Source organism: Mesoplodon mirus (genome assembly GCF_964341445.2).
Source record: "Mesoplodon mirus genome assembly, chromosome: 11".
Lineage (NCBI taxonomy): Eukaryota > Metazoa > Chordata > Mammalia > Artiodactyla > Ziphiidae > Mesoplodon > Mesoplodon mirus.
Window position 1 is genome coordinate 85,067,969 of NC_138987.1, and position 144,179 is coordinate 85,212,147.

The following is a 144,179-nucleotide window of genomic DNA, read 5'->3' on the forward strand; positions in this document are numbered from 1 at the left end:
TGGGCATAGTCTTTTTAAAATAAGTACTTACTTTTCAAGTATACACCAATGCTTCTTCCAATGATTTGTGTCTTCTGGATTTTTAGCAGTCATTTAGCAGTTATTACTGTTGTCCCCATGGTAGATATAAATAGTGGCAAATATATTGTGCAAGTAACACTTCTACCATCAATGTTCTTAAGAAATGGAAACACAGTACTTAATTTTTCATTGAACATGCATGTTATGGGTTGAATTGTGTCGTTTTCCTTAAAATTCATATATGTTGACATCCTAATTCCCCGTATAACTGCATTGGAGATAGGGCCTTTATGGAGCTATAAGATCATGAGATCAATGAGATCATAAGGATGGGGCTATGATCCAATATGATTAGTGTCCTCATAAGAAGAAATGCCAGAAATCATGCTTACTTTCTCTTCAACATGTGAGGACACAATGAGAAGGTAGCTGTCACCAAAGAGCTCTCACCAGAACCCAGTTATGTTGGCACCCTGATCTTGGACTTCTAGTCTCCAGAATTGTGAAAAAAATAAATTTCTGTTAAGTTACCCCCTCTATAGTATTTTGTTAAGATTGCCCAAGCTAATACAGATAGGAGGACACTAGAAGGTTTTGAGACAAGGAGTGACATAATCTGACCTTATATAGGGACTATTCTGGCTGCTATGTTGAGAAAACCTAGACAACCATAGGTAGCTAAGGGAAGAAACAGGAAGACCAGTTAGAAATGTGGTGGAATAATATACATGAGATATGATGGTGGCTTGAACCGCTTGGATATTAGCTAGCAGATGGTGAGAAATGGTAAGAATCTGGTTTCTGAAGCTGCAAGTGTGCTGACAAATTAAATGTGATGTACAAAAGAAAGAGAGAATCAAGGATGGCTCAAAAATTTTTTGCCTGAGCAAGTGGACAGATGATGAGAACAATTAATGAGATAGGGAAGAATGCAAGCAGTAATTTAGGCGAAGACTTACTAGTAAGATCAGGAATTCTATCTGAGAATGTTATACACATCCAATCTGCAGGAGAGTGATTCTGGCTGTGGATATAAATTTAGGAGCTGTGAGCATTTAAATAATTTTTAAAGCCATGATGTAACATAGAAGAACAAATCTGACTCCATATTGAACCTATTGCTTGAGTTCTAACCTTTGTGCTCTGTAACCTGTGCTTATCATGCTGGCTCTGCACCTTTTGTAAAAGAATGTTGCCTATAGCCTGAAATATGCAGGATAGCTTATCCTTAAGGCTCTGACCTTGAAAGGTATAACAATTTTCCATATAGATATAAAAAGTTGCAGAACAGAGAATAACATTTTTGTTGGAGGTTTGTAAGAACGTTATGACCAGACCTATGTGGACAACTGCAAAAACAAAGGATTCTGGCAACAAGAAATTTGCAACAAACAGCCACACTTCTTCCTGTTTTAGTATAAAAGAAGCCTGAATTCTAACTCGGGTAAGATGGTTCTTTGGGACATTAATCCGCCATCTTCTTGGTCTGCTGGCTTTCTGAATAAAATCGCTATTCCTTGTCCCAACAACTAGTCTCTCAATTTATTGGCCTATCCTGCAGCAAGCAGTATGAGCTTAGACTTGGTAACTCTTCAACCAAAACAACATAATTCCAAAGGATTGAGTAAGAAGCAGAAATCAAAATCCAGCTGGCTCCTATTAAACTAGACAAACTAGACCAGGAATGGGCAAACTTTTTCTATAAAAGTCCAGATAGTTAATATTTTAGGATTTTCAGGCCATATGGTCTCTATCACAGAAATGCAACTCTTCCATTGTAGTGGGAAAGCTGCCATAAACAGTATGAAAGTGAATGAGCATGGCTATGTTCCAATAAATTTGCATTTACAAAAATAGGCAGTGGGCTGAATTTGGCTTGTAGGCCATAGTTTGTGGACTTCTGGACCTCTAAACTGGACAGTAAAAGAGATTTTCAAAAGTGTAAAACAATGTCAGTTTTCTCAGTAATTTGTTTTGAAGAATACAGTTTTGTTTCATTTTTCTTTCATTAAAAACATGCCCTTGTACCCTGTTGATGGGAATGTAAATTGGCGCAGTCATTATGGAAAACAGTATGATGTGATCCAGCAATACCACTTCCGGGTATTTATCCGAAGAAAATGAAAACATTAACTTGAAGGCCATATGTACCACCATGTTCATTGCCACATTATCTATAATAGCCAAGACAAGGAAACAACCTAGGTGTCCATTGACGGATAAATGAATAATGAAGATGTGATACACACACACACACACACACACACACACACACACACACAGTGGAATATTATTCAGCCATAAAAAAGAAGAAAATCTTGCCAATATGAACGGCCCTTCAGGGCATTATGTTAAGTGAAATAAGTCAGATAAAGAAAGACAAATGGGGCTTCCCTGGGGGCGCAGTGGTTGGGAGTCCGCCTGCCGATGCGGGGGATGCAGTTTCGTGCCCCGGTCCGGGGGGATCCTGCATGCCACGAAGGGGCTGGGCCCGGGGGCCATGGCCGCTGGGCCTGGGCGTCCAGAGCCTGTGCTCCATGGCAGGAGAGGCCACAGCAGTGGGAGGCCCGCGTACCGCAAAAAAAAAAAAAAAAAAAAAAGACAAATGCTATATAATCTCACATATATATGGAATCTTAAAAAACAAAATGAGCTCATAGATGTAGAGAATAGATTGATGGTTGCCAGAGGCAGGGGGTGGAGGTTGGTGAAATGAGTGAAGGGGGGAAAGGTACAAACCTCTAGTCATAAAATACATGTCATGGGTATGTAACGTACAGCATGGCAACTGTAGTTGATAATACAGTATTGCATATTTCAAAGTTGCTAAGGCAGTAGATTCTTAAAAGTTCTTATCACAAGAAAAATTTTCGTAACTATGTGAGGTTACATACCTAGTAACTAGACTTACTGTGGTGATCGTTTTGCAATATATACAAATATTAAATGATTATGTTGTACACCTGAAACTAATATATGTCAATTATACCTCAATAAAAATTTTAATAAAAATAATTTTTAAGTATTTATGTTAACATGTAATGGGTTTTTAATTATCATTTTTAAATGAATTAATAGATTTTCTAAGTCTTGACTAATTTTTAGGAGAGTAAATATTAATAGGTATAAGCCACATAACCAAAATCTCTTTGAGGTTCTCAATAATTTCGAAGAGTATAAAGGGAGTCCACAATGTTTGACTAAAGTACTGGTTTAGAAGTTGGGGACTTGAGTAGGAACCAGAAAATGGGACCAAAGAGGACCAGCTCATGAGGAAAGAGGAAAACCAGAAATGTGATGTCCTGGAAGCCAAGTGAAGAAATTGTTTCAAGGAGGAGGGTGAGGGTAATTGTGCCAAATGATTGTCAAAATTCTAATGATAAGGACACAATAGACAAGGAATTGTGGAGCTTCCAGGGAAAGGAGGGCCAATTATTTGTGGTAAAACACTGAAGAAGAAGAAGGTGATGGCATCCAGAGCACTGGTTGAAGAATTTGCCTTAAATGAGTGAAAAGTCCCCCCTTCTGCAGAAACAAGAGGTAGTAAATGAAGGATGAGGGCAACTACTGGCAAATTTGTAGATGCAGGAGCAGGAAACTGAGGGAGTGCCAATCGAAGGGCTTGTATTTTCACCAAGAGGTTAGAAGGGAGACATCTCTTAGGATGAGGGTGTGATGTGTTTGGAGGCTTAGAGAGTGGAAAAAGTGAAAGGTGAGAAGATAGCTGACTAGAGAAATGAGAAGGCTAAGCAGGTAATGTTGAATTTCCACGTGGGGTTAGAGATATGAATGTATCATCTAATTCACCAATTGATGTAATTGATGGATATTCTCTAGCAAATATTTAACAGCTCAGGTGTTGGGACAGAGAAGACAGACAACAGAATGGCTGGACCAGTGATAGGTAAACTTTTTCTGTAAAGAGGTTGATAGTACATATTTTAGGAGTTTGGTTCATACGGTCTCCATCACAGCTATTCAACTCTGTCTTTGTATTGTGAAGTCTGTCATAGACAGTATATAAATGAATGAGCATTGTTGTGTTCCAATAAAACTATTTATGGACACTAAAATTTGAATTTAATATAGTTTTTTTAAATAGTTATTTATTTAAATTGTTTTTTTTAATTAAAAAATTTTTTTTCTTGCCATACCATGTGGCATGTGGGATCTTAGTTCCCTGACCAGGGATCGAACCTGCACCCCCTGCAGTGGAAGCACAGAGTCTTAACCACTGGACCACCAGTGAAGTCCCTAAATTAGTTTTTATTATTCTTCTTTTGATTTTTTTCAAGTGCTTTAAACTGTACAAGTAAATATTAGCTTGTGGGCCATACAAAAACAGGCAACAAGTGGATTTGGTCTGTAGGGACCAGAGTTTGTGAGCCTCTGCACTAGACAATGTGACAGATTAGAAAAAAGTTGCACCCTTGAAGAAGAACTGCCCCAGAACTTTGAGTAGAGCCGGGGTTGGCTTTCATTTGTAGGGTGCACTTGTACACTACACAAATGTACCTATGTGTGTGATGGTGCTCACAGAGTTAGAGTCTATCCAATGACATGACAACAGGAAACAAAGCATGGGAATTAAGGATATCAGCACAACAATGGCTGAAGTGATGTGTCACTGCAGTGTAAGCTGGATAGGAGTGGAAGTGAAGGTGGAAAGGGGCTGATAGACACCCAGGCAGGTGGGTCAAGGGCCCTTAAGTCTTGATGAACCCAAGGAACTGATGTAGTAGGAATGGTGAAAGGAAGAGTTGGAAGGAAGATGAAAGTCCTAGAGTGGTGTGTTTGAGTTCAAGATTTTAGAGTGAAAGGTTTTCAGATAATAACAGGATGTATGTGGCTCATCCAGGGGTCAAAGTCTGTGATGAGAAAGAAGGAATGACCAAGTTGTCAATAAGTGAATGTACAAACAAAGGTTAGAGGTTGCTACAGCTGATGACATAAACCATAAAGGAATAGTGAGGGTGAAAGTGTAATGATCTGAAAATGGTTCAGAGCCAGAGAGAAATCCATCAGTTGCTCTATCATATGCCTGATAGTCCCTGACCATCTCCCTTCCAAAAATTAGCTCCCAACTTTTTGTTCCAACATCCCAAGGAATTAAGTCCTTCAAGATCCATTTTTTTTCCTCCCCAAGAATTGGTCTAGCGGAAAAACATCAGTGAAGAAACTTAGAGGCTAAAAGGTGAGGCAGTGGGAAAGCTGGGTAATATTTTTTGCTTCATTATATTCATATATTTCAAGTCCTACCGGTGCTCCAGCTGAAAGTATCAGAGGCTTCTTAAACTAAGTATATGCCCAAACAGAACTTAATTTTCTGCTTGACACAGTCTCCCAGCTCCCCCTACCTACAATTTGCCTCCCCTTGAGTATATTCTATTAGTGAAAGACATCACCAACCCTCCCCTGCCACAGCTCCTTTCTTGGTTCTCCTTAATCCCCAACTGTGTTGAGATCCATTGCTACTCTTCTGCTTTAGGTTCTCATCATCTCTTACCTGGATGACGACAACATCCTTTCAATGATCTCCCTAATAACTCTGACTTTATTTAAAATTTTCATATATTGTTCATCATGGATTTTTTGCATTGATTTTTGAAAATATTGCATTAAAATATCATTGATCTTGTTGACTGAGTTTTTGGGGGCCTCCTTAAATGGTGCACACAAAGTAAGTGCTTCACTCACTTCACCCTTGTCCCAGCCCTACTTAATATCTCTGTTCTTGTCTCCCACAATCTGTTTTCCATTTAGCGAGGGCAGCCAACTAAAATGCATATGTAATCATGTCACATTTCTGCTTAAAGTTCTTCAAGGGATTCCTCTCAGGCTAATTCGACAAGACCTCAGTAAGCTTAGTCTTTTTCCAATTCCCACTTACTATTTTAGCCTCTTTTCTAGATTTCCTCCTCCTTTTCTCATCATCACGATGGCTAACATTATGTCTCAGTACAGAATGAACAAGTTCTTAAAGCTTTCCATATATTATCTCACTCTGTATGATGAGGTAGGGTAAATACTTTTATATTATATTATTTATTTATATATTATATTGTACCCAAAGACACTGAGCTATATACTTCCACACCTCCCTTCCTCTAGGTTTTTAAAAGCCTTTTCCACATGTTTCCACTGCCTGGAAGGCTCTCCAATCTCCTTTTATGTTTACTTCTTGTGGTAGACTAAATAATGGCCTCCCAAAGACATCCACAGCCCAACCCCCAGAACCTGTTACTTGACATGGTAAAAGACACTCTGAGGGGCTTCCCTGGTGTTGCAGTGGTTAAGAATCTGCCTGACAATACAGGGGACACGGGTTCAATCCCTGGTCCGGGAAGATCCCACATGCCGTGGAGCAACTAAGCCCGTATGCCACAACTACTGAGCCTGTGCTCTAGAGCCTGTGAGCCACAACTAGTGAGCCCACGTGCCACAACTACTGAAGCCCACGCACCCAGAGCCCTTCCTCTGTGACAAGACAAGCCACTGCAATGAGAAGCCCATGCACCACAACAAAGAGTAGGTCCCGCTCGCCACAACTAGAGAATGCCTGCATGCAGCAAGAGAGCCAATGCAGCCAAAAATAAATAAATAAAATAAATAAATAAAAGAAGAAGAAAAGAAAAGACACTCTGAGAATGTGACTATATTAAGAATTTTGAGGTGGGGAAATTATCCTGTATTATCTGGGTGGCTACAATGGAATCACAAAGGCCCTTACAAGAAGGAGGCAGGAGGATCAGAGTGGGAGAGAATGTGACATAGAAGTAGAGGTCAGGGCTCCCCTGGTGGCGCAGTGGTTGAGAGCCCGCCTGCTGATGCAGGGGACACGGGTTTGTGCCCTGGTCCGAGAAGATCCCACATGCCGCGGAGCGGCTGGGCCCGTGAGCCATGGCCACTGAGCCTGCGCGTCCGGAGCCTGTGCCCCACAACGGGAGAGGCCACAACAGTGAGAGGCCCGCATACCGCAAAAAAAAAAAAAAAAAAAAAAAAGAAGTAGAGGTCAAAGTGATGCCACCATTGCTAGAAGGGGGACATGAGCCAAGCAATGCAGGTGGGCTACAGATATAGGAAAAGACAAGGAGCCAATTATCCCCTAGAGCATCCAGAAGGAATACAGCCCTGCTGACACCATGACTTTGGACCTCCAATGTCCAGAACTGCAAGATAATAAAATCATGGGTTTTTTTTTTTTTTTTTTTTTTGCTGTACGCGGGCCTCTCACTGCTGTGGCCTCTCCCGTTGCGGAGCACAGGCTCCGGACACACAGGCTCCGCGGCCATGGCTCGCGGGCCCAGCCGCTCCGCGGCATGTGGGATCTTCCGGGATCGGGGCACGAACCCGTGTCCCCTGCATTGGCAGGCGGACTCTCAACCACTGCGCCACCAGGGAAGCCCAAAATCATGGGTTTTTAAAACTGAGATGTAATTGACATAGAACATTGTATTAGTTTCAGGTGTACAATAAAGAAGATGTGGTATATTTATACAATGGACTATTATTCAGCCATTAAAAAGAATGAAATAATGCCATTTGTAAAAACGTGGATGCATCTAGAGATTATCATATTAAGTGAAGCAAGTCAGAAAGAAAAAGACAAATATCATATGATACTACTTGTATGTGGAATTTAAAAAAAGTGATACAAATGAAATTATATACAAAACACAAATAGACCCACAGACATAGAAAACAGACTTATGGTTACCAAAGGGGAAAGTGGGGGAGGGATAAATTAGGAATTTGGGATTAACATATATACACTATTATATGTAAACTAGATAACCAACAGGACCTACTGTAGAGCACAGGGAATTCCACTTAATATTTTGTAATAACCTTTAAAGGAAAAGGATCTGAAAAAGAATAGACATATATGTATAACTGAACTTCTTTGCTGTACACCAAAAACTAACACAACATTGTAAATCAACTATACTCCAGTAAATATATATATATATATATATAAAATGATTCAATATTTGTATACAATGCAAAATGATCACCACAATAAGTCTAGTTAACATCCATCACCACATGTTTCAATCTTTTTTCCTGCGATGAGAACTTTTAAGATTTACTTTCTTAACAATTTCCAAATATGCAATACGGTATCATTAACTATTGTTGCCATGCTGTACAAATGTGTGTGGTTTTAAGGTACTAAGTTTGTGGCAACTTGTTACAGCAGCAATAGGAAACACTTCCACAGGGAAGCCTTTTTTGATGCCCCCAAACTGAGTTAGATGTTCCTCCCCAATGTTCTCTCCCCTCCCTGGCCTTGCCTTTCTCGTAGTACTTGCCTTGCTGCATTGCATTTCTGGGCTAGGAGTATAGACGAGCAAGCCTTGCTATCCACAAATGTCTCTTTGGCATGAAAACAATCAAGGCCCACAAGACTCAGGAAGAAACTTTGACCTTCCCCCAACTGCTTCAAAGAATTAGATAGAGAACCTGTTTCAGGAAGGGAGCTATTGTCATAGATAATTATAGTATGAACTATTTGTGTAGACAGAGAGGAACGTAGCAAAGTCTGTTTGTTAAAATTTCTCTCTGGGTCTCATTGTCTCTGCATGACCCAGCAAACATTTGTTTACCAAACATTTGCTTTTCCATCTCTGTGTAAATTGCCTTCCTCCACTTTGAGGTCCCAAACCACTCCCCACAACATCTTCTTTTGTCTTTAGCTGAAGATGACATTTCAGGTGAGGGTTTCAGCCATTTGGGTGGGTTACTCTGTTTTCCTGGGTTTCACCCTCATATACATGTTATTAAACTTTTGTTTGATTTTTCTCCTGTTAATCTGTCTCGTGTCAATTTAATTCTTGGACCAGCCAGAAGAACCTAGAAGAGTAGAGGAAAAATTTCTTCCTGCCCCACAGGGGACCATCTCTAACTCTAGACTGTAAATTCCTTCAAAAGAGATCATGCCACTCCTTTGTATCCCCAGAGCCTGACTTACAGATACACAATTGCTGCTCAAGAGATTTGTTGAGTGAATGAATGAATGTGACTTCTCAATCAAAGAGGGCTGAGATTACGTGTCAACTGAAATAAAAATACACACCACTGGATAAACAAGGTCCTGCTGTATAGTACAGGGAACTATGTTCAATATCCTGTGATAAAACATAATAGAAAAGAATATGGAATATATGTATGCATATATGTATGCATATGTATATATGTATAACTGAATCACTTTGCTGTACAGCAGAAATTAACGCAACATTGTAAATCAACTATACTTCAAAAAAATAAAATAAAATAAAACATAAAAATTGTGAGTTAAGCGCTTCCCTGGTGGCGCAGTGGTTGAGAGTCCACCTGCTGATGCAGGGGACACGGGTTCATGCCCCGGTCTGGGAAGATCCCACATGCTGCGGAGCGGCTGGGTCCGTGAGCCATGGCTGCTGAGCCTGCACGTCCAGAGCCTGTGCTCCGCAACGGGAGAGACCACAACAGTGAGAGGGCCGTGTACCGCAAAAAGCAAACAAACAAACAAACAAAAAAACATTGTGAGTTAAGCTTTATTTGGGGAACTTACTGAAGACAATAGCCTGGGAGACAGGCTCTCAGATAGCTAAAGTGAAGCAAAGTGTTCTTTACCCAAAGTGAGGAACCTAGAAAGAGCTCAATGAGAGATGAGCAAAAGCTCTATCTATATAGGCTCTTCCTCAGCTCAAGTCAGATGTTTCTAGATTTCACAAAGTGGGTAAATTATCTATTCATGCTTTGGAATTTGTGCATTGTTTAGAAGATTAGAAATCCAAAGATTTCCCAAAGTTTCCTTTATATTATGCAGAGAACCAGAATTTTTAAGCAAAACCATTGTGACTTTTGTGACCACATAATAGAGAACAATATAAAAAAAAGTGTAAAGCACCCAAAGAGCAAGGTACCTATTTTCTCCTAGATACTGTTTCAGTGGTTTCAGTTACCATCACCATGTGATGAGCCCATAAATGTATTCTTCTCTGTGGATAGGCTACACTCTAGGCGAGAAGAGAGCTGAAATGAGCCTTTGATTCAGTTAATTATGATTACTACTGTAAAAAGTATTCAAAAGAACTGTTAAGTTTTAGCTTGTTACTTAATGAAACATCTAAACAAAAGCATCATATTCTGACATTGACATCAATCTCTAACTTATTTATTTAATTTGACCCCAAGCAAAAATTTTCCAGGCAAGTTCCAGATGCTGTTCACCAGCTATTTTCTCCTCACATCTTCATTATTAAATCCTCATGCCTCATTATTCCAAGCCTGTAATAATTGAGGTCATTGACGAAGGTGTCCTCACTCTGCTAATCCCCACTTATTTTTTCCCAAATTACTAACCTTCAGGGAATATCTCAAACCATCATTTCTATTTCTGAGTCAGAAAAACAAAAAGTGGAGAAAGATATGCATGACAAGGACTCTTGGAACATTAGACTTTAACATGGGCCATGTGACAATCTCTCCTTTACCTGGAAAGAGATAGATTTGATACACTGTCATTGGAAATTCAAGGTGCCTCAAAGCTAGGATTATTTTATTCTCAATACATAACTTTTAAAAACTAAAACAAGATCTAGGGAAAGAGTATGAAGGATGTTTTTGTCTTTGTATCTTTCTCTTTGTTATGAGAATTTTTGTGTACATGTGTTGAGGAGGGGGAAATTTCCCCCTCTACCCTTTTTGCATTCTTGTGGCTGGACTAATAATAAAATTGACACAAGACTGATTAATAGGCGAAAAGGAAACAAAATTTAAATTCATGCATATGGCGGACCCATAGAAATGGGACCGAAGAAGTGACCAAAGGAGGCAGCTTTTATATTTTTTAGACAAAGAAACAATAAATTTGTGAGGAATTGACTGGACAAAGAAACTTAGGTTTGGGGTGCCCAATTAGTGTTCTAAACAGAATTTGGGCTGGGGGTAGTAAATTAAAGATGTTGCCAGGTTTGTTTACACAGGCTTCTCAGCCCCAATTCCCTGTCTCTGGTGATAAGGGTGTCCTTTTACCTCCAGATGAAAAGAGGGCACCTTTCACATGAGCCATTTATTACCTGCTTTCAGGGAGACAGAGAGGAGGGTCAGAGTGGCCCTATTGCATTGGCTGTTCTTAAATAACTTTAATTCAAAATAATCAATATGCCATTGAGGTATATTTTGGGGCGGCCTACTCTGAAACCCAATACATGTAATGCTTCAGTTAAAAGTAGCCCACCCTTCAAGGCCCTAAATATAAAAAAATAAAATGTTTTAATTTGGTGTCACTTTAGGCATCAAGGTCACTTTACAAGGAAAGAGGCAACTAGGTCATGACAATGGGTCCTGACCATAGATGGACTTTTCAAACTTTGGAGACAATTAAGGCAAGAAATTTCAGCAGCAGGTAGCTTTTGCCCTACTGGAATTCTGCCTGAGACTACCATGTTAGAGCTAATCTAACCCGCCATAGGATGGCAGGCCATCTCAGGAGACCTGAGACCTGTTGCTGACGGCCAGTGCCAAACTGCCCGTCTTGTAAGGCCACATTTCCCCCTGGCCAACCTATATGCAGCTACAAGAGTGGGCCCAGCAAAACTGACAGAGGAGCCATCCAACCAACCCCCAGAACTGGCATAAGGAATCCTTGCTGTTAAGTCACTAAGCTTTGGGGTGGTCGAAACAGATTGGAACAGTTGAGGAAGACATCATGAAACTCAACTAAAAAGAAACAACAGGCCCCAAATGGAGTCATTTATGCTAAGTCCACATCACCAAACCAAGACTTAATACCTAACCTAATTGCTATCTCAACCCTTTAAGAATGTGACCTTTAACCAGTCAACCTGGAATTGTCTGTCAGCACTAATCGAGGTAATTTGCCCAATAGGTACTTTCCTTCCCCTTAGGAAGGTGACCCTGCCTGAAACTGCATTCTTTGTTAATAATTTTCTGTTTCTGCCCCCCTTTTTGCCTTTAATAACCTTTCCTTTTCTGTAACTCAAGGGAGCGCCTATCTATTTGCTAGGTGGATGCTGCCTGATTACGAACTGTTTAATAAAGCCAATTTGATCCTTAAATTGACTCCATTGAATTTTTATTGCTTAACAACATGTACAAAACTAAACTCAATTTTCTTGACCTTCTGAGTCCACTTTTTCTAGTAATAGTGCCTTCATTTCTATTCCATTGTGTCTTGAAACAGAGGCATGCTTTTTCCTTCATTTTCTTTATTTCCCTCTCTAATATACAGTGTGTAAGTCTCATTAATTCTTCCTTAATAATTTCCTTCTCCATTTTCCCTTCTTTTAACACTGTTACCATGTTTACGTTAATTTAATAACTAAAGCACAGCAATGATTCTTTGTTTTTGATCTTTAGCAGTTCAGTTTATCCTGAATCCTCATGGAGCTGTCATTGTAGTAAAATATTGCTCTAATTATGCTTCTTTCCTCCAAAAAATCTTTAAATGGCTTCCTTTGCTGACACAACACTGTTCTTACTCTTTCGTTTTATTGATTGAATCACCTCCCTCCCAATTCTGGTTGCCATGTGTAGTCCGGGGCATAACCTATCTTTCTTCCAAGCTATCACTTTTCTCCAAAACCCCCAATTCTGGCCCAGTAACACTAGTTATTATTTCTACACTAATCCATAAGCATTCTTTCTTCACTACTTTTGCTCTTCCCTGACCATTCTCAGATTCTTTTTTAACTCCTTTAATATTTTGTCCAAACCATACGATTAACACCCACTATATAGGCATTTATTTTTTTTTTTTTTTTAATTTTTTTTTTTGCGGTATGCGGGCCTCTCACTGTTGTGGCCTCTCCCGTTGCGGAGCACAGGCTCCGGACGCACAGGCTCAGCGGCCATGGCTCACGGGTCCAGCCGCTCCGCGGCATGTGGGATCTTCCCGGACCGGGGCACGAACCCGTGTCCCCTGCATTGGCAGGCAGACTCTCAACCACTGCGCCACCAGGGAAGCCCTAGGCATTTATTATAGTTACATTTTTCATATGTAATAAATGTTCTAACCACACACCTAAACTGCAGACTTCTGGAGATCAAGGTGCATACCTCAGACCTTGTATAAGGATGAAGTGTTGTCAGAGTAAAGAGTGATCAGTAAAGAGTAACTGATACTGAAGGAAGCAGTCAGGTTTGGGTAGGTGGGCAGAGAAAGGGCATTTGAGAGGAACAAGAGGAACAAGAGAAAATGCACCGCTTGTTCCAGAGACTGGAAATATGATATCAAATAAAGGGTCAGTTTAATTCCTTAAGAACAACAACAAAAGCAGGGCTCAGTTATTCTTCTTCCCCTTGCTTACTTTTCTCCAAGGCACAAGGGTGGGTCATTTTTGCCTCAGGACTTTTACACTTTTACACTTGTTGTGGAAAATATAATCACCAAAATAGAATTTTAAAATTACTTTGTTGTTTGCAAGAGCCGTGTTACAGGAAGGAAAGAGGGGGAGGGTTCACGAACTGTAGGCAAATTACCACCGTACCCCAGTTCCTTAACATATAAAATGACAGGATCTATTTTATCCAACCCTCCCGCCCCCGCCATCCCCCAGAGTTTCCTTGTGGTTAGCAGGGGGGAAATGCCTCCTACACCCAGCAGGGTGGAGGAAGGGAGGGCCCTGTAGTCAAAAGTTCCTGAGAGCTCTTTAAAACGGGTGCTGTTTGCATACATTTGCAGGTTTTTTAAATTTTTAATTTAAAAAAATTTTTTAATTTTTTGGCCATGCTGCGCAGCATGAGGGATCCTAGTTCCCCAACCAGGGATCGAACCCATGCCCCCTGCAGTGGAAGGGCAGAGTCCTAACCGCTGGGCCTCCAGGGAAGTCCCTATCTGCATATATTCGAGAGGGTCACACAGCTGGTCCAGTAAAACACTCAGGAACCACCATTTACACAAGCCCTTAACTTCTCTAACAACTGATACGAAGTGCTGTAACCATTCAACAAACTCATTTATTCAACAAATATTCTCTGAATACTAGAGAATATTTGAGATAAACACTGTTCTAGAGGAAACATGCCTCACAATAAACAATATACAAAAATCATATACACAGAAGTTTTATGAAAGAGTAGGGAAATATATATACCATGAGAATACTGATCAAAAGAAAGCTGGTCTAGCAATATTAATATAAATGAAATACACTTTCATACAAAAAATATTACTAGCAGTTCACTTGTAATGTTGAAATGATCATCAGGAAGACATCACAATTTTGTTTCTGTATCCTCTGAATAACAGTCTCAATATATATAAAGCAAAAAAGTTGACCAAACTGTAATGGAAAATAAATAAATCCACATTCTTAGTAGATTATTGTGGAGAAGCTAATTTCTTTACTATCCCTTCTCTCCCTAAATCTTTGCATTGCGTATTCCTCTCCTTTTTTCCTGATATTATCTTCTTAGAGAGCTAGTTTCAAGTTATTCTATTTAAAATAATGCCTTCCTATTATTCTTTTTTTCATTAAATTATTCTATAATTTAGACAGTAAATATGGTCTATTTTTGCTTCTTTCCAATAGAATACATTTGATCACATTTTTTTTATACGGCAGGTTCTTAATAGTTCTCAATTTTATCCACATCAGTGTATACATGTCAATCCCAATTGCCCAATTCATCACACCACCACCCCCAGCCCCCGCTGCTTTCCCCCTTGGTGTCCATGTTTGTTCTCTACATGTTTGCCTCAATTTCTGCCCTGCAAACCAGTTCATCTGTACCATTTTTCAAGGTTCCACATATATGCATTAATATTTGTTTGGTAATCAGATATTTGCCCCACCATGAAGGTAAATCTTTCAGATAGAAAAGTTATCTCTGGTAATAGCTCTCTCTCTGGGCCAGGCCCCCTATCTAAATTCTTTTAGACAGTTAAGAGAGACAGAAAAGTTTTTCTTGAATCTGCTGGGTCTCGATTGCCTTCAGCTCAAAATAATCCACATATGCAGAGGGACATATTTTGGGGTGGTGTATTCTGCTTTCCTTCACTCTAAAATACAAAGAGTTAAAATAGCTATGACACTGTTATTATGCCTAAGAAACTTGATAATATTATCAAATTTCTGGTCAAAGTTAAAATTTTCCTGATTGTTTCAGAAATGTTCTTGCAGTTGATTTGTTAACATAAGGATCCAATTAAGATTCATACACTACATTTGGTAGAATTGCTTCTTAAATCGTTTAAAGTATGTAACATTTTGTCACCTTTTTTTTTTTAAACAATATGTTTGTTGGAGAAATTGTTCTATAGACTTGCCGTTAATTTCGGATTTTCCTGATTGCAGCCCCATGATGTTATTTAACATGTTCCTTTGTCCCCTGTATTTTCTGTGGAACTGGTAATTAGGTATAGAGATTTGATCAGATTCAGGTTCAGTTTCTTTTGGCAGGAATACTTCATAGGTGTTGTACACATCCTATGGTATCAAATCAGGAGACCTATAAGCCTAATTGTCTCTCCTTTTGTGATGTCAGGAGCCATTGATCACCATTGCATAAATCCAGGATTTCATTAGGGTTTGCAGTCTGGTAATATTTTTGTTGCTGTTTTTTAACTTTTTAAAATTGAAGTATAGTTGATGTAAAATACTGTATGTTACATGTGTACAATATGGTGATTCACAATTTTTAAAGTTATACTCCATTTATAGTTATTATAAAATATTGGCTATATTCCCCATGTTGTGGAATATATCCTTGTAGATTACTTTATACCGAGTAGTGTGTACCTCTTAATCCCCTACCCTTATATTGTTCTTCCTCCCTTTCTTCTCCCCACTGGTAACCACCAGTTTGCTCTCTATATCTGTGAGTCTGCTTCTTTGTTTGTTGTATTTTTTAGAGTCCACATGTAAGAGATATCATACAGCATTTGTCTTTCTCTGTCTGACTTATTTCACTTAGCACAATGCCCTCCAAGTCCATCCATGTTGCTTCAAATGGCAAAATTTCATTCTTTTTATGGCTGTGTAGTTTTCCATTGTGTATGTGTATATATATATACACACACACACCACATCCTCTTTATCCATGCATCTTTTGAACACTTAGATTGCTTCCATATCTTGGCAATTGTAAATATTGTTATGAATATTGGGGTGCATGTATCTTTTCAAATTAGAGTTTTTGTTTTTTTCTGGTATATACCCAAGAGTGGAATTGCTGGGTCATATTGACAGTTCAATTTTTAGTTTTTTGAGAAAACTCCATACTGTTTTGCACAGTGACTATACCAGTTTATTGATACATTCCCACCAACAGTGTACAAGGCTTCCCTTTCTCCACTACCTCATCTACATTTGTTATTTGTGTTCTATTTGTTGATACACATTCTGACAGGTGTGAGGTGTATCTCATTGTGTTTCTTTTTTTAATTGAATATAGTTGATTTACAATGTTGTATTAGTCTCTGGTGTTCAGCAAAGTGATTCATATATAGTTTATATATATATATAAACTATAATGGAAAAGAATATATACATATAAAGAATATAAAGAATATATATATATATTCTTTTCCATTATAGTTTATTACAAGACACTGAATATAGTTCCCTGTGCTACACAGTGCAGACTGGTAATATTTTAATATTACTATTCCTTCTTCAGTTATGAACTGGAATACATCTATATAGAGAAACTTTCCCTAATAAACTATTCCCTCAGGTTATTCTGAGGTGCAGTTCTTCTAGGAAAGGCAAGATAAATGCTTCATTCATTCTTTGTTTAGTTTCTGTCTTCAGAATAATGAGTTGGTTTCCTAGCATTCCCCAAAGGGAACAATGAGGCTTTTTATTCTATTGTTGTAAATATCACCATGACTTTTACAAATTTGAAATGTGCCAATAAAAGTATACATACATTGATGTGGTCCAAGAATAAATGTATGTATATTACATACATGTATACAACACCAATATTACTACTAACAATTTGATCACAGAAAACAGATTAAGATTTCTTTGTAGTTATTTTTGTCCTTAGGATACTTCCCAGTGGGGATACATAGATAAATTCCTATGTTGTAAAGACATTTGGAATAATTTTTTTCTATGTGATTAATCTGCCATCTTTCTACATAATTAGGTTTATTTATTTTATTTTATTTTTTTTTATTTATTTTTTTTTTTTTGCGGTAGGCGGGCCTCTCACTGCTGTGGCCTCTCCCCCTGCGGAGCACAGGCTCCGGACGCGCAGGCCCAGCGGCCATGGCTCACGGGCCCAGCCGCTCCGCGGCATGTGGGATCCTCCCAGACCGGGGCACGAACCTGTGTCCCCTGCATCGGCAGGCGGACTCTCAACCACTGCGCCACCAGGGAAGCCCTATTTATTTTATTTTGATTTCAATTATTTTTTAAATTTTACTTGGCTTTAAACTCACATATTTCCAAAGTCTATGCTACAAAACAAGGTACCTTTTTGAAAAGATTAACTTTTTTCCTATCTCACACACCCTGTCTTCTCTATCCCCTCATGGCTAACCATTTTTATTAGTTTTCATTTATTCTTCATTTTAAAATAATATATGTGAATACATTTCTCTATATTATTATTCCTCCCCTTCCTTAGGTAAAAAAGATACCTGGTGTTTTATTTTTTTTCCTAAACATGTTTGTTTTCTAAACATGCTTGTTTTTCACGCTTAGCCAGTATATGCTGGTAATTACTCCACAGTAGTATACAGATACTGTCTTTATTCATTTTATAGTTGTATACTATTTAAATATGCAAAATAACATAGTAGTTTATTCAACCTGTCTTTTCATGATGGGCATATATGTTGTTCTTAGTCTTTTGCTGTTACAAAGAGTGCTATCATTTATAGCCTTGTGCATTCAACTTTCTGTGTTTTTGTTAGTGTTTCTTTGGGATAGGTTTCTGGAAGTGAGAGTTTTGCGTCAACACAAATCCATTTGCACTTGTCCTGAATATCACCACGTTCTCCTCCATGTCGGTTATGTAATTTTGCATTCCCACCAGCAATGTATGGTAATATCTGTTTCCCCACAGCCTTGCCAACAGAGTATGTTGTCAAGCTTGTGGGTTTTTCTCCATCTGATATGCAAGAAATGGCAACTCATAATGGTATTAATTTGCATCTTTTTTTTATTATGAGCAGCTTTCTATATGGTCAAGGATCATGTGATTTTTTTTTCTGTGAGCCATCTGTTTATATTTCTTAACCATTTTTCAAAAGCTCTTTTAGATGTTCTTTATACATCAGGGATAGTGCTCCTTTGTGATACAAGTTCCAACTATTATTATGTGAGGAACATGTACGATTTTTCCTTTTCCATACAGCTATTCAGTTATCCCAACATCAGTCATTAAGAAATGGAACATGGCATTGTTTTGCAGCTGAAAGGGGACCAATGTAGTTGGAATAGGTCAGTGGGAGAGTCATGAAAATAAAGCTAATAAAGTTGGTAAGGGGTAGATTATATAAAATTTTACAGTACAGATTAGAAATTTTCATTTTTATCTTGGTAGCAGTAGATAGACAGTGAGGAGTAGTATACGTCAGGGGGTGTTTGAGCAAGCTTCCCTTGGCTGGGGGTGGTGGCAGTGGGTCAATTTCTTTACCCAAGTTAGAGGCAAGACAAGCCACAGAGGTTAAGTAGTAGCAAAGGTCCCAAGGTATGTAGCTGAATTTATACTTGGAATATTTATTCAAATCCCAACATATTTAGTATTAAAAGACATGTAGTTGACTTTTCTTGTTCCAATATGGTTCCCATAGGTATTGCTAAAATTTCAACTGGCCGCATCGGAATTGCAGTAGCTGTCTGCATGGATGGTGCCTGTAATGTGTGAAGCTACTCCCTCCTGTGGGAAGCAACTCAACCTACAGCAGGTCTAGAAATCCCTTATGCAACTGTCTGGAACAGAGTGTGTAGGCATCGTATCGCAGTGGGCTGTACAGGGATACTAGCCATAGATTCGGCTCACTTCTGTTCTTCCCATCAATTGCAGTAATTACTAACTGCCCCACTTGTTAGCACCCCTCCTCTAAATAGTCCACAGTGAGTTCAGCTTGGAAGCTGAATCTTGCTCAAGACACATTTAGTAAATATATCTCTCTAGTTTTACTGTTTAAGGTACATTGTATACATTATTGGACAGCCCCTCTAACCAAACGAAAATATTGGAAGTTAACAAAGGGGCTGGGAAATTATGTATCAGTGTAATCCAGTCAATGTTACAGTCAGTGTCTTGTGAAGATAATGGCTTATAGCAGCGGTCCCCAACCTTTTTGTCATCAGGGACCGGTTTCGTGGCAGACAGTTTTTCCACGGACAGGGGGTGGCGGGGTGGGATGGTTCAGGCTGTAATGTGAGCGATGGGGAGCGATGGGGAGCGGCAGATGAAGCTTCGCTCGCTGGCCTGCCGTTCACCTCCCGCTGTGCGGCCGGCTTCCTAACAGGCCTCGGACTGGTACCGGTCTGCAGCCCAGAGGTTGGGGATGCCTGGCCTATAGGATCTTAAAAACTCTCTTAGTGCCACCTAACTGACAAAGGAAAAATAATGTAAATACAGTGTTGAGTTAAAACTTTGAAGGGTCAGTTTTATAACTTGTAATGAACTGAGGTGAATTGGGATCTATTTCGGTTTGTATATACTGAAATGAAACAATTCATTCGAAAAACAATCCCCTTGAAATGGAACAATCTAGCACTAGGTGATAGGGTTAGCACAGGTGGAGAATCATGGTTTGACTTGAAACAAACCCAACAAGGCAAAAATTAAATAAAAAACCCACTTCTGACTGATGCCCTTCTCTTTAAGTTCTGAACATTTTTACTTTCTTATGAAGAAAAGGGTCTCACGAGAATAAAGGGGCGTCACCTCGTCTTTGGCAAAAAATTCCCCTAAAATAGAGTGGTGTAAATATATTCGCTATTTAAAAACATCACTTTGGCTGCTTCACGGTGAATGGATCAGAGGAAAGCAAGAGTGGAAGTGGGGATACCAGTCATTCAGGTGATAAACAATGGAGGAACGTAGATGGATTTGAGAGCTGTTTAGGAGTTATAAACCATGGGACTTGGTGATTCACTGGATGTCAACGGTAAGGAAGAGGAAGAGTCAAAGGTAATTGTCAACTGTGGCTAGACTTTTCCAGATAGACCTTAAGTACACATAAATGGAAAATCTCTCAGCTTTGCAGTACAGACACTAATAAAGGGAGCTTGTCCTGGTGCTGGCACGATAAGAAAGTCAAGGCCTTTAGCCTTCTTACACTTGCGTGACATGGCTCACTGAGCGCATTGATGGTTACCGACACAAAGCAATGGGTTCCACTTTAATAATCTAACCATCTGGAGCACATCTTACTCAATGTGGTGAGGATGCCCACCATCCACTGGGCTTGGCTTTATGAGATTCAAGGAAACCAATGGGAAGATGAGCCTACCTAGCTGCCTATTTGGCTCATTTTTATCCTTTATGCAGCTGATTTGCTGCTTTAGAAGTAAGTCAATGCAAAAGGAACTGAACCGAGTTCGAGTTGTCATTTGTATTTACCCTCAATGTTACACCAGTGAGTCTCTGGCTTGAGCACTTGACTAGACATCTGGTTATGCTACTGTTTGAGATGGGGACCATAGTGGAGGAGAACTGGGCCTCTTATTTTGCTGCTGCTGTTGTAACTGCTGTTGCTGCAGCTATGTGAGAGGTAAAGGTAAAGAAAATAAATTCCGTTTTGGATATGTTGACTTTAAGGTCGCTTTGATATTCCAAATGGAAATAGGAACTAGGCAGTTGTATATATGGGTCCAGATCCCAGAAGAAAGTTGTGGGCTAAAGATAAAAATGTGAGAATCCTTAGCCAAACAGATAGAAATGGAAGTTATGAACATGAATGAGATCACCTAGGGAGAGAGTATAGTCAGAAGAGGAGCAAGAACGGGGCTCTGAGAGAAACGCGCTATTTGACAAGGACAGAGAGCGGGCTGAGAAGACAGATGTATATAGCAGAATAGGGAAGAGAAGCTTGGGAGACTGTTTCAAGGGGAACGTGATCAACTGTCAAATGTTATTGAGAGTCATGTAAAATGCAAACTGTCCACTGGATTTAGCGAGCAAAGTTTATTGATAGCCTTAAGCGAAAGCTGTTTTGGTATAGCGGTGGTAGCTAAAGCCAGATAGAAATAGTTTTAGGAATGCCTGGGAGGTGAGGAGAGGACACCAAATATAGACAACCCTTGAGGAGCTTAACTTTGAGGGGATGGAGAGAGATTAACAGATTTTAGGAAGCCAGGAAAGAAGAGAGAGCAAAGTAGTAATAGTATATGTGCTAAATGTTACATAAATTAAATTCCACAAACATCTGTTGATCACATGAGGGGCACAGGGCAGGGAACTGAGAATTGCAAGATGAGAGAGTAGAAAGCAGTCCTTCCCCTCAAGGTGCTCAAAGTTGAATAGGGGAGAAACAGCTAAATAATTATGTATAAGGACAGTGTAGTAACACATGCGCTAGACACAGTGGTAGCATAGTATGTTTGTTACGAAGGAGAACAGGGAAGACATTTAAAGTCACGTTTAAACTGAGTAATGAATTCTTAACTGTTTTCTCGGATGCCTATGAGAAAGGTATTCCAGGCAGAGAGAAAAGCATCATTTACCGGAAGACTGCATATACAGCCTTTAAAGAATATGGGTTCTTGGAATGGCATTGTCTAGATATAAATCCTGCCTCCAAAATTACCAGCTCTGTGACTTTGGGTAATGACCATACCTTTGCCAAGCCTCCACTTCCTCATCTATAAAATGAAAGCTGATAATTCCTACGTCAGATTTTTAGGGAGGCATAAAAGCTGAAATGCACTGTATTCAGCAGCTGGTACACAGTAAATATTCAATATACATTAGTTCTTGTTATTACTGTAGGATCTAAAATGCAAAAAGTGTGGCAAGGTATGAAGCTAAAGAAGGTAATCAGGAACCAGATCATGATGGATTTGTCAGGAAATTCAGCATTGTTCCCAGCACTAATGAAAAGAAACTGGTGCAATTATTAGAAGACAAACTGAAGTCAGGCTTAATTCTACCAAAAAAAAATTTTTTTTTCAGGAAGCATCTTAATTATAATCTCCTGTTGATGAAGCCTAAAGCAACAGCTATGTACAAGTACCTCTGAGGCTACTAATTAGGAGGCTGAACTGTTAACCTCTAACTGCAATTTGCAATTTTTTTTTTTTACATTACAACATCTTGTAACACAATGCATTATTTTTCATTAAGATTGTCGCTAAACTTCAGTTTTCTAATTCTTCTCTTTGTATTTTTTGGTATTTAAAAAGAAAAACTGGTAGTATGGCAATGCTTTGATTTCAGTAAAAAAGCTCTTTCACCTCTACCACCAAAACAAAACAAAACACACTAGGGTTAGCTGATCATGTACTATAGCTGACCTTAAGAGTACGGTAAGGGCATTTTTAAGTGTAGAGTTAGACTCCATAAAAAAACTGCAGGTAGACCTAAGTAAATTTGCGTTGGAACTGTGGTCTCTATCCTTTTGTCATAGTTTGGATGGATAAAGGTTACTCTAGTCCAAAAAGTCAGTGGTTTCTCTCTTAGATTTTTATTTTGAGGTAGTTCAACTTCTCACTTATGTAAGCAATATTCCTTCTGTAGAAGAAAATTTTGCTTTGAAAAGATAATTCTGGGTCACCACTGCCTAGCGTACTTAATTTAACCTGTTGAGTAATTTTTTTTTATTGAGGTAAGATTGGTATGTAACATTACATTAATTTCAGGTGTACGACATAATGATTTGATATATGTATACACCACAAAGTGATCAACACAGTAAGTCTAATTACCATCCATACAGTTGACCACTTTCACCCATTTTGCCCACCCCCAACTGTCTTCTCCTCTGGTAACCACCAATTTTTTCTCTGTATCTATGAGTTTAGTTTTGTTTTGTCTGTTCATTTGTTTTCTTCTTTAGATTCCACATGTAAGTGAAATCATATGGTATTTGTCTTTCTCTGACTTATATCACTTGTCATGATACCCTCAAGTTCCATCCATGTTGTCACAAATGGCAACATTTCTTTTTTTTATGGCTAAGTAGTATTCCACTGTATATACATACACCACATCTTCTCTATCCATTCACCTATCAAGGGACACTTAGGTTGCTTCCATATCTTGGCTATTTTGTAAATAATGTTGCAATTCAAATGCATACATCTTTTCAAATTAGTGTTTTTTTGTTTAGCAAATACCAACAAGTGGAAGAGCTGGACCATATAGTAGTTTTATTTTTAATTTTTTGAGAAACCTCCATAATGTTTTCCATAGTGGCTGCACCAGTTTACACTCCCACCAACAATGTACAAGTGTTCTCTTTTCTCCACATCCTTTCCAACATTTGTTAAATTTTGTCTTTTTGATAGTAGTCATCCTAATGGGTGTGAGTTGCTGTCTCATTGCAGTTTTGATTTGCATTTCCATGATAATTAGTGATGCTGAACATCTTTTCATGTGCCTGTTGGCCATCTGTATCTCTTCTCTAGAAAAATGTCTATTTAGGTCCTCAGCCCATTTTAAAATCAGATTGTTTGATTTTTTGCTATTGAGTTGTTTGAATTCTTATACATTTTGGGTATGAACCCCTTATCAGATATATGATTTGTATTCCCATTCAGTAAGTTGTCTTTTAATTTTGTTGATGGTTTCCTTTGCTATGCAGAAGCTTTTAAGTTTGATGTAGTCCCACTTATTTTTGCTTTGGCTACCTTTGCTTTCGGAGTCAGTCCAAAATTTCAGTGCCAAGACCAATGTCAAGGATCTTACTGCCTATGTTTTCTTCTAGGAGTTTTATGGTTTCAGGTCTTACATTCAAGTCTTTAATCCATTTTGAGTTAATTTTTGCCTATGGTATAAGATAGTAGTCTAGTTTCATTCTTTTGATGTAGCTATCCAGTTTCCCACTGTATATTCTTGGCTCCCTTGTTGTTAGTTAATTGACCATATATTTGTGGGTCTATTTCTGGGCTCCCTATTCTGTTCCACTTACCTGTGTGCCTATTTTTATGACAATATCATACTGTTTTGATACTATAGCTTTGCAGTATAGTTTGAAATCATGGACTGTGATACCTCCAGTTTTGTTCTTTCTCAGGATTGCTTTGGCCATTTGTGGTCTTTTGAGGTTTCATACAAATTTTAGTATTGTTTGTTCTAGTCCTTGAAAAATGGCATTGTAATTTTCGATAGGGATTACATTGAATCTGTAGAATGCTTTGGGTAATATGGATATTTCAACAATATTAATTCTTCCAATCCAGGAGCATGGAATATTTTTCAATATTTTGTGTCTTATTTCTTTCACCAATGTCTTATAGTTTTCGGTATACAAGTCTTTCACCTTGTATTAATTTATTCCTAGGTATTTTATTCTTTTTGATACAATTATAAATGGGATTGTTTTCTTAATTTCTCCTCTGATAGTTGGTTATTAGTTTAAAGAAAGCAACAGGTTTCTATACATTGATTTTGTATCCTGCAACTATAGTGAATTCATTTATTAGTTCTAACTATTGTTCCGTGGAGTCTTTCTTTATACGGTATTATGTCATCTGTAAATAGTGACAGTTTTACTTCTTTCCTTCCAATTTGGATGCCTTTATTTTTGAGTATTTTTAAAGTTGAAAGTATCATCCTGATATCTTCATTTGGGAATTTTCCACTCCTGACGAATCCAGTGGTATAATCTTTTTACTGGAATGGTTAATGCTGATTTTAGTATTTGATATGGCATGTATTGTTATTGCTATTTTTGATGCGTGGTATGGAGTGATTTGTGTTACCTCTTGCGTGTGTGTGTTTCAACTTCCCTAATTTTTTCCTGATGGTCTGAGCTTATAAATTAAGCCTCATTTTAGCATGTATCTATCTATCTATCTATCTATATACACAATTGGGTCGATTCTTCAAGATGTTTAATCAAGCTTATTTCGTCCAATTAGTCGAACACAATTTCCTATGGTAGGAGGTCCTGAACTACTGCCAGCATTGTAGGTCTTATCTTTAGGTTTGCAGATGTTTAATAACCACACTGAGATGATCTAAGAGTGCAGGGCAATTTCTTTCAAGCAGTGGCTTTGGATTTCGAAATCTTTTGTTTTTGTTTTTCCCCCAAGATCTACCTTAACATCTGTCACCCAGTACACGTGTATATGACTGAATAAAGAGTGTTACTGCAGAATACTTACTCGACTATCCGAGAGGTTCCTGAAATTTTTCACTCTGTTTCAGATATAAGAAAAACTGTACCCTTTCCAGGTGGAAACCGGTTAAGCTGATTTCACGAACTACTAGTGGGTCGTTAAAGGCAGACTGAAATCGCTCCTCTAGTAGCCTCCGCTGCTGCTCCTTCTGTCCCAGCCTTTTGGAAATGCATTGCAGAAGTTACCGAGCCGCAGCTGCGGTTCGTTCCTAGAGGGTGGGCCGGTTTTCTTCCTGGGAAGCAGCAGGGTGCCAACCTACAGCCCCAGACTCGGTGGATGATGCGGGGCTCGACCCGTTTCCCTGCCTACCAGCTTCCTCGAAGTCCGTCCCGCCTCCTTCATCTGCTCACCGCGGATTTAGTGCTTCCCGGGAGAAGTGGGCCGAGCGCCGAGCGATCGATGCCTCCTCCCCGCCCTGGGAGCCGCCATTTTGGGGGGAGGAGAAACACTCGTAGGGGCGGCTGCGGGTCAATGGGATGTTGACTAGCTTCTTCTTCTCTTGCCAGCGCTGTGGAGCCGGGGCAGAAGCCTCCACCGGGGCCGCTCCTCCGGCTGCCTCTCCGGAATGAGGCCTCAGTTCCCGCGCAGGACGGCTTCCTTTTTCTTCCGAGAGTAAGTGGCGGCCGGCGGCGCGGCACGTCCCCGCGCACCCTCCGCTGTCAGTTACCCCGCGCGCCCCAGTCCCTCCCCCGCCCCGCTGGGCTCTCGGCGCAGACTCGCTTGTTTATTTCTGCAGGAGTCCAAGGAGAGGCCGAAGCCGAGACGATGCCTGGGAAGCTGAAGGTGAAAATCGTGGCCGGGCGCCATTTGCCGGTGATGGACCGAGCTAGTGACCTGACTGATGCCTTCGTGGAGGTTGGTGCAAGGTCCTGCCCCTCCAAACACAGGGAGCGCCGAGCCCTGTGAAGGATCTTAGTCACCTCGCCCGCAGCCTCTCAGCCTATTCCCCTGTCGACCGCCCTGCTGGGTGCCGTGCTTGTCCAGCCCTCCCTGGAGGGCTGACTGCCGAGACTGCAGCCCATGTGATAGGAGCCCTGCTCGCAGGCGTCCGCGGCGCGCTGTGCCGCGCAGGGAGGCTGTTACTGCTCTGCCTGCAGGGTGACCCTGATGTCAGGACTCCTAACAGGCCACCTGCCAGTCAGGACATCCCAAGGAGTGATCACGCGGCCACTGAAACACACACACACACACACACACACACACACCTTTCTTTGACACACACCTTTCTTTGGCGGGGGGGAGGGTAGCTAGCTTTTAATGCTAGAGTGATGGAGATGATGTTTAAGAATGTAGATACGGTCCGTTATGGGCACTGGGGGAGCTGCAAGGCGATCTAGTCTTTAACATAGGATTTTCTGAATCATCAGTGTAAGTTCTAAAACACAAGTGTAACACTTTTCTTCTCTCGTATAGACTGGTAGGTCTGAGGAGCTGTTTCAGGGTAATTTAGTGCCTTGTGGTAGGAAGCCAATTAAGTGCCATGGATTTAAATTGCAAAATTGCTTTTTAAATCTAATGATTAGTTTAAAACTCATGCTAATTAGCACAGGCCCCGGAAAGTAATAATCCAGAGAAAGAAGCCAAGTAAGATTGTAATAAAAATTGTCACGATGAGCCAGAGCATTAGAACGATAATCATTTGGGCTGTTAATGTTTAGAGTTGATAGATGCATGATAATATACAGCCTGATTCCATATCAATATACAATATTGTGGATGTTCGTTAAAGATTCTCTGACCTAATCAGACATTGCCATTGCAATTCTCAAGCTCAACTTCATTTTTATGTGAGGAACAGTTACTGGGTGTGTTCTTGGGCCAGGTGATAGGTCATGGGGATACACAGATTGCCAAAGCCTCGTCTTTGCTTTCCGGTATCTCAGAGACTGACCCACACAGTTTAGGTTAATAATAGCTAATACGTATTGAGTCTCATTATTGCCAGGTCTGTGCTAAGTTTTTTTCAATTCTTAGTCCTTATAACAGTCCTGCTATTGTATTATTTTCCCATATTGTAATTGAAGTACCTGAAAGACACAGGTTTTTTGTTTATTTGTTTTAATATCACATGGATTTTTGTTTCCAAGCAATATATACTTGTAATCAATTAAAACATATCTGAAAGGAACCATGAAACCTGAGAACTGCTATGGGGACTTGCTGGTACATAAGAACCTAGCAAATTCAGGAAACAAGGGAAAATGTTCTGAGATAACATTTGCATCGTCAACCTCTATTGACTGTTTTTACAATTAAAAATATTTTATAACTTAAAAAAAAGCCTAGGAACAGTAAATAATTTGCCTAAGATGCCTTAACCTTGTAAATTTCCAAAGCCTAGTGGTTTGTTAATCCACGGTGCAAATACTGACTCTCCAGACAAGATGATGAGTGTTTCTGTAGACTGTGGAAACTTAATTCTGTCTCTGAAGGTTTAGGGAGGTTTCCTAAAAAAAGTGACATTTGAACTGGGCCTTGTAGGGTACCCAGGATTTTACCAGGCAGAGGGAACATCAGAGGCACAGAGTGGCATACATGGTGTGTTAGGAAACCATCTTAGTTTGGGATGTGTCTGGAGTCAAAGCGGATGTGTGCGTAGTGGAGGTTGTGACGGATAAGGCTGGGAAGGTAGGTTGGCGCCAGCGCCCTTTTATGTGTTTTTTGTAAATAGAGGGTAAACGGGGGAAGTTCTTCAAGCAGAAAAGGAGTAAGATCATGTTTAGATTAGGTTGTTTCTTTGTACGATGACTTGAATGGTGATGTTATCGATGGACTGGATAGATGAGAGATGAGGCAAGGAGTTGAGTTAAGAAGGTGGTAAAATTACCCAGATAATATGTGCACATTTAGAATGGCAATGGGAATGGATTAAAGGGGAAAGATTTGAGGGACGTTTCTTAGGTAAAATTCTCAGGCCTTGGTAACAAATGGCTTTTGCTGGTGAGGGAGGGGTTGGATTAAAGGGTGACTCATTAATTCCTTCTTTCAACAAATAGTTACTGAGTGTCTGCTCTTTGCCAGGCCCCATGCTAGTCACCGATCTAGCTGATGCGTATGTGCTGGTGAACAAAATAGACTTGGTTCCTGTTTTTATGGAGTTTCTATTTTGGTGGGTGAGCCAGACATTAAAAAGTAAAGAAAGAGTACATTTATTTATTTATATTTATATTTTTTATTTATTGGCTGCATTGGGTCTTCGTTGCTGCGCGTGGGCTTTCTCTAGTTGTGGCGAGCGGGGGCTATTCTTCATCGTGGTGCGTGGGCTTCTCATTGCAGTGGCTTCTCTTGTTGCGGAGCACGGGCTCTAGGGAGCGCGGGCTTCACTATCAGTAGCTGTGGCTCCTGGGCTCTATAGAGCGCAGGCTCAGCAGTTGTGGTGCACGGACTTAGTTGCTCCGCAGCACCTGGGATCTTCCTGGACCAGGGATCGAACCCGTTTCCCCTGCATTGGCAGGTGGATTCTTAACCACTGCGCCACCAGGAAAGTCCCAAGAGTACATTTATAATTACAAGTTGTGATGAGTGCCATGAAAGAAAATGATAGAGAATCTCAGGAACTTTAGGTTGAATTATCAGGGGAGGCCTCCGAGGAAGTGCCAGTTAGGCGGAGACCTGTGGATGAGAAGGAGCTAGCTGCTCAGGGTGTGTTTTGTGTCTGTGTGTGTGTGTGTGTGTGTGTGTCTGTGTAAGGGAGGGGCTGGAGGATAGGAGAGTCTCAGCAGAGGGAAGATCCTGAGGCTTTGCTTTGTTTTAGGAAGTGAAGGAAGATGTGTGTGCTGGCATGTAGTAAGTGAAGGGGAGAGTGCTGTAAGGTAACGTTGGAGAGTTAATCAGGGAGCCAGTTGTGCAGGATCCTAGAGGCCATGACTGAAGGTTGGATTTTATTCTCAGTTCAGAGGGAAGCACTTGTTGAGATGAGCACTCTTGTTGCTGTTTGGAGAATGGACTGCAGAGGGGAAAGAGCTGAAGCAGGCAACTAGTTAGGAGATTCCATTATAGTTCAAAAAAGAGGCAGTGAGGGTCAAGGTGATGGTTTTGCTAGTAGAAGTGGATGGATTCCAGATATGCTTTGAAGATAGACAGTAGAGGATTTGTTGGTAGACTGGAGTAGGGATCAGGGAAAGGGAGACTGAAAGGTGATTCCTAGCTTTCTGGAGTCACTAGGGCAATTTTCTCACTCTCCATAGGGTTGAGATAAATTGAGTGGGTTGAGAATCAGCTTCCATTTGGGCATGTTAAATTTGAGATGTCTTTGGTTCCTTTAATTGGAGTTGTCAAGGAGAAAGTTGGATTTGTGAGTATGGTGTTTCGAAGAGAGGTATGAGTTAAAAATAAGCTCACACAGGCCAGTGCTTCTCAACTCTGTGAGACCCGGTCCTGCCTTTATATAGCAGGTATTTTAAAATCTTCCCTTTACTATCTTGGTAAGATATCTATAGCTAATATAACCTATCTATGCCCACAGTTTAAAAATATCAATATAATGCTCTAACTGTAATATGATAGAGAAATAAAAGTATTTTTTAATGTGTTTCAATATGGAAGTGCTTGTTAATGACCACAGAAGACATGAAGTAATCAGGTTGTGCCCATGATATTTACTGAGCCTTTGTTTATATCGGGTACTATACTGGCTGTTGTACAGCATGCTGGGGATAGAGCAGTGAGCAAAATGAAAGTTTCTGTAGTCACGGAACTTAGGTTCTAGTGGGAGGAAGGAGTTAATCAAAAAAATAGTTAAGTAAGAGATAAAATATGCTAGATGGTGAGAAGCTCCCCATGTGGAGAAAATAAAGCAGAATTCAGGATAGGAAGTACCTCACCTCCATGTAAAATCACGTGAACATGACTGCTCCTCTCACAGAGTGAGACAGGTGTGTAGTTTTGGCATCTCGGATGGGCCTTCACTGCCATTGGTTATCTGATTTCCCAAAATACACTACAGTCAACTCATGGGAAAAAAAGAGTTGTCCATTAATTTTCACAGTGGTTGCATTTCTTGACAGTTAATGTGTATTAAAACCCATCATAATATTCTATCTATAAACCTGAGTTAGGGTCTAGGTGGGTTTTTCGCCCATGTGGCTATCTGGTGTGGATATTTGAAAGTCATGACGTGAGACAAGTCTTCATTGTTGGGGACTGTCTCTTGAATTGCAGGACACCTAGCATCTCTGGTCTTCCTTACTAAATACTATTATTATTCATCCCAAAAACGAAATTTTTGAAATTTAGAAATTATTCGTCCCTAAATTTGTAAAGTTTCTTTAGAAGTTGGTTCTGTCCCTTTTGCAAACCATTGACTTAGGGGAGAGAAGAGGGAGCGAGAAGATGGATGGATCCTTGAATGAACATGACATTAAGAATTTATTAGAGGTGGAGGACTAGGGGAAGGACACTGAGATTGTTAGCCAGTGGGTGGGAGAAAAATCCAGAAAGTAATGTCTCAGAAGGCAAGAGAGGAAGTTTCTAGAAAGAGGAAATCCTCAACTGTCAAATGGCACTGAGAGGTCAAGTAAGGGGACAGAAATCACTGGATTGGACAACATAAGGATGTTAAGGGTCCTGGCTTGAGGAGTGACAAGGACGGAAGCCCATACTGTAGTGATTTAGAGGGTTAAAGTACACGGGAGGGCTTCCCTGGTGTCGCAGTGGTTGAGAGTCCGCCTGCCGATGCAGGGGACACCGGTTCGTGCCCCGGTCCGGGAAGATCCCACATGCCGTGGAGCGGCTGGGCCCGTGAGCCATGACCGCTGAGCCTGCGCGTCCGGAGCCTGTGCTCCGCAATGGGAGAGGCCACAACAGTGAGAGGCCTGCGTACCGCAAAAAAAAAAAAAAGTACACGGGAGTAAGGAAGTAGGAGAGGCGTGAATAAGCAATTGTTACAGGAAATATGGCTGTGAAGGGAGAGGAGAAATAGTGTGATATTCGGGGGGAGTATGCAGTTTTTAGTACTTAAAAAAAAACAAGGTGGAAGATATTAGAACATATTTGTATGCTAATAGGAATAACCCAGCAGAAAGGGAAAGATTAACGCAGGAAAAAGGGGATAAGTAAGGATTACAATATAATAAAGGGATAAATTTTGTGCTATGGACTCTAAGTACTGTATAAGCTCATAGGAAAGGGACATAATGAAGCCCGAGCTGGTGATGAGAAATCTTTGTGCTGGGCTTGAAAGATGGTGCCATTTCCATAGGCAGAGAGGAAAAGGGGGCATTTTTTGGATGAAGGGGATAAACGTTAAAAGCAGAAGGAGGGAATATAGCACATGTAATTGAAGGGAGGATTCTTGTTGAATAGAAGTGGGAAATAAAATTTGGCTGGGTAGAGAGGATGCGGATTACTAAGTGGTCTGAAAACGCTGGGGAGAAGTCTATACAGCAGATGCTCTCTTAACCAGTTTCTATTAACTGCCTCATTACAGTGCCCAGCGCTCTGCATTTCTGCCATAAACACATTCTTGAATACCCCATACCGTTAGATTATACTCCAGTGTGCCTGCTTCTCCCATCAGTTGGCTGATATGCTTTACCAAGAGGCAGTTGCCTTTATTCCCTAACCTATTTATGCCAACACTCTTTGTTATTGTTATTTATTTAAATCTTATACAAATCAGTGAAATAAGTGGGATAATGAAGTTGATAATGCTGTGTAAAGCATTATGGATACAGTTGCTAAAAATTGCTCTTGAATTAGATGAAGATTGTAAAAAATCTAGGATTCTCTATCCATAGTTATTTTACCAGTGATTTTAAGTTTTACCACATTTTAAAGAAACCCAGACTGGCAAACACAGATGATATGTTATGAGAGAGTGGCAAACACAGATGATATGTTTTGGTTTATGCAGAAAAGATGACACAGAACTGTCAACAGTGGACCCTTACTCAAAGAAGAGGCTTCAGTCTTACGATAAAAGATAGAGGAATGAATATTTATTTATATGTTTTATTTGAAAATTTTTACTGTTTGTATCATTTTTAATGATTATCTGATCTAACCAGATTATTTGATTGACTAATCAGATATTGGTCCTGATTGCATTGGGGTTGAGGGAATTTCTACTATATATGATGTGAGGAGTTTAGGAAGCCAGTGAAGACCAGGTAGTACTTAAGGATGATTATTGTGGGAATCTCCAGGATGAACAGGATGGGATTCTGTACAAGGGGAGTATTAATCAAAATATATCCCAATATTAATGTGCATGTTACAAACTGTTCCGCTAAACTACATTATCATTTTGTGTTTATCCAGGAGCCTTTGAGGGAACAGGGAGAGGAAAAGAAATTAATATTTAATGAGCATTTTCTACCAGACATTTTGCTAAGTCTCTACGTACATTATCCTGTTTAATGCTCACAGCAACTCCCCTGTTCAGGGGAGGAAGCAGCTTTAAATAACAGGTTAAATAACTTTCTCAAGGTAATTTAGCTAATGAGTGGGGAAAGAGAATGCGTTTACCTTACTAGGGAATCTTGTTAAAATCCCTGATGTTCTTTAACTAAATTGTAAGGCATTCATTTAATTGCTGAGTAATAAAATCTCCTTCGAATTAAATAAGGCCAAATGAACTCTGATTCTTCTTTAGTAGAAGGGGAATCACCACAATGTTGGCAAAATATACACTCTAGCCTTTTTCTTCTTCTAAAATCTTGTCTTTTGCTTGTTTGTTTAGTATAGTGTGGGGACTATCAGATTTTTACTATATCTAGAATGGACAGTTGACCAAAAGAAAGAAAAAAAAGTCACAGTATAGCACTACATTATAATGGGACAAAACTGAAGAGGGCTCTGAAATCATAGCTTAAGAAATGATATTCTGTTTTTGGCAGTTGAGCCAAACTCCTTAAGTACATTTGGCTTTTGAATGGTTTTGAATGCTTTTATGACTCCTAATGACATTTTACTTCAAATAAAGCAGTTTTTAGGTAAATTAAACAATAAGTATTTCTTTGATATTTTGAATATTAAAATGTAATGAAAACTAGATAAGTAAATGAGCAGATTTCTTCCCAGGTTTCTTTTTCCTTGTTTCATTTAACATTTGTGATTTAAAAGTAAAAAAAAAAAATTATGCAGGTAATACAGTTGGCCCTTCCTATCCCTGGGTTCCACTTCCTCGGATTCAACCAACTGCAGGTAGGAAATATTTGGAGAAAAATTCCAGAAAGTTCCAGAAAGCAAAACTGGACTTTGTTGTGTGTGTTCGCTATTTACATAGTATTCACATGGTATTTACAACTATTTACATAGCATTTACATTGTGTTAGGTACTAAAGAGATGATTTAAAGTGTATGGGAGGTTGTGCATAGGTTATGTGCAGGTACTGTGCCATTTTATATGAGAAACTTGAGCGTCCACAGATTTGGATATCTGTGGGGAGGGGGGATGGGTGGGAGGAGTCCTGGAACCAATACCCGTGGGTACTGAGGGATGACCGTACATGAATAGCTCCTGTTAGAAAAGATTCAAATACTCAGGTAAAACTTGAAAGCCCCTTACTTCTTACTTACAACACTGTGCTGTGTTGTCTACACCCTTATCAGTCCCTTCTTCAGAGATAATTGCTGTCACTTCTTTGGCATGTATTCATGTACTCCTTCTCCCCTGCTTTAAAAACAAAAACAAAAACAAAAACTTTTACATATTTTTAAAAACAAATGTAATCGTACTTTTTATATTCTACTACTTGGTTTTTTCAGTTATTATGCCACTGACATCGTCCCCTGACAGTACATGTAATCAACTCCATTCTTTAGTAGGGAGCATGTGATTTATTTAGTCATTTTCTTGTTGTCACTAGGTTTTTGTATATCTTTTGGGAAGGGGCCATATGTGAAAGTATTTCAGGATAAATTCTCGGCAGTGAATCCAGAATTTTATAACTGAATCAAAACAGTTTTTGCCATTTGAATTTTATTTTAATTTTTGATGTTTTTGAATTTTAAATAATCCATTTAAAAAATAGGTAATATATGTGCATGGCTCAAAATTCAAAAGGTACAGAATGAGTCAGCCTCTCATCGCCTTTCCTTTAACCGATCTGTCTTGTTTCGTTTAGTGGCCGCTGTTAACATTTGTTGTATATCCTTCCAGAAATAATCTGTGCATATATAGGCATATATCATATGCCTTATAACATTTTGTCATTTTTTTTCCTCTACAAAGAATGCTGTGGGGCTTCCCTGGTGGTGCAGGGGTTGGGAGTCCGCCTGCCGATGCAGGGGACGCGGGTTCGTGCCCCGATCCCAGAGGATCCCACATGCCAGGGAGCGGCTGGGCCCGCGAGCCATGGCCGCGGAGCCTGTGCGTCCGGAGCCTGTGCTCTGCAGCGGGAGAGGCCACAGCAGTGAGAGGCCCGTGTACAGCAAAAAAAAAAAAAAAAAAAAAAAAAAAAAAAAAAAAAGAATGCCATACACACTGCTCTGCAGTAGAGGGATGTATGTATCTTGGACATTGTTCCATACTAGTGCACGGAGAACTGCTTCGATCTTCTGTATAGCACTTCATTGTGTGGCTTTCCCATACTTAATTTAACCAGTTCCTGACTGATGGACTTCTAGGTTATTTCCAATCTTTTGCTACTATAATGCTGCTTATATATGTCATTGTGCACCTGTGTATGAATTTAAAGGGTATAGGCATTTAAAATTTTGATAAGTGTTGTCAGACTGCACTTTGTGAAGATTGTTGTAATTTGCATTCACAGCAACAGAGTATGAGAGTGCCTCATTCACAGTGTGTTCTCAAACTTTTTGATCTTTGCCAACCTGAGTAGTAAAAATGTTGGTTTTAGTTTGATTTCTCTTAGTCTGAATGAGGTTTTCCGCTCTTGATATACTTAAAAGACATCTATATTTCTATTTCTTTGAATTTCCTTTTTTTGGTTGGTTTGTTGATCTTTTTCTTATTGCTTTGTAGGAACTTGTTAGAAATTGAAGAAATTAGCTGTTTGTGACATATTTGGCAAATCCTTTTTCTCACTTTCTTATTTATCTTTGACTTTATCATATTCCTTACCATCCAGGAACTCATTATTTTTATGTAATTTCTTAAACCTTTTCAACCCTCTGACCAAACTGCCTAGGTACCAAATGGTTTGTATCATTCCTTGATAATTCAAATTGCATGATAAAATAACTAGAAAAATGTACAGAAGATAATAACTATAGGTTTGGGTATTTTGCTTTTAGAACATTTTCTGGACTGATTAAACATTAATATCTACAAGTATTATAATACCAATAGTAGGGTTGTAGGTCAAGAAGGAAAGGAGATTTCATAGATTATCTGATTGAACCAGCACTTCCTAAGTATCTACAACATGCAAAACTCTTTACTGGGATAAACCTTTAATGAATTTTGAGGTTAGAAAAGATACTTAATGGTGATAACTGATAGAATTAGGGAAGAGCTTAGAGAGATCAAATTTAGGAAAGGTGAGACAATCTAGGAAGTAGTTTCTTAACTGTTTTGCTCTTAAGCTTCCTGACCGCTTCTCAAGTCCAGCCTGAGGTTTCACAATCTCCATCCTTTCTTAGAAGCAAGTCCCAGGGATTTAGCCTCCTTTCTGCCTTCTTCCTTTTCTTCTTATTTACTTCTGCATTTTGATTTAGTGTCTGCCAAGACTGGCTATGAAACAGGGTAGTCTCCCCATTCCAACCCCTTTTATTGTCCCTGAAGATAGAAACATAAAACCCTTAATGACCATAGTTTATTGCTGATCACTGTGTATGCACAGGTAAGGATTTAAAAAGTAACAAATACTGAGGAAATGAGAAAATATGAGGATATGTTACTAAGTTCTTATAAAAATGGGCTGTAGTTCTGGATTCCCTCGATGAGATGGTAAGAGTCAGCTGTCCTTTCTACCTTCTGATTATATTTTGCTGGTCCTCCACCCTTAAGACTTTCCCCTTTTGTCTGAGCTCCTGTTTAGTGAAGGCCATGTGATTACTTTCTCCACATAATGATCTGATTTTAATTTCCCTGTAGAGCCAGTGAAGCAGAACAGTGGGTGATCCCTTGTTCCAGGTGTAGTTTATAAACTTGCCTGGACCCGTCCATACTTTCTTGCCTTTTGTCTCAGGGGATAGTTGTCTTTTATCCCCTTCATGGTTAATCCTCCTATTGTTTAGCTGATGTTAAATTTTAATTTTATTCACATTTTTTATATTTTTATTTGAACTGTTCTTACTTGTTTTTAGGTAAAATTTGGTAATACCACCTTTAAAACAGATGTGTATCTCAAGTCACTCAACCCTCAGTGGAACTCAGAATGGTTTAAATTTGAGGTAAGTTTTTAAATGTCAGCATTTTTGCGTGTGTATTTTTGAGGTGACCCTTTTTTCCCAGGAATGATTGGACTACATTTTATTTCAGGTATAGTAGTTTTCCTACACCATAAAAATATTTCCTAAGAATATTGAGTTTTCAAAAAATTATGTTACAGTTCAGAAAATATCGTATATGAATAGGAGAACCCAGATTAAAAAGGTATTATATTATTATATAGTAATTTTCTCTGGATTTTAGCATATACCAAAAATCACTTAAGAATAATGTACAGATTAAACATCTTTTTGAATTTTATGTGATAAAAATACATATCATAAATATTGCTATTTTAGCCATTTTTAAGTGTACAATACAGTAACATTAATTGCATTCACATACATACAATGTTGTGCAACCATCACCACTATTTCCAAAATTTTTTCATCACTCCAAAGAGAAAATACTCATTCAGCAACGGCTCCCCATGCCCTCCTCTCTCCAGCCCCTCGTAACCTCTAATCTACTTTCTGACTCTGAATTTGCCTATATAAGCATTTCATATAAGTAGACTCATAAGTATTTGTCCTCTTGTGTATGGCGTCTTTCACTTAGCATAATGTTTTCAAGGTTCATCCATGTTGTGTAGCATGTATCAGAATTTCATTCCTTTTTATGGCCGAATAATAGTCCATTGTATGAATATACCCTATTTTGTTTATCCTCTATCTGTTGATGCACACTTGGGTTTGTTTCTGCCTTTTGGCTATGGTGAATAATGCTGCAGTGAACATTGGTGTACCGGTATCTGTTTGATTCCCTGTTTTCAGTTCTTTTGGGTCTATACCTAGAAGTGGAATGGCTGAGTCACATGGTAATTTCTGTGTTAAGCTTTTTAAGGACCTGCCAAACTTTTCCACAGTGGTTGCACCATCTTACATTCCTACCAGCATGTGTGAGAGTTTTGGTTTTTCCATATCCTTGTCAATACTTGTTATTTTATTTTATTTATTTTTTAAATGTAAGCCATCCTAGTAGGTCTGAAGTGGTATTCACAGTATAATTTTAATGTGCATTTTTATTATGAATGAAGTGAGTTTGATTTCCTATGGCTAAGGACCACCATCTGCATTCTTTTACTTTGAACTGTCTCATATTTAAACCACCTGAAGAAGGTATTTAGGTTTCGGAGGTTGACTTCACCAGACTTGATGACCAGTTTAATACAAAGAATGTAGATGTGAGGTGTTATCTGATTGGTTTTGATTTGTATTTCCCTAATGACTAATCTCTCTACCTTTGCTTAGAGATAAATCTATAAGATTTCTTTTCCTGGAAATAAGTAATCTTTTACATTTGGTATGTGTATACATTTATGGTAATGAAGATTTTTAAATTATAAGATTTAATTTTTAAGATATACTTTTTTAGGTGGATGATGAAGATTTACAAGATGAACCTCTCCAGATCACAGTTCTTGATCATGATACATATAGCGCAAATGATGCCATTGGTAAAGTGTACATTGACATTGATCCTTTACTCTACAGTGAGGCTGCAACAGTCATCTCAGGATGGTTTCCAATTTATGATACCATTCATGGTAAGCCGTTCATTTTAAGAAAATAAGTCACAGTCTTTTAATTTATCCTTAAAGACTTTTGTGCTGTGCCTGGTATTTTTAAAATACGTGTCTTCAAAAGATGTCTTCTCTTTTAATAGACATGTGGTAGTCTGTATTGTTGGTAGAATTGTAACTTTTCTGACCATAATTTGAAATAATGCCTGCTAAATTTGTACAATATAGTAAGCAAATGCATCATTTGAAAATCATCTAATATTGCTACTCTTTCTAAAACACATTTTAAAATGAATAATCTTGAAACTTTTCTGCTTAAAAATTCTTGAAAGGAAAAAAAATTCTTCAAAGGCTTTTTGTTGCCTAAAGCAAAGTTCTCAAAGTGTGGTCTGGGGACATCTGTGGGTCCATGAGATACTTTCACAGGCTCTGTGAAGTGAGATGAGAACTGTTTTCAGGATAATACTTACATGACATTTGCCATTTTTAGTCTCACTTTCTTACAAGTTGACTGGAGTTTTCAGAGGTTTTATGATGTATGATGTTACCACACATTGAATGTAGAGCAGAAATTAGAATCTAACTATTTCATTAAGCTACACACTATAGAGATTGGCAAAAATGTAATGTAATGCCACTCTTATCACTAAAATTTATTTTGTTTTTCAAAATAGTTATTTTTATAAAAAGTGTTTATTTCGACATAAATTGATTTACTGCTACTTTAAATGAAGTAATAAGTAAATATTTGTCTAAATTCTCAATTTAAATTTATAGTATGGTAAATATTGAAGGTTTTGACCCACATAGACAAAGATTCTTTGAGATCTTCAATAATTTTTGAGATTGTAGAGGGGTCCTGCAATCAAAAAGTCTGAGAACCACTGGCCTAAAAATATGTCATCTCTTTAAAATGGCAGATGGACCATTATGGGCATAAGGAACTGGCAGATGCTTCTGCCTACAGTCTTGCATTTTTCTGTCTATTTTACATTTTTGACCTGACAATTCCATTGATAGTAGTTTATTATAAGAAGATAAGATGTTTGATGAGATTTATGTGTATTGTGACATTATTCACATTCTATATTATTTATTGATGTTTAAAATGGTAAAATAAATTGGAGAACAGGATTTACTTAAATAAATTATAGAGCATCTGTAGAATGAAAATAATTAGGAAACAAAGTTAGCATTGCTGTTATGATTGATACGTTATTTTTAAATCATTAATTATTTGCCTGATTATTTAATTATACTTTATTTTCTTAAGGTAGAAACTTGTTTTTCCTTTTGAAATTTTAGGTATCCGTGGGGAAATCAATGTAGTTGTCAAAGTAGACCTCTTCAATGATTTAAATCGATTTAGGCAGTCGTCATGTGGAGTCAAATTCTTTTGCAGTAAGTAAATATATTTTATTACTCATTTGATAGGAAATTTAATAATTGTTAAATATGAGAAATCAAATTAATGTTTCAGAAGTCTAATGGAAAACCTATTATACTTTGGTCTTAATGCCAAAGAGAAAATTGTGAATTTTTCAGAAGTAATTACTGTAGCTCTGGGAACTGTTTATCTGATTTTAAAGTAAATGATATCTAATTTTTCACAAGTTCATAGAAAGTTGTTTTAGAAAAATCCAGTGGGGCATGTGTGTGCATGCGGTCATCATGACAGTGATACTGTGGCCCACAGGGAGGCTGCCTCTGGCTGTTCCCCACATCCCCGCTTCTCTAGTCTCTGTGCCAGCCTCTGCCCACAAGAGTGTGATTAGAAGGAATCACATTAATCATTGCTGGTTACAGTCACTTAACTCCAGTAGAAAGAGTAACAGGTGAAGATTTTTGGATCTTTTTCAGAATTTTTTTTTTTTTTTTTTTTTTTCTTTTTGCGGTATGCGGGCCTCTCACTGCCGTGGCCTCTCCCGTTGCGGAGCACAGGCTCCGGACGCGCAGGCCCAGCGGCCATGGCTCACGGGCCCAGCCGCTCCGCGGCATATGGGATCCTCCCAGACCGGGGCACGAACCCGTATCCCCTGCATCGGCAGGCGGACTCTCAACCACTGCGCCACCAGGGAGGCCCTCTTTTTCAGAATTTTTAAAGAAGAATCCATATATTAATGAGACAATATTTACATAAACCTTATGTTTAGTGATATTGGGTCTGAGGTGGAGAATTGATTGTTAAAGCACTACATAAGATTACAGCTCTGAAATAAGAATGACTGGAAACAAGATTAAAAGTAAAGGTGGAATGTTTTTTCCTGCAATGCAACAAATTAATTCATCCTTAGAGAAATTAGATATGGGAATGCGAAGTGTGCATTTGTAGGTGAACTGTGCATTTGCTACAGTCCTAACTCAAAACCCAACAATTAAGGGAATAAACCCAAACGGACCTATACAGAAAGAGTCCACAATTCATTTAGGCCACATGTTGAAAGAAAATCACTGCATTGTTAAACTAGGTATGTGTCTGCATAATATAAAACATTGTGATATGACTCAGGTGATACACTGTATCTGAACAGTAGCCTATGCTACTTTGATGTCAGCGGGTTGTCAGAGGTTAGCGACAACATAGAGGGAGAGGACTTGTCACACTTTCTCAGCCAATGAAAACAAATGCCATTAATGTCTACATTTGGGAAACAAATTTGATGAGGCTACACGTGTGGCGTATTCAGACTTAATTCAAATGGGCTCTTCAAAACCAGGCCAGGGCCTCCCTGGTGGCGCAGTGGTTGAGAGTCCGCCTGCCGATGCAGGGGATACGGGTTCGTGCCCCGGTCTGGGAGGATCCCATATGCCGCGGAGCGGCTGGGCCCGTGAGCCATGGCTGCTGAGCCTGTGCGTCCGGAGCCTGTGCTCCGCAACGGGAGAGGCCACAACAGTGAGAGGCCCGCGTACAGCAAAAAAAAAAAAAAAACCAGGCCATACAGACGTGGAGCCATTTGTGGTGGATGGACGTGTATATCTTGCAGAAGTCTCAAATGGCTTTAAAAAGCAGAATTATTTAAAAAGCATAATTACTGGACACTAATTTATAGAGAAGATTGCAAGCTACTCATCTAATGTGTGTTTTACTCTTGTACCAGTAGGTCAACAAAAGGTTAAAATAATTTTCACGTATTTGTCTTACTTTATAAAGGTTCATATTTTATTGCCTATTACATTTCTTTCAAAAGTTAAAACAAATTACTTTTGTCAAATGTGTAAAAGATCTGACTATAATTAAGCTTTGAATAACTGTCAAAAAAAAGAAACAGCCAGTGGCATTTTATGCTGGTATAGGATGCTGAAAGATAGAAGTGGAGCACTAGAGGCGGCACTGTGGTACTGTCCACAATGACATAAGCATCTACAGGTATGGAGCCCTGCGGATGCCATGAAATGTGGGTCACAATTAAACAGATCTGGGCAGTTCATAGCCAGCCTGGCCTAATAGGGTTGAAAACTCCTGTGTGGTTGAGTTAGTTTCAAGGCATGAATATAGTTTGGTATAGATGTTCTCACATTCTCCCCTTTTTAATAAATCCAGTGACGTTGTTCTATGTATTGAATGAGTCTGTTAAGTAGTATAGTGACTACTGAACCAATTGGCCTTATAACCATGGATTATTAGAAACTACAGGCCTGTATGACTTCTCAGATTATGTCAGAAAGGTAATGGTTTGGTTTTTAAGGCTGCAGTATGTAGTGTGCAGAACTTTTTCAAAGGGCTTCCAATAATTAGAGTGTTTTGGTATTCATTATCTGCTTTCTGATTTTTTATATAATATCAGCTAGCTCACTTTAATTTTGACTTTTTTACACTTCGTATTGAACGCTATTTAAGATGGTCTGTAGCTGTTTTCTAAATTATAAAAATACAGTTTATATCTACTATGCTTACTTGAGAAAGGCGAGAGGCCTCATGAAGGAAAATTATTTCTAAGAATAAAATGGAACGTAGAAGACTGTTTGATTGAAAGTATTTTTATGATTGCATTGAGGTTATCACAGTAAAAGATGTTCTTGTACTATGTATCCAAAAGGTAAGAACTTAGTTGTACATTTTTAAAAAGTTAAATTTAGCCTTGTGATAAATAGAAGCATAATAGATAATTTTTTTTAACAGCGACATCGATTCCAAAGTGCTATAGAGCTGTAATAATTCATGGATTTGTAGAAGAACTTGTGGTCAACGAAGACCCAGAATATCAATGGATTGATCGAATTCGCACACCAAGGGCATCAAATGAGGCCAGACAGAGACTCATTTCTCTAATGTCAGGTATTTAAAAAATAATAATAATAACTTCATGGCTGATTGACTTAATCCTCCAAAATTCTTCACTTCCTTTTGACATGCTACTAAAACTTTACAATGAAGACTATGAATTGTTAACTGATTGATTCCCTATCCCTGGCCCCGTCCTCCTGAACACATGTGCATTGCCATCTTATAACAAGACGAAACCTGAATCAGAAGCTTATAGTTACATCTTAACTAGGTAGTAAAAGGAAATTGTGCTCATGAAGTGGCATGGTAGAAAATGCCCTGAACAAGGAGGTAGGAAACTGAGTCCTAGTTTTCCTCCTTGGAGTGTTTATTTGTAGTCAGAGCTTAGGTAATCTCTCTTAAGGTGTTTTGTTTAGATGTTGCCTTTTCATAGTCCTTCTCTGATGACTTGTACCTCCTTTTACCCCTACTCCCCCGCCACTCTTACCCCATTACTTTTCTTTATTTTCCTTTGAAAAACTTATTTCCATCTAAAGTTTGTATTTATTATGTACGTATGTGTGAGTGTATATATACACTCGTGCATACATACACACTCTCACACAGATATATCAGATAATAAATATGTTATATTTATATTTAATAAGTACAAATGTTATATTTATAATAAATTTATGTATTTAAATAGAAAATAGAAATATATTTATACTTATATTAACATATTAATTATATTTGATATTTATAAATACATACAAATGTTATATTTATGTTTAACATAATGTTACACTTAATATGTTAAATAATCTGATTTCCTGGACTCTTTCCTATTACCACCATGTCCAGCTTTGTATTATGCAATATGCAGATAAGAGGCTGACTGTTTTCTTCCTTTTTTCGTAGGTGAACTGCAGAGGAAGATTGGCTTGAAAGTACTTGAAATGAGAGGAAATGCAGTTGTCGGGTACTTACAGTGCTTTGATCTGGAAGGCGAATCTGGGTTAGTGGTACGAGCCATAGGAACAGCGTGTACACTGGATAAATTAAGTAGCCCAGCAGCATTCCTTCCTGCATGTAATTCCCCATCCAAAGAAATGAAGGAGTAAGTATGAATCAATAAATTGTTCTTATGGAGCTTTTTATCTTTTGTCTACATATTTTCATTTGGTTTGAAACATTTTAGTAGAGTTGTTCAACATACATTTTTTCCTGCAGCAATTTTCTTATCAGAGATGACTATCAATATTTGGAGCTTAAAACTATTTAGATATTCCTAATATTTTATTTATACTGTCATGAAATTCAAATTAAGTAATATAAAATTAAACTTGTTCCACATCTTTAGACACTGTGTAGCTAAAGCACAAAATGAATGTTTATGCATTCTGAAGAATTTTACTTGTTGTCTGGGGAATGCTTAATACCCTATATCTGATAATCCAATTATGCCTATTATTAGCAACATAGGATAGAAAGCAGGAAAGATTGACCTGTGCAGGGGTCTCAAACTCCAGTGTCTACAGAGGCCAAGCAGTTTATATAAATAAAATAATTGGGTATAATGGAGAATACTGGGGACTGCATAAAGCAGATGTTGGCAGACTTTTTCTGTAAAAGGCCAGATAGTTAATATTTCAAGCACTGGCCATATAGTTTTTATGTTTGTTTACCAAAAAAAAAAAGGAGTTTGCCAATCTTGATCTAAAGGAATTTAAACTCTTACATTTTTAAAAAAAAGTGTTTGTGATCCAACAGAACACTTCTGTTGGCCCCATTTGGCTAATGTGTCATCATTTGTGCCTAAGGCAGAGATTCTCAACATGGTGTTTGGTGGTGCTATCAACAACGAATGCTTGAAATGAATATTTTCTGTTGTAATGCTTGGGGTGAGGGGGATGATTCTATTTGGGACCAGAAATGCTGACTGTCCCACACAGCTAGGGACAACTCTGTACAACAAAGACTTGTTCCATACTAAATGCCAATACTACTTCCATTGAGAACCATTGCTCTAGAGATTCTTCTAGATCAAGGGTCAACAAACTTTTTTGGTAGATGACCGGAATGGAAATAGCAAGGACTCAACTCTGCAGATGTTGCATGAAAGCAGCCGTCAATAGTGTGCAAATAAATGAGTGTGTCTTTGTTCCAATAAAACTTAATTATTTTCGAAACAGATGTCAGGATGGATTTGGCCTGTACTGTATATAGTGTGCTGACCTCTGTCTTTTGTCATCAGGAGGTCAGAGTTCTGTAGTCAGAAAACCCAAAATGTTTCCCAGTTCAGCAGTAGTCAAGAGAGGTTGCCTAGAAAGCAATCACAATTTTTTTTTTTGAAACAGTCTATGTAAAAGTGAGATTCTTTATCTCAACTTTTTCTTTTTGTTTAATTGTTCCTTTCTTCTGGCCTTTAGTTATTTGGGTTAAATTTTAGTCACAAGAGGGAGCACAGTATTACATATATTGCCTAATTTTATTTGGAAATACATTGATAAGTGAAATAATTGTTTTAAATGATTTATTGAGTGAATTTGCTTTATCTTCCATTTAAAATCTGTCTTAAAAAAGATACGAACTGCCTTCTGCTACAGGTAAAGTCAGATTGCAGGTATAACTTTTTGAGGGATTTAGGTTTTTGTTCTCTTTCCGTAGCAAATGTAAGTAAAGAGCTGGGTCCCTCTTCCTTCTGCCACCCTCCAGCTTTATCTGTACTGCCTGAAGGGGCCTGGCCTTTGCAACTGTGATGTCTGAAGTTTTCCTCTTTTCACTGAATTACTTAGTGGAAAGAAAGCTGCAGTACCTGTTGGTGCCTTAAAGTGATACATGGATGGTAGGGGAATACATTTCGCCTTCATTCAGGAAGAGCTCCATTAATGTAAATCTGAGCTTGTCTAAGTTTTCTTTTTCTCATTTTGTTGTAGCCATTTGCCTTAAATTGTCAGCTATTCACACCATGAAGAATTTAAGTGGCTTCATTAAGATTTTCTAATGGCATATTACTGCATAAGTCATGTTATTTAAAAAAAAAAAACTCAGGCTGCCTTATTTCAACCAGCTTCTTTGTATTTTTGTTAATGAATCAATTTGGGCGCTAGTTTAAAATTGTTTTATGAGTCACCTGATTATAATTATTTTGGTATTTAATTTTAACATTGTTGATTCTAGACAGAGATTTGATAAGGTAGTTTGGATTATGTTCCTGCCTGAATAGATTTAATGTTAGAAATACCACTAGGGTATTCTTGTAAGGCAACCTTTCATGCAAGGAGATTGATAAGAATTAGGACTCAAAGAATACATCATGGTGATGCTCTCTCCATTGTACTTGGATTTTAATTTGATGTCATAATTTGAACATTTAATGATGTTCATTTTATTTTACTTTTATTAATGGTGTGTTCTACTCCATCAGTTTGTGTTTTCCTTTTAGATATTTAGTGTATTACGGAGTATAAAGCTCTTTGGTGTTTCCTAGCTGAACTATCTTGATGGTAGAAAGTGCATTTAAATATGGTTTATTGATTCTCTACTTTAAAAAAAAGTACTTTCTAGGAGACATTAGTCATAGTTTCTCCTCTGTCCGGCACCGATTCTTAGACTGTTTAACTCCATTAGCCACTTACTTCAACAGAGAAAGAAAAAACAAAAATAAAACCTCACCCAGTTGCTTGTGTAGAAATTGCTCACCAATGAGATCTTTGATTTTTACCAGTTAAACACTTAAAAAATTTAAATTAGCAACAAAAGCAGAAACATTTGTTCTATAGTAAAAACAGTGATATTTTCAGAAAGTAGATGGTCTTTAAAAGACCATTATTGTCAGTTAACGAAAACTCATGTTTGGATCTTGATAAATTGTGATTATTGGGAATGTTCACTGGGCAGCGGAAAAGGAAAAAAGGCCAGGAAAAGTTGGGCTCTCGATTACTTTTAATTTGAATTCTAAAAAAATGGGAGTATGATAGTTTTTCAGAGTGTAGTGACTTAATTCATTTCCCCTCATTGTGCATAAGGGAAGGCATTGTACAATGAAATAGTTGCTAATATGAAGTCTAGGATTCTTAATTATATAATATGCCTTTTTTTCCCCGTCCACTATAACTGCTCTTTCAGCTAAATTTCTTTGTGAAAATTTTAAGTGCCATAGATGTATGTATCTGTGTATCTGGTCTAAGTATCCTTTACATGTGCATAGATGTGATCTATTGAAGAATATTAGTTGATATCTTATACAATTTCAATTTAGAATGTAGTTTAAATTCTGTTTAAGTTTAATAATCTATTCTGTTTGAAAGCTACACAAAAGTCATTATATTGCTTAACTAATGTTTTTTTTTTAAAGCGGTGTCCCTTTGCTTTGTTTTGTTCCCAGTGTAACCTGGTTTTAAGCTATATACTTGGGGTGCTGAAATATGGAATAATTGGATCTACTTATATTAATTCAATTCGCTCATTTCTCTTTATGCTGTCATTTTTCATATTCTTATATAACTCTGTCTTGATATGCTAGACAGAAACAGTTCTGTTAGTTAAACTTCCTTTGTAGAAAAATATAATTATATCAGCAGTTATTCATATCTCAGTTTCAAAGTAGTATAAGAACATCATATTTGGCTTTTCATTTTTATGTGTGTTTTCTTCCTGAAATATTGTTTAGTAAGCTCTGTGGTGATCAAAATAATAGCAAACATTTTAAAGTAACTGAAAATCCAAATTTTAATCTTTTTCTTATTTATTTCCACTGGCAGTTCTGCTTGCTATTTTTCTTATTCACATTCCTAATTTATTAATCTGATTCTTTGTAACTATTTCTTAACAAATTAATATTTAGCTCTTCTTTTTTATCTCAACTTGTTTTGTGCATGCTAGGGATTAAAAAATAATTCTTCTCCCCTAACTAAAAACTCCTTTGAAATTATTTTAACATAACTTTGCTATCTCTTGTATGTATTGTTTTCTTTTCTTCCACTTTGACCACAAATTCCCTCAGGTCTCCGCTGGTTCATCCTCCAAGCCATGGATGCCGCTCGACTCACAACAGCCCAATTCACACTGCTACTGGCTCACGACTTACTCAGAACTTCTCTGTGTCTGTTCCCACTCTCATCTATACTGGTACGAGACTGCTCAGACTCCAGAGCTGGGGAAGCAGGCCACGGGCAGAGTGGCTGCAGAGGGCAGGCAGGCAGGTAGCGTAGGCAGGTACCACAAGTCTTTGCTTCCTCCTTTTCTCACTCGTAGTCCAGCGGCACTGAAGAAATCCTGTTTTTAGCCGCCGCAGAGGCTCTAACTACATGGAAGTGAAAGTGTTCTTCCAGCTTCCAAAGTCTCTTCCATAGATCCTCTAAGAACCCTATCTTGTATATGTATACTGTGCGTTTTTAGGAGAATCCTCCAGTATGTATTTTTGCCATTATTTCTGCATTTGGTTAGACATAAAATTGATGATTGGACTCTAAGTGAAATAGCTACCAAAGCTTCTGATTTGCTTATTTTCTTTATATACAAAACTTGTTACAGTAGGGTCTGTTTCATTCTGTGGAAGAGAGCTGTTGGAAAACAGGTAAGCGACTCTTCTGCATAAAATGCAGTGTTTCTGTGTAGCCTATATTCATTTTCCACTCTGCTGTGTTTTTAGCTGTGGCACTCTTGATGCTATAGGATAAGGAAACATGTTTTTCTTTTCAAGATATCTGTGTGTGCAAATATAAAAAATATTGTGAATATTTACACACACCATTTGCAGTCATCATTTTTTCTTTCGTAACTTAAAAAAGCATTGTTTGTTTGAAAATATTTTTATTTATGTATTTATTCTTTTTGTTTATTTCTTCTTTTAATGTTTTTTTACCCCCTTAGTCTGCCATTTCATGCTTCTTTGCTTTTTTACTTGGCTTATTAACTGTTTCAAGGCAGATAATTACTTATCTGGAGAATGATGAATGGTTAAACAGCAATTGGATGTCTTTGGCCTCACACCCAGCTCCACACTTAAGAAATGACTGCTGGCCCTGCCCCAATACTTTCCTGGTGTTTAGATCATGCTGCCTCCGTCAAGTCCTTTGGCACATGATTACTTAATATTTCTCCACCTTCTTCTGGCAGGATTCCCTTCAATGAAGATCCCAATCCCAATACTCACTCATCAGGACCCTCAACCCCTCTGAAAAACCAAACTTATTCCTTTTCACCTTCCAAGTCCTACAGTCGACAGTCCTCTTCTTCTGATACAGATTTGAGTTTGACACCCAAAACTGGTAAGGCACTTCCACTCACTTTTTCTCTTTTTTCTTTTTTTTCCAAATTTGTTTATGTTCCTTATTAGCTTTCCATCCAAGCCTTTCTTCCTGTTTTTGGCATTTAAGTTAAAAGATAATGTGAATACTGATCGTTTTCAGTTACTACAATTAAAATGTGAAAATTTTGTGTAGTTCAGAAGTTACCTTGTTCAGAGAGTGACATTTTGTTGATTTAATCATAGCGTAGATAAGAAGGCCAGGATTTATTTTTGCATGTAGTCATTTTCCATTTCATGCTCAAATTAAGAGGAATAACATCGTAAAGCATTTGAATAGAAAGTAACACTAGTAGCTTGCGATCCAATTCCTCATGCAGTATAAGCATTTTTGAATTCATTGTTTCTATTTTGGAATTTATTCTAAGATTTTATTAAGAAAAAAATCTTATCACTGATATGGTTATTTTGGAGTACATATATCTGTTTATTAGCTTATTATTTAAAATATTTGGTTTTGCTAATCTTACTCTCTAGGTAAGAAAATAGCATTTTTGCTTTACTTATTCTTGCATATTTGCCAGGGTATGAAATTCATAAATTTTCCCTCTCCTATTTGTATTTTGTTAATCTCTGAGTTTTTGTGAATATGTTTTATGATAAAAACTGTTTAAAAAATCAAATTAGTTTCTTACTCCTTAAAATAGAATTAGCTTATTTAAGTCATTGAATTATTATTCTTAAGAAAAATAAAAAATAAATAAAACATTTAAAAGTTAATAGTTTGCAATTTTTGCAAATAGTATTTTTGTCTGGGAGTTTCCTTGCCAGATTGATGAAAACATTTTGCCTAGTTTATTTGCATTATTTTTAATTTATCATCTTTAATAACTTTATTTTTGTGTTAGACAAGAGATTTAGAAAATGACCCCAGATTTTATGAAAACAATGAAAAGAACCAGCACTACTTCCAAAGTAAATAAAGGGCCTTTAAAAAAATCCTATAGACATAATATCTATTTTTATAAATGTAGTCACAAATGTAAAGAAGATAATTATTAACACCTAATTCTTTGAAAATAATTGCTTTATTTTTACATGTATAATTATAAATAACAACCTAATGTGATATTTGATAGTAATGGATGCTTTGGAATATGGCATCTTCACCATATTTGTGTCATAAAAACTGAACCATTGAAATTGTAGTGAAGTGGGTTTTTTTGTTTTGTTTTGTTTTTAAATAAAGACTGAGGTTCTGGCCTTGAAATTCATAACAATGAAAACAATAAAGACCTAGGATAGCATTTGAAGAGTAAGTTTTCTTAAAAGTATTTTTGAGGCTTTGTCCACTGGTTGTTTATCTGTGTATTCCAGGTCACTTTTCAGTATTTCTTATCTTCCTTTTTTTTGCCATACTACAGACACATTTTTGAAAGTATTTCCTTGGTTTTTCTGTTTCTTTCTTTTCATTCACCAGAAAAGCCAAGTCTAAAGAAGATTGTCAAGTAATAAATTAACTGAGCGAGACTTCTCTTCCCTTAGCTTTCTAGTAGGCAATCAATTGTACTATCAACGAAAACTTTTTTGCATTTTATTTTCTAGCTCCAAATTTTTAGTTTTTAAAAATTAACTTACAAAAGGGGTATTATTCTCATTTTTTTCTATATTTATAAGCTGTCGCTAAATTAATCATTTTGTTTTCCTATAACCTCAATCGCATATTTATAGGATATTAACAATTTTTAGTTGTTTGGCCTTATCATGGGTCCCAGAAAAATCTTCAGATACTCCTGAGGAGCATTCCTATTTCTCATGGAGATTTAAAGTGGCAAAATTATGAATGTTCTAAAATTCCTAGAGCTATAGTTCAGCATGTATTTCATGATAGATTAGTTGTTTATGATTGATTTATTATAGGTAAATTGCAGAGCCAAAAAGAGAATAGAATAAAGTTAATAAAACTTAGACTGAGAAAGTTGTTTTTCTGTTCGTAGTTAAAGCTATCACCCACCTTCTGATGGGTCTTCAGATGGGTTTTTTAAAGCTTTCATATTGATTTAAATATTTTTGTAGAGTCTAATTTTTGACATTTTACAAGGTTTTCTTTTCTTTTCTTTTTTTTTTTCAAGTATTCAACTAGTAGGAGTGGAATTTTAGAATTCTAATGTTAGGATATTGATGTGACACCTGACTCAAGCCAGTTTTTACTTTTTTTGGTCAGGTTTTTGCCATGTATGTTTTTTGTGATCCAGAGGGTATTTCTTTGGCTCATAGGTACTCAAATCTTTGTAAATATAAACAGTATTGTGATAGGATTTGCATATTTAAAATTTTAGAGGAAAAAAAATCATTAATGTACATCTCAAAGATGGACAGAAAGAAGTTAATATTTTATTTATTTAAACTTAATAATGGTGACTATCTGCTTAATGTGGTAGCAAGTATTGATATTTTTTGAATGGGTATTCAATTAAAATACTCATAAGTGGTATGTTTTAGTTAAGAACATTTGAAGAACTCTACTTTTACCACTTTGAATAAGTTTTTATATTTGAGACAAATTTCTGGCTTTAAAAAATGTGGTACATTTTAGCTTTACACAGTCTTAAGCAAAAAATGGCAGGAAAGTCAGCTAAAAGTAATTAGAATGGCATAAAATCCTATGTTAGTGATTTAAAAAATTTTAATGAGTGCAGAGTTTGTAAAGGTTTTGTTGAGTTTTAGACTCTGCCTTTTATTTATATTATGTTGAATAGATGATCTTGCTGATGACTTCATATGCTTACTTGATTTGTGTATGCATTTTACAGTTCATTTCTACTGTTATGTTTTGCTTCATCATTGCTTTCCTTATCCTGTATTTTCTGGTCATCTTCTGAATCTGCAACTTTTCTCTGCTACTTTCCTCCACAGCACCTTACCCACAGGGGGCTAGGATTTACCTGTGTCCCAGCTCCCCCTCTCTCTCTTGTGGTTCCCTTCATCTTAAAAAGTCCTGTCTTCTCCTCTCGGAATCTAGCCTTCCCCCTCATCCTTCTAGCCTTGTCAGCCCAGTTCTGAGGAAAAGTGTTTCTTTCAGTGAAGAGCTGTTCCTGGCTGCTTCTGGTAGGATCATATTATGTCAGCTTTTTAATCCCTTTATTTTAAATCATCTTTGAAAAAAATTAATTATTTCATACCATATAGAAGTACTGGGTATTTTACACAGGATGTACTCTTATTTTTCTTATTGGCAGACAGAGTTTAATGGTTAGAATTATTATGAGGACATGATTGAGGATTACTTGATGGATAATTATGAATATTCTGCTAAAAGAATTTTATGTATTAAAAAATATATGTCTAAGGACACGTAGATCTGTATATTTCCAATAATTATTAGATTCTCATTATCAGAGTTTCTGTTTTAGATGCTTTACTTTCTTTCCCTTCACACCAACTCCATTCATTTTGGACCTATACCATCATGTTGTTAAACCATATGGTTACATTAGTAAATTATTCTGTTTGAATCAGTTTAAGTCTCATTTTGGTGATATTGTTTCATTGTCCATTTTTTTCTGTCCGTTGCATTAATTTTCAAGTTATTCTGCTCTATTTTCTGATATTTCATTTATCTCTACAAAATTACGTTTTATTTTATGGCTTTCAGTATGCTTCATATAAAGATCTTAGTTTCATTTCTGTGTTTAGTATTGTATAGTCTCTAAAAATTACGTTTAGGTTGCTACAAGAAAAATACATTTCTTTTTTATTTTTAAAGAACAGAATGGGACTATACACATGCTAACTTTTGTTTCCTTATCCAAGAACAGCTAAAAATATAAAAGTAAATTAGTTCCTTTTTTAACTCATCGTCGTAAATCTGCCTGCATGTATCTTCAGTTTTAAAAGGTGGGACTAAACTATTAACTCTAGTTTGTAGAGTACTGGCTTCTCACCTGTCCCCTGCTTTCTATAATTCTTTGACTATAATTGGTCTATTAGTATTACCAAAATAATAAACTAAGATAGGGAAAGAAATTTAAAATTAAGCCTTTCAAAAAATACATCTAAGAGCTTGGGAAATGTAATTCTTTCATCCATGACTGTGTACATTTGTGAGGTGTCTATTATATGCCTCTGGTTTTTTAAAAAAACTCTTTATGTTAATTTTTGCAAACGAGTGTTGAAAACTGTGATATGAATATTAATACTGTTTTGTCATGAATGTTATGTTTAGGAATGGGAAATTATCAGAAAACAGATGTGACTGTATTTCAAAATTGCCTGAAATTATTCATGCTCTTTAGAGAATTTTGGAATATTTTATATAAGCCCAATTAGTGCTTTTTCTCTCTATATATTTACTTTTAAACAAACATTTAATTTTTCTCTTATTTCTTCTAGTACTCTTAAATTGTTAGCATGGTATAAATAATTGGTGTTATATTGATTATTTTTTATTAGAAGATTCAACTTTAAAAATTGAATATTATATAAAAATTTACATATAAATTATATAACTTATAAAATTATATAATAAAATTAATATAATTTTATAAATGATTTTTAGAACAAATTAAGTCCAAAGCTTGCTGTGATCAGTAGGACTTTGGCATCTTGCTTCTAAAGAAAACTTTGTCAATAAAAAAAGTAAAATACGTGCTTAGTTGCCATCACAAATACTTTAAATGTTTGGATTGTTTTTAACAGATTTTGACTCATGATATTTATGAAGATGAATGCAATTAAACTGTTTCTCTAGTTGTTTTTTGGTTGTTATTTATGTACTGATGTTCTGTAGGAATGGGAAGTGGTAGTGCTGGAAAAGAAGGGGGGCCCTTTAAAGCTCTTTTAAGACAACAGACTCAGTCAGCATTGGAACAGAGGGTAAGAGTCACTCAACATTCTTTATTCTTACACTGTTAATATGATTTTATTATCATGCTTCCATGTACTTATAACTTATTTTTATAAACTAGTTTTGGTCATGTATCTATAATACTGTAATTTCAATCCAAAATATATTTAAGGTATCAGAGTAATTCATTTATGAATAATTACTTTTAATTTGGAATAATTCTATAAATATTTTTGTTTTATGTTCCAATATTATATTAGAAATAATCTATTTAGAAATATCTATTGAATGATGAAATCATTTCTGATTTTACATTAAAGTTATAATATGTAAAAGAAAATAATTTTCTAGAAAAAATTTTATTGATGTTATATTAAAAATAATTCTTTAGTATATTAATATATTTATTTTCTGAGATGATTTTTATCACTGGCCAATGTCCTTGGGGTTAAGAAATCCAGATTCCATATTTCTACAGATTAACATAGATAATGTGGTTGTTCAATATGTGCATACATCACTTTTAATTGCTATAAATTTGTTTTATTAAATATGTTGTATGGAACAATGAATAGTTAAAGTTTTGGGATGATTTTCTCTTTTTATATTTTATTTTTTGGTATAAACTTCATTGCTAAGGGAGGATCACCTCATAGGTTCTGTAGGAGGCGGGTATGTTTCTGAACCTGTGTGAGAACTTATTTCATGTATCAGTAGCTTTTGTAGTTTTAATCTTGATCATTTAAATTTTATTTAAGCTGTTAACAAATGTTGCCAGCTTTTTTTCTTTTCATAATGCAAAGTTTTTTTTCTTTTAATTTAATAGCACTATGAGGCTCATTTTTTTTTCTACTCAACTAATACAGTGCATGATTTTATATGTCATGTCAGTTATTTTAAGGCACAGTTCCATAGCTTTCATTATGTCTGATTTGGAAGTTATAAGCGTTCACAGAATTTTCTTTTACATGTTCCATTTTTTACTAGCATTAAATTAAAAAAAGATGAAACATAGTGAATGCCTGTAAAAGGATGTATTTTATAAACAAAAGGTATTTCTTTTCTAGAGGTTGACTTTTGAGACGAGTGTTTTTCAGATCCTATTATTATAAACAGTACAATAAGTAATTTTTTTAGACTTTCTTTCCTGGTGCTGAAAGTATCTGTGTACGCACTGTTTGCCTGTTAGACGAGGCTGGAGAGAACAGAGCTGAACAAACAGAGCGATGGGACTTTAGCAATACCTAGTTCTTTGCCTTATGCTCTGTCAGGCAGCAGTTGCCTTTCAGCTACTCTCACATCTGGCAGGCATACCAATTACTGCCATCAAGTAGCCCACCTAAACATTCAGACTGTGCACTGAAACCAAACATAGACTAACAACATGGGGAAGAAGGTCAGATAAAGGTGTTTGTGTCACTTACAGTTTTTAGGCCAAAGAGCTCTTACCGCCTCCCTACTCCCAGTTTTACACTCCCGAGTCCCGTACACTAGGAATATTTCCTGTAGTCTAATTACCATTCTAGAATTCACAGGAACAGAAAAACTTGAGTTGCCTTGACATTTGCTATAATGAGATTTTGCTTGTGTGTTAAGCCCGTGACTTCACTCTCTGTACTAAGAAGTTTGAAGAGCACCTAGCTTTAAAAGAAAAAAAAATACTAATCAATGAAAATTGTTTTGGATTTAGTTTGGATAATATTTATGTTTTCAAATATGCTTTCAAAAATTCTTAAAATTTTGGACACATTAACACATTGGGCATACATTACTAGATAATCCTCGTGGCATTAACAGCAAAGGTGTGGAGAACTACAGTTTTCATTTACAACTTTATAAAACCTTAGTTGGCAATGTATTTACATTACCGAACCTTGCAGTGGCAGTTACTTGAATTTGTGAGCCTCCCTCTCTACCCTGTGTACGTAATAAATAGAAAACGCATTATCTTGTTTGGCTTTCCCATTTACCCGTGGTTGCCATTAGTGTGGGAAAAATATGTACAGAAGTATGAAGAATTCTCCCTGTATGTGTACAGATATGCCTTAACTCTGCCAAGTTGAACACTCGATCAAGTCGAACACATGATCTACTTACCATTTTATATATTCATTTTAAAATACTCATTTCTACCCCTTGCTACCTTTAATAAATTATATGGCTTTTTTTTCTTATGGAAAAGAGAAGCTTTATTTGTCCATCATCTTTTATTTTATGAGTTATTCAAGTAGCAGTTCTCAAAAATAAAAGCGTTATTATTTTTTTTCTCTCACAAAAGCATTAAAAAATAAGTTGGCAAGATCTTGGTAATAGGTATCAGATTATTGGGAGATGAGAAATAGAGATAAAACTTTTATTTAGATTTAGGTTCTGCCTATGAACTATTTGCTGTAAAGCAAATAGATTTATTTTTTCAATATGATTTTTTTTTCACTTGTAAGAAAAATGAAGTTACTTTTTAGATTCCGGGATGTATATTTTTCTTCAATAAAGAAACCTAATTGACTTAATTTAACCTAGTATTTCCCAAATATATTTTACCATGGAGTCTTCCATTTAAAGAAAGAAACTTTCTTTAACTTTGGGAAACTTAGATATAAAGCAGAGTTTTTTGACAAATTATCTTTTTAGAAGTGGGGATAAAATTATATAATAAATCATAGTAGGAACCTGGCATGGAGTTTTATATCTAGAAAGTTTTTTCTGGTGTCTTGAGATAATAAAAAGAATCCCTGATTTCAAAACAAATTGCTTAAATATCTTCTAAGAAAAATCCTATTTAACTCTTAAAAAAATCCATTTTGTTCTCAGAATTTTCAACTAGCCTGTCTTTGAGCACATGCTATTAAATGATTTATGCTGCATGTACTTGGCTTATGTCAAAGTATCAACATATGAAGTCTTATCTAGGCTCCACAGGGCAAGATTTTTTTTAAAATTAATTAATTAATTAATTAATTTTTTGGCTGTGTTGGGTCTTCGTTGCTGCACACGGGCTTTCTCTAGTTGCAGTGAGCAGGGTCTACTCTTTTTTTTTATTTAAAAAATTTTTTATTGGGGTATAATTGATTTACAATGATGTATTAGTTTCTGCTATACAGCAAAGTGAATCAGTTATCCATATACATATATCCACTCTTAGATACTTTTCCCATATAAGCCATTACAGAGTATTGAGTAGAGTTCCCTGTGCTATACAGTAGGTCCTTATTAGTTATCTAATTTATATATAGTAGTGTGTATGTGTCAATCCCAATCTCCCAATTTAAACCTCCCCCCTCCCTTACTGCCTGGTAAACCATAAGTTTATTTTATACATCTGTAACTCTATTTCGGTTTTGTAGATAAGTTCATTTGTAGCCTTATTCCATGTATAAGTGATATCATATGATATTTGCCTTTCTCTGTCTGACTTACTTCACCCAATATAACAATCTCTAGGTCCATCCATGTTGCTGCAAATGGCATTATTTTGTTCTTTTCTGTGGTAGAGTAATATTTCATTGTATATATACCACAGCTTCTTTATCCATTCCTCTATCAATGGACATTTAGGTCGCTTCCATGTCTTGGCTATTGTAAATACCACTGCAGTTACCACTGGGTTGCGTGTAGCTTTTCGAATTATGGTTTTCTCTGGATATATGCGCAGGAGTGGGATTGCTGGATCATATGGTAATTCTATATTTAGTTTTTTAAGGAACCTCCATACTATTCTCCATAGTGGCTGTATCAGTTTACATTCCCACCAACAGTGCAAGAGGGTTCCCTTTTCCCCACACCCTCTCCAGCATTTATTGTTTGTAGATTTTTTGATGATGGTCATTCTGACCTGTGTAAGGTGACACCTCATTATAGTTTTGATTTGCATTTCTCTAATAACTAGTGATGTTGAGCATCTTTTCATGTGCTTTTTAACCATCTGTATGTCTTCTTTGGAGAAATGTCTATTTAGATCTTCCACCCATTTTTTTCATTGGGTTTTTTTGTTTTTGTTTCTGTTTTTTTTAATATTGAGCTGCATGAGCTGTTTGTATATTTTGGAGATTAATCCCTTGTCGGTTGCTTCATTTGCAAATATTTTCTCCCATTCTGAGGGTTGTCTTTTCGTTTTGTTTATGGTTTCCTTTGCTCTGCAAAAGCTTTTAAATTTCATTAGGTCCCATTTGTTTATTTTTGTTTTTATTTCCATTTCTCAAGGAGGTGGATCGAAAAAGATCTTGCTGTGATTTATGTCATAGCGTATTCTGCCTATGTTTTCCTCTAAGAGTTGTATAGTATCCAGCCTTACATTTAGGTCTTTAATCCATTTTGAGTTTATTTTTGTGTATGGTGTTAGAGAATGTTCTAATTTCCTTCTTTTGCATGTAGGTATACAGTTTTCCCAGCACCACTTATTGAAGAGACTGAGGGGCTACTCTTGGTTGCGGTGTGTGGGCTTCTCATTGCGGTGGCTTCTCTTGTTGCGGAGCACAGGCTCCAGGCGTGTGGGCTTCAGTAGTTGTGGCACGCAGGCTCAGTAGTTGTGGCTCGCGGGCTCTAGAGCACAGGCTCAGTAGTTGTGGCACTGGGGCTTAGTTGCTCCGTGGCATGTGGGATCTTCCTGGACCAGGGCTCGAACCCGTGTCCCTTGCATTGGCAGGCGGATTCTTAACCACTGTGCTACCAGGGAAGTCCAGGATATTTTTAATATAAGGGCTTTCCAGAGAAAATGTCTTCTGTAGTCCCTGGCATTCCCACCTGGACATTGAAAGCAGGGTGTGCTTGGGCTGATCTTAAGGAGGCTGTCTATTTCAGTGAAAGAGAACCTATAGATTCATCAGGTATAGTAACAGACTAGAGATTAAAATCAATTCTTTAACTCAGTGTTTTAACCAGAAATGGCAAGAAGCCAGGTGATAAAGTCTGTGGTTCAGAGAGAACCTAAGCTCTCTTCATCTCAGTTTTTGACCTGAAACATGGAGATGATAGTACCTCCATCTCAGGGTGTGGGAAAGATTGTGAAGCATAGTTTTAAGCTACTGTGCATAGGACTGGCACGCTGTAAGTGCTCCATAGTAGTCACTGGTGATGGTAGTGGGAGGATAGGTATTTAACAGCTGAGATACTGGCAGTAGCTCTTCTGCGAGAATTGTCTGAAGATGCTAGTTTGGGTTGATTAACGATGTCATTTTAATTGTAGGTTAAATTTTGTGTGTTAAACTGAGGGAGTGTGCTGGATGAACTGGGGACAGTTAGGACAGAGTTTAAGTTGGTAGGGTGGGTCTCCGCCTCTTTGGGCAGCCATTCCCCTACATTTTCTGCTGTGACCGGCTCTAGAGTGATGCTTTCCCTCCTGTCCCTTTATCCCATCTTCTGAAATCTGGGGAGAAGAGTCAAAAAATCCTGAATAGAGAAATCATTTAGGTTCATTTTTTTCATACTTATCTAAAATCTTATATGCAGATGGTTTCCAGCATGGAATTTACCTAATTTATTTCTCAATTTTTGGTGCAAGTAGTTTTCCATTTAGCTTACAGAATTTTTATTTTCAGTGTCTCTTACCCAGAATATTTAAAATGTTAACTATCAAGATTAAGTGTAAAGTGCTTTTTTATACTTGGCCACAGTAGTTTGAGGAAATTTAAAAACTTCTGTATTCTTAAAATTGAAAAATCTTAAAGATCTAACTTATTAGGTAAAATACTAAAGTTGCCAGTAACATAAGCTTACCTGTACATTTCTCATTTAAAACTTATATTTTAAAAAATTTAGGTGAAAATAAGGAGCTATCTTGACTAACCATTTTATAATACTTTTAAGTAAAATTCTCCTCCCGTCGTCTCCCTTCTCTTCCTTTTCCTCTTCCTATCAGCTGGGCCAAACCTGTCCACTTCCATTGACTGTTTTTTTACTCCTTTTTATATAGCCTAGGTTTTTCTTGCCCTTGTTAAAGATTACTTTTAAATTCGAATGAATTTATTTCTAAATATGTATGTGTGTATATGTATACACATATATGCACACACATATTTTTTAATACTGTATCTCATGGGTTATTGAGGTGTGCAGGACTGTTTGCCTCTATGGTAAATGGCTCCAAGTTGCTATGCTGTGTGAATTATGCTTTGGTCAGTTCGTATTGTCCATGATTTAAGCAGACAATCAGTAATCTTGCTGTGTTTAATGTGCCTGCTTCTAGTAGTATTCTGTATCTCTTTATCTCCCAGCTTTTATTTGCTGCATTTAATCTGCTGTGGGTCCAGAAAAAAAGATACCAATAGATTTTAGAATATGTTCCTAACATTATACATTTATAATTACCATATATCATCATATGAATATGGTCTGTGGGGATCTCTTATGAATGAAGTACCTGAAGTTTAGTACTTGGAACCGTAACAGTTCTTTTGACTGTTGAGAGCCCTGTTTTGCTTATTTGCCAGTTCTCAGTTATGTTCTGAATAGCTGAGGCTACTGGTAAGTGACTTCTGGTTAAGTGAGCTACATTAATCTTGCAGCTAGACAGGTTGGATATTAAGTTTCCCTTACTTGCATCCAATTTGTACAACATGAGAGGCTTCTGTATTTGGGCAACCACAGGAACTCCCCTTTCTTTCTGGGTGTTGTTTCAATGAATTTCCTTTCTCTGCTTGACCATTTCTCTCTTGCATGCTTCTCTTTGTCTCTAAATTGACAAGTTTGATATCCTTGAGAGAGAAGGGGAGAATAAAGCCTAAAAGAACTTGTAGAATTTTATTGCCCCCCTTACTGTCATCTGCATACCTCTCCCCTTTCTCAATACGCATTTATGTTTTTACTTTTTTTTTCCTGCCGCCCCCATGTTGATAGAGTAAATAATCTCGCACAGTGATTCTCTGCCCACCTGAACTTGACATTGGCTCTTCTCTTCACCTTTCTACGTAGCTCTCAACCTGCTCTGTTCATCTGTGTCTCCTACTCCCTGAGTCCCACATTCTTTTCCATCTCCGGCCCCAGACCTTCAGAGTCTTTACCGGTAGCCCGGGATAGGGTATGTGTGTTGAGGGAGAGTCTACGCCCACTGAGAAGTAGATGTGGGGTAGCGGGGCAGGCAGATTCCCCCCCCCACCCGCCCTCCCGTCTCATTGCCACCTTGCATCAGAATAGGACATTGCAAGGAAGGAAGAGTGTGTTCAAATATCTTTTTTTGGGGGGGGGCACACCGTGTGGCTTGTGGGATCTTAGTTCCCCGACGAGGGTTTGAACCCGGGCCCTCGGCAGTGAGAGCAAGGAGTCCCACCCACTGGGCTGCTACGGAAGCCCCCTGTTCAAATATCTTAATTTGGAACTCTGAGAACGTTTTTTTTTCTCATTTAGAATTGATAAAAAGAGTGTTCACACATGGGAAAATGGATTTAGAACTCTAACATCCAAGAAACCTTTTAATTACAAAGCATCTGTAATGCATAATTGGTAGCCTTTTGTAAGGGGTAGAATTCATTTCCTTATGACAAGCTTTTTAACAAGCACACTTTTTGTACTTCACACATGGTCAGTTGTTTTCTTCCCCCGTTCTTTCTACTAGGAATTTCCATTTTTTACCTTGACCGCGTTTCCTCCTGGATTCCTTGTGCATGTCGGGGGAGTTGTTAGTGCACGCTCTGTGAAGCTTTTGGATCGTATCCACAATCCTGGTATGTTCTTTAGAAGTTTGTTCTCGATGTTTCATTTACTTACATTGTGATTATTAATATTGATTTTTATAATTTTTTAAGCCAAATCTATCCAGAAAGAAAAATGACAAAGTATGAACTGACGCACATTGCTCTAAAATATTTGCAGTAATCTTAATTAAAAATAATTAAACTAAGTAGAAGTATATATTTTAGTTACTTTTGTATACAGAACAAATCTTGATTCATCTTTGGCCAAGGTATATCACTTTGAGGGAATCCTTAAGTCACTCTTGAGTCAGCTATTATTTTCTTTGACCCATGCAGATAACAAATTTTACAATTTGATCATTGTGGCCATTAGCTTAAGATGTTAATTCTTTTCACTAGCAATAACTCTTTATGGATTTTGAGTAATTTCCTTATTCATAAAAGAAGTATTCTTTTAAAATGTAATTGTAAACATTGTGTAGAGTGCCTAAGAGTTTAAAAAAGGCAACTATTCTCTTTGGGTCCTTGGTTTCTTTTATGTAGCTATTTGTTCCATATAAGTGAACAAGAAAAAATAACAGCTCACTTCTTTAAAACACGGGGTCTTGATTATAAAAGTGAAGAGGCATGGAAGTCCTAGTAATTTCAAGCCCTTGGATCAAAAATGCTTTGATGATTTTTCTAAACCTAAAATAAGCATGATAAGTATGGTAGGAACTTTCCTGTGGAATCTGTTCTCACATCTCTCATTGACTAGATGCCCAATAACTTGCTCAAATCATTTATTATTTTGATCACATACCTTAAACCTGAAGTTATATTAATGTTCTTACTTGGCACATAATACAGATATGTTTTTGAAAATTTTAAATTGTCACTTTCAGTAACCTCTTCCTGGGGCTTGTACCGACAGCTATATAAAAGAGAAAAATGCTTTGAAATCATTGTATGCTAAACACAAATAGTAATTTTGAGGATATAGAGCATTACCATTCTTTTAGATTTTTAGGAAATTTAATCTGTGTCCCATGGTTTGATGTCATTTGAGTTAAGCAGAATGGAATATTTCTAGACCCTGAACAGGATTTCAGAAAAGCAAGACTAGCTAGGATTATTTAACTCTAAAGCTGAGCAAATACATCTTTTAAGCACCAGTCTTCTCTTTTTCTTCTCTGGTTTATTTTATTTTTTCCCTGTTCCTTACTTTTTGGGTCAATCTAAGATCTTACCTTAATGTAGTATTTGCGTATTCTGCAATAATTAAAAGGCACGTTTAGACTGAGGCCAGTTTACTGGATTGAGACCTTGAGGACTATGCCAAGTTTCATACCGATGTGTTTAGGAACTTGAATTATTTGGAAAGTGCGAGGAAATACTGAGTTAATACTTGACATTAACTGGGTGACCCAAGGCCAGTTACCTGTGTTTCTGTGACCCTTGACTCAAATATTTTGATAGATGGCACCCACCCGTGGATCTAATAGCTCAAAAAATTCAGGAATATATTCAGTTGTTGGTGATGTCTTCTGTTTATTGAAAACATTTTGGTGTCATCATTACTTCCATGTACTCTGAGTAAGCTGTAGAGTCTGGGAGAACAAATGAAGGTTACTTAACTAAGTTTAAGTAGAGAGCCATATTTTACATGGCATTACTTAAAAGCAACAACAACTGCTTTTGGGGGTTTTCCATGCTTGCCAGTTTATTCTAGCTGTGTAAGAAATGTAAGAATCCAGAGCCAGGGAAGAAAACACAAATCCTTCCTTATTACAGAATATGTTTTGTGTATTGTAACTACAGCTCATCCATTCTCTTCCTTTCCTTCTCTATCAGAATATTTTTTCAATTCACATAGAGAAATTCTCAGTTACTAATGTTTTATTTCCCAGAAGACTGTGGGCATATACATATAAATACTTTAATGTTATATAAGTTGTATTTCAGTTTTGTTTTATTTTCAGTTAAACACAAATTAATTACATAGTCTAATGGTCGAGTTATATTATTTTGATATAGTCATCACATTCTTTGTATTGTTTTTTTTGTATGTGTATTATGCATTAAAAAGGAACATTTGCTTAACATTTTCTTAATCTCCAGGCCCCTTAAATAATTATTCATGAAAAAATTTTAATTTTGAAAAGAGCTGAATGTTAAAACAAAACAAAACTCAGTTAGCATCTACCATAATGATGATGTATTAATTTTATGACACTGAGTTACTCTGCCAAGAGAAAATTATGATGGATGAGGTGCATGTGCTAATGTTAAAAGTGCTGTATTGGACTCTCAGATGAGTCTTGCAGCTATTTTTTGACTAGTGAATATGGGAAATTTTCTTTTCACACTGAGTGTAAAAGGAAAAGTCTTATTTTAAAATCACAACCACCTACTAACTCTATGGGTTGTTATTTTGGAGTTATTTCTTTTAGAACTTCCTCTTTTTAAACACTAAGCAAACAGGGTCATACAATAAGGGAAAGAATGGGGTGGTTTTGAAAAGATAATTATCTTTAATTAGACTTTAGTTAATGTTAGATTATGATAGCATGTTCCTTCTTCTCTGTCTATTTCTACTTCTTATTAACTCTGCTGTCTGTGTCTTTCTAGTTCCTGTCAAGTGGTGTTGTCAATTGTGTTCTTATTTGTAGTGTTTTTTGTTTTTTTCTTACTATTCTGCACCTAAAACTGATCTACTAATTTGCTGTTTTGAACTCAGCCTTTGTCGGAATTATGGGTAACACAAGATCTTACAAACTGCTAGACTGGAATAGTTTCAATTCAGGTATTTTAATGGTCATTCAGTACTACATATGCTGACAAAAATTATGGCAGCTCAGTGAAGTTTTTAGAAATGTTCTAGATTAAATAGGCTTAATGTCAATTCAGTTATACAGATACATTTTGTAATACGTATGTGATAACTTTTGTAATCTCCATGGAAATGGCAAACATAAAAATGTATTAACTAAAATGAATTAATCAAAACCATAGAAATACCATAAATTATGAATGACTTCTGTTAGGTGATTAGCTTTCAGAATGATAATTTTAAATTATATTTATTACATTTTGGACAGTTTTTTTCATATCAGGTAAATGACACTGGCATTAGCTTTGTGATTAAGGAAATAGTAATTGTTAAATATATATTATAAGTATTAAATGACTAGTTTAATAATTGTAAAGTATATTTAAACTTCAATTGAGATTTGATTATAATATATTTAGTGCTCTATAAGTATTATAAAAGTATAACAGCATTTTTATTTATAATTCTAGAGTGTTCCAAAATTTGGTAAGTAAGAGCAGATTTTGGGGGGATTAACAGCTTTCATAAGCTTTCCTACTTCCCCTTCGAAATGAGAATATATTTTTTCTTTTTAAGTAATTTTACATATGAATATAGTTTGTAGCTTTTAAAGAAACTAAACTAAGATAGCTTTACAGCTGATGATGTGGTTTAGAGTCAAAGGCAATTTTTCTTTTTGATAAAAGCATGTTCTCTTAATATAAATATCTACATTTTTATGTTATTTCTATTTTAGATTTAAATTAAATAATAGAGCCATTTTCATTTAGTATAAGAAACTGGTATTTTCCTATAGAACTTTTTCAGTTAATTGCGTCAGAAAGTACATCTATTTACAGAAAAATAAAAACAGAAACACCAGGAGGCTTAGCATTTGAGATAATATCCCATAATCTTTCCAATATTGTAAACTTTGTTTGTTCTTAGGAGTCCAGGATGTAAGTTCTGATGTAAGTAGTGCATGTTTGACTATGAAGTAACTCATGTTCATCATGTAGATTTACCTAAAGTCAGTCTAGTCCACAATCTGATCAAGTCCAACCTTTGCAGGTTTAGACGGACATCAATTGGTAAATCTTTGGGGAAATTACCTCTATTTCCTATCCAGGTTTTTGCCAGCATGTTATCACATTGATTAGAATTAATCATTTGTAATGTCATGCTTTATACTTAATTTTTAGTGAGAAATTAAAAGTACCCTGCTGGATTCATTTAATAAAAATAAGAATATATTTTTAAAACATAGGCAGATTAGGGTAGTGGGCAGAGAAAAAGGCTAATTACATAAGAACAGGACATTCAGGGCATCAATCATTAATAATTTAAGGAGGCTGAAACCTTGTGAGGGCAAAGATGTTTAGAATGAGAGATGTATTAAATGACAGAACAGTTTTGGAAAAGTGGAAAAGGCAAAAGTTAAATCTTGTAGACATAATAAAGACTTTGTCTCATGAAAGCAGAATTACAGAATTTGGTGAGGAAAAACATGGTTGAGGAAGCAGTATATCTTGCCATCATTTAAAATAAAGTCCAGTAGTAAGTATAAGAAAGAAAAGGTGGATATGTTATAGCATATTAACAGATGACGCTTTTAGTTTAATGTGCTCATAGTTGTATGCTTTTGATTGAGGTGTTAGAATCTTTTGATTCTAATTGAGGTGTTAGAATATTTTGATAATAGTTGGCACATATTCAGAAACCAGGTTTTTTCAGATACTAGTTTCAGAAAAATAACTTGATAATTCAGAAAAAAAGTGATTTATTTGGTAAATATATTCATATCATTTATATATTTTTCTCCATCATTAGGGAATATTTAGCCACTCCTGTCCTGTATTACCATAGAAAATTAAGAATTGACCACATCAGTAAGAAAAGTAGTTGTTGATACAGTTTTTATTAATGCTAGAAACTGTTCATCAATATTGTATTTTCTGGACTCTCTGAATACCAGGTGTTAGATGCCTTCCAAGAGAAAAGAGAAGGGAACACATGGTAGTCAAACATACTTACTAATTATTAGACATTCCTATTTCAGAAACATTAAAATGTGGAAAGATATAGGAAAACATTTTATATCACACAATAGTATTTCATGAAATACGATATATCATGCACACATTTATTAGAATTTATTTTGTGCCATACAGTTCACTAGGTAATAGGTGTGCAAAGGTGCCAGTCCTCCTATTTTCAGAAAGCTCTTATTCTGGGAGGATAGAAGAATATGTAAATGGCTTACTGTGTGTTATGGAGTGATACAAGATACAGAGTTAAAGAGGAAGGCAGGATTAACTCTGTGTGGCAGGGAAGCTTATAGAGGTGGTAATTCTTGAGCTCAGTGTTGGATGGTATATGGGAGATTCACGCAGATTTATTTTCAGACAGTGTATTTGGAGCCATGTTAATACATTCTTTGAATGTAGTTCTGAAACTTCAAGCATTTGCAAAACAATATCCTAGCCATTACTCATTCGATGATGTTTATTACATAGCTACTTCATACTTATTTTAAGTTTTTTGCCTTTAATACAGAATGTCTTGGTTAGTTTACCTTTTTTTTTCCTGCCCCCTTTTCTCCTGCTTTGTTGCCTTAGTTTGTGTTAACTACAAGTGATAGAAAATATTTTTATAGAGCAGGAAGAAGGGAACTCAGTATCTGAGAATTTATTTAAAAATTATTACCTTTTCTTACCTTGTTTCTTATTTTTTTGGCCTGGTAACAGACTTTGAGAAAGACAAGATGAATCTTGCTGCTAGGAAGGAGGATGTAACATTTGCAGATCTGTATGTGACATGCCAGGAACAGGAGGTGCATAGGAATAAGACAGGGTAGCCCATGGCCACATTTGCATTAAATCATTGACTAGAGGTTGGAGAATGGATTTAAAAGCAGCAAGACTAGAGACAGGGAGCCCAGTTAGTAGACTGCAGTGGTACTGGCCAGATAAGTGACCTAGGATTTGGTGGTAATAGGAGAGCGAAAGGTTTATAGTGCACTTACTATGTACTACATACTCTTCTAAGTGCTTTATGGTAGTAGGTCATTTAATCCTCAAAACACAACCCTGACATAGGTATTATTCCTATTTTGTAGATGAGCAATATGAAACGTAGCAGTTTCCCCAAAGTAAAATAGAAAGTGACTGAGCCACACTATCAACCTTACTACTTTGGCTTCAGGACTTACACTGGTAACCATAAATTTACAAACTGTTTATAATGTAAAATCCACAGGACTTGGTGATTAGTAGGATGTGGCGAGTGAAACAGGCTCTTGGCAACTTTCAGCTGAGAGAAAAAGATAGATTATGGTTATTCCACATGTCTACAAGTCTGACATCCCAGGGGGCATGTGGAAACTCAAGTCTATTTGAAAGTTCAGTTGTAAACTTTTTTTTTTTTTTTTTTTTTTTTTTTTTTTTTTTTTTTGCTGTACGCGGGCCTCTCACTGTTGTGGCCTCTCCCGTTGCGGAGCACAGGCTCCGGACGCACAGGCTCAGCGGCCATGGCTCACGGGCCCAGCCGCTCCGCGGCATATGGGATCCTCCCAGACCGGGGCACGAACCCGTATCCCCTGCATCGGCAGGCGGACTCTCAACCACTGCGCCACCAGGGAGGCCCCAGTTGTAAACTTTTAAGAGTAAATTTTCATAGCCCGAGCTTATTGTTTCTCAGATGGCTATGATCTTTTTTTTTTTTCTTCTGAGTTTACCACTAAAGGTATTTCTGAATAGCTCACACATATATGTTTCTTAATTAGTAATAGTCTCAGTGAGTTGAGGAAAATTTGTTATTCTTTCTTGTGTAGGATGCATGTCAGCTTAGGTAATTTTTTCAGGAAGTGACAAGAGGAAATATAAAGTAGTTATATAATGTGGTTTGAAAAGTACTAGTTTGAAATAGCTTTTAAACTTAGACAATATTTTTAAGAGTGTTTTTAAGTCCTGAGTTAGTAAAACAAGGTGTTTGAAACTAGGTAACTTTTCTTTTGTTTCTGAGAATATTCTAAAAAGTTTTTTTTTTTAAGTTTTAGACAGATTGTAGATTTTAAGACATATTAGACTGAAGATTTTCTCAATCTTATAGTAAGTGAACTTTGGCTAGTGATAATGCAAGCTCTAGATTAGTGGTTTGAATTTAGAATATATTACTCTTTTTTGTTAGTTTTTAGAACTGTAGTTTAGAAATTTCACTTTATTTTGGGGGCAAAAATTAATAGTTAAAACCTAAGAAATGTATAGTTACTGCTTCAAAAATATTTAATTTTAACAAAATACGAGTCAGCTGACATATAAGGAAATATTTATAGAATATACATATCAGTCTGATCATGCAAATTTTTCTTCAGTGGTTGTTTGTGGAGTGCCCACCATGTCTTGAGCACAATGCTGGGGATTGGGAACACCAGTGTTCATGCAGTGTAAATCCTCATCCTTTTTACATACCTGGTCTAGGCTTTTTCTTATACTATTTTACTGTGTTTGTGTGTGTGTGTTCGTTAAATGGAGATGGGCTTTCTTGGAACTTGAATTCTGCTGATGATCTCAGCAATTATTATTTTTCTGCGTCTGAGAGACACTCATGAGCAGCTGTGCAAACTAAGCCTAAAGTAGTTAAGCAGATTTTGGTTTTCAGTATTTTAATAAGATTTTCAGGAAATAGATATATAGAGTTCAAGAAGGCATAAATATAGCATGCGCGATATGTGAGCTTTTCTTTATAATGTGACATATAACTGTAATAGATAATTTTCTCTCTATACATAATGTAATGATATTCATTACTTTTCATTCTTTACTATCTGTTAAAAAAAAGTCAGATGGGTAATCTCCTTAAGTGTGAAATTTCACTCTTTTCATATATATGTATATGTAAAGTGTAACTGGATATTCCGTTACATTATTTTAATGTAACATGTAAATGTAATATATCATTCTCTCTCTGTGTAAAATAATGTAACTGGTCGCCAGTTACATTATATATAAAGAGTGAAATTTCACAATCAAGGAGTAGATTACATATTTGACTTTTTTTTTACAAATAGTAAAGACTCCAGTTTGATCCAACATGGATTGTATCCCAGCCACCATCGTAACATTATAAATTACTATGTCTTGAAGTTTGCTATGACTTTGCACATCACTTCTTCTATAGTGAGACTCTTCTTTTTAGTCTGTATTGAATCACCACCCAGTTTAAGGTTGTATACTCCCTTGAACCTGAACTCTCTAATTTCTGTTTCATTAGGGGAAATATATCTTCTTCAAAAGGTTGTTTTGGGTTGGAATATTAATTTCAGGTATTTGAGAATGTAACTTTTTGTGCCGTCCATTAACAAGATACACTCTCATGGGCTTCCCTGGTGGCACAGTGGTTGAGAGTCCGCCTGCCGATGCAGGGGACACGGGTTTGTGCCCCGGTCTGGGAGGATCGGAGCGGCTGGGCCCGTGAGCCATGGCCGCTGAGCCTGCACGTCCGGAGCCTGTGCTCCGCAACAGGAGAGGCCACAGCAGTGAGAGGCCTGCATACCGCAAAAAAAAAAAAAAAAAAAAAAAAGATACACTATCATTGTACTGAAAATCCTACCTAACACTTCATCTTCTCTTGCTTATTTAAAAATTAGATTGAATAACTATCCATTTTCTGTTTTTCTTTCGACTAGATTAAAGGATTCCCAAGGACAGAGTTATTCTCTTCGAGAGCTATATAAAAATAGAACTAAATTGAACACTTTAGGTAGTCAGCATTTCTTAGTTGCAAGTGTGTAATTGCCTAAAATCTCAAAGGGATTCAGTTTTATAAAAGCATGTTATGTTGAGTTGTTCACTTCTTTACTTTTTGAGGTGTAAACTATTACTGTCATTTTAGGATTCTTTACCAGTGTCACCTTACTTCAAAAACAAGATAAAATGCTAAAACGATGGCAAGATATCAAGCTATGGCCATGCTCTAGACAAGTAACAGTAGTAAAATGAATTGACTGTGGTGTCAACCCAGGCGTGAAGACAACATTACCCCTAAAAAAGGCATCAGTGAGGTATTGATCTAGATAGAGCTCAGTTCATGCCTACAATTAAAAGGATATAGTAAAAGATTTGTGATATTAACAATGAAGAGTTTTGACCCTTAGAAGAAAAACAGAATAGTATGAAATATAGTTTGTATAAATAAATAACTTTTAATATCTCCTAAAGTGATAATCTTTTTATAATTATAAATAATTCTATAGATTATTGGGAGGAGCATGGTATTTAAAGTGAAAATATTTTTTTCTTGACATCTCTGAAATGTTTATTTGCAACCCTCGCATCTCAGCTGTATATCCTTCAAGTGACCAAATTGTATCCAGTTTCATATATGGCATGTATAGTTGCCAGTAAATTTTTAAGCCAGACTCTTTGTTTTGCCTTTTATATAAGTATGGTAAATCCTTAGTTTTTACTTTTGTAGGGTGAATAAAACACTTCAAATTCACTAGTGTGTTTCCTGTAAGAAATGTAATTAGCTGTTTCTAAGCTTTAAAAATTCCATTAATAGAGATTAAATACTATGATATTTCTCAATTTTCAGTGGTAGTAAGTTAGGCTGAGTTATGATTACTACTTGACTTTTCTCTGGCTCATCTCTGGCATTAAGTATAAACTAGGCTTTGAAGATAAATTTAATTTTTCTGTAATATTAAATAAATTGATTTATCCTAATTTTATCTTAATTAACCCCTAAATTCAATAGCCAAAAAGTTCCTTTGACTTCTTGCTTACAGTTGTAGGTAATTATTGTTATTGTTAATCCATTTACTAGTTTGTGATTAAGTGCTCCCTACTGTATGCTTGCCTTGCTTTCACCTAGAATCTAGGGCCATTACTTTCTGTAACCATTTCAGTGAGCTGCCATAGTTTTCAGTCTGTACTGTCACCTGATCCAAGCATGCGCCAAAACATCCACTGTTTCTGGCTCTTGTCTGCTGAATCTGCTTTGCAAAACCCTTCGTTCTTTGAGCTTTTGCTTTAGCCAAAAACCAAATTTAAGAAATTCTTTGGAGTGTGGACATATGCCATTTGCTTCCTTAGCCCCCCTGTTATGTAACTCTTTAGCTTTTATTAAGCTTGTAAATACTTTATTAAGTACAACAGTGGCATCCCCATGTGTAATTGTGTGGCTCATGTGTCAAAATAAAGGCTGCTTGTGAACTTGTCAGAAGAGAATGAATGCTGTACTTGCACTGCATTCAGCATTTTTTCTTGTTTTTTTTTTTTTTTTTAAATCAGCCACTTATTCTTTCATAGTGTTTGGTTTAATTATCTGATTATTTTATGTATTATACCAAGGTAAGTTTGATGTAAAAAACCTTTGTATTCTGTGTGCTTACATGTATCTCATAGTAATTATTATTACATATTTTTCCATTTAGGCTTGCTGGCCTTTCTAAATAAATAGATCTTGAACTTAAAATAAGTAACTTCCTCCATTTTTCATTAATTTAAACAACAATATTGTGGATTACTTCCTGTAAAATTCATTTTTAAAACAGAAAAGCTACCATGTATTACTTGCAGCAAGATGTAGGCAAACCTAATGTGAGAAATCTAAAAACGTAGTATATGATTATTTGGTTTAGCAAGTAATATTGTAAACTACCGGAATGATTTAAAAAGTAAATAGCATGTTCTACTATTAAATTTTAGAAAAGTTAGACTTTTCATTTTACATAGTTTTTCAGGAAAATAATTATTTTCTAAACTGAAATATATTTCTCTTATTTGTGATATCTATTTTCAAAGAATCATAAGTACTTTGATAGATTGATCAGCTACTTGAATATATATCATCTTATGATATAAAATTTCCCTATTAGGAAAGGATGATGTTAAATAGATATCCGAATTGGTCTGAAAACATGTATGTCCTAAAAAGAATAGATTTGAAAGTGTATTTGTGCTGTTGACGTCTACATGTCAGTTAGGAATATGAAGAAGTTCTTTAACATAGTAGCGTATGTGCAAAATAGGGCTACCTAATTGTCTCACACATTCCTTAATTCATAATATTGATTGCTAACACCATATTGTAGTATTTTCTGTTTCTTTTCCTTCTTTATCTTGTACTCTGATCTTTTCCTGAGTTTCCTGGAGTTTGCCTTTCTTTCTTTTCTTCTGAAAGAAAGTTTTAGGGTAGCTCTGTATTGGATCCAAAACTTTAAATCAAGAACTGGCTGGCATCATTTGTAGTTCTGGCTTTTATCTCCTCATTTCTCCCCTTTGCTGATCTCCTCCCTGTGGAGGTGATCATAGGAATGTGAGCTATACCAAGGCTTTTAACCTTTCTTTACTTTGCTGTCTTCAGTATTTCACTAGTGAGTATGATTCTACTTATTCTACTTATTTTGAAAAACGTATTTGAAAACTGCATAAGTACTGAAATTCAAAAAAGAAGGCTTTTGGATTGTTTGATTTTTCAGTCTTATTAGTGCCTTTTATGTGGAAAATTTACAGTAAGAACTTAGCATATTATTTAGAGTTGTTTTTTTCTATTCCAAATTGTTCCCAAACGGAATTGCCACAAAAAGAAACAAATTAGGATATGCTGATTATAGACCGTTTCTGTTTTTAACATCTTTGCACTTAAAAAGTTGCTATATATGCAGCTGCTGTTCACCAGTAGTTTGCAGCTAAATGCAAGTGATTAGGAAGTATGTGTGACAGATGCTCCATCTATAATGCTCCATTACAAGCAATATTGGACTCCTCTATGGTAATAAAATGCAATTCTGTGATTCTAAAGCATTTTCTTAATGACAGAGCCATTTATGGAGTTACAGTGTTCTATCTGAAATTTGTCCTTATATACATTAACCAGATTCTTTGTATTAATCTTTTAAATGTATTTGCTTTCCTTATTTTGCATTGTCCAGTCCCTTTATTTCTTGCCACTTTGCTTCAGGACCCATATCTCTTTAGAAGAATGGCTACAGATGGCTTTCTGCTTTTTAACATTGACAAATCTTTGTCTTGGAAAGAACCCAGAATATAGCGCATTATAAAAAATAGGTACCAGGAAATGAAATCAGAATTTAAGTTAAAGTTATGGATATGACTCATAAGGTATCCACTCAGTGAGGTGAGACATAGGATGTCCTTTTAGGTTAAGATTGGAATCTGGAAACTCTGGGTCTACCTTTCAAGTTGTATCTAATAAAATACATCCCTATAGATGTCCCTTAAAGTAATAAAGCAAATAGAACTAGGTGGTTTATCTTCTAGCAATCGAGTTTAAAATGTTAAACTTTTTGAGAAGTAGCATTAAATTAAAATGTTAATAAGCTTTTTGAGAAGTAGCATTTTAAAGATGTGAAGTTTTAAAAACTGTTGTAGAATAGTACTTCTTTGCCTTCCAGAGTATGCTTATTTTAAACATTTCTTGTTCAGATAGACAATGTGCTATATTGAGTATTGAACTGATTTAAAATTTATTTTTCAGATGAACCAGAAACTCGAGATGCGTGGTGGGCAGAAATCAGACAAGAAATAAAATCACATGCCAAAGCATTAGGCTGTCATGCTGTAGTGGGCTACAGTGAATCAACTAGCATCTGGTAAATGAAAACAACTTGATTTTCTAGATGCTGTAAGTTACAGATTGTCATCTGAAAGGGGGAGAGCTTTATGCAGATACAGGGAAAAGAAGAATAGTGGAGTGGTCCAGGAGGATGGGCTTTTTTAGAGTATATCACACCGAGGTTCATACGCCATTTTTGCTACTTAATTAATGTGAAACTTTGGGAAAGTTACTCTACTCCTGTGAGCCCCAGTTTGTACACTGAAGTGGAGATGATAACTGCCTATCAGTTAAGGTTATTGAGGGATTAAATGAGAATATAATACTGGCACATAGCAAGTATTAACTCTAGGCCTACTTTACTCCAGTATGTGACTCCGCTAACTCCTTCCTCTGGGATTTTGGAACCCTTGATCTATTGTAACTGAACTTGCCATGTGTCTTTAAAATTCATTGTAAACTCTTTCTGCCTTCTTTTACTAACTGTAACTTAACTTTCTCCTGCCAACAAGTCATCCTTTCTTTCTTTTTTTTTTTTTTTTTTTTGCGGTACACGGGCCTCTCACTGTTGTGGCCTCTCCCGTTGCGGAGCACAGGCTCCGGACGCGCAGGCTCAGCGGCCATGGCTCACGGGCCCAGCCGCTCCGCAGCATGTGGGATCCTCCCAGACCAGGGCATGAACCCGTGTCCCCTGCATCGGCAGGTGGACTCTCAACCACTGCACCACCAGGGAAGCCCACAAATCATCCTTTCTAACTCTACCCAGTTAAGAAGGGACTTGCGTACTCTTAGTTCTCAATCCACTTTTCTCCTCCCTTTCATTTGGACAGCCTCTCCTCCTTAACGTCCATGCCATTCCACAGTTCAGAATTTTCTACCTCCAAAACTTTCTTCTGCCTTGTTCATTACTGCTTGGCCCATCTCCTCCAGTTAAACAAGGTTATCTCCCTTCTAACAGCCTGGCATTGTACTTTCTCATTCTCAAATCCTCTGTCCCCACGTGACTTTCAGCCTTATTTTGGACCTCACTGTCACTTGAAACTGCTTCTCTTTAAAAATTTGAAACCATAAAGTTTCCCTCTTGGATCACAACTTAATATTTTCCCACCCATCCCATTTGCTCATTTACACCTACTTTGTCTTGACCCTTATCCTACCCAAGAGTTTTCCCAGCTCCTTACATAGGTTCTGACTTGACTTGCTATCTGCCATCCTTGAACCCTACTTCCCACTCGTTCAGAAGTTTGTATTGGATGTCATCTAGAAACTGTGTGACCTTCTGCTGTCTTCTTTTTCCACTTTGTGCTGGATAATTCTTACTGCCAGCTATTACATGGATAACTCTCTGGTGGTGGTGGTGATCATTTTTGTTGGAGAAAAAATGATTAGACTGTAGTAAATGAGGATGTTACAGAGCCATGCTGTTTCGTCTTCTGAGGACCCTTTCTTTTCCTTTGCAGACCCTTGAACTGCTGTATTCCCATAGTAGCTGTTCTACTTTTGTTAAACTACTGACTTTGTTATGCTTATCCTGCCTTACTCCCCAGTAGGTTATTGCTTATTGCTTGCTTATTCATGGATTTCGTGTCATGCGCTCTCCGGTCTTAGGGATATGGTTTTAAAAGACCTAGTTCTTGCCATCAGATTCACATTCTCCTGGAGAGTTATGACAAGTATAATATATTTTATGATAGAGACATCCTAGGATGCTTTAGGATCTCAGAAGGCTGGAGGTTAGAATTAGGATTAGAAGAAAGGGTGAAGGAAGTAACTGAAGCTTGAACTGAATCTTGGGAGATGAGCATGAGTTATATCAATGAAGAAAAAGGCATAGGGAGGGTTTTCAAGGTGAAAAGACTAGCATGTGGAGAAGGCCAGAGGTGTAGATCAGTGGCTGGAGATAAAGCACAGTTGCAGGAGTCTATAGAAATGAGTTCAATTAATTTACTTAGAAGTTTGCATTCACCTGATACAAACTTCTCTTTTCCCTCTAGACCTCAAAATATCATTGTCTTTAAATCCTGTCTTTACTAGTTTTTTCTGTTCTAACCCATCCTACTTACTATTACTGAATTCAGTTCCCTGAAACGCATACCTTGAAATGCACACCTGCTCTTGTAGCTCCTTGATTTGGCGCCTTCTGTGGCTCCCTGTTACTTTTTCTGACGTTCTCAGTGCCCACTTAAACATTGTAAGCCTGGCCTCTTACAGACCATTTCTTTTATATCCTTTCTTCTGGTCCATTTACTCTTTGTTTCCAGCATTTTGTCCCTAGGCTGCTACTTTTCTCATTAGCTTTGGGTGATCTCATTCAATAATTATGTTGATTGTTTAATTTTTTGGTTTTCAAGCTGGGTGGTATGTAATCAAGAGTTTCAAAGAATTCTTTTGAAAATCAGTTTTTATCATACATATAATGATGTAGCATAAGCTCTGTTTAGTTTATTTTGTATTTTATTTGTTTCAGATATCTTTTTATTATTAAGTTTGAATTAAGCTATAACAATATTGATATTTACATAGTTGTGCTTTTAGAATAATTTTAATAAAATTCAATATACATTTAAAGAGTATTTTAATACAGTTTGATGGGTTATTGCTGGATTCAGCAATATAGTTTATTACTACCTTTATTTTGAAACATTCCACTCTTTATCAGCTTTACCATATTTTAAAGGAATCACACTGCTGTATTTAAAATAAAATGCCTTTCCATGGAAAAATAAAAAAATAAAAAACAAACAAAGAAAATAAAGGAATCAGTTGTCATTAATATGTTTTTATATCTTTTTAAAATATCTTTAATATCTTTTTTTAATATCTTTATCTTGTACAATTTTTAAATAAGAAAGAATTCTTATCCTTTCCATTTTAACAACATCACTTCTGTTTTCTATTCTAGGTTTAGGAGGTAATCCTGTGATATTAATATTTAGTAGAGTCTAACTTTAAATTTAAATTGTCACCCTTGTAATCACTTTGATATTTAACATTTTCCAAAGTTAGATTCCCTGAAAATGTTAACTTGTTTATGTTTTTTTCTTTTGTAGTGAAGAGGTCTGTATTTTATCTGCATCCGGCACAGCAGCTGTACTGAACCCTAGATTTCTGCAGGATGGCACCGTGGAGGGCTGTTTGGAACAGAGGTTGTCATGACATCCTGGCTTATTTTCCTTAAGGGCAGAGAAGGGAGAGGTTGACTTTCTTCCTCTCAGAGCTGGGCTAGTCCTTCTCTATGAGGGTGGGTTATAGGCGTGCAATTTTGAAATCAGGACCAGGCACTTTACTGATTTTTACTTAATCCGTAGCAACAAAGAAGTGTTGGGTTCTGCACTGTATGACACATCATTATTTCTAATATCTTGATAAATGACACATATGATTACCAATCGAAGGATTTCAAGTATACATTTTTTTGTTTGCTACAGTGTAGAAATAATTTATTTTATTTGAGTTTTCTCTTCCTTTCCTTTTCCTTTCTCTTACCTCCAAAACAGGAAAAGGTCATGAAACAATTTTCATAAAATTCTTAATTTACAAAACAATCAAAACACTATGTTATCCGAAAATTATGTATAAAAGCTTCAATTATGTTATAAAACTTCATGAAATATAACTTTAATATATGTGAAAGAGAAAGTAAAAATGAAAGCATTAGGTAAAATGAGATTACTTTTTGGTTTATTTGATTATTTTTTAATCTGTTAAAATCTGTCCCTTTAATCTGTCCCTTTAATCTGTTAGCTTCCATAAATGTCATAAGTATTTTCCATAAAACGAAGTTATCAAATATATATACAAAAAACTATTAGTTTGGTACCAGAGTTTGCCCAAATAATATAAATTTTAAATACTCCTTGCCCTACACTATGCATATTTATTTTCCCCCAGTATTAATGTATTAGTGTATATTAAGGAAGAAAGCAAAAAAAATTCTGTATGTGATCAAATTTAGTATAAATTTGCAAGTCTCTGTATAGCAAAGAAAGATATGCTAGCTCTGGTAGGCACACAGAAGACCTTGGTCAGTTTCTTCTTTTGTCAGTATTAAAAATGGGTTTGACCATAATATATTTCTGAGCATTAAAAGTCATGGTAAATAGGAAAGTGGAGGTGGGACATTTTGAAGTATATTGAACAATTGGAATATTCCTTTGAGAAAACTGACTTTGCCAGTGAGTTGTCCCAGTCCTGTCATATAGTTCTCACCTGTGTCAATAGATTCCATTCTTCACTAGATGGAAGCCTACTTAAACAAACAGCCTTTCCCATCCAGATTGGTTGTTTCAGTATTGTGGCTTGGATGGACACAGCTCTCTTGAATGGCAGTCTGATGCAACAGATACCATCCCTACTTGTAAAAGAGGAAAATGTCTTTTTCTTTCTGCTATGAAATTATTAGTGCTTAAGTAGAGAAAATTTGAAAAATGTAGGAGAGTAGAAGGAAGAAAAAAATTCCCTAGGGTATGAGTATTCAAAGATAATGCCTTTTGTACATTTCATATTTCAAATGCTTTCATAAATTTTAGCACTTTTATTTTTTATGCCTTATGATGTTACACCACTTATGTTCAAATTTCTGTGAGGTGTTTAGTTAAAAATTGCCCCAGTTTTCATCTTTCTGTGTCCCCTTGTAACACATGGGCTTTGGATTCAAACAAACTGGCATAAAAATCTGAGGTCTGCTACTTAGTACTTAGTGTGACTGAGCAAGTTACTTAATATCTCAGCTTGGTTTCAGGCCAAGTGGAACTAGTTTTTGTTGCTCTCTGTTGGGTGTTATATTACAGGGAGTGAGTATTTAGCTATAGTTTTCTTACTTAATCTTCAAAAAAACCAAAAAAGACCCTTTCTAGGTGGTTATTGTTGTTGCACTTTTATAGAGGAGGCTCTGAGAGGTTAAATGACTTGCTCAGAGTCACACGGCTCTGCCCAGATCTGTCTGATTCCCCTGTTACTTCTAATAGGCGAGACTGCCATCTCAACAATAAAAGAATAATATCTGGGAGAAACTTAATTTGATTTAGAGGGTTATTGTGAAAATTCAGTGAAATAATATATACAAAGAATCTACAGAAAGCCTGACTCCTGGTAGGCGTTGTATGAGTTTTCTGTTCCCTTTTTAATGTGTCTACTTGCCAAATTTCAACTTTTATTTTTTTAAATTAAAAAAAATTTTTTTTATTTTTTGTGGTACGCGGGCCTCTCACTGTTGTGGCCTCTCCCGTTGCGGAGCACAGGCTCCGGACGCACAGGCCCAGCGGCCATGGCTCACAAGCCCAGCCGCTCTGCGGCATGTGGGGTCTTCCCAGACCGGGGCATGAACCCGTGTCCCCTGCATTGGCAGGCGGACTGTCAACCACTGCGCCACCAGGGGAGCCCCCAAATTTCAACTTTTAAAGGGTTACTTTAGATGAAAGGGATTGGAGAACCCACATCTTACCAGAGCCATAGAAGATGTGGCTGTGTGAAAGCTGGGATTTCTCCATGGAGCTTCCCTCTGTTTCCCTTCCTGTTCTCCTCATTTCCTCATATTTAATGACTGAATGATTAAATACTTAATCATTCTAAAATGATTTCATAAACAGCACAGTACAACAGACATTTTGCAATGAATGGGGAGGTTGTGGGTTGTTCATTTTTGCTTTATGTATGATGGATATTCATTTCTGAAACACAGGTGTTTTGGTTTCGCAGAAATGCTAAAACAGACATCATAAATTAGAAACTTTAGAGTATGCCTGGCTTTAACTTACATTTTTTCCTCTTAAATAGATTTGTTTTTAACCATAGATTTTTTTCAAATTGTTAGGTTGGTTAAAAAGTTTTTTTTCTTAGGAATTATTTTGTGATTTTTTTTGTGTTATCTTTGTCACACAGTAGAAAAATGTCACACTTATTGTCTAGCCATTTGTTTTTATGTTGTATCCCAAAGGAAAAGCCATTGGAATGATTGTGGTTTTTGTCAGGTGATAAGTAATCAAACATAAGAATTGATGCAAAATGACTCTACTTGTATAAGCCTCTTCTTTCATAGCACAGTGCATGGTTCTGATTTCCTGGTCATTTCTTATCAGTCATAGTGGTACCTACTATGGTCGAAGTTGTGGTGTAGTATGTATACAAGTACTGGATTTGTAATATATGTTTTTGAAAAAATGCATAGAATTTTCAAGAATACCTTTTTTTCTTAATGTATTCTTAATAGGCTAGAAGAAAATTTGCCTGCAGGCTGTGGATTTTGCCATATACCATATGATGAACTGAATATGCCATTTCCAGCTCATCTCACATATTGCTATAACTGCAGGAAACAAAAAGTTCCCGATGTTCTCTTTACAACTGTAGACCTCCCAATGGATGCAGCAGTTATTGGAAAAGGTTGTCTCATCCAAGCAAGGTATGTTTGTGAAGATGGTATTTGGGGTCCTTGAAGGAGCATAGGGTATGGAGTCAAATAGACGTATTTTCAAATATCTGCTGCTTCCTACCTGTGTGATCCTGGGAAGGCTTGGCAATTCTATCTGAACCTCTTATTTTACTGTATGGGAAATATGGAGGAAAAATATCCTCTTTATGAAACTCAGATAAGTTTATATGCAAAAGCAGTTTTAAACATTGAAATTCTGTACAAATGTGTATTATTATGAGGATTATTAATTAACCTGTTGCAGGCTGGGGGTGTGACTCGGTATGCTTTAATGACATTAAATATCTAATACATTGTGGAAATTGACTTTTTCGTCTTTTTAAGAACAGTGCTATGTGGTGTTTCCTTTACAACTTCAGTTAGCTGTTAAGAGTTCCTTTTAAAGTGTACTGGAATAGGAAATGCTAAATTATGGTTGGCACACAGGAAACAGCTGCAGCTATCTAGGTCACCAACAACTGCCAGCCTACCAAATCCATTGAGCATTTCTGTCCTCATTTTACTTAACATCTCAGCAATGATCACACACTTGATCATTTTCTCCTTCTTGAAACTTTTGATTTCACAATGCCACACCTCCTCCTTTTTACTACCTTTATGTATAGTCTTCAGTCTCCTTGTTGATTCCTCCTCATTTCTTGTTCCTTGAGAGCCGTGAGTTTGGACCCCCTTTCAAAGCTTTCTCCCTAGTTGAACTCATCAACTCCTATAAGTCTGTATGCTGTCTGTAAGTCTAGGACTCCCAAATTTATAGCTCTAGTCCAGAACTTTCTTGTGAGTTTCAGACCCATATACTTTCCTGTCTGCTTTACACATCATTTTCTTAGGCATCTCATACTTGTTCCAAATTGAACTGCTGATTTTTTCCATTTCTTTCTTTGGTCTTTACTGTTTTAATAAGTGATACTTGCTCTATCCAGTTCTTTCTTCCAGATATGGTATTCTACCTCCCCATATCAAAGTTATTACAAAGGCATGTTACATCTTCTTCTAAAGTATGTTTCTAATCCTTTTGCTTTCATTCCCTGTTGCATCTTAGACCTTCCATTTAGGATTGTTTTTCTTTTGCTTGAGTTATCTTGAGTATTTTTTTTGGTGGATCTGCTGGTGGTGAGCTGTCTATTTTTACTTGTCTGAAAATGAGTCTATTTTATCTTTAAAAGATATTTTGGGCTGGCAGTTATTTTCTTTAAGCACACTGAAGATACCCTTCCACTGCCTTCTGGCTTTCATTGCGACTGTTGAGAAATAACCTATTAGACTAAATGTTGTTCCTTTGAACTTTGTCTATTTTTTCCCCTCAGGCTGTGTGTGAGCTATTTTATTTGTCTTTGGTTTCTGCAGTTTCCCTATAAAGTGTTAGGTATGGAGTTCTCTTTATCCTAATTGTTATACCTTGGGCTTCTTGAATCTGTAGATTGGTGTCTTTCATGAATTAAAAAAATTTTTTAGGTTCTGTGTTTCATTTGTTCTCTCTTCTTGATACTCCAATTAAAAGTATGTTAGACTTTCTCACTGCCTCCTCTATGTCTGTTATTTTCTTGTCTTATGTTTTTTAATCTTTTTGTTTATGTTATATTTTGGATATTTTCTTGTTTATCTTTCAATTCTTTAATTTTCTCTTCAGCTGTCTTTAATATGCTATTACACCGAATAATTGGGTTTTTAAATTTTTGATAATCTATTTTTATTCCAAGAAGTTTTATTTTGTTCTTTTTCAAATATATCATATACTATAGTCTATGATTGATTCTGTAACTGATGATTTTAATATCTAAAATCTTCTTTTTCTGTTATTTCTGCTGGTTACTGTTCATTATGTTTTACCTGCTTTGACTCACAGAAAGTTACAAAAATTGTATAGAGTCCTGTGTACCCTTCAATGAGCTTCCCCCATTGGGGACATCTCATACAGCTGTAGTATAGTATCAACTAGGAAATTGACATTGTTATAATACTGTTAACTATGCTACAGACCTTATTCAGTTTTACACTTTTTTAAACTTGCATTCATTTATGTATTTGTGTATATATGTATAGGTCTATGCAGTTTTATCCCACAAATAGATTTGTGTAAACCACCACCGCAGTCAAGATACAGAACTGTCCCACCACCACAAAAGAATTTCCTTATGCTACCTCCTTATGTTTGTACCCTGCACTGCTCCTTGCCCTGGTCCTGTGATGCTTTTAGAAAGATTTTTAAAGATGTAGTTTATTCAGTTTTTTTTTTTTTTTTTTCTGTTTTAGGTAAGAGGGAATTAGTCTTCATCAGCAGTTCTCAGAGTGTGGTACCTAGACCAATAGCATCACCATCTTTGGGGGACCGTATAGAAATGCAAATTCTCAGGTCATGTGCCAGACCTGTTGAATCGGAAACTCTGGGGATGGTAATTGTTTTTTAACAAGCCCTCCAGGTGGTTCTGATGCAAGGCAGAGTTTGAGAACTATTGTCCTAAATAGCCTGGCTTGCCAATTTGGGGATCTTTCCTTCATCTTCACAGCTACCTTTTTTAGTCCAAGCTCTCATTGTCTCTTACCTAAATTTAAGCCTCTTGTCTGCCATCCCCACATCATTTCTCTTATCTTTACTCCATTCTCTGTGTAGCAGTATAAACGATGTCCTAAAATATACTTTGGATCGTGTTACTACCTAAAACCTATGTGGGGGTTCCCATTGCTGGCAGAATAAAATCAAACTCCTCACCATGACCCGAAGCCCCTAACATGCTCATGCCCATGCTTAACTGCACCCTCATCTGTGCTGCCCTCACCCTTGCTCACTTCACTTGATCCACAGTGGTCTCCTTTTGGTTCTTCTAATATGCCAGCTCCATTCCGTCATTGTCTTTTTCCAGCGCTCTCAATTCCATCGTGCTTTTAAGATCCCAGTTCAGGTGTCATCTCTGCTGTGAGGCCTTATGTTGAGTTATTCTCACTTTTCTTCACCTGGTTTATTTTCTGCACAGACTGGATTCTTAAGCTTTATCTGTGGTTGCCTTGTTTCTTTGTTTATTCCTACTCCCCTCCCCTCTGCCCCCACTGGAATATAAGCCTGAACAGGGACTTTGTGTTTTATTAATTGATCACTGGTCACCACCTAGAACAGTGCCTGGCACATGGTGTATACTCAAGTAGGCTTTGTATTCTTTAATGAGTAAATTAAGATTTTTCCTTTGCTATCCATCCATTATATGATCACAGGGAGTTATGAAACCTAAGGTGCAAAATTATATTCTCTCGTGATTTTGATCAGTATTTATTTCATTTCTAGAGATTTTGAGATTTGTTTCCTTTTTATTCAAATAGGACTTTTAGCAAAAGTATGTACAGTGAAAAAAATGACAGAAAAGATTATTGATAAAACTTAAGAAGTCCGTTTGAAACAAGTAAATGTTTTATCAAGCACACTTTTAGAAACTTTAAGAAAATTGGACATTTCTTAAGATTGTACCAAGAACACTCTCCACTGACTAAATTATTTTCCTTAACAGGTTGTGTCGCTTAAAAAAGAAGGCACAAGCAGAAGCAAATGCCACAGCTATCAGTAATCTGTTGCCGTTTATGGAATATGAAGTGCATACTCAGCTAATGAATAAACTAAAACTCAAAGGAATGAACGCTTTATTTGGACTGAGAATTCAGATCTCAGTGGGTGAAAATATGTTGATGGGCTTAGCGGTGAGTTTCGATGTTTTGGTTTTGTTCTGTGATTCCTGTAGCTGTAGATTCTGTTTTATGTGATTCAAAGAGTCTTCTAAAAAGACTTATCTAAAGATCTGGCATTAAGGCTTCTAAGGCTTAAGGGACATTATAAGAAGTAAAAAAAAAAGTCTAGTGATAGGCTTTCAAATGTTTTTATATTTTTAAATTATTATTTGAAATTAAATTAATAAACTATTATATAAATTTATTTATATTTATACTATTATTATATTTTTGTATTCTGATCATAATTCCTATGGTCAGATTTCTAAGAATTGCCATGTATAGCTTGTTTTGTAAATTGGCCACCACTGTTCTGAACTTTATTATTGTTTGTACATTGCTAAAACAGGGTTTCTCCTTCTTGGCACTATTGACATTTGGGGCTGGATAACTCCGTTATATGGAGCTGTCTTGTTCACTGTAGGATGTTTAGCCGCATCCCTAGCCTCTGTCCACTAGATGCTAACAGCTTCCCCACAGTGTGACAACCAAAACTGTCCCCAAACGTTACCAGATATCCTTTGGGGGACAAAATCACTCCTGAGCAGGGAGGACCACTGTGCTAAAAGAATCTTTAGTTTTAATGGAGAAAATCAATACATGAGAGACATGCGCACCAGTGCTCAGCAGTGGATTGTGCAATAAAATACATGTGTTTCTGAAGTGCTAATAAATTGTGAGGCAGTGAAAAGCTTTTTATCTCAGCTTCACATTCACCTTGGCTTATTAGAAAATAAGTTCCGACTAGAAAGTTATCAGTGGGGAAAGTGAGAACTGCCTTTTTAAGTAGCCTGAGACCCAGAGAACTAGATACCTGCAAAATATTTATGGAAATTCTTTCATATTCTCCACACTTTGCCAGCCAGAATTTTTGTCTATGTCACCAGTACTTTTCAAATTGGAATTCTCTGTCATCTTTCTGAGACATGCATAGAATTTAATTTTAAGAAATTTATGGGGGACTTCCGTGGTGCTTCAGTGGGTAAGACTCCACACTCCCAATGCACAGGGCCCAGGTTTGATCCCTGGTTGGGGAACTAGATCCCACATGCCACAACTAAGAAGTCAGCATGGCGCAACAAAGACCCAGTGCAGCCTAAATAAATAAATAGATAGATAGATAGATAGAAGTTTATGGAATTTGGTTTCTTTTTCTCAGTATGTATTTGTAGATAAAATGCTAAATTGTTTCCTGCTTCATCTATTCTTTCTATAAAAGCAAATATGCAAATTTATGTATGTAGGGGATAAGTGTGTGTTGATGATTAATTAGGAAATCTCACTTTTTTAACAAGAGGAATTTGCAGTGATTAATAAAGGTAATCTGATTCATATTAAAATACTTGATATTTAGGTTAATTTGGGGAAAAGAGTGTTAGTTATAATTCACCCATCTAAAAACTCACAAGCTTAGCGAGGGCATAACATAAATGTGTAGTCAGGCTGAATATAGAACTGTAGTTATTGGTGGGTGTCTTGGGAACTAAGAGCTTGCTTTAGATTCAGAAGTTTAAAGAACATTGTGCCAATTGTAGCGAACACTTTCGATGGTTGAGCCCCAGGAAACTAGTTTGTGACCCTGGTATAATTCTTCAGTGCCTGCCTCAAATACTGCCTTTTCTGATTCTTACTAATCTTTTCTTCTTGATCACTAGTGACACTCATTATAACTGTTTGAGCTTTTGATCTTTGTGCTGTTTTAGCCTGTGCAGTTAAATCTCAAGGTCCCGAGAGTAGCCTCCATGATAACTAATGTCCGACGAGTGCCTCCTGGGTGTCTGGCACTGGGCTGCTCCAGAAAGAATGTAATATTATCTTCACTTTATAAGACAAGGAAACGGATGCTGTGATAGGTTGAGACTTGTCCAAAGTGATATGGTTATATGTACCGGAACTCAGTTTCAAACCCAGACCTGTCTAGTCCTGGTGTTTGTGTTCTCAGCCATTCTGGGCTGTTGCCTCATTAGTGAATGCAGTTAAGAAAGTGTTAGAGATAGGGCGCTATGGCGCAGAAGGCGTCTGAGCTTGAGCATCAGAGACTGGGTGGTGAGTGCAGTCATGGACACATGAACAACCCAGGAGAAAGAGCTTCTGGGGATCAATTTCATCTGCTGCACAGACTTCCTCATAGAGTACTATACCCTCTCTAGGAAAGACTTTTACAAAATTGGCAATTGTGTAATAACAATAACAACAACAACTCTAAGAATTCAAAATATGCAAATATCCAGAGTTAAAAGAATTGTCTTCTCTTTTCTCCATTCCACTCCTTTGATGTTAACAATTTGATGTTTGTACTCTTATACATTTTTTTTTTGCTTTGCTTTACTTACAGAAGCATATTTAAACATAAATGTACATAGGTGTGTGTGTGTGTGTGTGTGTGTGTTTTATCTTGTTTTGATTTCCCCTAATAGTTTTTCAGTACTAATGGCATGTAGTACTGTTACAAAGTCACAATTCAGTAGTTATTTAATTAAATATTTAAAATAAGTCTGTATCAAGTTTTCTCTCTTGGTGATTATGGAGGCAGGATGGTATAGTGGAAAGTTCTTGGTATTTGGAGTCGGAAACAGATGCAAGTCTCTTCCCCACATTTATTGACAGTGTGATCTTGAGTAAGTTTCCTGTCCTTTCTGAACTCAGTTTCTTTACTTGCTTTGCATGTTTCCCTTTTACTTTTGCCACTTTAAATGTAAACTACTCATTCATGAAGAATTTACTTTTCAACAACCTTCAGTCATATTTTTATAAGCTGTTTTTTTCAGTGCAGCTTTTTTACAATCATAACAAAAAAAACTTTAAAGTCCAGTTGGGTATGCAGTGAAAAGTAAATCATCCTTTCACTGCTGTCCCCAACCTACCCAGAGTTCTTGCTGAAGTAACCAACCCTTGTTACCAGTTCTGATTTTCTGTGCCCTTCCACATATGTCCTATGCAAGCACTGGTGCTAATTATCTTTTTCCTCCAGGGCAAGGACCACATTCCTGAATATGAAAACTTAAAGACTATTATTCTTTAGATATTTTTTTCTGATTATTTCCCCGTTATTTTTACCAGTCGGCCACAGGTGTGTATTTAGCAGCTTTACCAACACCTGGTGGTATTCAGATTGCTGGGAAGACTCCTAATGATGGCTCGTACGAGCAGCATATATCTCATATGCAGAAGAAGATAAATGACACGATTGCTAAGAATAAAGAATTATATGAAATCAATCCTCCGGTAAGTGAAATAATTATCTCCACTGTGAATATATAAGTTGCTATTTCGATTTTAGTATATTTTTAGGTTCTCTTAAAAATTTTTCCGCCACTGTCTAGATTTGCTCTCCTCATTGCTCATTCTTTCACCTCCCTTTACATCCATGCTCAAATGTCTTATTTTTTAGGGAGGCTGACTTTGACCACCCTATTTAAAAAATTAACTCTCCTGTCAGTTTTTGGTACTTCCTATCCTCCTTCTGTGTTTTATTGTTTTCTGTTTCTCTTACCTCTGTGTGTCTTTGTGTGTGAAATATGTTTTTGATTTTTGTCTACTGCTTGATACTCCCAATAGAATGAAGCTCCATCAGGGCTGTATTCCTAATGGCTAGACCAGTTCCTCCTGGTAGTAGCCACCTGATAAACACTTGTTGAATGCCTAAAGGAATGGCTTAAAATGTTCTTTTTTAGTAAAAAGAAAGATTGCTTATCTGTGGTAAAAATGTTCAGAATACAGAGTGTTTTCTTTCTCATTTTTGTAGTCACTGTAATAGGTACCCTGTCAGGTTTATCTAGGGCCGGTTAATGTGGAGTGTAAGTAAGATAAATGGATGCAAAGGTGCTGCAGAGGTAACTGTGTTATGAAACTGTGTGGTTGCAGTCTTATGCAAGGTATGCCCTAGCAATGAACATTGAAAACATTTTTGAAAAACCTTTTTTAAAATAATCCTTTTTTTTTTTAAAGGTAGTTCTGTTACACCAACAACAGGCTGTGTCTTTTACATTTGTGCTTACATACCCACATTCTCTTGATATTCCTTGTGGCCAGCAGATATTTAGAACCTCTGATTAGCTGTGATCTTTGGCTAAAAAATGGGTGAAAGCTTACTAACCCATATAAGATTGTAGCCTACACTGACCTCAAAAAGATCATTACTGTAACTATCGAAGTTTATTTAGCTAAATAAGTTGCATAGCAAATACATGTATAATATGTGTATTATATAAATATACACATACATAGATACATATATCATATTCCACATTTTACTATGTGAGGCTTTGAAAAATTACCACTGCATAAGATATAAAAGATTAGAATCTTATTTGGGTACATAAATCTTTAATTCTTTACAGGTTATTAAGACTTTTAAATGCTGAGTAGAAAATACCTTCTGATCTGGAAGGACCGCCAATTCCCTACTAATTGTAGTGTCCTCTTTTTACACTAGATGTCAGTGTTGTCTTGCTGTGTCTGTGATGGTTTCTGGATTAGTGTATGAAGGTTGTTATTACCAATTAAAGGAAATAACTATGTACTCTGTAAAAGGTTAATTAGTCATAAAGGTTATACTTAAATATGGACTATGAATACATTTTACATACTCCCCTCCCCCCCGGTAGTTTTCTGTTAATATAAAAATGTAAAACCAGACTGAAGCATACAAATATCAAATCACTATGTTGAACACCTGAAACTAATATGTTACATGTCAGTTGTACCTCAATAAAAAAAAAAAGACTGCAGTTTACAAAAACACCCCAAAACAGAAAAAGACAGTCATATGATATAAATCAATTATATTTCTTTTAGGAGATATGTGAAGAGATTATAGGATCACCCATTCCAGAACCTAGACAACGCTCAAGACTTTTGAGATCTCAATCAGAAAGCTCTGATGAAGTTACAGAATTGGACCTTTCACATGGGAAAAAAGATGCATTTGTTTTGGAGGTATTATTGCATTGGACTAATTTCTTAAAGTTTTTGGAAGATAAGATATATATTTTTACAGTCAGGTCCTAAATTGGTGTGATATTTTTGTATCATTACAACTGTTAAAAATATCAAAAGAATATTTTATTACAGAAATTACAACAAACTTGTTAACATATCTTTTGTTTAACAAAAGTTTAAAAAGTTTTGGAAAACTTTGTTTTGGAAAAATTAGTGTTTGGGTTGAAATATAATTAAAATATTAAACTTTTGGAGCTTTTTTTATAAACTTGGATTAATTTCAATAAGATGGTTCTCTTCTTTCACTTACTATAATTATTACCTGCTTTATATGTCATAACATGTTACTATAATTATAACATTTTTACATTTAACACAATAATATAAGCACTGTGAATTCTGAGTGTAGTGTTTTTTTACTGAATTCAGAGGGTGTAATTGAACTTTCATTGTAAAAACGCATCCAGAATGAACTAACTTTCTTGGAGAATAAATGTGACATGAAAGGTTTATGGAGCCTGTGCCCTCACAGACCTTCTTCCCATGCACTCCCCTGTAGAATGGTTAGCTCTGAAAGGATAGACGATCTTCCTTTGATATTGAAGGAAAGGAAAATAAATGAGGATACTTAGAAATGTTTTCTGGTAAGGTGCCAGTTGAGAGAAAAAATCAGATGCCTGGATCTCAATAAAGCAGGAAGGTGCCAGTAGAATTGTATTGGGATGGGATTGGAGGTTTGAAGAGTCTAGAATAGTGCCCTTGAATGTGATCAGGATGTCAGCTGTGGGAGATGCTCAAAGCTTAACTGAGGTGAGAGTGTTACCTTGTAGAAAACTCAAACTATATGAATTTGTGCCTCTTTCTCATAATCTCTACAGTCTGAGAATGGAGAAGAAAAATGGAGGTTGGTAAAAGGTTAAGGAATAAAAAGTTCCAGGGTGCAGTTTAGAGCAGTTGTACTCAAAAGTGCCCTGTGATGGTGGCATCAGCAACAGTTGGGAGCTTGTAAGAAATGCAAACTCTGTGGCCCCTACTTCAGACCTAATAAATGAAAATTTCAAAGTGGGGCCCAGGAATCTGTTTAGCAAACCCTCCAGATGAGGGTTACTTTCACTTTGATCCAGAGCATTTTTCATATTTTCTGATCCAAGGATCCTGGCTAAGTAGAGAACAGAAGTGATTGGAGTATGGGCAGAAGAGGGCAAGGTGTAGATACAGTGAGAGAGATGGGGGTTATAGTTGGAGAATGCTGGAGATCTGAGTGTAGAATGTTTTGGGGAATACCACAATCGAGTTATGGCCATGACTGTGAGTGGCTAAAGCAAAGTGGAAGTGAAAGTGGTTCTTGACATCTCGGGTGTAAGTCAGGACTTAGATCCCCAGTGTACAGATGAATGTCAATATATGTCCAGTTGGATATGTTCATTACTTATAATTCACAACAGAATATTGTGATGTAGGAAAAATGGAATTTGTACTTACTCTTTTAAGACATGCCTTTAAATTTACCCCTGTGTAATTTTATTTTAAAGCAGTTCTGTATTTAGTCAAAAGATTTTTTAAATTGCACTTTATTAATTTAAACAAATAGAGATAATGATTGCTTGTTATCTTTGTAAATCTTTTGGAACATGCCCTCATAAAGACTTGAGAAAAGGCTCAATTTTTTTAAAACTCAATGTACTTTATAATGTAAAATATTTCATTTATAAGTATTTATAATTATTGTGGAAAAATTTATAGATACTACAAAAATTTTTTCAAGTTTTATATTTTAACTTAGGGAAAAATGGCCCTACTTTTCCTTGACTCTTACATTTTCTATTTAATAAGTAATAAAAACAATTTTTAAAAATTTGAAACAATTATATATTTACTACTTATGTGATAGGTTCATTCTTTCATTTTCAGATCGATGACACAGATGCTATGGAAGACGTACATTCTCTACTCACTGATGTTCCGCCTCCTTCAGGTGAACAGAGAAAAATTACCTGGAGATTTGACTAGTTTTGCATATCAGTATTTCAGTTCATAATTATTATAGCACTGACTTTATTTTAACGGCTTTATCAGTGTTACCTTCTGTCACATTCTTTGCTGTTCCAAGATTGAAACCACATCGTTTAAAAATATTTACATTAGAACTTAGGTGAACTGATTTTTAATCCTTTTATGTTTATGCATTACAAAAAAACCATGATAATTTATTAACATGGTCTAAAGTTTCCCAGAGATATAGAGTTTTAGGAAAAAAGAATGAATGGATCTTAGTTAGAACTTCATGTAATAATTGAAAATGTTATTCTTTTTTTTTTTTATTAGTTTATTTATTATTCATTTTTGGCTGCATTGGGTCTTCGTTGCTGCACATGGCTTTCTCTAGTTGCAGCGAGCGGGGGCTACTCATCGTTGCAGTGCGTGGGGTTCTCATTGCGGTGGCTTCTCTTGTTGTGGAGCTCGGGCTCTAGGCACGTGGGCATGTGGGCTCAGTAGTTGTGGCTCGTGGGCTCTAGAGTGCAGGCTCAGTAGTTGTGGTGCCCGGGCTTAGTTGCTCCACAGCATGTAGGATCTTCCCAGACCAGGGCTCAAACCTGTGTCCCCTGCATTGGCAGGCAGACTCTTAACCACTGTGTCATCAGGGAAGCCCCCCAAAATGTTATTCTTTAACACAAAAATAAATGAAATGTTATCATATGTTTTCCCTATAATTTATTTTGACAGGCTTTTATAGTTGTAATACAGAAATTATGCCTGGTATAAATAATTGGACATCTGAAATACAGGTAAACCTTTTATTCTTTATTTTAAGCAAATATAGCATATGTGATTTTAACAAGTTTTTTCTTAATATATGTTTTCTTTTCGGCCTCTTTACTGCAGTTAAAATCTTATCTTTAAAAAAAATACCACAGTAGTTATGATTGTTTATTTTCTGTTACAGTATTTAGTTCAAAATAATGAAATGACATGCCATTATATCTCCCCATATTTAGATGTTCACATCAGTAAGAGTAATCCGATTAAGCAGCCTTAATCTAACTAATCAAGCCCTCAATAAGAATTTTAATGATCTCTGTGAAAACTTGCTCAAGGTAGGAACCTTTTGACTAACTATACTTTAGCTAAAACTCCTCAGGACCATGAAATTAAAGAAGAAAAGTATATTGTCTGGAATACCTTACACAGTTTCAGGCCGAATTATTTTTATTTACTTAGCAGTCTTAACCTGTCATCAAGTAAAATGCTAAAGATGTCCTCTCCATCTTAATATGCCACACTATAAAAGGAATATATTTTAAGTTATTTCATAGCGTTAAACTTCATAAAAATCTATATTTGTAAATTTAAAAAACCCCTTTTTTTTTATGACTTAGAAATATGATTAAATCTTATTGTCTGCTTAGATATTAAAAATGTATTCTTTTTTTTTTTTTAATTTTATTTTATTTTTTTGCTTTATAACAAATATAATCAGTTATACATATACATATGTTTCCATATCCCCTCCCTTTTGCGTCTCCCTCCCACCCTCCCTATCCCACCCCTCCAGGCGGTCACAAAGTACCGAGCTGATCTCCCTGTGCTATGCGGCTGCTTCCCACTAGCTATCTACCTCACGTTTGGTAGTGTATATATGTCCATGCCGCTCTTTCACTTTGTCACAGCTTATTCTTAATGAAAGAATAGACGAAACAGAAGTGTTTTAATCTTCTCAACTTTATTTGCCATAGTATAATGTACATTAAAAGATCAGTTTTTATAAATTTTTAAATTAAAAGAAATGATATTACTAATATTTTCTTTTCTGTAGAGCCTGTATTTTAAACTACGGTCTATGATCCCCTGCTGCCTTTGCCATGTAAATTTTACAGTATCTCTCCCTGAAGATGAATTAATTCAGGTAACTAAGGTTCAGTCTGTTATTAAAGAAGATTTCTAACTTTGGTCTGTTTTAATATTATACATTTGCCATAATTAAAGAAGTATAAGCTGCTTTACTTCAAAATATTTTTAAATGTACTAGTATGAGTCAGACCTTGTCTGTCTGTTTCACTTTTGTGAACTCTAGTTATCTGAAGGTGTACTCATATGTGTGTTCCAGCGTATGTACACTAGAAGGTGTGCTTCTGTGCGACTTCTCTAGACCCCATCTTTTAGAGAAGGTTTTTGAGCTCTTTTTGGAATACCTACGTTTAGGTATACATGTTGGGCTTAGTTGTAGTCTGAATGTCTGAGTTTATGTGCAGTTCTGGTTGAGAATCTTAACCGGAAAGGCAAATTAGCCAGTTTGTATAAGTTGTTCCATGGTACTGAAAAAGAATTATAAGAAGCTTTTTTGGGGAATGATTGTTTTGCTAATCATATTGTTACTGTGATTCTAGGTTACAGTCACAGCAGTTGCAATAACTTTTGACAAAAATCAGGCTTTACAGACCACAAAAACACATGCTGAGAAGTCATTGCAAAGAGGTAAACCTATGGTAGATGGGAGCATAGTTCATGTTTGTCTGTGTTATAGTTCAGTGATAAAATATAGAGGATAGGTAGAATAAATAAATGACGTGTTTCTTGACAGGATACTGTCACTTTTTCTGTTTTCTTTATCAAGATAACTGTGGATAAGCATATGGCTGATGATATTTTTCACACATGAATAGGTGTTTGGCTGCTATTTACATAGAAAATGCTGCTGTTTTTTAGAGTTAGCTTATAACATTAGTTCTGCAGTAATTTAGAGGCTCCTATCCTAGGAATTCTGGGGAGGTCCTCAAGGCATCTGAGAACCAACTGATGTAGCAAGCACCATGGATTTTTCTCAGGAAAGGTCCCATAGTGTTCAGCAGATTCTCAGAGTTGTTCTTTATCCAGTAAAATTTAGGAAGTACCATGCTTAATATATTCCAGAGAAATGCAAAATCTTAGAAACCATTTGTGTGTTCTGAAAAAAAAGAAGAGGGAAATAGTGTACTTTCTAAAGTTGAATGACTTACTGGCTAAATAAATATTCATGATTAATCTAAAATTTTTTAAGTTGAATATATCCTACATCTATAGCATTGAATTAATATCAGATAGATGTATTAAATGATTCTGTGTTCAGATATTTATCAAAAAATATAGATAATAACTGGTTTAAGTGTCATAGAACTAGTAAAGTACAAAAAGTAGGATAATAATAATCATTAGTGAGTGCTTATTCTTTGCCAGGCACTGTGCTAAGAGATCTATATACATTACCCTTTCTAAATCTCACAAGAGCCCCACCAGAGAAGATAGCAACCACTCTCAGTGTCTGCAGGTAAAGGACCCCCATGGGAGAAAGCAAGGACAAAACAACCAGAATTAACTGAGTTGGGGGGAAATTTATATGTTATCCCAGAGTAATTTTTAAAAAACTAGTAAGAGATCATTACTAATTAACTTGTGTTTTTCCTGCCTCTCAAGCCTCTACAGATAATGAAGAACTTCTGCAGTTTCCCCTCGAACTCTGTTCAGATTCACTTCCTTCTCATCCTTTTCCACCGGCTAAAGGTTGGTTAAATAAGGGAAATGCAAGCACAAATATTAGTTTCTAGATCCTTTCACTTGCTTCTTCACTGTAGGTAATCTTAACTTAATTTTGAGATGGAGATTTATTCTTCATTTCCTTATTGTATGTTTCTTCATGTTCATAAAGGGGAGAGAGTAATGTTCCTTTTATTTTAATTTCTCAAGTAATCTCATCATAACTTATTAAGGTAATTTTTTGTGTGATATTCCATTCTTGTAACTCAAATGTATTAAAGTTTTATTTTCAGAGATTTGGATCTCCCAAAGTAACTATTCACTTATGGTATATTTTGATATTTATATTATATCTGGTAAATTTTTTTCTAGCAACACTAACCTTCTGCAAAAATTTTTAGATTTTCATAGACAAACAGAATACTTATTTTCTTCAGAAGCTATGTGGAGAGGTTTTGGGTGGAGGTTAGTACAAGTGAGAAAGGGATGAGCTTTCTGTCTTTTGGGTGTCTTGGTTATATTTGAGGAACATTTTTTCAAATGCAAAATGATTGTCCCTTAATTCAATAGCAGTAGATCTACTTAGATCTGTACAATCTTTGGAGAAAAGTGGGAGGTGTTTTTTTCCATTTCTCTTCTGATGTCAGTGTAATTTTTATTATAAAAATTTCAGAATTACTGTACCTTATCTTGTAGCATTACATACACAATAAATGTAGTTTGTGTTTTTTCCTAAATTTTTTATTCTTAGAAATGGTGCTTTTGTTATTTAAAACCAAATTGGCATTTCTAATTTTTCCGTTTTATAATACAAGTGACATTATTTTATGGTTTCTACTTGTCAGTAACTTTATCTGATACCATATTAGTTATAATACAGCATAGTTTTATATTCACATTGCCTATATGTCGATAGAGTCTTTACTAAATCAGTGCAAGGCCTGTGTAGATAAATCTTGTCTCATATTTTGAAGCTGAAAAGAAGCTACTTTCAGATTCTGAACTTTCTAACATGGTAACTGTGGTTCTTTTTCCTTTTTGTCTAAATTAAAATTCTAATTTAGAACTCCATAGAGAATTTCTTGAAAGAATAGAGAGGAAAAATCAAATCCAAAGACAATCTGAATTCAGATTTATAACTTAAACATAGCTTTCAGAACAAAAAGCAGAACAGTCTAGAATCTTCCTTGAACTGACTAGATAGGATTTTATTTTAAACACCTATTTTCTACAGAAACTTATATTTAACACAGGGTTAGTTCCAAACCACTTTTAGGTATCACTTCTTTTAGCCTTACCCAGCAGTGGTGGCGAGGGGGAAACCAAAACCAAAAACCCAATCAGCAACGACGAAAAGGTTTGATCAATTGCTAACCTATACAAATATTTATTTGTGGATTTCGGTCCCTGTTAGCTCAACTTTACCATGTTGTTAATAGCTACTGAATTCTGCAGAAGATTAGATTTAAACTCTGTAAATTGGCCATATCTATATTGATAACTTACAGTTTCTGCAATAGCTTTCAAAATATTTTCAAAGGTAATGAGAACTAGTGCTTTTTGAAGTCATTAGTATATTTTGCACAAATGATACTCTGAACTTAAAAACAAGGAAAGAAGAATTTGAGTAGAATGAGTCATATCTGAACAATCCCTAAAATATTTGCAATTTATTTTAAGGAGCATGGAGAGGGGCCATAGGTGGAGTAATAAACCAAGAGACCTGGCTTTTCTTCTCAGTTCTGCTACTGATAAAGTGTGAGAACTTGGGCCAGGTAACCTCTAATTAAGCCACTTAAGTCTTAGTTCCTCATTTGTAAAATGTGAAAGGGTTAAGATTCTCTCTAGCCTTTAAAATTCTCTGATTTCTTGAGTTTCTATAGTTTATGGTTCTTCAATTATTAACATGTCCCTATTATTAAAAACATAAAAGCTAAATTATGCCTGAGGTCACACTGAGCTTCTGTTAATTAATTTTCCAAATCACTTCAAATCAGTTAAACCAATGATTTTTAAACTCTGTTCCTCCAGACCATAGAGTTTCTTCAGAGGTGCCTCATGGCCTTCCAGGAGGCAAGGTGCCGGGGGGGTGAGAAGATAGGTCTCTAGACTCCCTACTTCTGAACTAGAGCAGCTTCAATGCACTATGCTTTATGTATCAGCTTTCTATATATGGTTTTGTTGGAAGAAAGTGTTTCAAAGAGTTTGAAAATCACTGAATCAGATCATGCCACCCTTATCATCATCATCGTCATCATCACCATTGTCAGCTTCATAATGATCAATATCATCACATCTAATACTAATATATATAAAACTTTAATACTAAGTGCTTAACTATAAAACCTATGTGCCTTTCCTTGAATGTTACATTTTAAAATCATCAACGAACACTAAAAAGTTTATCTGTTTATTTTTTTTAAAGTCGTGTAAATTGTGGTTTATGTTGCATGCTTATGTATTGTCTTTGCTTCCTCATGTTTTGCCAGGAGAACATGGGCTATGATGTATATATTAGAAAAAGTTATCTCAAAGTATTTTGGAAAATTTGAGGATAGAAATGGTTTTGAAAAGGTCTGAAAAGTGTAATAATAGAGTGTTATATCATGAATGTAGTAATTGAACATTGTAACATGAAGGAAGGCTTTGAATAGAGAATAGAAATATCTGGGAAAAGATAAGCTTAGCAGTTTAGAGGAAATAGGTGGGAGAGAGAAAGGTGAGGGTGAGGAATAAACGCTCCGAGAACTTCTCTACTTTCTTATCTGCAACCACAAGAGGTTTAAAAGTTAACTAATACTGATAAGTAAATAAATATATAGTTTTTATAGTTTTGTTAGGTCAGTTAGCTAAGCTGATCGAGATTTATCTTTTTTAATTCTGAAAACTTTGAATACTAATTTATTTTTCATGTTCTTATCACAAATGGGATAATTTATTAAAATTTTTTATTTCCTTTTATGTTGACAGAGTACTCTCAAGAGCTAGGCACAGTATGTTTATTAATACTTCAATCTTTTCACTTGTAGATAAACCTTTCCTTATCTTTTTGTGTTATTGAAAATGAGTGAGTATTATGTGAAGAAAAGATGCTTCAATAACATGTTTCCTAACTGACAGTGTAGAGTAAGCTTGGGCCTGAATTGTCCATCCATGCTTAATTTTTTTCCTTCCATCTTTTGTTATATTTGTTACATATTTTGTTTCTCAAGGTAACAGAATAGTTTGATGTATGTCTCAAATTTGTGGTTGATTTGGTGTTACCTTGATAGTTACCATGGTTTTTCCGATTTGAAATATTAACACCTGCTGAGCCTAAGTAATTTCTTAAAGGACATTATCATGTGAAGGTCATCAAAATTCTTTGATGAATACTATGAGGAACAGAGATGATGTGGCATCACCATAAATGACTTTTTTTAAAATATGAAACTGTATTAAGAAAAAAGATGACTATAGCAAATTTTTTATACCACTTTCATAATGTTTTTTCCTCCTCATTAATATCTACATGTCAGCTTTCTGAATATCTGTCACTTCACTCTGAAATGGTTTTTTAAGAGGCTTTAAAAATGATATATATTTTTATGAAATGAAAATGAAAAAAGATGGAGCAAATATAGTAAAAATAAGGAATCTGAGTGAATGTAATCTGGGTAAAAATTTTTAAAAAATCAATAAGATATTTCTCATGAACTGTAATTAATCTTAAAAATTTTATGCATGTAATTTCTGTAAAAGGTTGGCATGTTACTTTAGATACATGTCTAAAGACCTGAATCTCGAGATATTTGATACCATATTGTGGGACTTAAGAACTTATATTAGACAAATGTGTCTGAATTATATACCACTATAAATAGATCTCAAATACTTTATAAATCTAATCTATAGTAAGATAATTGCTTTCATTAAAATTCTGAGAGTTTAAGGCTATAAAAGGGTTTAATTAAGTCAGTTTTAGTATTTATATACTGTTGGATGAAACTGTATAGAGGAAAAGTTTTTTATACCACCCTTGTTTCTGTGTTCATTTTGCTTTATGCTGGGGTGGTATCCTCACATTCAGTGGCATTAGCTATAGCCTGGGAGAAGTTCTTTTTTCACTGAGCAGTTGCTGACGAATAAGACAAATATAGGTCAAATTCTGGGTTACAGTAAAAAAGAAAACAAGTTTGCTTACACCCTCAATATATTATACTCCATAATTAGATATCCACATTTGAAGCTTTTTTCTTTATTTTTATGGTAGGCTATCAGAATTACTTTTTGTTAAACCAAATTTGATTTTAAAAGACAGTTTAATTTTTTAAACTTAAATGACTTGCCTCACATTATTTTAAACTTGTAATTAGAAATATAAATCTATAGGAACTACAAAAGTTAGCTTTTCCTTTTTCCTGCCAAACTAATGGTTCTGAATTCTTACAAGTATATATAATTCTTTATGCTAACTAAAAACGTTTTTATGTATTAAGAGTTCATTGCATGTCTGTTTTCTCTCTTATTTTTTTAAGATATATTTTGTCACTGTGACCAAATGATAGCAACTATAAAAAATGCTAAAGTTCTTTATGTTATCCGTGGCCACAGCAGTGAGTGAGGGGTCCTGAAAGGAGAAAAATGCTGAGGGGAAGGAGAATGAGAGGAAAATAGAAACTAAAGAGTGGAAAATGTGAAAACCTCACCCAAGAAGTGGGAAGGAAAGAAAGAGTTGATGGAGACGTAGAGATAAGGAATCTTAGCTTCTCCAAGAGCTCAAGGGCAGTGAAATCCAGAGTCAGAGGAAGAGGGAGTGAAAAGCAAAGAAAATTGAATTGGGTTACTGACCCTAAACAAGGATTATTTGGAAAAAAGGATACAAAGGATGGGAGTGAGAGGAAGAGTGAATGATGGGGATTGAAGAAGAAAAGTGAGTTAGAATGTTGCACACCCGGGGTTGGAAGCTATAATGACTCAAATAGGGCAGCTAATTGTCTTTTGTCATCTACTGTATGTATTACCTGTGTAGCTATGTAGTTGAATTTTTTTTTTTTTTACCAGTGGAATATCCAGATCGAAGCAATTTGTGTCTTTCTGTATGCCTTAGTAATTTTTAACTATAATATGGCAATTTCATTATCAATCCACCAATATTTAAAGACCATTATGGACCAGATTTATACTGAATGTTTATGTACATCATTTGTTTAACTCCGTCATTAAGCCAGATTTTATCGTTATAAGACATAGCTGATCAATGCATTATAGATTGATGGAAGTGCTTAAAGGGACATAAAACCAAATTTTGATCATAATAATTTAAAACTAAGAGTGGTTAAACAGGAAAATAAAGCATACAGTTTAAGGACTCCAGATTGCATATATTTTAATCTGCCAGAGAATCTTCTCAGAATTTGCAGGAGGTTTTTCAAATTCTGTAATTTTCTTAGGGTGACTGGAAAAGATTATCTCAAATACTTTTTAGCTATTCAAAGCAAAGGTGATCTGTAAATTTTAATGGTAGAAAGTAAGTTGTTAGAAGAGTAGTCAGTGTAAAACTTTATCATAGCTAACCCATACCTTTGTCATTGGTTATTTAGGAGAATGGAAGCATCTCAACTTCAGAAGCACTGGCAGGTGTCTAATTGAGGGAGGAGGAATTCTTGCCACATTTTTTTTCTGTTTTTCATCTATATGCTCATTTCCACTAAACTGCTTTAATCTAGGTTAATCCCCCTCCCCACTCCGCTAAGGCCTGTTAAAAACTGCTCAAGTGTAGTAAGAAAATAGTCACTCTGCATGTTCTGTTTGCCTCAGTAACTTTCTAGGGTTGTTTTTTGAGGGATAGCAGGATTATCAGTAACTGGTGACTTTTCAAAAAAGCAAAATTGTATTCAATGGGAAAGGAAATGCTAAGAGAAGTGGGCTGCTGGGTGGCTTGATGTAGACTGTCTTTGCAGCTACAGTGGGGACCTCGCATACGAAGTATTTGTGTCAAACTCTTCCACAGAGGTGTGCAAATAGCCAGCCAGAACTTGGTGCCAGCTCCTCAACAAAGCCCAAAGGACTTCTAATAAGATTTCTACCCCTGAGTATGAAATATGTTGTCTTTTTTTTAAGTATTGGCTTAGAGATTGCATACGGATTTATTTATTCTTAAGCAGAATTACTGCTTCGTCAGTGAGCCGGACAGCTAATATCTGCAGTTCCTTCTCTTGTGAAAAGCCTGTTACTACCTGGGAAGCCAAACTGTAATCGGAAGGAGCAGAGTGACCGCGAGTCTGAGGTCATGAGATACTTGAGGTGTTCAGAGCAGTCCGAGGTGCTGACGTCCAGCTGCTGCCAGGACCAGCTCCTCTTGGGCCTTTTCTCTGAGAGAAAACATGAGCATCCTGGCAAGCATGTTAGGAGATGAACCTGCTCTCCTTCAGTGAGGTCAAAAATCTCGTCGCTCAGCCTTTCCCTCCATGTCTCTAATTGAAAAGTTTTGTTCTTTTCAAATTTTAATTCAAACACATTCATATTTGAGGGCGGGGAATAAATATTTTCCCTCTCGTTTCTCCTCTTCCCTACCTTTCGTAAAATTTATTTTGGAAAAGTAGTAAGTGTACTAAGTGTACATGGTGAAAAATTCAAATACTACAAAAAAAAAATCACATTGTCCAAAATAAAGCTTCCTTCTCCCTTCATTTTCCTTCCCAAGAGGCAGATACTCTTTAACAGCTTATTGTCTGTCTTTGCAAAGGTACTCTATCCTTTTTTAAAAACACAAATATTCTACAGATCATTGTATACCTTTGTTTTTTTCCACCTGACATATTTAGAGATGGGAACAGATACCTTCTACATGTTTAAGCTCTTTTCATGGGTACTTGCCATTAAATTATATACAGTTGCTACTAGAGAATTCCGTATTACCAAGATAATATCAAGGTATAGAGGACAATTTTAGTAATTTTCACTTTTTCTTTTAGTTTCCTCCCCCTCCTTCCCATCCGCACATCTTAAAAACTTTCACAGAATACCTAAAGCCGACAATATTTTCTGTGTCTATACTTACCGAGGCTATACTGCACAGGACATACGAGAGCTCTGGGACCCTCCTGGGATGTATGAGCCTGGGGTGGGCTATTTACTGTCCCAGCTTCTGCACTGGGTCTGTTTCCAGGCTGAGCTGTCCCTAGAGATCTGGTAAGCCTCGAATGTCAGTTCTGTTCTGGTCTTCCCCCTGTAGGTCCCATCGCTTCCTGGGCTTCCATTGCCCCTCAGGATCCTGAATCAGGAGGATACTCCCTCTAGAACTATAGTCTGAGGGCATGATGGTCAGGGCATGTCCAGCGTGATCTCCTCATAGCCATTGTATGGACCTCACCTAGTGATCCCTTTTATTGGACAGTTCTGTATTGTAAGAGGATTGTCAGCCACTGTACACTCTCCAGTATTAGCTTGTGGTCATTGCCTTAAAAATTGGGGGGTGGGGTGGGTGCGGGAGATACTTCCATTACACCCAATTAACAGAGACATTCTATAAATCCAATTTTTGAAAAGTTTAACTTTTGCTAATTTAAGAATATTACCAGAAGGTCAACACATTAAGCAGAGACAAAAATACATATATTTACTTAGTTTATAATTTAAAAAAAGACTGGCTGACCCAAATTATTCTTAGTGTTTTTATGTGTTATTTCTGTCTTGGCCACACTATATTCTCAGTTCTGAAATTCTTTGAAACAAAAATTCAGATAATGCTAGTGTGGATAGAGCCTGAACATTAGAAATAGATTATGAAGTTTTCTATTTTTATAGTACTGTTTAAATTTGTACAATGACTTAAATATCTATAGTAAAAATATAAACTATCAGGGAGAATGCAGGATGCTGCTTTTATGAGCTTACTGTAAAAAGGATTCTAGTTTGGGATTCCTAGTTATTTCCGTGGAGAGCGGTCACCTTTTAGTTCCACAAAGTCTTGATAGCTCCAGAAGGAGTTGTTGAAAGCGAAGGCCTTGAATGAAGGGGTTGGTGGTGAGGGGGCGGGTCAGGCTGAGGTTTGTGTTTATCTGTGAGACATAGGACATTGCCTTGTCTGTAATTTTTAATCTTACTGGCTCTTCCGCCACAAACATTTCCCTTCTGTTTTTCATTTCAGATTTTCTTCCCAGTAGGTTGACCCTTTTCTCTGTTCAGTCTTCTCACGTCCTGCTTCCATCCCACTAACATTTGTTACTGTGTTGATATTTTGTGTGTAGAGTTTCTGAAACTTTTTTTGTGTTGTAGTAACAAGTAATCTTTCTTGGCATGGTATTTATTAATGGAGCTAGTTTTCATATATCAATAGAAACTGTGTTTTAAACCTAAATACTTCTATTTGGTTTACTTTTATAATGAAGCCATAAAGATTTCCTCCTATTCGTCTGGCTTTTAGAGAGTATTAACCAAGAGCAAAGAAGAGATACTGGCTTATGCTTAGCACCCAAGCTAATGTTGTTCATATTGTCTTATTAGAACACCTGGAGAGTGCAAGTTCTAACTCAGGTATACCAGCTGCACAGAGAGGTGAGTTTGTCTAATTAAGCAAATAGTCTCCAAAGGTGTGAAATTCTAGTGTGGTGATTCATGAGCGTACAGACATCAGAGAAATGCACTGGACGATGGAATAGACACCAAAATGTGGCTTTATTGTAGTTGGAATGTGTCTTACAAAATAGTAATTAAACGAATATTTACATTTTTAGCCTTTTAATAGTGTCCCACTTTCTAAAAATAAGGCTTTAGCTTTTTAACATTGTTTTTTTAGCTCGGCAGTAGTAAAAGTTATTCTTTTTAAAATAAGAACTCGTTCGGCTCACACTTGCCCCTCCCCCCATGTTATCAGAAGCTTTGTTGCCAAAATCAGACATGGAAATAGAATATTGACAAAAATGACCCTTTGGCTTTCCTACTATTGGTAGAAAGAAGATATTTTAATAAAAGATAAGTTAACTAGTGATTTTTTTTCATGTATTCTTTACCATTTGATTCTCATTATTTTTAGTTTTGATTTCAGGGTAAAATTAGGGCAAGGAATTATTCACAAAGTTCTGATTGTAAATTAAAGCCCTGAATATAAACAGCTAAAACAGTGTGAAGTAAAAAGAATGGGAAATGAAGTTAGTTAAAACACAGCGTATGGTCCTTTCCCTGATCTCTCTGTTAGACCCGCTTCCATTCCCCCTAAGAGACCACACAGCTGTGACATCACCAAAGATTCTCAGCCAGCCGAGAACTTGGTTTTGGACAAATCAGTGTCTAAAGCTTGACTCTTTACTATCTCTCTTACCTGACTTGAAAAGGACCACTTTTTCCCCTAAGTTACAGTTAAATTACGTCATCGGAAGGAGTGTTACGACGAGTAAGAGACGTCATCCATATTTTTTCTTTGTTTTTTCTTTTGTTTTCTGTCTGTGTTTTCAGCAACGTCAGTTGATTACAGTTCCTTTGCAGACAGATGCAGCAGCTGGATAGAGCTCATTAAACTGAAAGCTCAGACCATAAGGCGTGGATCAATTAAGACAAGTAGGCGGATGTTTCTACCATGTTACAATCTGAGAAGCATATCCTTGATTTCCCAGTGGTGAAGGCTAGACCTGACTACTCAGTAATAACATTGCCAATCAATCATGTATTGGAGTGTGAAAGCTGCAGACTCTAAAGGTCATTTAGCAAAAGCTATTGAAGGGCCTTTAGATCTTTTTAACTTTAACTGTAGGGTTGTGTTTTTAGTATTTTATTTTTGTGAAGGTATTCTTGAAAGTATATAAATAGATATTATATCATCTAGTGTAAGGAAATGATGAACTCTCTTACTGAAGAGACACTCTTCCAGGACCCAAGGTACTAGGTAGTGTACGGTATTTGTCAGTTTACTAAGAGTGATATCCAGAGTGATAAAAGAATGAGGTATTTCCAGAGAGAAAGTGGTCAACTCTTATCTCACTGCTAGACTTAGGATCAGTACTTACATGTTCTTTATCTATACTCCATGTGTTTTGGTAGACTTTGAGGTATTTGAGTGAAAGATTTTACATTAAAGGGAAGGAACTGTGTTTTAGGGGGAAGATTACAAGATATGGAACCAGCCAGATCTGGTTTTGAATCCTAGTAGTGCCATTTTAATAGCTGTGTAACCTTGGGCAAGTTATTTAAGTTTTGTGAGCCTCAGTTTCCTCATGTGTAAAATGGAGATAACACCTACGTTGCTGGGTTATTGTAAGGATTATATATATACATATATGTGTGTGTGTGTATATATATGTATATATGTCTGCTTTATAGTAGTTATTTGATAAGTGGTAGCTATTATTTGTTATTTTATGAACAAACAACTTTTAGACAGCCAAGGTCATTTGTTGAATTTTTTAAATTATGAGTTTTATTGAGAAGGTTTGGAAAAGAAACCTACTACAACTAGTTAAGATATGGTTTATCTACAAGTTGACAATGATGAAGTCGTCTGAAAAAAAGACGGAAAAAGCTGCACTGGGAAATGTAACAACTTTCACACTCTCCTTATAATAATTTGTTCCTACAGCAGATAATTTTTAATGCTCTACCGCTTTTTCTTCACTTTATAACGATCATTGTGTGTGTAGCTCCACCTCATCAACATTTTCTTTTGCAGGAATGCCATTTTTCTTCCAAAAGATTCCATTCCAGCATTTCCTCTTATGTTTTTCTTTCTGTCTCTATTTTTAATTGCATGCAGTGCATGATAATTTCTTTTCTTTCATGACATGGCTTAGCCTCACAGACAGCTGAATGTTGTCACCACTTATTTGGAAACCTTAGGGAGTAATTGAGTCACCAGCATATGATCTTGATGCTTTCTCTTCTTTCTCCAATTTTAGCTGTGACAGTCGAAAAAGCAAGTCCAGTGGGTGAAGGAAATTTCCGGAATCGTTCTTCTCCACCTTGTGCAAATTCTACAGTTGGCGTGGTTAAGATGACACCTCTTTCCTTCATTCCTGGAGCAAAAATAACGAAATATCTTGGGATAATTAACATGTTTTTTATTCGGGAAACCACTTCTCTTCGTGAGGTAATTTTATAATTGTTATTTAATTGTTTTTGTGCATTTTCTGTGGTTGAAGATATTAGTATCAAAACCAAACAAGTTTCAAATTGGTTGTTTATTTGCCAGAAGTAACACACACACACACACACACACACACACACACACACATACACATCCTTTTTTTCATAACCTGTCTGGATTGTCTCTAGCAGCTAGTATTATCCCAAGAGTTGTGTTGGGTTTAATCCCATTTGTTATTAGAAACTCCAGGTCCTTATCATGTGGTAACTAAAACAAATAAATGTATCCGTGTTTGATTAGAGGTTTAAAATAGCCCTGAAAGAACAGCTTAGTCTTCTCAGTAGGTATTTGCCTGAGATATATTTAAATAGCAATTTTTAAGGGTTTACATTTAGAAATAGTAAGGGACTGTATCATGGAGGATATCTTGGGGATTGTTTATGTCATTTAGCTCTATCGTTTTCTTCCTCTGAAAAAGACTGAGGCCGCTTGTTTTCTTCGCCTCTTGCCATCAGTGTGTAAAAATGTTTGTTCAAGTTCTTACCTCACACTGGCTGGGTATCATTAAACTTTAATTTGTTTTTTAAGTAACAGCAGTTCTAATCTTCTACTTGATGTAGTCAAAGTTAAGAATCAGAGTCAGCCTATTATATTTTGCATTACAGAGGAATTTAAACTCAAGAAAAGATTATATTTCTATTTGTCTTATGTTTTGGAGCAGGACTGCTAAGCAAATTATTGTGAACGGGGAAAATTTTTAATTATTTAGGTGTGAAACCCAATAAACTCTTCAAAATTTACTTCAGCACTAGTTTGTATTTTTAAAAAGTGTGTTCATTATAAACATGACTTAACTATGCTTTTTCCCCATTGCTTCACTAGTAGTGTTTCTATACTTTCTTGGAAATAACAGCTTGCTTATTAATTTTTGATATCATGCTCACCCTCCTGCACCTAGCACAGTGCCTGGTGCAGAGTAAACATAAGTTGTTTTTGTGTAAATGAGAGAGTGACTTCTGACAGATTAACTAATTAGATAGATGTTTCCTTTTAGATAAATTACTTTTTAAAATCATATTCTAATTGTGTTGAGATGGGAAAGAAACTATCTTAAGATACTCTCAAAAACCTTTTAGTGTAGAATTAAAATAGGAGACACTTTTATTAAGTTTGACACAGAAATTTGGGTGTGAGAAGCTGGCATAGATTGGTGAATTGACCTTTTCTGGTTGCTCTTACTAACACATGGATATTGTACTCTTGAATCCATAAAATTTTATTTCCTAAGTGCCTTCTCTACTGCTTAAGCAACCATACCCCAAAATGTTACTTCACAGTAGAGTTCCTTTCAACAGAGATTTGTAATATTAACTGAATGGTATAATATCCCAAATTTATTCATTGCTTGATGAATTATTTGCTTACAATTATATAATCTTTTTAAAAGTACCCCTCTGTAGTCTCTGTTACTCTGCTATCAGAATTTCTTGATTTGAGATGGAGGAGGAAAACTGATAAAAGTAAAAGAAAAAACTGTCCCGGGTGATGATTGAGTCAGAGGCAGGCTGACACAACTCACTTAATTCCTTAATTACCAACAGAGATACCTGTACAAAACTTTATGTAGCATCCTGTGACTTTTCAGAAAGATGTGACCTGGACGAATGGTTCTTCTAACAGTGTATTAAATTTTGCCCTTAACCTCCAGTTTAAAGTTGGAAATTTCTTCCTAGACTCTAAATAACATCCAGTAAAATTTGTGGAAAACTTAGGTTGAAAAGCATCTTAAGCTCTCATTTAGCCTTTGGTTTCTGTTTTGTTTGTTTTTGAACATAGAAAAAGTTCCCCAAACTATTGGATTTCATTCCCTAACTAATATGTACAGACCACTTATTATGTGCATCTGTTGAAGTAGGTGTTAGCGTATGTAGTTGTGAGCACAGCAGAGTCAGTTCCTGACCTGATGGGATTTAGTCTAGTGGAACTCGGGCATGGTGGACAGTAAATAAATAATCATGTGATTAATAGGTAACTCCTAGTAATAGTAAGTCATATAAAGAAATAAAACAGGGCCTGTCAGAGAATATAATGGGAGAACTTAATTTAGATCTGATAAGGAAGGTTTCTCTGAGGAAGTCACATGTAAACCAGGACCTGAAGAATTGAGTAAAAGTTACCCTGGTGGAAAATTGGGTGTGGAACCTTCATGTGCAATGACCCCGAGGCAGGAAAAGATGTCACACCTTTGAGAAACTGAAAAAGACGAGTGCGACTGGAACCTGGTTCATTTTCAGAATAGGAGATATGGATAGCAGGGAAGTCTCATTGTTTATATTTACCATCAATTTATTTGAATGATGATGGGAACGACTTGATAGAGGGAGGTGCATCTGTCCGCTAGCTCTGTGGTCCTGGCTCGTCATGGGCACGTCACAGATTCTCTGAGCTTCAGTTTCATCATCTGTAAAATGAAGATAGTAATCCCTGTCGTAGACATGTGCTCAGTAAAGGTTTGTTTGTTTGTTTGTTCATTCATGCAACAAATCCCCATTATGGAGGGAATTAAAATGATCGTCCGTTATATTAAGATCACTTAAGATGTTTTAATATGTATTCTTTGATGTTTTATGTACATTAGTTTACACATGTATCCAGTTTGGTTTTTTGCGCGTCATCATTTAGGAAGGAGGTGTCAGTGGTTTTCTCCATGCTTTTATTGCTGAAGTGTTTGCGATGGTGAGAGCTCACGTGGCTGCACTGGGAGGGAATGCTGTTGTCTCCTACATAATGAAGCAGTGTGTCTTCATGGAGAATCCAAATAAAAACCAGGTGAGATGGGGTTAAAAACCTCTGATGGCGGGAACCTGTGAATGTATCCCATGGACTTTTCACCTCCCACCCTCCCCCGAAAAAGAGAATTGCTCTTCAAAGCTCTTTGATTCTAGAGGCTTAAAACATGTTTTAATGAATATGTTGGTAACCATGGTCCTGCATAGGTCAGATGCTGTTTTCACATCCCCAGTGACTAGTTATTATTCTTAAATACCTCTGGAAGTTTTGCTCCTAAATTACTGTTTCCTCCACCTTCTTGGTGGGTCTTTGGGATCCAGTGATGGCTAACAGAGGACAGTTACAGACGCCCTCTGGTTTGGAATGTGATGCTGTCCAGTTCTAACTGCCCTGCTGGTGAAGAGTACATCATGATGGGGCCACACTGTTTGTTTATTTCTAATAAGTAATATAATTCTGTTAATGGGGACAAGGGAATGTTGCTTAGGTTAAATCTTAGAATAAATTTCTTTTATCAGTTTGTTAATAACTCACAATTGTCAAAGATCCCTTTAAAAAATTAAATACCTATATTAATGAGTTTCTTTGTTTCCTGTGAATTGCCTTCTTATCCTTTGCTCATTTTTCTCTTGGGTTGTACGCTTTTTCAGCTCTACGGCACTGCCCCCAGGGTAGCCAGAAGAGTATGAGCGTGTTGTTGAGTTTGTGACTGAACATGTCCTGTTGTTCTTATAGGCACAGTGTCTTATAAACGTAAGTGGTGATGCAGTGGTTTTTGTTCGTGAATCTGAATTAGAAGTGGTGTCAACTCAGCAACCAGCTGCCACCTGCCAGCCCTCATGTACTGGAGGAGAAGTTACAACCTGAAGTCAGTTAGAAAGAATGAGCTTCACTAAATGACATTCATGGGTCTCCTTTGTTTTGTCATTCATTTATCTTACTAGATGTAAAAAATGAACTTGAGAGAACTGAGGAAGAATTGATACATTATGAGTATATTCGATTTGTCTGGGATCACTTGGAGGCCTGAGAATGTTCAAATCTTGACATTTTAGTTTGGCCAGCCTAGACGGACAGGCCCCGTGGAGCCTTGACCACACCTCCCCCCACAGGAAGTTCAGATAAACTTCTCTGAGAACTGTAGTAAAGATGGAAGCTATGTATAATTTATGTTGATTTTAATAAAATCATAATCTAGAAAATGAAATGATAAGATTATCAGGAAATTAGGATAGCTCTCCTAGTGTAATTTAGAGAAACTAAGCAAGAAATGAACAAATTGTTAATGAGTAAGTCATCTGATTCGAGGAATGTATGGGGAAAATGGAGAAAAATTTTCAGAAAACTATGTGGGTTTCTTAATATGTTATTTTGATGAAGAATTTGGTAACAACTGAGCGGGAAAATTGCTTCAGCCATCTTTGAAAAAGAAGTTAAAATTCTGCAACTTGTATCCATAATATGTCCTAACTACTGGAAAAGAAAAGTAATTTATCAGAGCCAGTGTCCTTCCATTGGAAGTTTAAATAAGGAAGGAGGAAAAACATTACTATATAACTTCGTTTCTAGCCAGGTTTCAATTTGTGTTTAATTTGTCTGGAAGAGGCTTGGCTTCAACTGGGAAGAAAAGGCCAGTGAATTTTGTTGAAGTAGTTAAAATATAATTGATCTAGAAGGAACTTAAAATTATTTTCTGATAAAGTCATATTGCACTCCTACCAAATAAACAGAATTTTAGTAATATCTTAGGGATTTTTGATGGTGAGTTAGACTATTTGGCATAGAGTTTGGAAATGTAACTTGAATGTAAATATGCTGCAGAATGTTGAATATATAGATAGAAATACTTTTTTTTGTCAATGCCAAATACTATTACAAGTGAACCTTTAAAAATACATTCCTCCTTTGCACAACAAAATTTCTTTATAAAACTCATGATTTTGCTCTTCCAGGGTAACAACTGCCCTAAAGATTAGGAGTCGTTTCCTTGTTATCACAGGTGTCAATATTTTTCTGTACTTTGTTTATAATTTTATTTTTTAAATAAAAAGTTTATAAACTGGAATATTCCTAACTCTCTTTTTTTGCCTCTTTGATGTAGTACTGTCAGTGGTCAGAAATCACTTTCCATCTGATCATCTCCATTCATTTCTTTAGTCAACAGTCATCTGTTGTGCGTATACTATATGCAAGGCCCTGTTCTTAATTTGGGGGAAAAAATACATATGTAATTGTGCTACTCTCATTGCCTTTGGTAGGAAACCTACCCTATTAATTGAGAAAATGTGTGTAGCTTGGGATGAAGGTAGCTTCCCCAAGGAAATGATACTTAAGCTCAGTCTGGAAAAATAGGTCCCTGGAATTGACTGACTTATTCATAGTTTTTTTTTTTTTTTTTTTAATTTTTTAATTTATTTTTGGCTGTGTTGGGTCTTCATTTCTGTGCGAGGGCTTTCTCTAGTTGCAGCAAGCGGGGGCCACTCTTCATCGTGGTGCGCGGGCCTCTCACTATCGCGGCCTCTCGTTGCGGAGCACAGGAGACGGGCAGGCTCAGTAGTTGTGGCTCACGGGCCTAGTTGCTCCGTGGCATGTGGGATCTTCCCAGACCAGGGCTCGAACCCATGTCCCCTGCATGGGCAGGCAGACTCTTCAACCACTGCGCCACCAGGGAAGCCCTTATAGTTTTATTTATCCATCCATCCATCCATCCATCCATCCAGCAGCTATTTTGGGATTCCTGAGTATGTTTCTGAGTCCTTTCTTGGCAGGGGATTCATAATGTAATTATCACTAATTGAGTACCTGTTTTGTGCCACATCCTGTGTATATGCATTATTACTAATTCTTAAAACATAAAATTAGCTGGGTGATGTTATCTCCATTTTGGTCTGAATATTTGGATACTCAACAGAGGCACAGGCTGATTTCTAGAAAAGCCAGAGTTACAGAACTCAGGCTTGCTGTCTGCAGACCCAGGCCGTTTGCTCAGGGTGGGTTACCTGTGAAGTATAGTCAGCCCATGCCAAGATTGGCTCCTTCCAGAAAAGCTGCTGTTCCCTGATGCCCCAAGAGTTGCTGCTGTTCCCTGTGTGTGGATTCCCTCAGAAACATCATTTTAGACGTGCTGGGACTTAATCTTTTGGAAATATTGAGGCCAGTTAGGGGATTTAACAGCACACCTCATAGTATCTCTTTCATTCTTTATTGCTGCTCCAAAGCTTAACTACACAATTTAACCAATACTTTGCTAGTTTGCTAGACTCACTGTCCCACTTCCTCCACCTCCTACTCTGCTGTAATCCATCACCATCTGGCTTCCATCACCTGATCTACCCCTAAATTTGAACATGCCAAGGATGCAAGTGTTGGATTTCAATATTGCAGCATCAGATAGCTGACAGGTTTCTTCATGCATACACATATAATTTTTCATAAATGCATAAATTGGATCATGTACATAATTTTTAAATAGAGTGGTTTTATTTTTTACCTTTTCACCTAGCTTTCTCTTCCCCCATCTCATCCCTCCCAATCCATGTTAATAACCTAGTATGTATCCTTCTTACATATTAAAGTATGCTAATGAGGTATAATTTACATTCAATAAAATTTAAGTGTACAAGTTTTGACAAATAGGTTCAGTTGTGTAACCAAGATAAAGAACATTTCATCCCCCGAAGAGCACACCCTGTTCCCTTTTGCAGTCAGTTCACTTCCCCTTCCATGTAAATAGGATCTTGTGCTTGGTAAATTTCACTTAGTATAATACTTTCTAGATGCATCCCCATTTGGACAACATTTTTGGCTATTATGAATAAAACCATTTTATTTAAGTTCACACTTTCCTGTGAAAATAAGATTTCTGTTCTTTGGGGTTGACTTCTCATTGATAGATAATCTGCCATATGTGTGACAAAACTTCCCCTGATTTTGCTGTCCATCCATGTAGCTTATGGCAACTTTGATCATATCCAAACTTGTAAGTTTATTATAGATAGTACAACTTTCCTTCCTTAGATTCCGAGTTAAGATGACCTCCCCTTGAGTTTTTGGCTGTCTTGCAGGTTCATCCAACTTGTCCTGAATTGCTTTCATCTTGGTGGCTCCCCATCAGTCTTGCTACCTTCATTATTTGTTATTAGATAAATGCCGTCACCACTTGACCAGTTTTAGCTTGAGTCAGACACCTGAGAGATTCAAAGCCCACAATCTTCCCACGATATCCCCCAGCCTCACTGAACGAGATGCAGAAAAATGTGGAAGCATGAAAATGTACGTTATGCGAAAGCAACATATTTATTGTCAAACACTTTTGTAGCTTTTTCTTTTTTCAGGGGGAGGGTCTTTCAACGAGTACTTTGAGAATCTGATCTAAGCTCTGTACCTTGTCTCCAGAAGAATAAGCATACATGTAAAATTTTGCACACTACTGCAGGAGGTTTATCAAAAACCCTCCGTTGACCTCAAGTTAAATCTAGTGTAGGCTGAACGGAGGGGAATAAGGAACCAGGCTGAAGGAAATATTAGGAAGGTTGGGTAAATCCTATCCTAAAACGTTTGACTTTTCTCCAGTAGAAATGTCAAGACATTTTTAAGATTAGACTTTTAAACATTAAAACATACATATTTATAGTAGGCAGAATAATGACCCTCCTGCCACCCCTTGCAAAGCTGAATCTCCAGGGCCTGTGAATCTATTACCTTACGTGACAAAAGGGACTTTGAAGTTAGGATCATAGCTAAAGACCTTGAGATGGGGAAATTATCCAAGGTTATCTTCGAGGGTCCTCGAATCTAATCAGTTGAATCCTTAGAAGTGGAAAGGAGGGGTAGAAGAGTAGGCCAGAGAGATTGGACGAGAGGTGAACTCCACCTGCTGGCTTTCAAGGAGGAGGAAGGGAGCTACAAACCAAGGAATGTGGGTGGCATCTGCATGCTGACAGCCAGCAAGGAAACGGGGTTCTCAGTTCTACAACTGCAAGGAACTGAATTTTGCCAACAACTTAAATGGGTGAGGAAACGGATTCTCCCCTCGAGCCTCTAGAAAGGAACAGGGCTGAAGCCAACAGCTTGGTTTTAGCCTGGTGAGACCCACGTCAGACTTATGACCTGTGGAACTGTAAGATAAACTGAAGTCACTCGGTTTGTGATCATTTGTTATGGTAGCAATGGAAAACTAATACAAGTTCTCATAAGTTTAAATTGTAGAGATATAGTTCAAGTATCAAGTTACCATATAGTTATGCCATTTATGATAACATCTAATATGAAATGCTTCGCAGACTCAAGGTACAGTTGTAACTTTTATTTTCCAATTAATTTTTTAATTGGAATACACATCTGAATAATTAGCAGAAATCCATAATCTCCAGTCTTTGAAGTCATCGTCATTTCTAGGGGCTTGGCACAGTCCCCCAGATATTCAATCAGCTTCCAGAACCTCTTTGGTTTGCATTTGCTTCTCACTGCCACATGGTGTCGCTGTTGGAATGGGTTCCACACAGTAGAAGATGTTGGTCTTCTGCAGCAAGGGTGCCAAACTGGCCAAGACTCCCATACAAGTTTCCAGGATTCTTTAGCAGGTAATTTCCTCCATGCCTACTCCATTCGAAGAAGGCTGCCAAGTTTCAGTTCGTAGTGCTCAGCAGCTGTCAATTGAGTTGTGAGAGCTATAAATTCTAGATGTCAGGTTTTTTAAAAAAAAATATGTATTTTGCAAATATTTCCCCTCAGTCTGTGGCTTATTTTGTGTTCTTTAAACATTATCTTTTGAGGAAAAGAAGTGTTTAATTTTGATGAAGTCTAATTCTTTTTTTTTTTTTCTTTTTTGGTTTGTGCTGTGTTCTATCTAAGAAATTTTTGCCTGATGAACCTCACAAACATTTTCTAGAAATTTCACAGGTTTTGGCTTTATATTTAGGTACATGATCATTTCAAGTTGTGTTTTTATATGGTGTGAGGTAGGGGTCAAGGATTTATTCATTCATTCATTTGCTTGCATATGGATGTCCAATTGCTCCAGCAATGGACAATGTTGACTAGCTTTTCTACATTGGATTGACATGGCATCTTTGTTGAAAATTGATTTTTAGTATATACAAGTATAATTGATTTTTTACATTGAGCTTGCATCCTGCAGCCATGTATTGATTCTAGTAGATTTTTCCGTGTTTCTTTGGAGTTTTCATGTAGACAATCATTTTATGATTGTACATGGGGACAGTTTTATTTATTCCTTTGAATCTAAATAGCTTATATTTATTTTTCTTGTTCCTTACTAAATTGGCCTTATTATTACCTTATTAAATTATTAAGGAAATATAACGTAGAGTGATAAGGGTGGATATTCTAGCCTGTTCCAGACCTCAGGGGGAAGGCATTCACTATTAAGTATGATGTTATCTGTGGGTTTTTCCAACATGCTCTGAATATTGTCAAGTGCTTACTCTCCAGCTTATATTTATTTTTCTTGTTCCTTACTAAATTGGCCTTATTATTACCTTATTAAATTATTAAGTAAATATAATATAGAGTGATAAGGGTGGATATTCTAGCCTGTTCCAGACCTCAGGGGGAAGGCATTCACTATTAACTATGATGTTATCTGTAGGTTTTTCCAACATACTCTGAATATTATCAAGTGCTTACTCTCCATCTACGGAGATGATCAGATGAACTTTCTTCTTCAGTTCACTGATATGGTGAATTACACTTATTGATTTTCAAATGTTAAAACCAAATTTTCAAATGTTAAACAAAATGTTCCCTCCTTTTTTTTTTTTTTTTTTTTTTTGCGGTACGCGGGCCTCTCACTGTTGTGGCCTCTCCCGTTGCAGAGCACAGGCTCCGGACGCACAGGCTCAGCAGCCATGGCTCATGGGCCCAGCCGCTCTGCGGCATGCGGGATCCTCCTGGACCAGGGCATGAACTCGTGTCCCCTGCATCGGCAGGTGGACTCTCAACCACTGTGCCACCAGGGAAGCCCCCTCCTTTTTTATTTTCCAGAAGTTTGTCTAAAATTGATGCTATTATTTTCCATAAATGTGTGATAGAATTTGCCTATGAAGCCATCTAAGTCTTGGGTTTTCTTTGTTCAAATATCTTTAACTATAAATTGATTTTATTGAATTTATTAATAGATATGGGGCTGTTCAGGTTATCTTTTTCTTCTTGTGTAAGCATTGGTAGTTTGTGTCTAAGTAATTTGTTTTTTCTGATTTGTGGTTTATTGCTATAAAGTTATTAATACTAGCTCCTTATTTATCTTTGTAATATCTGTGGGAACTGTAGTGATGTATCCTCTTTAATTCCTGATATTGGTAATTTGCGACTCCTCACTTCTTTTCTTGATAAGCTTGGCTGGAAGTTTATCTCATTAATTGACTTTTTCAAAGAACCCGCTTTTGGTTTTACTGATTTTTCTCTATTGTTTTTTTCCTCTGTTGTCAATGCTATTTGAGTCTGCTTTTATCTTTATATTTCCTTCCTGACACTTGTTTTGGTTTAATTTGCTCTTATTTTTCTAGTTTCTTCTAAGGTGGAAGCTTAGATCATTGATTTGAGGCCTTTCTTCTTTTCTAACATATAAAAGTGAATGTGACACATTTCTCTATATACACTACTTTAAGAGGCTCCCCAAATTTTGATATGTTGTTTTCATTAAATTCAAAGTATTTTATAATTTTCCGTTTTATTTCCTCTTGGACTAATGGGTTATTTAAAAGAGTGTTGTTTAGGGATTCTTCCAGTTATATTTTTGTGGTGATAACAAGATCTAGTCTCTTAGCAACTTTGAAGCTTGTAATACAGTATTGTTGACCATAGTCACCATGCTGTGCGTTAGAGCTCCAAGACTTACTTATCTACTATTTGAAAGTTTGTACCCTTAAACAACATCCCGCCAATGCCCACCCCATCTTCATTCCAGGCCCTGGTAACCACCATTCTGCTCCCTGTTTTTTATGAGTTTGGCTTTTTTAATTTTTAAATATTTATTATTTATTTATTTATTTAATTTATTGATATAATTGACATGTAACCTTGTGTAACTTTAAGGTGTACAACATGTTGATTTGATACATTTATATATTGCAATGGGAAATAGCACCATACTGTTAACTAACACCTCTATGTCATCATGTAATTACCATTTCTTTTTTGTGGTGGGAATAATTAAGATCTAGTCTCTTAGCAAGTGTTACATTTGCAGTACTACAGTATTGTTGTCTATAATCACTATACTATACAAGTTTGATTTTTTTAAGATTCCACATACTTTACAGTATTTGTATTTGTCTTTTCTGTCTGACTTATCTCATTTAGCATAATGTCCTCAGGGTCTGATTTTTTTTATTTCATTTTATCTTCAATATTGACGTATAAACCATGCCTCTTCTTAAAAAAGTTTTGGTGGTTGTTTAGCCTTTTCAATATATACTTTTAATTTATCACAGTCAACCATCAAATAATAGTATAGTATTTCTTCCTTCAAATAAACTAGCGTAATTACTTTGCGGTTTGAGAATATCCTCTGAATGATTGCAATCAATTTTACTTTTTTTTTTCATTTTTCTTCCTTTAGGCTTTATCAGCTTCCTGGGGTGAATACTTAGCTTGTTTATTGTCATTCTTTGTTTCTCATAAGTGTATCTAAAGTTATAAATTCCCCTGCAATTGCTCTTTTATCATCCCACAAGTTTAATGCAGTATTCTTATTTTTAAATCTGAATATTTATAATTACCATTATGATGTCTTCATCAGTCTATAAATTATTTAGAAGTGTATTTCTAGTTTCCAAATACATGATTTTTGGATTTTTTTTTTACTTTGTTGTTTTCTAATTAAGTTGCACTATGATAAAATACTGTGATCTCAAGGACAAGTTCTTTGAAAACTGTTGAAAATTCCCTGGTTGTTTTTCTGTTCAGTTTGTGTAACTGTTTCATATGTGCTTGAAAAGAAAATTTATTTGTTACGTGCAAGTTATGTATCTCTGTATCATCTATCTAACGTCTATCATGGATCTATAAAATCAAGCTTGTTAATTATGTTATTAAATCTTCTACATCCTTAACACTATTTTTATCTACTTGACATATCAATTTCTGAGAGAGGTAAATGTGACATATTGATTACATTGATGACTGTAAATAATGGCCTCTGGATAACCATGCATTTAGTATATGACTTTGTGACTCCTACCATCAAGAGGTGGAATCTGTTTCCCCATGTCTTGAATTTGGGCTGGCCTCCTGCCTTGCATTGGCCAGTAGGATAAAAGCAGAAGTAATGATTTGCCTACACTGAGCCTAGATCACAGATGTATTATGTGCTTCTGCTTTCTCTCTGGAACCTCTGCCTTGCCATGCAAACAGGCCCTGGCTAGTCTAAGAAACTCTGTGAAGCAAAGATAAGTTGTCCTAACTAGGTCCATCCTGCACTTGAATTAATTAACTGAAGTGTAGATTCATGAATAATAACAAAGGACAATTATTTTAAGCCAGAGAGTTTTGGGGTAATTTTTATGAAGGAATAGCTAACTGATACATAGCATTAAAAATTTCCACTGTAATTATGCAGTTGCCAATTTGTCTTTATAACTTTGGCACTTTTACCTTTTATATTTTGAGGCTACGACTTTAGGTGCATGATATTTTACAATTTTCATATCATTTTGTTGTTTATATCATTTACCAATATAAATATCTGTTACTAATGTGAAATGTATTCCCACTAATGCATTTTTTAAAAATCACATTTATATTTTGAACAATATGAACCCTGACATACCAATTTTCTTTGGGTAATTTTACCTGATATACTTTTTCCCCAACCCATTATATTTTTAATTCCCTGTGAATTTTTGTTCTGATTGTGTCTCTTCTGTGTGGTCCACCATTCCTTTGCTTGTTTTTTCTTTTCTCTTTCTCTGTTTTCTATTGAATCGATCAAGTCCTCTCACTTTTTTTTGTCCTTATCAGCTAGACAATTGAGATTTCAAAAGTGAATGTTTAATATCCTGCTTTCCTCTATGTGTGTTCAGAAGCAATTGAGAGTTGGACAGGAGGAAGGCAGATGTCGATCAAATGCCACCTTTATTATTAATGATGGTTTTGGAGAATGTGGCTTTAAGTCTACCATCTCTGCATTAGACAGACTTACCTGGTCCCTAATAGTGTTGAATGACCACAGGACCCCTTCCTTATGGAGGAGCAAAGCAGAGCAGAGCAGAATGCATGGTCTCTGCTGATAAGCTGATCCCAAGACAGGTAGGAGATTAGAAAGGACTGAGCTGAGTGTTCAGTCGTTGGAAGAGATCATCAAGAGGATGTGACCGCCGATTGACCCCTGAGCTGGACCAGGGCAATCAGAAGCTCCTCTCCCCCTCCCCTCCCCTTGGAACGTATGTTCTGCCTACCTTTCCCACAGCCAAAGCCATTTTCAAGGATGCAGCCTTGAGAGAGTGAGGTGTTGTTGAGACCGTCTGGAGTCTACCTGTGACGGAACCCAATTAAGGTCTCTGCATAGACTTTTAAGATTCTGTTGGGCGGGTGCAGAGATCTACTCAACTTGTGGTCCCAAGATGAGCCTCCTAAGTAAGTAAGTTCCATGCTGATTACAACTGCCACCTACCAGTCTGGAGTGGTCTGCCTCTTTCTTTGGTCTCTCCTTGCCCTCTGTGTGCAGGGTCAGTTTGAGAACCAACAAGTTGCCTCTCCCAACCATCATTCAGAGAGGTAATTTTGTTTCTACTGGACAAGAGTCGGAAGGCATGGCCTAAGTGCTCGGGAGTATTATTTTAATAAAAATCACCCCTAGAAGCAGAAGAAGGAGAGGCATAAGTATTCCCCCCAAATAAGTCATATATTCTGTGTCCATTCTTTTAGTGATTACCCTCACATTCTTCATATATCCCTTTCCTACAGCTGCTGTAACAATTAGCACAGATTAAGTGGTTTAAAACAACACACATTTATTCTTTTACAGTTCTGGAGGCCAGAAGTCTGAGAGGATCACTGGGCTGAGGTCGAGGTGACGGCAGGGCTGAGCTCCTTCCAGGCCCTCTAGGGCATAAATCTGCTTCCTTTTATTTTCAGCATCTAGAGCTACATTCATTACATTTCTTGGCTGTGGCCCCTTCCTCCATCTTCAAAGCCAGAAATTTAGCATCTTGCTTCAGTCATCACATTATCCTCTGGCTGTGCTACCATCAAATCTTCTATGTGGACACCTGTGGTTACATTTAGGACCCACCTGGATAACCCAGGATAATCTTCCAATCTCAAGATCCTTAATCCCATCTGCAAAGTCCCTTTACCATATAAAATAATATTCACAGGCCTGGTGATTAGGATGTGGCTATCTCTGGGGGCCATTATTCAGCCTACCACATATAAGTTCTTAATATATGATTTCTCTAACAAGTCTAAGCTTAAAGTGTCCCTATCCTTCTCCCAAATAAGCAAAGAGTTAATGTTGTTGACTATGATTTTTAATTCTCACATTTTAAAATATATACAACTTGTGATTTTTTTTAACATCTTTATTGCAGTATGATTGCTTTACAATGGTGTATTAGTTTCCGCTTTATAACAAAATGAGTCAGCTATACATATACATATGTCCGCATATCTCCTTCCTGTTGTGTCTCCCTCCCACCCTCCCCATCCCACCCCTCTAGGTGGCCACAAGGCACTAAGCTGATCTCCCTGTGCTATGTGGCTGCTTCCCACTAGCTATCTATTTTACATTTGGTAGTGTATATATGTCCATGCCACTCTCTCACTTTGTCCCAGCTTACCCTCTCCTCTCCCCATTTCCTCAAGTCCATTCTCTACGTTTGCGTCTTTATTCCTGTCCTGCCCCTATGTTCTTCAGAACCACTTTTTTTTTTTTTAGGTTCCATATATACGTGTTAGAATATGGTATTTGTTTTTCTCTTTCTGACTTACTTCACTCTGTATGACAGATTCTAGGTCCATCCACCTCACTACAAATAACTCAATTTCCTTTCTTTGTATGGCTGAGTAATATTCCATTGTATATAAGTGTCACATCTTCTTTATCCATTCATCTGTCGATGGACACTTAGGTTGCTTCCATGTCCTGGCTATTGTAAATAGAGCTGCAATGAACATTGTGGTACATGACTCTTTTTGAATTATGGTTTTCTCAGAGTATATGCCCAGTAGTGGAATTGCTGGGGTGCATGATATTTCTATTTTTAGTTTTTTAAGGAACAACCATACTGTTCTCCATAGTAACTGTATCAATTTACATTCCCACTAACAGTGCAAGAGGGTTCCCTTTTCTTCACAATCTCTCCAGCATTTATTGTTTGTCGATTTTTTGATGATGGCCATTCTGACTGGTGTGAGGTGATACCTCATTGTAGTTTTGATTTGCATTTCTCTAATGATTAGTGATGTTGAGCACCCTTTCATGTGTTTGTTGGCAATCTGTATATGTTCTTTGGAAAAATATCTACTTAGGTCTTCTGCCCATTTTTAAATTGGGTTGTTTGTTTTCTTGATATTGAGCTGCATGAGCTGCTTGTAAATTTTGGAGATTAATCCTTTGTCAGTTGCTTCATTTGCAAATATTTTCTCCCATTCTGAGAGTTGTCTTTTCGTCTTGTTTATGGTTTCCTCTGCTGTGCAAAAGCTTTTAAGTTTCATTAGGTCCCATTTGTTTATTTTTGTTTTTATTTCCATTTCTCTAGGAGGTAGGTCAAAAAGGATCTTGCTGTGATTTATGTCATAGAGTGTTGTGCCTAGGTTTTCCTCTAATAGTTTTATAGTGTCTGGCCTAACATTTAGGTCTTCAATCCATTTCGAGTTTATTTTTGTGTATAGTGTTAAGGAGTGTTCTAATTTCATTCTTTTACATGTAGCTGTCCAGTTTTCCCAGCACAACTTATTGAAGAGGGTGTCTTTTCTCCATTGTATATTCTTGCCTCCTTTATCAAAAATAAGGTGACCAACTGTGTGTGGGTTTATCTCTGGGCTTTCTGTCCTGTTCCATTGATCTATATTTCTGTTTTTGTGCCAGTACCATACTGTCTCGATTACTGTAGCTTTGTGTACAGTCTGAAGTCAGGGAGCCTGATTCCTCCAGCTCTGTTTTTCTTTCTCAAGATTGCTTTGGCTATTCGGGGTCTTTTTTGTTTCCATACAAGTTTTGAACTTTTTGGTTCTAGTTCTGTGAAAAATGCCATTGGTAGTTTGGTAGGGATTGCATTGAATCTGTAGATTGCTTTGGGTAGTATAGTCATTTTCACAATATTGATTCTTCCAATCCAAGAACATGGTATATCTCTCCATTTGTTTGTAGCATCTTTAATTTCTTACATCAGTGTCTTATAGTTTTCTGCATACAGGTCTTTTGTCTCCTTAGGTAAGTTTATTCCTAAGTATTTTATTCTTTTTGTTTCAATGGTAAATGAGAGTGTTTCCTTAATTTCTCTTTCAGATTTTTCATCATTAGTTTATAGGAAGGCAAGAGATTTTTGTGCATTAAGTTTTTATCCTGCTACTTTACCAAATTCATTGATTAACTCTAGGAGTTTTCTGGTAGTATCTTTAGGATTCTCTGTGTATAGTATCATGTCATCAGCAAACAGTGACAGTTTTACTTCTTCTTTTCTGATTTGGATTCCATTTATTTCTTTTTCTTCTCTGATTGCCATGGCTAAAACTTCCAAAACTATGTTGAATAATAGTGGTGAGAGTGGACAACCTTGTCTTGTTCCTGATCTTACAGGAAATGGTTTCAGTTCTTCACCATTGAGAATGATGTTGGCTGTGGGTTTGTCATATATGGCCTTTATTATGTTGAGGTAGTTTCCCTTTACGCCTACTTTCTGGAGGGTTTTTATCATAAGTGGGTGTTGAATTTTGTCAGAAGCATTTTCTGCATCTGTTGAGGTGATCATATTGTTTTTCTCCTTCAATTTTTTAATATGGTTTATCACATTGATTGAGTTACGTATATTCCCTTGCATTCCTGGGAAAAACCCCACTTGATCATGGTGTATGACCCTTTTAATGTGCTGTTGGACTCTGTTTGCTAGTATTTTGTTGAGGATTTTTGCCTCTATGTTCATCAGAGATATTGGCCTGTAGTTTTCTTTCTTTGTGACATCTTTGTCTGGTTTTGGTATCAGGGTGATGGTGGCCTCGTAGAATGAGTTTGGGAGTGTTCCTCCCTCTGCTATATTTTGGAAGAGTTTGAGAAGGACAGGCGTTAACTTTTCTCTAAATGTTTGATAAAATTTGCCTGAGAAGCCTTCTGGTCCTGGGCTTTTGTTCTTTGGAAGAATTTTAAACATAATCTCAATTTCAGTGCTTGTGATTTGTCTGTTTATATTTTCTATTTCTTCCTGGTTCAGTATGGGAAGGATGTGCTTTTCTAAGAATTTGTCCATTTCTTCCAGGTTGTCGATTTTATTGGCATATAGTTGCTTGTAGTAATCTCTCATGATCCTTTGTATTTCTGCAGTATCATTTGTTACTTCTCCTTTTTCATTTCTAATTCTCTTGATTTGAGTCTTCTCCCTTTTTTTCTTGATGAGTCTGGCTAATGGTTTATCAGTTTTGTTCATCTTCTCAAAGAATCAGCTTTTAGTTTTATTGATCTTTGCTATTGTTTTCTTCATTTCTTTTTCATTTATTTCTGATCTGATCTTTATGATTTCTTTCCTTCTGCAAGCTTTGGAGTTTTTTGTTCTTCTTTCTGTAATTGCTTTAGGTGTAAGGTTAGGTTGTTTATTTAAGATGCTTCTTGTTTCCTGAGGTAGGATTATATTGCTGTAAACTTCCCTCTTAGAACTGCTTTTGCTGCATCCCATAGGTTTTGGGTTGTCGTGTTTTCCTTGTCATTTGTTTCTAGGTATTTTTTGATTTCCTCTTTGATTTCTTCAGTGATCTCTTGGTTATTTTGTAGTGTATTGTTTAGTCTCCATGTGTTTGTAATTTTTACAGATTTTTTTCCTGTAATCAATATCTAGTCTCATAGTGTTGTGGTCGGAAAAGATACCTGATACAATTTCAATTTTCTTAAATTTATCAAGGTTTGATTTGTGACCCAAGATATGATCTATCCTGAATGTTCCATGAACACTTGAGAAGAAAGTGAATTCTGTTGTTTATGGATAGAATGTCCTGTAAATATCAATTAAGTCCATCTTGTTTAATATCATTTAAAGCTTGTTTTTCCTTATTTATTTTCATTTTGGATGATCTGTACATTGGTGAAAGCGGGGTGCTAAAGTCCCCTACTATGATTGTGTTACTGTCGATTTCCCCTTTTATGGCTCTTAGTATTTGCCTTATGTATTGAGGTGCTCCTATGTTGGATGCATAAATATTTACAATTGCTATATCTTCTTCTTGGATTGATCCCTTGATCATTATGTAGTGTCCTTCTTTGTCTCTTGTAATAGTCTTTGTTTTAAAGTCTATTTTTTCTGATATGAGAGTTGCTACTCCAGCTTTCTTTTGATTTCCATTTGCATGGAATATCTTTTTCCATCCCCTCAGTTTCATTCTGTATGTGTCCCTAGGTCTGAAATGGGTCTCTTGTAGATAGCATATATATGGGTCTTGTTTTTGTATCCATTCAGCCAGTCTATGTGTTTTGGTTGGAACATTTAATCCATTTACATTTAAGGTAGTTATTGATATGTATGTTCCTATGACCATTTTGTTAACTGTTTTGGGTTTGTTATTGTAGGTCTTTTCCTTCTTTTGTGTTTCCTGCTTAGAGAAATTCCTTTAGCATTTGTTGTGAAGCTGGTTTTGTGGTGCTGAATTCTCTTAGCTTTTGCTTGTCTGTAAAGTTTTTAATTTCTTCATTGAATATGAATGAGACTCTTGCTGGGTAGAGTAATCTTGGTTGTAGTTTCTTCCCTTTCATCATTTTAAATATGTCCTGCCACTCCCTTCTGGCTTGCAGAGTTTCTGCTGAAAGATCAGCTGTTAGCCTTATGGGGATTCCCTTGTATGTTATTTGTTTTTTTTTTTCCTTTGCTGCTTTTAATAATTTTTCCTTATATTTAATTTTTGATAGTTTGATTAATATGTGTCTTGGCATGTTTCTTCTTGGATTTATCCTGGAATGGACTCTCTGTGTTTCCTGGAATTGACTGACTCTTTCCTTTCACATATTAGGGATGTTTTCCACTATAATCTCTTCATATACCTTCTCAGTCCCTTTCTTTTTCTCTTCTTCTGGGACCCCTATAATTTGAATGTTGGTGTGTTTAATGTTGTCCCAGAGGTCTCTGAGACTGTCTTTTCATTCTTTTTCTTTATTCTGCTCTGTGGTAGTTATTTCCACTATTTTATCTTCCAGGTCACTTATCCATTCTTCTGCCTCAGTTATTCTGCTATTGATTCCTTCTAGAGAATTTTTAATTTCATTTACTGTGTTGTTCAGCATTATTTGTTTGCTCTTTAGTTCTTCTAGGTCCTTGTTAAACCTTTCTTGTATTTTCTCCATTCTATTTCCAAGATTTTGGATCATCTTTACTATCATTACTCTGAATTCTTTTTCAAGAAGACTGCCTATTTCCTCTTCATTTGTTTGATCTGTTGGGCTTTTGTCTTGCTTCTTCAACTGCTGTGTGTTTCTCTGTCTTCTCATTTTGCTTAACTTACTGTTAAGCAAGTTAACAGTCTTAACTTGGGGTCTCCTTTTCGCAGGCTGCAAGTTCCTTGTTCTGTTGTTTTTGGAGTCTGCCCCCACTGGCTAAGGTTGGTTCAGAGGGTTGTGTATGCTTCCTGGTGGAGGGGAGTGGTGCCTGTGTTATGGTGGATGAGGCTGGATCTTGTCTTTATAGTGGGCAGGGCCACACCTGATGGTGTGTTTTGGGGTGTCTGTGACCTTATTATGATTTTAGGCAACCTCTCTGCTAATGGGTGGGGCTGTGTTCCTGTCTTGCAAGCTGTTCGGCATAGTGTGTCCAGCACTGTAGCTTGCTCATCATTGAGTGGAGCTTGGTCTTAGCGTTGAGATGGAGATCTCTGGGAGAGCTTTCATCATTTGGTTTTATGTGGAGCTGGGAGGTCTCTGGTGGACCAATGTCCTGCACTCAGCTCTCCCACCTCAGAGGCACAGGCCTGACACCCGGCCAGTACACCAAGACCCTGTCAGCCACACGGCAGTCTTTTTCCAGAAATAGAGGTCTCAAATTATTAATATCTCTTTGGAGCAGTCTCTCACAGGAGATGCTGTGTCCCGGGCTTAAGTCCTCAGTTGTGTCTCCAAACTCCGGAGGCCCTCCTTTGGATGTGCTGCCGCTCCCTCTCCATGTGTTGTGGTTATTTTTGTGTTGTAGGTACTTATTTAGATTACCAATGTACTTTTCTGATATCTGCTTAGCATTACTTTTTGTGTACCATCCTTTTCTTTTGGGTTCATTTTCCTTCTTGCATCGCAAGTATATTTATTAGAATTTAGTTTACTCAGGTTCTGAGTATATCTAAAAATTTGTATCCAAAATTGTTTTTACTCCAACTTCACTATGTAGTTTGGTTGACTATATAATTCTAGGTTCACAATATTTTTTCCTCAGAAGAGTGCCATAGTTCCTAGCAGAGCACCAGACACCTAGGGATGAATGAATGAATGAACTTTACAGATATTAGGAGAACAGAATATTGAAAATCATCCTGGACTAGTGGTCAGAAGTAATGCCAGATCTTCTGCTTATCACAGTTTGGCTTTGGCAAAACCACTTAACATAACAATCTCACTTGAAAATGGGAATAGTAATCTATGCCCTAAATCACAATAGTCTTGTGAGTTTCAAAATAAAAAGAAAATAATGGATTTGAAAAATTCTTTGTTAATTACAAAATTTTTACAGTTTCTGAGCAATCAATTATTACAAAAGAATTAATATCAATTGAGAAACATTTCCCAAATGCTGATTTCAATCTATATCCACTTATTGAGCTTGATAATGTCTCTTGCAAATGATTCAGAATTTTTGATAAGGTTGGTTTATTTTTCATTGCTAAACAAGAGAATCATTTTATTATGTCTCTCAGATATAACTTTTACCTGTGAGATTTAATTACCTCAATTAGCAAAAAGTATACTGCCACAGCAAAAAATATTATATAGTTGAAGATTCTCCTTCAGTATATCAATGTAGCGCTTTCACTGTGATGGTTTTTGAAGTAACTTTACATATACAAGGTTAATTGGAAAACTTGATACTCCTAGCAGTAATGTTTTCTTGACAGGAAATTATTTATCTGAGATTAAGGGAATTGATTAGATCTGTAGAGAAGGTGACAGATGAAGCTTAGAATGAATGATGACCCAGACAGTGGTTAGAACACTTTTTCTCCATTTACTTTGCAGTCAGTCAAACATCGGATTTTATTCTCACAGATAAGATTTTCAAGGAAACTGCTAGGCTTCAGATTGAGGGAACAAGAAGGATTCTTTTTGGCATAAGGATGAAGGTAACTATTTCATACCTTATAAGACAAAGGCACATATATATGTATGTTTTAACAACAGGGTCATCTAGTTGAATTATTCTTGTCTGCCTTGGGTGGTATTTGCTAGGTGTATTTAGAGAAACAGATCTATTTACAGACACTCCCATCTCTTTCTCACTCTCTGAAATCGAGGAAATTGAGGAAAAATCCTTTCTATGTTTGCTTGGACACACTCAGTTATGTTTGATGGGCCTTCATCAGAACATAAATTGATCAGTCTCCTAATCCTCCACTTTGAAATAAAGTACTCAGCCATTATTGGCTCCCAGAAAATTTATTGGCCCGTAAGGTTGTCCTCCACACATTGGCACAAACATCTCATTCACCAAAGTGGTTATAATGATGGAAATAAAAGCTGAAGCATCAATTTGTAATGGGTGGAAGGAGGTGGGGAGCAGCTGTGTTCAGTGGATTGATTGCTATTTGTACCCTTGGGCATTTTCCAGAAAGCCCTTTCATATTTATTCTTATCATGTTTCAGAGGCATGAACCTAAGGGACTGCCACTTAATGTCTGTAGTTGGGAAACTCGAGACCAATTTTCTTGGATGCTCAGTGGGATGGACATAGGTACCACTTTATCCCTCAGATTTTAGGTCTTAAATTATTAATAACCTGTTTGCAATAGCTTTCATTTTGTGTCAGCTGAACTTGGCATATTACAAAGAGCTCTACAACCAACCAAGAGTTCTTGGCATATTACAAAGAGTTCTTAGTACATAATAAGGGCAGAGTAAATATCTATTACAGGTAAAATGAATGAAAGCTTTTGTTTTTTCTTTTAAAAAATAGAAATGCCATTGTTTAGGGTTCAAGATAAACTTTTTTTGTTTGTTTTTTTGTTTTTTTTTTGCGGTACGCAGGCCTTTCACTGTTGTGGCCTCTCCCATTGCAGAGCACAGGATCCGGACGTGCAGCCTCAGCAGCCATGGCTTACGGGCCCAGCCGCTCCGTGGCATGTGGGATCTTCCGGGACCGGGACACGAACCCATGTCCCCTGCATCAGCAGGCGGACTCTCAACCACTGTGCCACCAGGGAAGCCCCCCAAGATAAACTTTTAAGCATAAAGCTGTTTAAGATAAAAACCAGTTAATTCTCTTAGTACTTATGTATCTCTAATAGCTTTTACCATTTTAGTGTCATGCTCTCTGAGTTTTAATCTATCCTAGGAGTTCTTGTTTGTCTTTTTTATTAACATTTTATTATTTTTTAATCCCAATGTTTCAGGAGATTTATCACTTTTTTTGTAGTCTTGTTTTGGGGATTTCAGTTTTCGGAATCTCTGATATTTTAAAACTAAATTACTGGCCAAGAACTTTTCAGTCATTCTTTTATAAACATTCTGGTTTTAAATACCTATCATCTAAACAACAATCAATCAAGAAAAGAATAAAAAGCCAATGAGGTCAATTATTCTCCTGTCCAAACTCCAAATTGATAGTCTTCAATTCTGATATCAGTTTTGTCTCATTGTTTAAAGCTTTGGCAAACGTTTTGACAGGACATTTGATGTTAAGTGTGTTATTGTCCCTTCCTCCCTCCCTCCCTCTTTTTCTTTCCTTCTCTTTCTCTCTCCATCTCCCACCATTCTTCCTTCCTTCTTTCCTTCCCACCTTTCTTCCTGCATTTCACAGGGATTTTCAAGATTCATTCGCCTAAGGTCACTTATTACATTAAAAGTTCAATGTGGTTTTTTTTACTATTATAATTTTTAAAATATTTATTTATTTATTTGGCTGTGCCAGGTCTTAGTTGCGGCATGCAGCTCCTTTAGTTGTGGCACACATGTGGGATCTAGTTCCCCGACCAGGGATCAAACCCGGGCCCCCTGCATTGGGAGTACGGAGTCTTAACCACTGGACCACCAGGGAAGTTCCCAATGTATTTTAATGCATAAAACACCAGCCATCTAGGACAATTCCATTTAAAATGATGAGAAGAAGGAGTAGTTTGCTCTAAAGTCCACATTCACTTTGAAATAAGAATTGTGTCTCCAGAGTGAAAAAGAACTGTGAATAGGCTTTGTCACCGTAATTATACTATCAGCCTGCAGAGGTATGTTGGCAAAGGTGCTGGTGTTCAGGAGACCCTTCTAGTCCTGGATCCTCCACCCACCTAGTATCATTACTTCTTCTGCTTAAAGTCACCTCCATGGGGTGAGAAACTTGATCACTTAAAGAAGCCACCCAATCTCTCTCTTGAACATCACCTAATGTGAATTCTCCACATAGCCCTTACTACTCACTACTTGATTTTTTCCTTGTTTGTTTCTTTTGATTATCCTCCTGGAATTTAAGCTTCAGAAGCTTTATGTCTTTTTTTCTTTGCTGAATATTCGGCATCTAGAAGAGAGCCAGGTCTATACCATATCTCATTGACTAGCATGACATCAACTGTAAGATACACCATCATTTTACATACGTATGAAAAAAATGTCACCATTTATGCTATAGGACAATGCCTTCTTGTCACTTTAGGCTTTTAATTTTAATATATTGAAGAGCTCTTTTAGATTTGTTTAGAAAGAACATAAATTTATCATACGTAGCAAAAATAAATTGGTTAAGCTATTCCTGAAACAACTTCTCACTCAGAATCCAAATCTCCAGTATAAATTTTCAGTGAAAGTTGCCAGTACACACATTTTTCCACACAATATCATGGTCTATGTCATCAAGTGCATCAGTGAAGCAGTATTTCTTTTTTTAGATTAGTTTCTGCTTTATAACAAAGTGAATCAGTCATACATATACATCTGTTCCCCCATCCCTTCCCTCTTGCGTCTCCCTCCCTCCCACCCTCCCTATCCCACCCCTCCAGGTGGTCACAAAACACCGAGCTGATCTCCCTGTGCTATGCAGCTGCTTCCCACTATCTATCTACCTTACGTTTGATACTGTATATATGTCCATGCCTCTCTTTCGCTTTGTCACAGCTTACCCTTCCCCCTCCCCATATCCTCAAGTCCATTCTCAAGTAGGTCTGTGTCTTTATTCCTGTTTTACCCCTAGGTTCTTCATGACATTTTTTTTGCTTAAATTCCATATATATGTGTTAGCATACGGTATTTGTCTTTCTCTTTCTGACTTAATTCACTCTGTATGACAGATTCTAGGTCTATCCACCTCATTACAAATAGCTCAGTTTCGTCTCTTTTTATGGCTGAGTAATATTCCATTGTATATATGTGCCACATCTTCTTTATCCATTCATCCGATGATGGACACTTAGGTTGTTTCCATCTCCGGGCTATTGTGAATAGAGCTGCAATGAACATTTTGGTGCATGTCTCTTTTTTTTTTTTTTTTTTTTTTTTTTGCGGTATGTAGGCCTCTCACTGTTGTGGCCTCTCCCGTTGCGGAGCACAGGTTCCAGACATGCAGGCTCAGCGGCCATGGCCCACGGGCCCAGCCGCTCCATGGCATGTGGGATCTTCCCGGACTGGAGCTCGAACCCTTGTCCCCTGCAACGGCAGGCGGACTCTCAACCACTGCGCCACCAGGGAAGCCCCATGTCTCTTTTTGAATTATAGTTTTCTCAGGGTATATGCCTAGTAGTGGGATTGCTGGGTCATATGGTAGTTCTATTTTTAGTTTTTTAAGGAACCTCCATACTGTTCTCCATAGTGGCTGTACCAATTCATATTTCCACCAGCAGTGCAAGAGTGTTCTCTTTTCTCCACACCCTCTCCAGCATTTATTGTTTCTAGATTTCTTGATGATGGCCATTCTGACTGGTGTGAGATGATATCTCATTGTAGTTTTGATTTGCATTTCTCTAATGATTAATGATGTTGAGCATTCTTTCATGTGTTTGTTGGCAGTCTGTATATCTTCTTTGGAGAAATGCCTATTTAAGTCTTCTGCCCATTTTTGGATTGGGTTGTTTGTTTTTTTGATATTGAGCTGCATGAGCTGCTTATAAATTTTGGAAATTAACCCTTTGTCAGTTGCTTCATTTGCAATTATTTTCTCCCATTCTGAGGGTTGTCTTTTGGTCTTGTTTATGGTTTCCTTTGCTGTGCAAAAGCTTTGAAGTTTCATTAGGTCCCATTTGTTTATTTTTGTTTTTATTTCCATTTCTCTAGGAGGTGGGTCCAAAAGGATCTTGCTGTGATTTATGTCATAGAGTGGTCTGCCTATGTTTTCCTCGAAGAGTTTGATAGTTTCTGGCCTTACATTTAGGTCTTTAATCCATTTTGAGCTTATTTTTGTGTATGGTGTTAGGGAATGATCTAATCTCATTCTTTTACATGTACCTGTCCAGTTTTCCCAGCACCACTTATTGAAGAGGCTGTCCTTTCTCCACTGTACATTCCTGCCTCCTTTATCAAAGATAAGTTGACCATATGTGCGTGGGTTTATCTCTGGGCTTTCTATCCTGTTCCATTGATCTATCTTTCTGTTTTTGTGCCAGTACCACACTGTCTTGATTACTGTAGCTTTGTAGTATAGTCTGAAGTCAGGGAGCCTGATTCCTCCAGCTCCGTTTTTCGTTCTCAAGATTGCTTTGGCTATTCGGGGTCTTTTGTTTTTCCAAACAAATTTTGAAATTTTTTGTTCTAGTTCTGTGAAAAATGCCATTGGTAGTTTGATAGGGATTGCATTGAATCTGTAGATCGCTTTGGGTAGTAGAGTCATTTTCACAATATTGATTCTTCCAATCCAGGAGCATGGTATATCTCTCCATCTATTTATATCATCTTTAATTTCTTTCACCAGTGTCTTATAATTTTCTGCATACAGGTCTTTTGCCTCCTTAGGTAGGTTTATTCCTAGATATTTTATTCTTTTTGTTGCAATGGTAAATGGGAGTGTTTTCTTGATTTCACTTTCAGATATTTCATCATTAGTGTACAGGAATGCCAGAGATTTCTGTGCATTAATTTTGTATCCTGCTACTTTACCAAATTCATTGATTAGCTCTAGTAGTTTTCTGGTAGCATCTTTAGGATTCTCTATGTATAGTATCATGTCATCTGCAAACAGTGACAGCTTTACTTCTTCTTTTCCAATTTGGATTCCTTTTATTTCCTTTTCTTCTCTGATTGCTGTGGCTAAAACTTCCAAAACTAAGTTGAATAAGAGTGGTGAGAGTGGGCAGCCTTGTCTTGTTCCTGATCTTAGTGGAAATGGTTTCAGTTTTTCACCATTGAGGACGATGTTGGCTGTGGGTTTGTCATATATGGCCTTTATTATGTTGAGGAAAGTTCCCTCTATGCCTACTTTCTGCAGGGTTTTTATCATAAATGGGTGTTGAATTTTGTCGAAAGCTTTCTCTGCATCTATTGAGATGATCATATGGTTTTTCTCCTTCAGTTTGTTAATATGGTGTATCACATTGATTGATTTGCGTATATTGAAGAATCCTTGCATTCCTGGAATAAACCCCACTTGATCATGGTGTATGATCCTTTTAATGTGCTGTTGGATTCTGTTTGCTAGTATTTTGTTGAGGATTTTTGCATCTATGTTCATCAGTGATATTGGCCTGTGGTTTTCTTTCTTTGTGACATCCTTGCCTGGTTTTGGTATCAAGGTGATGGTGGCCTCGTAGAATGAGTTTGGGAGTGCTCCTCCCTCTGCTATATTTCGGAAGAGTTTGAGAAGGATAAGTGTTAGCTCTTCTCTAAATGTTTGATAAAATTTGCCTGTGAAGCCATCTGGTCCTGGGCTTTTGTTTGTTGGAAGATTTTTAATCACAGTGTCAATTTAAGTGCTTGTGATTGGTCTATTCATATTTTCTATTTCTTCCTGATTCAGTCTTGGCAGGTTGTGCATTTCTTTTTTTTTTTTTTTTTTTTTTTTTGCGGTACACGGGCCTCTCACTGTTGTGGCCTCTCCCGTTGTGGAGCACAGGCTCCGGATGCGCAGGCTCAGTGGCCATGGCTCACGGGCCCAGCTGCTCCATGACATGTGGGATCTTCCCGGACCGGGGCATGAACCCGTGTCCCCTGCATCGGCAGGCGGACTCCCAACCACTGCACCACCAGGGAAGCCCAGGTTGTGCATTTCTAAGAATTTGTCCATTTCTTCCAGGTTGTCCATTTTATTGGCATAGAGTTTCTTGTAGTAATCTCTCATGATCTTTTGTATTTCTGCAGTGTCAGTTGTTACTTCTCCTTTTTCATTTCTAATTCTATTGATTTGAGTCTTGAAGCAGTATTTCTTAAAAGATTGCTCCATTATTGTCTTTGTGATTTTTTTCCCAGATGGTGACACTCGCTCTGCACATTCTTTTTTTTTTTTTTTTTTTGCGGTATGCGGGCCTCTCACTGTTGTGGCCTCTCCCGTTGTGGAGCACAGGCTCCAGACGCACAGGCTCAGCGGCCATGGCTCATGGGCCCAGCTGCTCCGTGACATGTGGGATCCTCCCGGACCGGGGCACGAACCCGTGTCCCCTGCATCGGCAGGTGGACTCTCAACCACTGCGCCACCAGGGAAGCCCCACTCTGCAAGTTTGGATGCTTGTGGAAAGTCAATGCCTGGCAGACAGCAACTCTAAGACTTACCCAGATTTCAGAGAGGTCAAAATGTGAGAAACTGTACATCCATGAATTGCAAGAATAGGGTTGTAGATACTCAATAAATAAATGATTTTTGAATACTTAAAGAAATGACTGTTGTCAACTCTCTCTGTCATTGGGCAAGCCAGTTTAATCCTTGAGCCTTATTTTTCTCATTTAGAAAATTAAGGTGTTAGACTAGAAGCCCTCTAAGATCATTTTTTGCTAAAAGAAAAATTGTTAAGTGCTTTGTAAGTGGCTGTAGTTGTATAAGACAGTATAGTGTTGGTGAACCATTAAAAAATACTCTGTCCAACATGGTCTTCAAAGGTTCAAGGTTACAGTTCAAACAGTGAGAATCCCACCCATCTGTCCTTTCAGATAATTGATGGGAGATGCAAGAGCTCATCTCAAAAGGTATAAGGTATGTGGAGTGTGGGCATTCTCACCACACTTAGCTGGTCCCTTTCTTTATGTGCCTGGTTGTGGCTGGTGAGTGAGTATACAGCACACAGAGTACTGCCATTAGAGAGAAAAACTAATCATTGAGAGGATTTACAGACAGGAAGAAATGTATGCTTAACCTCTATATGGCTCAGGATATAAGGAAGGGATGACCTCTGGATGCTTTGCCAAAGTTAGAAAGTACTTGGAGGGGCCAAGCAGAGAGCAGGACTCAGGTTGCAGCTGTGGTAAGAGGACTATCTGGCCCGACTGCAGGTGACCCAATTGGGCAGAATTTTAAAAATCTTGGTTGTCAAGTTTTGCCTTGGTTCTCTCTATACACAGCCCTCAGAGTCTTGTATCTCCAGATGTGGCTGAATGTACAGTTTGTGAATACAGAATTGTTCCTTTATAAGCCTGAAGTCAATGCCTACAAATTTGGGGAGCAACTCCATGAACCACCAGATAACCCATGTATGTATGCACAACATCCAGCTAAAAATGTCTATAGGTGCTGCCCGACATGACTACCTACACCAATTAATCTCTATGGCCTTGAACTTGCTGTATACCTTGCTATGTTTCAGGAGGCTCTATCTTAGACACAGTGACCTCCTGCACATTAGTGAGAGGATTGAAACTAGAATAAGGAAAACTGGGTTTGGTTTCTCCTTTGTTTCTTCTACTACTAAAAGTATCTGACTATTGTAATTAATTGCTTCCTGCCCGTTTCTTTCCCTAGGTTATGAGATACTCCCCAGAGAACTGAGGAAGAACAAAGGAGTACATTATTAACTAAAATCAGCACATTCCTTTTTTTCTTTTTTACCATCCTGGAATAGATAATTTATCGTAGTTTGATGCCTCAGGAAACATTCCATTTTGGTTACAAGACACAGAAAGAGGCTGCCTTAAACTTGCCCCACAGATCCCTTCATATACTTGGCAGGGTGCTAACGCCTCCTACTGCTGTGGGATTTGTTCCTTCTCAGGGTAATTTGAAATTCTCCTTCCAGGTCAGAATCAAAGAAAGATTAGAAAGAAGTCCATTTCAACATTTAAAGACCACTTCAATAATACTTATAATATCTTGCCTGTTATGAATATATTACATTTACTAAAATTTGCTAAGTACCCTGCCAAATTTTTTCTTAATATTATAATCAAAAATATTTAGTTATTCGTATTTCTGTAGCCACTGAAAATGTCAAGTAATTATATACAGAATATATTTTCTCCTTTGAAACTGCAAAGCCCCAGAGGTTCAGACTATAATGGCCATACTCTTCCAGATACATTATTCATTATAGACTAGCTCTTAAGAATCCTATATTATAGAAAACTAATTACCTGCTACATTTTAAACCACACGTATGCTAATTTACATTATGAGCATTTTGAACAATCTTTCACTCCAGGTCAACTTTTTTTTTTTTTTTTTTTAATAATAAAGGCACTGAACATTTTTTGGTAAAGCTTAAAAAAAACAAATTAAGAGAATTTGACTAGCGAAGAATTTGACAGAATTCGTTATTAGATGCATGATAAACAAGTATAATGGAAGATGGGTAAGAGATTTATGTTCTGGGCTGACTGTTTAAATATGTCTTTATCGCTTTATGATTCTGTACAGATGCTAAGGCCTGAAATGGAGTGATAAGAGATGTCTACCTACTGAGGATGTGAAAGACACCACTTTGTGTGGTGTTGCAGGCAACACCTCGGAGAGGATGAGGTAGGATGCTTTTTCTAGGTGCTCTGCTGCCCGTACATGGAAGCTTCCCAAAGGATAGTATATGGAATTATACGCATGGTAAATTTGGGTTTACAGTAAGTCCCCTACATACGAACCTTCAAGTTTCGAACTTTCAAAGATGCGAACGTGCGTTCAACATGTCCAATCACGTTAAGTTAGCTCACGTGTCTGGCGTGCATTGTCACGTGCGTGCATCCTCTACAAATGGTTGTGCTTTTGTGTACTTCACTGTACAGTACTGTATAGAGCACAGTAGTACAGTATCTTTATTTCAAGGCCAGGATGTCTGGAAGCAAGCATAAAAGCAGCCGTGATGTAGCTGGTACGGCTAAGAAGCGCCAAATGATAACAATGGAAACAAAAGTGGAAATAATCGAGAGAGTGGGGCGAAGCTAAAAGAGGTAGGCGTTGCTTATAGCAAGATTGTTCAACCATCAGTACGATTCTAAAGACAAAATCATGGAACATGTGAAGTCTCCTGTGCCAATGATGTCTACAGTAATGAAGAAGCATGGAAAAGTGGTGGAGGAGATGGAGAAACTTCTCAGTGTGTGGATGCAGGATCAGCATCAGCAACGAATCCTGCTCAGCTTAATGCTGATTCAAGAGAGAGCTAAAAGCCTTTATGAAGACTTGAAGAAGAAACACGGCAAAGAATCAGAGGGCTCATCTTTTAATGCCAGCCATGTCTGGTTTCATTGGTTCAAGGCTAGAGCCAACCTTCGCAATGTAAAAGTGAGTGGTGAGGCAGAGAGTGCAGATATGGTAGCTGCCTGGGAATTTCCTGAAATGCTTTGAGAAATTATTGATGAAGGCACGTATTTACCTGAGCAGGTTTTTAATGTGGTTGAGACAGGACTATACTGGAAGAGGATGCCAAACCAAAGTTAAATCAGTAAGGAGGAAAAGTTGATGCCAGGCTATAAAGCAGCAAAGGATAGGCTAACTCTTGCTTGGTGACAATGCTTCCGGCGATATGAAGCTGAAGTCTCTCTTAGTTTTTCAGAGAACACAAGAACCCTTAAAATCATAGCCAAGGGCTCTGTTCCTGTTGAGTGGAAGAGTAACCCCAAAACCTGAGTTACACAGACCAGTTTCCAGTACTGGTTTTGCCACCACTTTATCCCAGAGGTAGAGAAATATTGCTTGGAGAAGGACATCCCATTCAACATTCTTTTGCTGCTCGACAGTGCTCTGGACCACTCCCCACTCAAGGACGACTTTCATCCCAATATCAAAGTAGTGCATCTACCATCGAATACTATATCCCTCATCCAACCTATGGACCAGGGAGTTATAGCGACTTTCAAGAAATATTTATGTCACACTTCTCATCAGGCAGTAAAGGCGAGTGACGAATCAGGAACAACCTTTTGACAGTTTTGGAAGGACTATAACATCTACAATGCCATAAAAAACATTGACTTTCCTTGGCATGAGGTTACGGCCATCACCGTGAATGGGGTTTGGAAGAACCTTTGCTTGCTGTTTGTTCACTATTTTCGTGGATTTGAGAAGGTGAATGAGGAGTCCAAAGAGGTCTTCAGCAGCTTAGTGACCCTCAGCGAGAAGCTGGAGCTAGATCTGCAAGAGGACGACTTCACTGAACTCCTTGTGTGCAACACAAGGAACTTACTAATGAAAACCTGGTGGAATTGGAGGCCCAGAGAAAGGACGAGGAGAGACAAGAAGAAGAAGTAACTGAAGAACAGAGGTGGTTCACAGTGCAGGAAATGGCAGGGGGATTTTCTTTATTTGAGGAGGCACTGTTAGGTTTTGAGGCACAGAACCCGAACGTAGAACGGTACACGAAGGTTGCAGCAGCTGTTCAGAATGCAATCCAGTGCTACTGTGTCATCTATGATGAGAAAAAAAAAGAGCCACTACCCGGACATCACTGGATCATTTTTTCACGAGGGTAGATAGAACTGAATCCAGCGAGGAACCAGACCCCTTGCCATCAATGTCAGGCATGAGTGAAATTGCAGCTTGCCCTCCGTCTCCTGTTGCTGACGATCCTTCAGCTCTACCATCTCCCACCTCCTCTCCCTCTTCCAGTCAGTAACTCTTCCTTCCTGTTCACTCGATGCCAGCCCCTGTATGCCAGGTGTTGGACTGTACTGCTGTACTTTTCAAGGTACTGTACTGTAAGATTAAAAAAGTTTTCTTTATTTTTTGTGTTTGTTTGTTTTTTATGTATTATTTGTGTGAAAAGTATTATAAACCTACTACGGTACAGTACTATATAGCTGATTGTGTTAGTTGGGTACCTAGGCTAACTTTGTTGGACTTAACAAACAAATTGGACTTACAAACCTGCTCTCAGAATGGGACTTGTTCCTATGTAGGGGACTTACTCTACCCAGGCCAGTCTGCTGTCCATTAAGTTTATTCTTTGCTACAGCTTTTAGGGAAGGATATTCAAAACTCGTCTCATGTGTAAGTGTTCAAAAACCCTGGGAAGGCCTGACATCTTATCACATACAGAACGACCATAGAGAAAACTTCAACAATAACAACAAACCAGGCACGACTGTATTAGTGACACCTAGAACACAGAGCTTTTCAAGTCAAGCTGTCTCCATTAACTCCATCACTCTGCATTGAAGTCTCATTCATTTAGAATGCAATTAAATTCCTGCAAGATTCTTTATGAACTGTCCCCTTCCACCCTCTCTGATGGCAGTTCTTACCGCTGTCTCCCAGACATCCCAGCTTCCTCTGCTTTAAGGTGGCTACAATGTCTCTTGTTCAGTGTTTCATAAGTATTTATACAGGTCTACAAAAAATATATATATAGGTGTACATATATATATGTAATTATTTAAATAGCAGTGCTTTATAGTTTTCAAAGTACCATTAGCTTTTTTCTTTGATTTCTATCTTTTTTCCAGAAACTTTCTATCCGTTTCTACCAGTTTTCTAAAAACTCTCTTATACTTGATATTAGATTATTAAGATATTGATATATAAATATATCAATTATTTTCAGTAAAAGTAATTGATAACGTAAACGAGTGAATCAGTGTGGCATGTTGGTGCCACTGAAAAAGTACAGCAAAAGATGGGAAAAGCATGTTTATTTGCTATCAGGAAATACATGAAAAAGTCAGTGACACTTCAGACCCAGGGACACATACAGAATGAAAGTGAGGGGATGGAAAATGATATTCCATGCAAATGGAAATCAAAAGAAAGCTGGAGTAGTAGCAATACTCATATCAGACAAAATAGACTTTAAAATAAAGACTGTCATAAGTGACAAGGAAGGACACTACATAGTGATCAAGGGATCAATCCAAGAAGAAGATCTAACAATTATAAATATATATGCACCCAACATAGGAACACCTCTATACATAAGGCAAATGCTAACAGTCATAAAAGGGGAAATTGACAGTAACACAATAATAGTGGGGGACCTTAGCACTCCACTTACACCAATGGACAGGTCATCTGGGCAGAAAATTAATTAGGAAACACAAGCTTTAAATGATACATTAGAGCAGATAGACTTAAATGATATTTATAGGATATTCAATTTGAAAGCAGAAGAATAAATTTTCTTCTCAAGTGCACATGGAACATTCTCCAGGATAGATCACATCTCGGGTCACAAATCAATCCTCAGTAAATTTAAGAAAATTGAAATAGTATCAAACATCTTTTCCAACCACAATGCTGTGAGATTAGAAATCAATTACAGGAAAAAAGCTGTAAAAAACACAAACACGTGGAGGCTAAACAATATACTACTAAATAACCAAGAGATCACTGAAGAAATCAAGGAGGCAAAAAGGCACATGAACCCCAGTGCTCATTGCAGCACTGTTTACAATAACCAGGACATGGAAGCAACCTAAATGTCCATCAAGAGGAATGGATAAAGAAGATGTGGTACATATATACAGTGGAATATTACTCAGCCATAAAAAGAAATGAAATTTGGTCATTTGTAGAGATATGGATGGACCTAGAGACTGTCATACAGAGTGAAATAAGTCAGAAAGGGAAAAACAAATATCGTATATTAATGCATATATGTGGAATTTGAAAAAAATTGGTATAGGCAATCTTATTTACAAAGCAGAAATAGAGACACAGAAGTAGAGAACAAACGTATGGATACCAAGGGGGAAAGAGGTGGGTGAGATGAATTGGGAGATTGAGATTGACATATATACACTATTGCTACTATGTATAAAATAGATAACTGGGACTTCTCTGGTGGTCTAGTGGTTAAGAATCTGTCTTCCAATGCAAGGGACGTGCGTTCGATCCCTGGTGGGGGAACTAAGATCCCACATGCTGCGGGGCAACTAAGCCCGAGCACTGCAACTACTGAGCCTGCACACCACAGAGAGCCCATATGCTACAACTACTGAGCCCACATGCTCTGGAGCCCATGTGCCACAACCAGAGAGAAGCCCGTGTGCTGCAACAAAGAGCCCATGTGCTGCAACGAAAGATCCCACGTGCTGCAACTAAGACCCGATGCAACCAAATAAATAAATAAATATTAAAAAATTAAATTAAAAAATAAAATAAAATAGATAACTAATGAGAACCTACTGTATAGCATAGGGAACTCTACTCAGTGCTCTGTGGTGACCTAAATGAGAAGGTGATATATGTATACATATAACTGATTCACTTTGCTGTACAGTATAAAGTAACACAATATTGTAAAGCAACTATACTCCAATAAAAATGTTTTAAAAGGTCAGTGGCTCCAGTTAGAGAAGGCAGACTGGAAGAAAAAATTTTAGCCCAATCCTTCTGGAAACAAGGTAGCATAAGGTGTACAGATGCAGAACAGAGTGACTCAGTGAGCTAGGATTCAATTAGTGGAAGGTAAAGAAGCTGCGTTTAGGGGAAAACTTGTGAATCATAGACAACAGCCTCAAACCAGAGTGAAAAGTCACGCATCCTTAGGTTGGAAAATCTGTCCTGTTTTTATGCCTCTCTTGTATGAAGGTGATAATAGCTCTTTCCATCATGGTGCCACTTAATGAGAGTAGAAAACCTGGGCTCACATGCTCTCAACAGCAAGAATAATTAATACGTGTGTTCAGATTCTGTTTATGCTTCTGCCATGAATGGAAGTCATCTTCTAGGTTGAATGAAAACAATATTTTTTAAAAATTGGAGTATAGTTGCTCTGCAATATTATCCAAGTTACAGGTGTACAATATAGTGATTCACTATTTTCAAAGGTTATACTCCATTTATAGTTATTATAAAATATTGGCTACATTCCCTGTGTTGTACAATATATCCTTGTAACTTATTTTTATACCTAATAGTTTGTACCTCTTCCTCCCCTAACCCTATATTGCCCTTCCCTCCCTTCCCTCTCCCCACTGGTAACCACTAGTTTGTTCTCTATATCTGTGAGTCTGCTTCTTTTTCCTTATAGTCATTAGTTTCTTGTGTTTTTTAGATTCCATGTGCGGGTGATATCATATGGTATTTGTCTTTCTCTGTCTGACTTACTTCACATAGCATAATGCCCTTCAAGTCCATCCATGTTGCTACAAATAGCAAAAATTCATTCTTTTTTATGGCTGAGTACTATTCCATTGTGTATATGTACCACATCTTTATCCATTCATCTGTTGATGGACACTTAAGTTGGTTCCATATCTTGGCAACTGTAAATGATGCTGCTAAGAACATTAGGTTGCATGTATCTTTTTGAATTAGTGTTTTTGTTTTTTCCGTTTGAATGAAAACACTCTTACCTGCCTCATCCTAGCTCCAATTCCAGCCACTGAGAACTGGGTATTGATGGAATGGGCTGTGCTCACTTGCTCAGCTCTGAGCTTTCTGTTCCTTTATTCAGGATATGACAAAACATTGACAGAAAGTACTCATGTGTATTTGACAAATCTCCAAGGTTTTGAGGTGTGAAGCTAAATGGTTTGGTTTAAAAGCCAGACCACTGAAGAATGTTGAATAAAGGTGCTGTAAGCAAAAAGGAGGGTGATACACCCTTCTCCCTCCCCCAGTAAGCTTTTCAAAGAGACACTGGCCTGACTCACAATGGGAGCCTCCTGCCATGAGCTATTGTATGGCAGACTGTAACTCCAGTTCCACATGCTCTTCAGAACTTTGCCTTTCCCCACCAAGAAATGGGGTAATTCTTTTCTGCTTGAAATTGGAAATAGAATCCAAGGAATAAAGAAAGTAGAAGAGATGTTGGCCAACTTCTGAGGCTACATTATAAAAAGGTGATACAGTCAGTACCCCCTGCCCCTGCCCCATCTCTCTCTCAATACTAGGCCTTGGAATCTAGCCACCATGTTTTTTTTTTTAATTGAAGTATAGTTGATTTACAATGTTGTGTTAATTTCTGCTGTACAGAAAAGTGACTCAGTTATAAATACATACACACATGGTTTATCTCAGGATATTGAATATAGTTCCCTGTGCTATACAGTAGGACCTTATTGTTTATTCATTCTGCATATATTAGTTTGCATCTACTAACCATAAACTCACATCTATGCCTCCCCCCCCCCACCCTTGGCAACCACAAGTCTGTTCTCTATGTCTGTGAGTCTGTTTCTATTTTGTAGATAGGTTCATTTTTGTCATATTTTAGATTCCACATATAAGTGATATCATGGTATTTGTCTTTCTCTTTCTGACTTACTTCACTTAGTATGGTAATCTCTAGTTGCATCCATGTTGCTGCAAATGGCATTGTTTTGTTCTTTTTTATGGCTGAGTAGTATTCCATTGTATACATGTACCACATCTTCTTTATCCATTCATCTGTCCACCTAGCCACCATAGTTTGAAGATTAAATGTGAGGAGACCACATAAAGAAGCCATCAACCCCAACAGCCAGCATTACTGCCAGACATATGAGTGAGTTTTAAGCTGATTCCAGCCCTCACTTTGTTATGCAGCAATTGATAAGGAATAACAGATTTCAAGTTCTTTGCTCACTGACTTTCATTTTGGAGGCTCACCATGTTCAAATTCTACGTGGTTTTCTTTGGCCTCTGCCCGTGTCATACACTGCACTTGGAGGGCTCTTCTTCTGAGGAAATATGCATTCTTCATTTTTGTTCCCTAACATAACTCAAAATCTCTTTTGAGACTATAAGGACTATTGCTATACTCTTTATTCTGCATATCCCTACACACAATGATCTCCTTTAGACTGTATTTTCATTCATGTTTGTTTTGTTTTTCTTTCTCTTTGCTTTCTCCCACAGAGTCAAGTCCTGAATATTGTGAATATTCAATTAGACTGCTAATGACTGGAATTAACCGGAGGGGCTGTATGGTGTCGTTGGTTAAGAGCATTGGTTCCAGACCCAAACCACCCAGGTCAAGATAGTGGCTCTACCACTTACCAGCAGTGTGCCTAGGATAAGCTGCTTACTGTCTGTATCAGTCAGGGTTCTACTAGAGAAACAGAACCACTAGAAGATACACCCCCCACCCCCCCACCCCCACCCACAGATTTCTTTCAGGGAATTACACGACTGTGTGGTTTTGGCTGGGCAAGCCCAAAGTCTGTTTTCTTGCCACACCAGCTGACCAGATCCCAATCCTAGGCCACTCTAGCCATTTACCCTTTTCTTTCAAATTGGTGCTAGAACAATCTCTGTTTGACAGTAAACCATGTGTAGGAGGCCTCATCCAGTCTCGGATCTGCTCTCTCTCCCCTTCCTCCCAGTAGCTATTTCCAACCTTGTCTCCTCCTCTCTACTTTGTCAGAGGAAAGGAAATCCCGTCTCCTTTTTTCAGGCTAGTTTCTGTAACTCAGTTTTAAGTCACATCTGTGCAGTTTCCCCCTAAAACTTCTCCAAATTCTAGTCCATCTCTTATTTTCAAGCTTTTCACTCTGCTTGTTCTTGATCTTAAAATATAAACGTGTTCCTACTCTTCCCTACATCGGGCTTTAGCTACTGGGCCTTCCTTTGTCAAACAAAGTTCTTTTTTCTCCCAGCTTTATTGAGCTTCTACTGACATATAACATTAACATTAGGTAAGTTTAAGGTATACACATATTGATTTGATACATTGCAAAATGATTACCACCAGGGGCTAGCCTACACTTTCATCATGTTACCCAGTTACTATTCTTTCTCCCAGTGAGAATATTTAAGATTTCCTCTCTTAGCAGCTTTCAAGGATTTAATACAGTATTGACTATAATCACTATGCTGTACTTCGATCCCCAGAAATTATTCATCTTATAATTCAAAGTTCTTGAGAAAGGCATATGATTTGCTCTTTTTACATCCTCACTTGTCATTCACTGTTCCATGCACTTTAATCTGACTTCTACCTCAACCTTTCCACTGAAACTGCACTCACAAGGTTGATGACCTAAAGCGTGGATCCAAGAGATGACTAGAAATCATCTTCAGCAATCTTGTTCAAATCTCTGTAGCTCTAGACAGTGCTCACCACTCTACTCTGCTTGAACCCCTCTCTTCTCTTGGTGTCCATGGCACTCTTCTTATAACACATATCCCGTTAATATTTATAATTTCTCAGTCATCCATTTGCTCATATCAATAAGACTTTAGGTATTTTTCTCATATTCTCCAATCAAATGTGGAAGAACCTGCACTTAGTCCAAAGGGGCCAGTCCCATGAAGTGTCAGGTGAAAAAGGAGCTAAAGACTCTGATCAACCCATTAGGAAACCAGTTTTTCAGCTGCTATTATGTCTGTCACTGCCTCTCAGTGTTAGTGTGGAAAACCCATGAGACGTGGAGCTTTCAGTTCTCTTCTGTGAACAAAGAAAGTGCTGACCTAGTTGAAAAAGTGGGTTTACCTAGACATAAAAGAGGTTGGGAACTTATATATGGCCAATTAAAAAAAAAATCTTGCCTAACTGGGCATCATCACATTTCATGTAGAAGTTATTTTTCAGTTACATGAAACTATAAATATTTCTCAGAATTTAGTCACTTCATGTAGGTTGGACATATAAAATCTATGTTATTTTGTATATTTTGGGGGGCAAACTAATTCTATTAGCATTAACTCCTTTGTTTATTATTTATTGACTGCGATTTCAACAGTTCCTGGCTTATACAGTGTAAT

The 144,179-nt window shown here is 36.8% G+C and overlaps 1 protein-coding gene across 3 annotated transcripts; it reads left to right on the forward strand.

Annotated features, from left to right (window-relative positions):
* The first annotated feature begins 24,708 nt into the window (after nucleotides 1–24,708).
* C2CD5 (C2 calcium dependent domain containing 5) lies at nucleotides 24,709–109,945 on the forward strand. 3 transcript variants are annotated; one of them, XM_082634579.1, is made up of 27 exons: nucleotides 24,709–25,901; nucleotides 26,026–26,144; nucleotides 36,504–36,590; nucleotides 38,002–38,173; nucleotides 39,455–39,550; nucleotides 42,270–42,425; nucleotides 43,275–43,473; nucleotides 48,477–48,628; nucleotides 53,396–53,481; nucleotides 60,999–61,107; nucleotides 73,370–73,484; nucleotides 76,498–76,593; nucleotides 79,656–79,847; nucleotides 83,372–83,558; nucleotides 86,646–86,810; nucleotides 88,383–88,523; nucleotides 90,438–90,501; nucleotides 91,251–91,312; nucleotides 91,523–91,621; nucleotides 92,341–92,430; nucleotides 92,912–92,999; nucleotides 93,975–94,061; nucleotides 102,522–102,572; nucleotides 103,470–103,571; nucleotides 104,903–105,093; nucleotides 107,773–107,919; nucleotides 108,616–109,945. In XM_082634579.1, the coding sequence occupies exons 2-27, from the start codon at nucleotides 26,055–26,057 to the stop codon at nucleotides 108,745–108,747; spliced, it is 3,156 nt and encodes a 1,051-aa protein (XP_082490705.1). In that variant the 5' UTR covers nucleotides 24,709–25,901; nucleotides 26,026–26,054; the 3' UTR covers nucleotides 108,748–109,945. The 3 variants fall into 3 exon arrangements, with proteins under 3 accessions (XP_082490705.1, XP_082490706.1, XP_082490707.1); XM_082634580.1 differs by lacking the exon at nucleotides 103,470–103,571 and having other exon boundaries at nucleotides 24,710–25,901; XM_082634581.1 differs by lacking the exons at nucleotides 102,522–102,572; nucleotides 103,470–103,571 and having other exon boundaries at nucleotides 24,710–25,901.
* The last annotated feature ends 34,234 nt before the right edge of the window (nucleotides 109,946–144,179 follow it).

Excerpts from the sequence above, each read along its gene's own strand:
- C2CD5 (XM_082634579.1), top strand. The coding sequence starts at position 26,055 with ATGCCTGGGAAGCTGAAGGTGAAAATCGTGGCCGGGCGCCATTTGCCG. Across the intron at positions 88,524-90,437 it reads AAGATGCATTTGTTTTGGAG|ATCGATGACACAGATGCTAT; the intron begins GTATTATTGCAT and ends TTTCATTTTCAG. Across the intron at positions 91,622-92,340 it reads TCTGTGAAAACTTGCTCAAG|AGCCTGTATTTTAAACTACG; the intron begins GTAGGAACCTTT and ends TCTTTTCTGTAG.